At 43.5% G+C, this 137,863-nt stretch overlaps 2 protein-coding genes across 13 annotated transcripts; one reads left to right on the top strand and one right to left on the bottom strand.

The window, feature by feature from the left end:
* Positions 1-22,266: 22,266 nt before the first annotated feature.
* On the bottom strand, positions 22,267-117,173 carry foxp2 (forkhead box P2). 12 transcript variants are annotated; one of them, XM_044021052.1, is made up of 18 exons: positions 117,074-117,173; positions 108,283-108,350; positions 107,599-107,670; positions 58,751-58,840; positions 49,570-49,707; positions 48,234-48,323; positions 46,095-46,284; positions 44,754-45,051; positions 43,050-43,154; positions 36,855-36,942; positions 35,384-35,467; positions 32,566-32,773; positions 31,715-31,818; positions 31,441-31,542; positions 28,769-29,053; positions 27,315-27,598; positions 22,763-22,807; positions 22,267-22,661 (listed from the first exon to the last, which is right to left on the bottom strand). In XM_044021052.1, the coding sequence occupies exons 5-18, from the start codon at positions 49,687-49,689 to the stop codon at positions 22,517-22,519; spliced, it is 2,148 nt and encodes a 715-aa protein (XP_043876987.1). In that variant the 5' UTR covers positions 49,690-49,707; positions 58,751-58,840; positions 107,599-107,670; positions 108,283-108,350; positions 117,074-117,173; the 3' UTR covers positions 22,267-22,516. The 12 variants fall into 12 exon arrangements, with proteins under 12 accessions (XP_043876987.1, XP_043876976.1, XP_043876982.1 ...); XM_044021041.1 differs by lacking the exon at positions 117,074-117,173 and adding an exon at positions 76,368-76,554; XM_044021047.1 differs by lacking the exons at positions 108,283-108,350; positions 117,074-117,173 and adding an exon at positions 76,368-76,554 and having other exon boundaries at positions 28,769-28,838; positions 28,932-29,053; positions 107,599-107,655.
* Positions 116,047-129,261, top strand: ppp1r3aa (protein phosphatase 1, regulatory subunit 3Aa). Its single transcript, XM_044021040.1, has 5 exons — positions 116,047-116,196; positions 121,503-122,385; positions 123,037-123,095; positions 123,209-123,306; positions 124,801-129,261. Exons 2-5 carry the CDS (start codon positions 121,604-121,606, stop codon positions 127,969-127,971), a joined length of 4,110 nt encoding a protein of 1,369 aa, XP_043876975.1. The 5' UTR covers positions 116,047-116,196; positions 121,503-121,603; the 3' UTR covers positions 127,972-129,261.
* The last annotated feature ends 8,602 nt before the right edge of the window (positions 129,262-137,863 follow it).

Raw genomic sequence — 137,863 nt, 5'->3', positions numbered from 1 at the left:
GAGCTTCTTTTTGTTCCAGTAAAACTTTGGCAGAAACTGATCTGAAAAGAGAAAAAATATGGCTGCAGGACAGAGAATCTGTAATTATCTATAATGAGCTTATTTCTTAGCGGACTGCAATCCGAATGCAAATGCTAAATTTGGCCCGCGTTGGCCTCGGCGTCAAATTTAATGGCCAGGCGAAAGAGTCGAGGTACCTGTACCTGATCAGATCTTCAAAGATCTGACTCGCACGTCCACGCAGAATGAATAGAAATTAATAAGTCAGGTTTTCTGAAGATGACCGTGACGCCAGCTGAACCCTCATAACCTCACAGAATTTATAGTATTATAGTGAGATTTTGAGGCTCTCTGATCAAAACATCCATCCTTTTATTGGCCCTTCTGTCAAAAGGAGGCAGACTTTGTTTGGCAGTTTGAGTTGTTCCGTCTGTATTAGGAGTGGAAAGCCTGAATTGATGAACTCATTAAATAAGAATCTTTTTTCTGGTCAGCAGGAGGCATGTTACTGTGTTTCAATGCAAACAAACAGGATTCATCAAGGAGCAGGAAGACCAGGAGTTGAATAATGACTGACCTTCAGCTTGCGTAACCGCACATCTGGACTCCAAGTTTGTATTAAAACCCCTCACATAATCAGGAACAAATGTTCACACAAACGCACCAGACTTCATAAATTCGTACGCCTCGGAAGGATGAAAAAATAAAAAGAGAGAACACAAAGTGATTGACGATTAATACTGACGTTAAAAACAAAAGCCTATTCGTCAGGTTATCACAATAAATTGCGTCAGTCGATGCAAATTCCACATGTGGCGACAGCGCCTGCATCACAGCTTTAGAGACAAATCAAGATGGCTTCTGTCGCCACCTGGAAGAGTATGAAATAAAACGTCTACGCCCATCTGCGATTGATTTAACTTTATCGACATCATCCAAAGTCGCCGAGACAGCAACTGCGTTTGACCCATTATTCAGACTCATTGCTTTGCCATATGCTGATGTCGTGATGATACGTGGAAACCGGAGAAAGGTGAAATGTGGTTTAAACCTGCACGGGTGTAAATACACACGGACACACGTGCATGCATGTCAGCACCTCTGCACTTCTTTATCATCGCAACTCGCAGAACACACACACACGACGACGTTACGACACTGCGGCTGGTGACTTACGACGCCTGACTTTACATTACCAGCCGTGCGTGCCACTCGGGCTCGCCGAGACATTGACTTATTAGACTGTTTTTGTGACAATTGATGCAATGTTACCGGTTCGTGACGGAGGTGACTTGTAGCTGCTTATGAGAGCTGAACCTTCAGGCGCACACTCGGCGAGAAACACCCGTGATTACTGCAACTGTGAATCAGGAGTAGCAGCTTAAGGCTGGAATAAAACTGTCACTATTATAATTTTCAGATGTTATTGCATGCATTTCTCACCCACCGTCTAATAAGTGAAGGAATTTAATATCTTTGCAGCTTTTGCTCGGTAAAGTTTTGTCTCCTTTGTCCTTTGCTGCCCTTGTTGTCCAACATGGAATGATAATCAAAAGCTGTCAGCCTGTTTGGATTTCGATGATCCTTCACAGATTTTGTTATTAGCATAAACCATAAGCCAATCTAAAGCGACACTAGCTAAAATCACAGTGGGATCCTTATTTGTTGGGGCGTGATGCCTCATAGTCTGCGCTGAGCTTTTCTCAATGTCAGCACATGCCCATGAGTCCTGTTAGTGAAACCCCTGGGTTGAAGTCGCTCAGATCTTTACCTACAGGCACCAGCAAAAATGATACACAAACAAAGCTCCGTCCAACAACTCCGTGTCTCTCTGACAGAAACAGTTCGTCCACGACACACAACCAAGCCCATTTCTTGATTAACTGGATGCCCCGTCTAAGCCTCAAAGATTAGGCTTTGACATAGGTTGTAATTAAATAAGACAAATTCGGGAAGAGTATGAAATCTCTCATTTCCCGTACAGACTTGTGAGTTTTAATTTACCTCTTGCCGAGACGAGCGGCGGTCACCTGCGGAGAGCCAATTCACCGCTCGTCGCTCCGCGCATGATGTCGGGCTTGGACAGAATGCGTCGTTAAAATAAACCTCCCCCAATGCCAATTTATGGAGCAGCGGTCAAATATTTATCCAGTTGATGAGCTGGGCTGTGTGTGTGTGTGTATGCGGGTTCCTGTCTGACAATAATTAAAGACAAACCCGAGCTAAAGGTGAGCAGCAGCCATGACATCACTTCATGACGGCTCTCATGTGGACTAGTTTAAATCATACACTGTATGTTAAAGAAATAGTTCCCATAGATGTTATAGGTGCATAGGTGCTTTATCATCTATTTTCCTAAAATTAAAAAAGACGACCTGAACTAGAGATTGCAGCTTTAAGTCCTCAGGAAATTATTTTACTGGGCTTCGCTTTGAGCGAGCGGACAAAACAAAAGTCCCCAGCACGTGTGGACGCCGAGGGAAAAGGGGAGGATGGATGCATGCTGTGGTTGCAGTTGTTTTTTCCTGTTGGCGTGTGATGATGCATTCGGGGTAAACATCCTGGATGCCAGAGCGACTGCTTGTCCAAACTAACCTAACCTCCCCAACAGCTGCGGCGAGTATAAGCAATGTCAGGCTGGGAAAAGTAAGAAATAAACCAGTTTGCCTTGTTGATCTGAACCTTTCACCTCCCTCCGAAGCTCGAGGCGTCCCTCCGCTCTGACATGGCGTGGTGGAATCTGTGTCTAATTCTCCCATCTGGAAAAAAAAAAAGAAAAAGGAGTGTATTCCCCAACTTCCACTGCGCACACACACACACACACAATAGACTTCAAAGATATGAGAATGAGCCTTGATGCCCTTATTCCCCACATGGTTGCCTTCTACTTTCGCAGTGGAAGCTATTGAGAGGAAGGCATGAATGGGTATGAATGGGCCGCTGGGTTGTGTGCAGTAAGAAGGGGCCTGTTGTGAGAGCTGGGGTTTCTCAGACAGGGATCACAGCCTGAGGTGCTGCATGTGTCCAATGAACAGTGCTCAGCACCCTGGGATAACAATGAGAGAGCAGAGCAGTTCTGAAAATCAATAAACTACAAGAGCTCTCCGCAGCCTCCTTCATAGAGAAGTAAAAGCATACCAGAGTCTCTCTTTTTTTCCCTTCTGCCTCCCTCCCTCTCTCTCTCTCCCTCTCTCTCCCCAGCATTTGTTTCCACATAAGCATCAAATAAAAAAAGTGATCCAGTGCATTAGGCCCACCATAAACACACACGTGTATATTATGGTTGAATATTTCCTTATTAATGTCTTTTTTTTAATCCCCTAACGAGTCAGGGTGGAAAAAACCACAAGGTGGGGGGTGGGAGGGGTGTATTTTATAAATCTCCCATCAAAGTTGTCTAATTATGGAGGATGAGATTTGGAGAGAAAGTAAAGTGTAAATGATGATCCAGCCAACCAGCTGGACCACAAGGATAGTGATGGCGTTAATTAATTTCAGTTGGTCATACAAAAGAGACGGGCTTAAATCACAGGGACACACACTACAAGGAGTGAACACATGAATTAATATCCGGAATCCATTTTTCGCAAGATAAATATTTTCCCAACGCTGAGTCAGCGTAGATTCCGTCCCGCGTTTGTGGAAATTGAGCCGAGTGAGAAATCTGCCCATCTGTGGAGCGCCAACGTCCACCTCACAGAAGCACCATCTAAATAGTAATAGAATGAAGTTGTAAACATAACTGGGAAGTTTTGGATATGGGGCTCACACGTCTTGCCGATCAACAGTTCTAATATTTATATTTTTCGCAAAATGTCAACCTATTCTTTTTCAACAGGTATCTGTAAATGTTTCCAGTGTACATTTCAGTGCTGAAATGTCAAATCAAAGATAACTAAGAAGTTTCTGGAAAAACACAACTGAAAGCTAACTATAAATAAATTGATTCTTAATCAAAATAAAACGACTCACGCGCTCGCAGACTCCCGAGAAGCGGCAGGATATGTGGGGGCAGGGTACAGTATAGCAGACATTAGAAACAATCAAGCTGTTTATTGTGTTTGCAATAATTAGATCTTTAACAGCGGGGGGCTTCCTCCCTCTGATTCTCTAATTTGATACAGTATCGTCTCATCACTGTGCTGCAGGTTAGCCACATAGGGAGAAAACATTAATCTAATCTAACACTTTCATTTTCATTCTCCGGGGGATCCCTGCTTAGTGTTGCAAACTCGCGCCATTAAATTAATGTTGTTGTTTGTTTCATGCTGGAACAAATAGGATACGCTTGATGAATTAGTTCTTTTTGCCGAGCAGAAAATTGGACAATTTAGGCGGCTGTAGCATAATCAACATACCCATGTGTAATATTAGATAAGTAACAGACTGGAAATTTAAATAATGTTATCACTTGGGTTTTTTTTTTTGTGTTTGTGTGTGTGTGTGTGTGTGTGTGTGTGTATTTATATCAATTTGATGAAGTGAATCATATTGAGCCTTGGAGCTTATCTGTGATATACGATCGCTCCAAAGACTCGTGAATAATTTGTTAAATATGTTGCCCTGACACCCTTGTAGTTCTTGATTACTGACTGCGTGTAACGCGGGATGATTAAAGCCACTGTTACTCGCTGGCTGGAGAGACACGAGAGACAAAAAAAAAATAAAAAATTAAAAATCATTTAATTTTAAACAGCCAAACAGTGGGACTTATTTGTGCCCTCGCCGTCGCTTGATATTGCGACCAATTTGAGGCACATTTGAGGCGGCTGTATAATTCCCATAACACCTCAGAACTCTCCGGAATGAGCTTGAGAGAGAACAAAACATTACACCCCATTTGCATGTCATTAGGAGAATGGAAAGCCACCTCCCCCCCTGTGGGTTTAACCCCTTATAAATATATTTAAATATATAAATATCATGAATACATTAATTGACATTGCCCTCACAACACGACCACTAAAAGCACGCCATGGTCCCACTGAGGAGACACTTTGTCTTTAACGGGGGAGACGGCGTGCGCGCGTGTGTGTGCAGACAACACACCTGGAAACACACACACAGAAAAAAAAAAATCATTACATCTTGGCCACACATTTCACCCAACTTATCCCTGACCTTCTCATAAACATACTGTACACACACAGCTGCACACTCCACCCTCTATAAAAATATCTCATACACACACACGCAGACACATCCGCACTCGCCACCCACACCTCGCCGTCACGTAATCTCAGCCTTTCTCTGACTTTATAATACAGGCCCTTTTCTCCCTGTCTTTCTCCACTCCCCTTTCCTTTTCTCCCTCGCCTTTCTCTCTGTTTTCATGGATCAGCAGAGAGAGCAATTACATCAGCGCCGGTCTGGCGGCCTGGAGATGAAGAGCTGTGTGGCTGTGGGCAAACACCTGGCCACGGTTAGAGGAGCAGAGTAGGAGGCAGGAGGCAGCAGCAGGAGGAGGAGGAGGAGGAGGATGAAATGCAGCGTAGACTGATGTGCTGCAGGTTCTTTGGGCCTGGAGCAGTGTTGGGGGTGGGGGGGAGGGTGGGTCGCAGCGAAGCACTCGACGTGAGAACCCACAAGATGTGTGTGCAGGTGTGTGTCTATTTGTAAATCATTTGCGAGTGTGGTGGAGTGGAGTCAGCGAAGCCCTAAAACAACCCCCATCACATGTAGTTAGCATTACAATCCGTCACAGCAGTCAAAACTCTGCACCCACCACCAGAAGTTCCAGGCTACTCATTCGGCATACGACTGCCTTTCTACTTATTGACAAGAGTCACAGCACTTTGCATTACAAAAGAGAGCGCGGTTTGAAAGCATGCGCAAAACATGTCATCTCTGATATGACTTCAAAAATACTCCGAAAAAGAAACACTGGAAACTGCACTTGGCCCCCGGACTCCCGTGTAAAGAGGACAGTAGAATGTAAAACACTTGGTCTGCTGCCATTTCCTCTAATCTGTTGCTGAGGGATTTTTAACTTTTATGTGAGGAGAGGAGGAGGAAACGTGTGCAAATGACACGAGTAAAATAAAAAAAAAGGGACTGGAAAAAGTGAGTGATGTTTAAAGGGACAGTGGGGCTGCGTGAGGACCACAGATCTGCTCTTTGACCTCAGTCTAACCTTTAAGAGGCCTTAGACAGACATGTGGTAGCCATCTGGCCTGGTTTACCGTGCCATTACACCAGCTGATTCATTTTTAAATGTTACTTGGATTATTATGCTGCTCTGGCTGAATTAGCTTTAGTTTTGTTCACAGCAATTTGATTTAATCGTTGCTTTAAGTGTCTAATGTACAATAAAAACAAAGTACAATTTTTATTTACGACGTATAATTTGTGTGGTTGTGGTTCTATAAACAAAAAACCTTGATCAAATTAATCAGAGATAAGTAAGTGGCATAAGAGACAGCGGCTGGGATGTGTCAGTTTGACACAAATATTGACTTTTTTTCCACTTTCCATGACAGACAGACAGTTAAAGCAGTAAAACTCTATTTAAAGAATGTACCTTCTACACATGTGGGTTTGTGCTTCTTTGGACAGATGTTTACAAGCCTGAGATATAAAATAAAGCAATATAAAAAGTAGTGTTGTTTAACAAGTAATATTGCACATCATCTCTGTATTTTGTTGTTTGGTGCTGTGGTTCTGTTATTTATTTATGGAGCATTTTACCTCCCTTTTTCATTTAGTTTGTGTGCTTTTATTCCACATAGTATTATGTATGTCAACAGAAGCCACAGTCTTACAACTGCAAAACAAATCTACAAATAAAGTGACTATAGATTTTATACACAACATGCATCAGGTCATAACATGACTTTCAGTCTTTGCTGCATGTTCATATATCCCGGATTCTGTACATTTGATATGGAGCAAAACAATTTAATAGCAGGTGTAAGTGACACTAGACCCAGTGTAGATAACAGGGCTGTATGTTAAGAGACTAACAAACAAACCCTGACTTTAAAGTGTTGTCGAGTACAGACTCTCTTACCCGGCGCACTCAGCGCCAGTTCTCTCTCACATCGGTACGTAAAGTATGTAATATACCGAGTGGAGGCTCGTACTCGGAGAACCACGCGAGTGGAACCATCCGACTTCCATTTAGGCTACGGGGGAATGTTATCAAGCAACATAAAAACACAGGGACTGATCGGATGTTTTACAGCCTGCTATAAAAGTGTACTTGTACAAGCCAGACTCCACCGCAAATGCAGCAAAGCAAGACAGATGTGTGGGTAGCCTTGGCTGAGAAGAGGCAAAAGATGGAGCTGCGGGCCATCAGCGCTGACACGTCTGTAACAGCCAGTCAAGGTAGTCATTTCACTGGAGGAAGATTCAATTTGCAGCCATGCCAAGTCACTGGGAGCAAGTGGGAAGGATTTCTTCACAAATAAACCAAGAGAGCAGTTGACTCTCGTGCAATAGAATGACAAAGACCTTCTATGACGACTGTCACCTTGATGATTTAAGAGGTCAAATCAGTTAAAAGAAAAAGTTCCTTTGTTCAAACGAACAACAAGGCGTCCAGACATTAACATGACGCCATGCAGGAAGGAAACGAAAGCAGACACATACCTGCGTAGAACGTTGTCTGTGGAGTTGTCTGATGGGGAGCAGGTGCGTTGAGGGTCAGGAGGTCAACGATTGGACGGAAGATTAGGGTCTGAATTAGCAGGGTTTGTTCAAAACACATGATGAACACATTATAATGAGATTTTTTTTAGATAAATATTCAACACTCTCACTGTAAAAAGGTGATATGGACATTTAATAGGAAACAACTCGACCATTTGTGATGAATCTGCACTGCTTATCCTTTGAGGGTTGTACCTGGAGGCAGTCCTAGGTGACACAGGTTTGAGCAGTGCCAAAAAAATCACAATAGGGAGAAAATTGGTGTAATTGATTTACAGCGTATGTAGATTTAACGCAGCTAAAACGAAAAGGATGCTGGTCTCTGATCCCTGCACTCCAACCCAACTCGGAGGCACTTGTTGCGAATGTGTGCAGAGCCACAGCACGGCTTCTTGCCAATTAACAGTAAAAATCAACCCAAACAGATTTCCAATTGATAAATCTTTAATGATACGAGGGATTTTACACAAATGCACACTTGACAGTGCTAATTTAAAGCAAATAAGAAGCTTGATTAAAAATTCCCCAGGCATGGTGGGGGTGGGGTAGATAAATGTTTGAATAATTTATCAGATTTAATTGACACGACTGCGCCGTTGTAAACAGAAATGTTTTGATGTTCATAATGCAATTTGACGTGATGAGATGTTGGGACAGTTCCAGAGGAAGAGAGCAGCGCAGGGAAGAGATTCATGTGGGGGGACTACAGGAAGTGAAAGAGTGAGAGGATAATATAGATATTGTTCCAGAATATGCTACCTGTACAAGCACTAATGAATAAAAAACATTATAATAAAGGCAAGGAGCTAAGTGCTGGTCCAAGTACCAAGTCAAACCCAGTACAGTCCAATACTATCTGTAAAACCCTAAATATGACATAAAAGGTCCAGTTAGTAAAGGCAACTGTCATGTGACCAGGATATGAGAACTATATTCTTAGAAACACGTGGATTTCACTGGTGAACTCAATCCAGATGTGTTGGCTGCAGGGAAACATCTAAAACATGTATAGGACAGCTGTTCCCGAGGACGAGGATTGGGAAACACTGTTCTAAAATGTTCTATATTGTTATATGATATAGTATTTTACCAGAGAGGCAAGAGGCAAGGAACCGTATCAGGCGATCGGGCCTTTTCTGTAGTTGCCCCTAAACATTGTAATAAGTTACCTATGATAATTGAATTTGCCCCCACCATCGAACATTTTAAATCACTCTTTAAAAACCCACCTCTTCTCTTTGGCCTTCACTACAGGATAAGAATAGTCACCCCTGGACACTTCTATCTACAGTTTACCTTTTTACTATTTTATTAGGTCACTATTTTACTGTATTACCTTTATGTTTTTATTGATTTTATACCTTTTATGTTGCTGGGTTACAGGTCAGCCTTAGTTGGTTTTAAATGTGTGACAAATAAAGTTGTTTTTCTAGGGTTTAAATGTTTTATTTCTAAAGTATCCAGTGTCCTGGAAAGGGTTAATATCTGCAATGATTGGAGTATTGTTTTTTTTTTTTTATAGACATCAGCACAAAATGTCATATTAACAGCAGTGAACAATAGTTTGAAAGAGGTAAATGATGGCATGTCATTTACACTTACACAAGGATGTAAACATTGTGAAGGAATGTGATGGAAATGGAGGGAGGGATAGAGGAAATGGGTATTTTAGTCCGGGCACATATGGTATTTGTCTCAACACGGAAAAACAGAAACACAAGCACACAACACGACAGATAGAAGATGTTTGCGTAGTATGAAAAGCATCAGGAAGATGATGGGAAAAGCAGGAAAAAACATTTTCTCAGACCTCATATTCCACTTGGGACCAAGCAGGGGTTACATGGCCGGCAGGTGCGGGGGGCCACCACTCCTCAGATAAGAAAGCGATCTGCATGTGTCCGCCTTGCTCGCCTATTGCCCCGGCCCTGGTAAACATCCCAGTTATCTGCAAACAAACAGAGTTTACTAGTGCCGATGAATGAATACATCAAATTCTGATGGAATTGCAATGCCGCGCTCCCGCACGCTCCCAATGCATCAGCGCCATGATACAATGTACAACGGAATACATGAATAGCCAACAAGGAGGCCCTTGCTGTTTGTAGGGGGTGATGTTGACTTGAATTTTTAAAGATGTTATTTTTGATTTGACACGACTGGCGGCTCAGCGGAGTTCAGAGGGGGCTGGGGATACGAGACAGAGGTATGGAGACAGAAAAATCATCCGAAGGCAGTCTGTGTCTGTGTCTGGGGAAGGGCCAGGACAAACAGTGGTGGGAGCAAGCAAGAGAGGACAAAGACAAAAAGACAATAAGCTCGAAAGGAATGGAATCGCCGCACTGACTGCCATGGGGACAGACAGTATAGAAAGAAGGAGGGAGGAGGGATAAAGGCATAAAAACAGCTTCTTCTTCCTCTAATTTCTGTACAGTTTTTTTTATCACAGTCTCACTCTCCTCTCATCACTCTTTAAATCACCTTTATCTTCTTTAGATGCAAAGATAAAGTTTGTATTACAGACGGCAAAATAACTCGACTGCCTGCAGCTAACCTGTGTTATTGGCTGGTAATCATTTGTTTTTTCGGTTTTATTTAATACTCCACATTCAATTCATGAGTCTGACATTACAACGCGCGCGTTTATGTCGCCCGACAATGTTTGTCTCCCCACATCAAAGGAAGTCTCACCTTTCACAAAAGGAAGCGCGGGCGAAATGTAAGCGGAGCCCTCGCTTTATTAACTCCCAATCAATACCCGTGCACTCGAGGTGACGAGGTAATCAGGAAACATTGGCAAATGGCCCGACAAGAGTATCAAAGCCGCCGCTGCGAGGCAACGGCGCAAACTCTAACAAGCATTTTATTACCGCTAGCTGTTTCTGACATTAGTCAAAAAAAACAAGAAAAACCAAGAGAGATAAAATAGAATAAGGAATGCGGCGCGGCTGACGGAGAGAGGGCCTTCGTAGCGGCGAGGGCGCACCTCACGCGTTTGATACCCGCACGCCTCTGCTTTGATACGACAATAAATATAAATTGTTTAAAAACATCAAATGGGCGGTGAGCTGGAAGCACACAAACGCCTGGTTTTTGGGCTAGCGATGCTGCTGCTGCTGCTTGTGACTCACATTTTGCTGTTACATAGAGTCAAAGGTCATTTAAAAAAAAAACAACCCTCAATTTCTGTGGTTTATCTACAGCTTGATAAAAAGGTAGGACTAGACAGTCCTATTTTCATGCCTATATGTGTTATTTTATAGTAAATAAACTACTGTAAATCAAATCAGAGCACCAGTATAACTAACACATTCAGGTTTTCTCAAGCATTATTAACAAAAAGTAAAATAAAACCACTTATCCTACAGTAGAACTGCCACTGTAACTTTTAAAAACTGATGCATCAATGATATGGTGCTGTGTTTCTTCATGCAGATTTCAGTTTGGGTGAAATGAGGATAGATTTTGGGGTCATACTATTCAAATGAAAAGCATCTGAAAATGTAAAAAAGGGAAATCACTCTTTGGTGAGTCGACTCACTGGTGCCCAAGATTCACAAAAAGTACACAAAACTAGTAAAACAACGCTACAATGACCAAAAAAACAACAACCACTGTATAAAAACATCATACTTTTCCTGGCATTGGTGTGTGTCTGCAGATGCTCAGCCCCTCAGCAAATACTAGTGAGCTGGTCCAGGAGTGAGTGAGCAGCGGTAATCAGAGTAATCGGCAGCAGGTGAGTCGAAGGGAAATCAGGTAAAGGGGTTTCTCAGGCCAACCTGCAGGGAAAAAGACAAGCAGGCACTCCCACAAACACACAGACACACCCACTCGGGTGTGCCTTGACAAACTTGTTTGTTTGTGTTTCAAATATGGGTTTTCTCAAACATGAACGACATAAAAAAAAAAAATCAAAATATTGTTTTATTTACTACTTTTAATTTAATTAAATTGCCACAAACAATGGAAGGACTGTGTTTTATTTTTTTCCCCCAATTTATAAGAGGGTATGGGTAGAAACAGCAATTAAATATCATTATCAAACAAACTATCGCCCTTATATCTGCATGAAAAGTGCTGTTCTTATCTTAATTTTATGGGTCAAATTTCATGGGTTTCATTGGTGTAAGTGTAACAAAATCTCTGAAATACAATACAAATAAAAAAAAGTAACAACATGAAGTACATACAAAATAAAAGCCTCAAACTTGAGACTCGAGTGCCGCACTTGAGTAAACGTAATTTTCCTTCTCCCACCTCTGTCAACAGCCACCTCACCCCATTTGTCTGCGGCAACATGCTCGTCCTGCTGCTCACCCCAAGGATCTCGCACACAGGTGAGGAGGAACCAGAAGATTGAAACTCGTTCCTTCCCGTCGGCTAATTTGTTTGTTTCGTTCCGGGGGCAGAGCCGATATTAAAAGGAGATCCTGAGCAGCAGCGGCAGGGTAAGAGGGACGGAGGGATACGGGAGGGGAGGGGAAGGGATGGATGAGTTTACAAGCCCCAGGTGTGGTGAATGGGTGAGTGAGAAGATGCAGAAAAGAAGGCAGTGCGGGAATGAGAAAAAAAAAAAAAATCTCATCCAAATAATTTTTTTAGCCTGTGGCTAATAAAATGCAAATCATAGATCAAAGAGGTTTGGAATGGAAACGAGCGAGATTGGGAGAGAATATCATCAAACTGAGGTTATATATATATATATATACATATATACACACACACACATATATATACACGCGTGTGTTCAGGATGCGAGAGACATGCTGGACTCAGGTAATGGAGGTGACCCGTACTTGAACATTGCCACTATCATTTCCCCACCTGTCGTCTCCCGCTATTGTAGCATGTACAGTACACGTGGAAGTCATTCGGTGTCTCCTTACATTACTTTTCTCCTCTCTCTCTCTCTCTCTCTCTGTTCACTTTGCAGCAACGTGCAGTTTACACAACCCTCTTCTCAAGCCGGTGGCCAAATTCCCCTCTCGCATGTTGACTCCAGGCCGATGTTGTGAGCAGTGGCCGGTTACAGCGAGGCTCTATTCCTGTCCACTGAGATCACACACACACACACACACACACAGAGCAAAACCTGAGAAAACAGACTGATATCGGGAAGGAAAGACTGAGCGTCACATCGGGGCAAAATAAAAAGCAGCGTTGGAATGAAAGTAATGATCTAACTGGGAGAAAATGCAAACGTCTCCATCTCAATCTCAGAGTGAGAGCAGCAGTGCAGGCCTCACGCTGGCCTCTCAGTGCACAGATAAGTGAGAACACACACAGTGGGTGGAGGTGGATGACGTGACTGGGAAAAAGTGAGGGTAGACTCAGTGTGAGGAGTCTCCACGTTGGTGCTTGATTGAGGTCTGCGTCCTAATTAATGTCTAATTAATAATCCATGTCTGTCTCGCCCACCTGACATTGTATCCTGACATCAAATGTTTGCATTGATATACTTTTGTGCGTATTCTTGAGGTTGTTGTACTTTGAGTAATTCATGTCACAGGGAAATATACTTTTTTTCTTTCTTTTTTTTCACTTTTCAGACAGATGTCGTGAGAAGGTAATTAACCCTTTAACACCGGAGCGTATCGCAGACGACAACGTTTGCACAAGCGCACTTTGTCAGTCAGTCAGTCATCATCTAACCGCTTTATCCTCCACCAGAGGGTCGCGGGGGGTGCTGTGCCAATCTCAGCTACATCGGGCGATAGGCGGGGTACACCCTGGACAGTTCGCCAGTCCATCGCAGGGCCACACACAGATAGAGACAAACAACCATTCACCCTCACACTCACTCCTACGGTCAATTTAGAGTGTCCAATTTACCTAATCCCCACATTGCATGTTTTTGGGCTGTGGGAGGAAGCCGGAGAACCCGGAGAGAACCCACGCACACACGGGGAGAACATGCAAACTCCATGCAGAAAGGCCCTTGTTCCAACGGGGGCTCGAACCACTAACCACTACACCACCGTGTGACCCACAAGCGCACTTTGCATTAGCGTAATTACGTGACAGTTTGTGCGTCATAAATGTGTTATTATTGTGAACGATACATCGTTACATGTCAAAACGAGCACTTTTACTTTGAAATACAGTCAAATATCATCACAAATATCTTTTTTTTTCATGTCCAACCACTACTGAACGTCTGCAGTACACCAACCATGTGGCCCGTGTGAAATGACCATTTTGAGATTAAATATTGTCCCAAACAGTCTGAAGAAAACATCGTTGTTTCTCATGGATCTGCACAAATAGGACACAGTAATCCTTTTAAATGTGGGATTTAGATGAAATTCCCACTAAAGTCATATTGCAATTGCAATTTCAGTCACAAATGAGACATTTCTCCAAAGTCTTTCATCCCTAAATGTGAACTAGTTTTAGGTCAAGGTCTTTCAATCAACGTATACTGACTTTATTCCTTACAGTTCAGACGTAGAATACAAAGAAACGCCTTTCTCTGGTTTATTTTGCGTATTATTATTGTGGATTAGTGGTTCATGAACCCCTTTATGGTTGGTCAGCACAACCTGCATGTGGCCACACACTCACTCCCCGTCCAGACCTTTTGACCCAGACCCTGTTCCTTCTCCTTCCTCGTCCTCTGTGGTATTTGCTTTTGAATATAAATCCCTAATCCTCTTCCCTCTGCCTTTGCTCCCCGTGAACCCCTTGTTATTGCCAACCATCTATTTTTTTTTTTTGTTGCACCCGGTGTCACCTGCTTTGTAATCTGATTACTTCAAGGCAGAATTAGTATGCATATTTAATGCAGTTTCCTTTCTTTTCTCTGCTCTCACTCTCTGTCTTTTATTCTTTTTAAATCTTGATGAGTGATGCGGGGAGGAACAGAGATGGGGCGGGGTCGTTCTTCTTGCATGTCTGGCGGATATGCCAGGGCCGCGCTAATAAATGACAGCTGATTTATGCGTCTGTATTCTTTTATTTATAAAAAAATAGCAAGCGGGCTGATTTCTGATATTAATAATACAAGTGGATCCACTTTGATTAGGCTTCTGTGGAGAGCTGTGCATATTCAGCATTACAATTAAAGCCTCTGATGTGAAATAGGAATGACACGCTAATGAAGCGAGCTAGCGAGCCTGAACCGCGACTGTCCAACAGCATTACGGCCCATCTCGAATGAAGAGTAATTATACAAGGAACACTGAAATGTCATTAAAAATCTTCAGTAAGTGATTTAACCCACCATTCCTCACTAATGCTGGATACATCTTTTTTCTTCTTCTTCTTCTTTTCCACCCCCAACCCCCACAAAATCAACTCCCTTGGTTTTCCTTTTCTTTTCAGAGACAAATGAGTTTTTCCGCCTCACATGTCCAAGACCAAACTTCTGCAAACAAACACCAGAAATCTGAGACACAAACATGTTGAGACGTGACAAATAAATGCAATAGCATTGTCCCTCATTTAACCCTTTAACACCTTATTTTAACCATAAAAGAGCCAGAAAATGTCCTGTGAGTACAGTTTTTTACAGTATTTACAATTTTTTTTATATTTTACTGCATGTCAAATTAGTGTATTAACAATTCAAAATGAAGAAAAGCAAATAGTTGTATTTTAAATAACATTTGTTTGTAATATCGTTGCAGACGCAGATTGGTGGGCTTCCTGCAACAGCGTGAGTGGAATGACCGTAATGACCACATGACTGGCTTTGACGCCTGTGATTCGCTCGTCAACCACCTCAAACTGCTTGATTTATTACAACTAACATGTCAGTGAAAGATGTGTGTGTGTGTGTTTGTGTTGTTTCTCAGAGGATTTAGTTTAATCTGATTGTGCCCTTTCACTCTTCTGCCATGTGCTCACTTTCACAGGCGAACGATTCACTGGAAGCCTTGACGTGCGGTTGTTATTGTTGACATAGAGCCAAACAATAATGAGCAATATCATATTTCCATATCATATTCATTACAGCGATTACAGCGCGCGCTTGTGTGTGTGTGTGTGTGTGTGTGTGTACCACAGGCAAGAATTCATGAAAATCAGCACTTTTTCCCACCATTTTGTTCAATTAATACCTCGTTTCACACGGAGAAAGAGGCTTTTCTCTTGCATGCATTACACAGGTTCCTGCACATCACACACACAAAGTGAAAAGTACCTTCTTTATTTACATCAGGAGCCTCTGTTGTAATGGTGACGTGTAGTTGTGCGTGTACGGTTCTTTTGTTGACCTCAGCAGCTCCTCGGACCGAGTGGAAAGTCAGACCTGTAGGTGAAATTGATGAAATACACAAGACTTATTAGTATTATCAGCTGTTTTTTGACATGAAAACAGCTAAGTTTGAAGCCTTGAAGGTGCTACTGGCCGACACCGGAATGAGTGACCGTAAACTCCTCAGACAAATGTTTACTGAAGCTATAAATCAAGTGAGAAGCAGGTTCATTTTCCCATTGACTTCCATTCAAACACAGTTCTCGCTAATGAGTGGACGTCTGAGGATTTCTGGTTGTCATGGCGGTTACTTCGCGAAGCTTCACAACAGGAGTTTGCTTTGCAACCAAGAAGGGGGGGAAAAAAACACAAACATGCAGTCCCCTCTGATGGCATCCAAAATGGAACACAAAAACTACGCACCAGGTGGGCGGGGCTGGGTCACGCGCGTCCCCGCCGTAGCTCCGTCACCAAAAAAACTGAGCGCCGTGCCTCCGAGCGACGCAATTACTTTTGCGCTGCACCCAATATCAACTTGAGAGCGATGCAAATTATTTCAGACGCGCTTTTCAGGGCCCCGCAATTATAATAATGATGATCTCAATTAGCGTTGCCATTGCCTCGGACTATTTAGCAGGCAATTTTGCAGCCTAGGGGAGAGGGTCTGACACGCATGGTCAGGTCAGGAGGGGTGGGAAGAAAGAAAGAAAGAGAGAGAAAGTCTGGACTCTTAATCAATAAACGCAAGACTGGAGATATTTACCACCCAATGCCACAAGGGGACGGTTCATAAATTGACCTAATTGGTCAGTGTTGAAGATGGAATGAATGATAGAAGACACGCTGTCAGACTCACAGTGCCAGGATGTTCCACCACGAGCTACTCTGAGGCTCAAGGAAAAGTTTGAAAGCACTTTTCTCTTAACGACCAGAAAATAACCAACTGAGATCATGAACACCTCAGGAAAATGCTTACCAACATTATAAGTCAAGTAGAGATACACTCAATTTCCCGTAGAGCGTGTTTTTTCCGTTATATTTTGTCTAAATGTACCAAAACTGTTCGTTTGTGCGATCAAAAAGAAAGAAAATACGGTATAACATGTTGAGTAGCACATTATAAAGGTCCGGTGTGTAATGCTGCGTTCACACCGAACCGAAATTTCCATTTGTACGGAAACTAGCTGCGCGGCGAGAATGAACAAACACGTGGCCGGTTTGTCCATTTAGGCTGCCGTAGAAAGATAGCTAAGAAAACCAAACCAGTTTTTGGACCAGACTGGACGAGTTCCTGCATGTAGCTTCATATATTGACTATACAGATCTTCTCATCTAACCCCCCAGTAAGAAATTGAATGAGCATATTTTCTAAAATATAGCCTTTTTAAAGCTTCAAAAGCACTTCAAAAAAAGAAAGAAAGGGGGAAATGAAGTCCGTTTTCGGCGCGTTCTCCGTCGGCCCAGCCTCTCATGTCATGTACTGCACTGCCACCATTCATGTGGAAAAGGCCCGCGCCAGCAGCTACCCTTTCTTTTATTCATCGCACTGTAAATAACTCCACTTTATGAAAAGCAGCCAGTGTGACTCACGGATACCTCTCTAACCACAACCCATTATTATTTCATGGCCTTTGAAAGAAGGGTCTCTAGCAGGCGCTCTAACACTTTAATGTCGGAGCTCCCTCTGATGTTGTGTAGTACACAGCGGCCCTTGTTGCACTCCGTATGCGATCCCTCACTTGAATTCACAAACACTTCCAAGTGCATAAATAGCACAGAAGACGAGAGAGCCTCTCGCGCGCCGGCTAATGCTCTGGAACGCCGTTGCTGAGGAGATAACAGGAGCCCGCCATGGCTGATGCCTGGGACTGTCATTGGGAACGTGAAGTGTGCGCTTTTATGAAAAATGCTGTTGTTTTCTGACCCCTCATGGGACATGATATGGTAAAGGGGGAAAAGAAAGAACATGCATCAGCGTTACGATTAAATGACCAGCGGACATGATTCAGAGGGTCCCGCGACGTCCCTGAGCACCCGTTGGAACGTGTAGAGGGCTCTCGGCGTACAGGGCGAGTTAATGGGCAACCTATTGGTCATGGTGGATTCATTGAATCTCAATGAGGGTGTCAGTGACCGACAAGGTGTGGTGGGCCTGACTGGAGTTGATTTAGCCACGCGGTCCGTCCTGTCATAGCGCTTTACCAGTCAAAAACATCGTCAGCGGGGGTGGCGGGGGGGAGCTAAAAGGGCGTGTTATTTCTGACTCTCTCTTTCCTCTGCTTTGAAGTGTCAAGAGGAAACGGCCGCGTCGGAGACGGACGGAGAGCGGAGAGGTGATGAAATTGCACATCTTTGTTTTCTCTACATGATGCAGAACCTCGATGGTAATAAGGCGGATCTTTCTTTTCTTTTTTTCTTTTTTTCTTTAAACATGTGACCTAATAATGCAGTTTGTGCCAAAACCACTTTTGGAACACAGAACTGAATCACACTATTACAGGTCCAGAACGCCGCCGTGTCCCCGGTCCTCTAAACAAGACACCAGAGGTGCTGGAAGCTGGAAGAGAGTCTTGTAACATATACATTAAACTTTAATTGTTTTTTCCTAAACCATCCCTTTCCTTCCTTCCTTCCTTCCTTCTTTCCTTCACATGTCTGAAGCAGCATCTCTTGAAACGTTGTAATGCCAGCTCGATTTTCATGCCTGTGCCTTTGTAGAATAAAAGATATGTGTGTAACAGAGGAGAGGAGAGGAGTGGGAGATTCTTTTTCTTTTTTTTTTCCCTTTTTAAACTCTCTGATGCTGGAGGTAGACAGTTGTTTTTCAAATTCCAAGTTTTGGTCCTTTATTTTATTCAGCAGTGAAATGCCATGAATACAGAAAATAATAACGTCTGTTACAATTCTCAACCATGACCTTCTAACGTCAGAGAACCTTTTTAAAACGTATGGACACAGTACACAGTAATGAAAAGTATAAAAAAAAAAAAACGGCGTTGAATCTCGATCCTAAGGAAAAATGAAACAAATAAAAAAAAAGAAAGAAAGAAAAGAATTTCACCAATTACATAAACATATGCTTGCTACAGTCCCAATTCACTGTATACATACGGGGATCATATTCCCAATTCTTAGAGAAGGATAGCAGTAGAAAGGATACATGACTCGACTGCCAGACATAATGCTTCATAAAGTATGCACAGAGGTACAAGCAATAAATACACACATTAGGTTAAAGCCTTACAGCTACGCAAAGCAGATGCAGAAAAAGCAGGTTTGCTATTCTTCAGCGAGCAATGAGAGAGAAACAGTAAAAATTCAGGTAAGTCAGAAAAGAAACACAGCGAGAGATTTTTTTTTTTTCCTCTTAGAAAAAAGTCTGGTAAATTTATGGGTCCACCAAAATTACTTTTTTTTTTTTTTTATACATAAGTATGCACAGTTATCAAAATACAGACAAAATCAACCCAGAAAATCCAGACAATCCTAAAATCTAGTGAAGGAGCAGATCGCAGTTCTGGAGGTCTTTCTGGTATTATGTGCAAGCAAACTATTTTAGACATTTTTTTTTTTTACTTAATTTATACAAAACCCATGCAAATCTACAGGTAATATGCATTCTGTGGCTGACAGGTTTTTAAATCCCTTCCCGAAACGGTTCATCTGAGGTAATGTATGTAACATTTAGGCCATCGTCCCGATGATGATTTTATTATGCTCTTTTTAGTTAGTTAGTTAGTTAGTTAGTTAGTTAGTTTGTGTTTCCAGTCCACCAAATGAGTTTTTAGACATGCATTTTTTTTTAAAACACAATATTCCCCTTACAGGTAATCTATACATTATCATTCTACAAGTGTTTGAGGACAACCTATTACGACGCGAATCTTCCATATCTCGAACGCGGGGAATGTAAACGTTGGTTTTGAGCCAAGTCGTGTGAGACAAGCGCAGTAAAGTGGAACAGCTTTTGTGGCATTCTAACAAGTCGTGCAATCTGTCGTTAATTGTTCGGAATTGGTTGTGCAGAGGTAGAAGCTTCTGGAAAGCCTTTTCTTTCTTTCTTTTTTTTTTGGGTCAAGTGGGAGAACCCCTTTTTTTTTCGTTTGTTTGTTTTCTTCTTCCTTTTAAAGACGCGGCGTCCCCCTTTTTATTTGGTGCGGTAAGATTATTAAGGACGACGTCTTCACGTCTTGTATTGTATTGAAGGGATAAGCTTTGTTGCTCTTGACGTGGAACTGGTGTGTGTTTGTGTGTGTGTTTGTGTGTGTGTGTGTACAGTACAGCACATGTCCGCTTGGCCAAGTCCTCCGCTCGGCACGACGCTTGAAAACAACGTATGCACAGTGTGTTTCCATTTTGGTCAAAGCAGGCAGACACGTTTGCTCTTTACAGCGTAAGACAAAAAGCCACTCGCCGGTTTCTCGGCTTGACAGCGTGCATTTTCTGCAGCTGGACATTTAACCCCCGAAACAAGAAAGTTGTGTGTGTGTGTGTGTGTGCGTGTGTGCGTGCGTGGTGAGTCTTCAACAGGTTGCATGTGGTTGTTATAGCATTTTTCTTTATCCCATACAAGAGGAGGCAGAATTTTGTGTAACTTTGGTTTACTGAAAACAGAAATGACCGTTAAAGCGACAACCCTTTTCTAGATGATACTGGCTGTGGTTCCCCCTCCCCCCCCAGCACTCCCCCCCGGGTAACTGCTTCTCTTTTGTATCGTATGTGTGTTTTTGGAAAAAAAAAAGAAGCCGGGGCCACCTATACGGAGAAACATCAGCGTTGCACCGGACAAACACCGCGAGTGTTTTTGCGCGTTCGGCGAAGTTAAAGCAAATATCACCTAGAAAAGGTTCCCCATCCCCGTCTGCAATGGCTATTATTATTTGCTTTTTTTTTTTTTTAAACGTGGTAACCAAGCCACATCATTTCACGTCAACTTGAAATCATGACTTATTTGGCTTCACTAGATACTTTTTTTATGTTTGGTTCGCGACGTCTTCAGTTTCGGTTTTCAACCGCAGCTCGGAGCAAAAACCGCCACGGGAAAGAAAAACAAAAGACTTTGACATGAATTTTTTTTGACAGTGCCACTTGAACGTTACATATTCACCAGGTTCGAAAAGAAAGAAAGAAAGTAAGAAAGAAAGAAACTCCCAAAAGACAGACAAAGAAAAAAGAAACAATGACGTGTAAAGCTTTAACAAAAAGAGAAGAAAGTAAACTTCACAACAACACAACGCTTCTGCACTTCCATTGAATACACAAATGTTTCTGTTTTGGTCATGATCCACTTTTACACTTAGCTGCTCTCCACCAGTCACATCACCTTTTACCAACAGTATGTCTGGCAGATAATTCCCCACCCCTCCCCCAAATAAAAGACAAAGAAAAAGTTGATCAGATTACACATCTTAAGTCACCATTTGTCTCTTGTCGTGTCATCATCTTTGTATGGGGCAACAATGAAAGGATCCCAGAGGTTTTTCTGAAGGTAGTTTGCGGAAAAAAAAGCTTCTCTTTCTTTGTACGATTTGTACGTTTTAAAGTCGCAGAAGACGGGACCAAGAGGAGTTTGGCGGCTTCTTCTGTCTTATAAGCTATTGGCCATTGTTGGCTTTGGTTTCTAGCTGTTGCCTGTGACTGTTTGCAGGTAGACAAAGCTTTTTCGAACGAGGAGGTAAAGAGAACGGCGAGGAGAAGGGAAATTATGCAGAAATGCATTTTGTTTCTGTTGTAAATGGTGCTTTACACAAACTATTTATCCCACCCCCCCCCAAACTTAATTTTATTTAAACTTTTAACCACAAACAGATAACAGACTGGAGGCCAACTTTTTTTTTTTCCTTTCCTTTCATCATTTTTTTTTGTTTTTTTTTTGTTTTTTGTAAGCTTTTTTTCTTTTGGACAGCTGCAACAACAGTCGTGGTACCGAAGTTTCCGTTTCTGGTGTAAATTCAGGGAATGGCATTTACAGTTGGTGGCGTCTAAAATCGGGGGAAATTTTTTTTTTGGAAATTAACAATGGTTTTTAAAAAAAAGCTGAAAAAACAATATACTGGTTTTTTTTATTATAGTAGAGCAACATACAGGCAGTGACACACATTTCTGAGACTACTCCTGTGCAAATGAAAACAGAGTAACAACTTGAATTGAACCAGCAATTGTCTCTAGACATTAACAACTACTGTGGGGTTGGATTATTCACAAACATAAAACGTCTTCCTTTTTTTTTTTTTTTGGCAGTATATCAGGCCGCTTAGCTTTCACCGGGAACATGACCTGCTCGTGGTGTTTCTCTCCGCGCGTGTGAGTCCGCCATCCTCGTCCTGTGACGTGGCCACGCCGTCTATAGTGAACTAGGTCTCAGGAGAGTTCATTTTGAACCAGACACCTCATGCCCATGTCATGTTCGGGATCCAAAAGGGCTGCAACAAAGAGTTCCTTTGGACTGGTCTCCATCCGGATGCATGCTCAATAAATAGTCCCAGTGGTGATCGAGGCAAAGAGGGAGTCAGCTGTGTTTTTCGTGGACTGTGGAGTGGTTTCTAGTCTCGCAGGAGGTCTGTGTGAGAAAAAACAGTGCGACGGGGCGTGTGTGTGTGTGTGTGGAGGGGAGCGGGGTGGGGTGGGGGGGACACGTCGGACAAAAACTGCCCCATTCCCCAGTCACTCGAGGTCTTCTGATAAGTTCCCTTCCTCCAGCTCCCGGTCCTCGTCCAGCTCCGGACTGTGATTGGCCGTCGTCACCAGTGACATCGGACAGTCGTCGTCGTCCATGTTGAGCGGCTCCTCCTTCACGTGGACGGGCGGCCTGCGAACACAGTCACATTGGCAGAAACTTTAAAGCGTGTTGACGTCGGGGGGGGGGAGGAGGAGAATGTCTGTGCTTTGCTTGGGCTGGAAAAAACTCACCACTTAAGTTTGTCATGTGCAAAATTTAAAGAAACTGGAAAACCCCTGGAGTATAAAGACACAAAGGTACAATGCAGTATTGCATGTGATTATCACAGAAAGACACGAATTCTCTTCACAAAATATGGTGTTTGCTGATAAATATTTTGTCCTTTTCATATATATATATATGTATATATATAAATAAAAGCAAGCACACAACAGCCATGACATGCATTATCTAGTGAACATAACAACCGTGTTGTTTGCCAGACGCTAATTTGACATGATGCCTCACGTCTACTGTAAGTAAACGCATGAAAATTGCATGGAGAAACACGGGGCTCTGCGAAGGCGATAAGCTGTGATGTTCCAGACATGTTTGGCATTTAAAAGTTTACTGATGACACCAGGTTGAAATACATGAAAAAGGAGGAAAGGATGGTGGTGGTGGTGGGGGTGGGGGGGGGAGAAAAAAAGAAGAAGAAAAAAAAACAGGCCACATGATAAATAATGGAGAATTTCTCATCCCTGAGCCCCTGGAGCAAAGGCAGAGGAGAGGCTTTTTTATCTAGTTAATAGAAAGCGCAGCCACTCGTTAATATGCAGGGGCTCGTGCGTTGTGTCGCTCCTCAAGAGGAAAAACCGGCAGCTAGGTTCTGCCATTAATCAACTTCAGCCCCGGCAGTTCGCTCGGACACCATGATACATGTTTTTAACTCTAAATGGATGAATATCTTCAGCCGCTGTCAATAAGCGGCCCGGTGCAGGAGGACGACGCCGCTCCCTTCAGAACAACACGGGAGCGCAACACACACACACACACACAGACACACACACAAAGAAAGAAAGTGTTGGGCGACTAACAAGAATAATAATGCTGTCACACACAAACAAGGCATAACATGATCCGGGGCCCTAGTCAGGGAGAGGGTTTTGTGCCACGATGATAAATCTGACAAAACCTAATTATTCCTGACACATCGGATGCATCAGAAAATCCCCCCGGACTTTAAAGAGGAGAATGGGGAGAGGGAGAGAGAGAGAGAGAGGAGGGGACTTATCAAGTGCGTTAGGACGCGTCTCGTCGTCTACGGCCCTGCCTTGCCCCCACTGATGAAGGCAGGGGCGCGGGGGGGGCTTTGATTTTGAAAGGGATTTTAAAAGGTACAGATGACTTTAATATTCAGCACCAAATACTGTAAATTAATATTCTGATGTGGTGGGTGGGGGCAGGACGTCTGAGCAGGACACAAGAGGAGTGGTGACTATTTTCTTTATGGAGGCCCCCAAAAAAAACCCTACACCCCAGCCAGAGGTTAGAGACACAGAAAAACACTAACTAAAAAAGACTTGTTTTATGGCTCTTAATGTTTGTTTAATGTTCCTTGAAGGTGCTGAGATGGACGTTCTTTGACAGAATTTAACTGGTGGTTAAAACACACACACACACACACACACACACACACACACACACACACACACACACGTGGTTTTCATTATTTTAAATTTGAAAACAATAAAATAAATATATGTGTGTGTTTTGTGGAAAAGGAAAAGATAATATGGATAAATGACTGTGGAATTTAACGATTTAGTTGGACAAAATTGCGACTTTTTACGCGATTGTTGTTACATTTTCGCTGATTAACGCCATTCGTGAATGTTAAATGACGCTTTCACCGTCATTTTCAAGGAAAAACAATCACAGACAGACAAATAAAATGAACATGAATATGCAACAAAACAACAGTAACCTGGACATTTTTACGCGACAAGATTACGCGACGACAATTAGGAAAACAATCATCGCGACTGTCTGAGAACTGTCTAATAACTTCACAAAGGTTTAATGTGCGACTCGGTGGAAAGGAAAAATATGCAGGTGCACACGCACAGGCCCGAGCTTCCCGACACTTTATTAAAAAATATGTGGATGAGCCATTTAGCACTTAATGGCTAGCTGCCATTATTGAGTCACTCAAGAGTAAACGCTGGACATTGTGAAGTAATAAACACGTGATGATGTGTGTGTGTGTGTGTGTGTGTGTGGGTGGGTGCGCTCTCGAGATGCCTGCTCTCACATCAGTTGGAGATTAGCACCGGCAATCATGCAGAGGTATGTCAGGGATGCAAATAAGGTCATTAGTGCACAAGGCCTTAATGGTGGAGTGGGGGACAGAAGAGGTGAGGGAGAGAAGGCAGTACGTGTGTGTGTGACTAAGACTCATTAACAAACACCAAAGAGGTGTGGCCATCAAACAGTTTCATGTGACAGCGAGAGTTTGAGCCATTCCTTTAATAATCAGCACTGTCCCGATTATTTTTAATTCATTATTACTTATTCATGTGTAAACTCGACACGTGCTGCTGCTAAATAAGAGAAAAGAAATACCTTTTTATTTGACAGAGTTTAGTTTATATATATGTATATATATATATATATATTTAAAACACCATATCTATTTCTAAAATATAATGCAGGCACAAAATGCAGATTTAAAGGTCCGTGTCACCTATTTTTGACGAATAAACACTATGAATAATCATTATGATGCTGCCGTATTTGTTTAATCCACATTCTAATACAGAGTTGGATTAAATTTGACAATTTTTTTTATTTTATTTTACGGATCTTTTATTCATAAAATGAGTTATAATTGACAGAAACGCCGTGAAGAGCAGTGTAGGCGCTTTTATTCTTTTTGAAGGGACTGACTTTGACGTCAAATTTTTGTCAGTTTTCTTTCAAAACCCGACTCCCTCTGTCGTTGTGGGAATGAAACGTTTCCACTGTCTGGTGATCGAATAACACATTTATGCCTGGAAATCAGTCCAAAAAAAACCCCTATATTTTGTGGGTGAAATGGTGTTGTTGTTTTTTTTTAAAGTTATTATTAATCTGCTAAATTGTATAAAGTGGAGAAAAAAACAAACAGAACAGAAAATCTGTATTAGCATCAGCCACAGATGTCGGTCGACCTCCAGTGACGGCCCACGACACACAACTCTGATCAAACAGTGTGACATTAATTACACTGCGTTTGCTTTTATCTGAGAACACGACGGAGGGGAAAAAAAATAATAATTCTGAATTGAGGTCAGTACTTCAGTCCAAAAATTAGGAAAAAAGCTCCTTTTTTTTTACTACTTCTTTTAAGCAAACCCCTTAGGGTGTACATGAGTGTGTTGCGCGCACACACACACACACACACACACACACAGGCACATAAAACTCAGCATGGCCCGGGGCGATCTGGTTTGCGGTTAAGCAGATAGCATTAACCTTTAGACGGAGGGGAAAAGAGAGGTTTGTCTAATTGCTGGACTGACTTTGGTTGTGCTGTCCATCTCCTGAGAATGGCCTTCAACACTTTTTTTTCCCTTCTTAGTTTCGAGCTACAAGCCACTCCATTATTTAAGCACGTTGTGGAAAATCCACTCGTGAAAAACACACTTCTTCCATTTTGAGGTTGTCGTGGCTGTTGTAAAAGGGAGGGAGGGATGGAGGGATGGAGGGAGGGAGGGATGCAGCGTGGCCAAAGAGAAGAGGGACGCAAGTAAAAAAAACAAAGAGATAAGTCCTGCGACTGAAAGTGAAATGAAGTGAGGGGAGTGCTCGCACCAGGATTTGCCCCACTTAACAACCCCATTTCAGAGAGGGGTAAACACGTCCACATAGATTAATGTATAGTTGAACGGTGCGGCAGAAACTCCCCTGTTCTCTGAGACACGCTCAAAAAAGAGATGCACGGAGAGCGGGAGTGCATCCTTTATCCATTACAGAGGCATTTAGCTAATGTCGGTTAACTCTGCGACACGGGATTTGACGGACAGTGGATAGGTTTCATGAAAGAGTAATGTGTGTTTGTCGCAGAAAGTGCTCTCTGTGTGTGTGTGTGTGTGTGTGTGTGTGTGTACACCGGCTCAGGTTGTTTCCTTAAACTCACACGAGATCAATTTTTAAAGACACTTTTCTTTCCCGAGCTCCATTAAAAACTGGGATGAAGACGGGCTGGGGAAATATTTTTTAAAGTAATTAATGCGTAACTCGCTAAATATTAATGGGGGGGAACAGTCTTGCATAAAATATAGCAGCTAAACCTTTTAATGCAGACACTGGTGTAATTAAAGAAGAACGTGCAACGGAGCCTATTTTTAGACGACCCGCAGTGAGCGGTTCTCCCGAAAAGAGACGTCAGGCATGGGGGGGGGGGAGAAGATGAGACAATACATGCTGGAAATTGAACCTTGCTCTGAGGTCATGGCAAAGTGAAGAAAATACGGCGGCTGTGGGTTAAATATCAGGCAATTAAACTAACAAAGGGCACGAGGAGTGTGAGTGAATACAGTGTAGGAGTGGAGGTGGTAGTTGGGGGTTCAACATGTGCTCGCATTTTAAAAATCTCCCATCACACATAAAAACGTGTTATGGGAGATTCTCCTCTTGTCGTCGCGTGCTGTCATTTAAGGCGGCGTTTGTGATTTCTAACTTCGTTATGATGGAGCTATCGTACAGCGCGGCGCTGTGTGTCGCTGTGAGGCGTGCGGTACTCCGTGGGCGCGCACTCACATGTGTACTGGTGGGGAGTATCTGGGGCTGCTGTGTCCGTTGGTGTCCAGGTGGTCCAGCGTTCCGTTGAGCTCCTCGTGGGCGGAGTGCAGCAGAGTGGGCGGGCTGCCGCTCAGCGTGCCCGGAGGGCTGCCACCTAAGAGTCCGGGCGGACTTCCGCCCGTCAGCATGGACGGGTCTCCGCCCAGGAGGCCGTGGCAGCCGCCTCCCATCGGGCCCGCGGCGCCGCTGCCCATGAGGCCGGGGTTTCCCAGCAGAGGCAGGGATGTCTCTGCCAGCGCGGCCTGCGGGAGAGGGGAACACGAGGGTGAACGTTTGAGCAATTTAGAGGGTTATAGGTGAGAGGAAGAAAACATGGTCACGATAAAGGAACCAGAACCACGTGATAAAAGAACACTTGGGAGCAGAGATGTTGTCATGTTGTCTCTTTACGTGGAGAGTTTCGGTGGCAGCATGCGCGGCAAACCGAAATAAGTAGCTGTGCACACAATGAAATGTAAAAAAAAAATAAAAAAATAAAAGACAGACACACTGGCTGACGAGCAGTGCTCACTATTTCCTCCCTCACTCTAATGGTTCACAGTGGGTTGGTCCTGGAGGTTACAGCCGACACGGATCAAGGGAATAATGTCACTTAAAGGTGACCAAACTGTCAGTTACCTTGAATAGAAATACAGATTTCTACATGCATAACGAGTGTTGGAAATATATAAATACAAGAGATATACATCTATATATATATCTTTGTGTGGAAATGTGATTTTATATCCTTAAAAAAGGTAAGAAGTTAGGTAGAAGTGAATCTCGGGGAGGGGTGGGGGCAGAGGACGACATTCAAAAGACGTAACACAGTAATTATAAAACACATTCTCTCACACTCCCAGGTTTTCTTTTCTCTTGCAGGCTATTTTTCACCCAGTGACACCTTGCTGACAACTACTTCTACTACTGCTGCTCCAATCCTCACCCCCCCCCAGCTGCCATTCACATGCCCTTGTGTTGTGTGGCTATTAAAAAAAAAAAGAAGTCTGTCCCCCCCCCCAAAACTTTACCTCAAAATAATAAAAACTCCTGACACTTTCGCCTGCTGCGCATTAAAGTTATATACAGTGATTAAATTTTTAAAGTTTTTGCCATGAGCACCTCGCCCGGCGTACACTATGAAGCCAAATCATTTATGACAGCTTAGATAAATATTAATGCACATGCCCTTGCATTTGCACATGCCGCTATCAATCTGGGGGGCGGCTGCCATGCCTGAATGAAGGTAAAAAGAAGGGAAGGGAAAGGAAGGAAAAGAGGGAGAGTTGCTTCCTGAGATGACCACAGGGTGGCCTGAGTCTGACAGTACAGGAAGAAGGGAGAGAGACACATGAGGAGAAAGACGGGCAGGAACCTGAGTTGTTTGTTGTTTTGCAAGTGTGAGTCTCAACTGTCAGAGAAAGTGTTTGTACCTGTAAGCTAGCGTTTAGTGCAGTTCCATAGCCCAGACTGGAGGGCAGGTTCTTGACAAGCGACGGACTTCTGCAACGGAACGACAGAACTATTAAGTATATGAACCAAAGGATTTGATTTCCTCCCATTTCCTTTCCATGTCTTTGACCTTCTCCCTCGTACCCTGTGATCTTTTGCGACCTGCGTTTCTGGTACTCCACCTCGTCCACGGTCCACACGGCGCCCTTCACGTTCTCCACGCGCACAAAGCACTTGTGCAGACTGAGGTTGTGGCGCACGGCGTTCTAGAGAGGAGACAGAGGGATGTGACACACGGGGTCAAGGGGGACGAGGTAAAAACCCAATCGTATTCATTCGTTTTCATTCAAGGCGCCGAAATTGATTTTTTTTCTTCTTCTTCTTCTTCTTGCATTTTGTGGAAATTCTTAACATTCACACACCATTGATTTAATTAGTAAAAATTGAGTGAGAGCGAATGCTCTTACAAGTCCTGCACACAGTACATATCAATCAGAGTAAGTAGGCTAAAAGGAGGTAATCAGCATAGCGAATGGCTTATGGTGGTGACAGAAGTGGTAATGCTGGCCTTGATAATGGTGATGTCAGTAACCCTTTCTGCACCGGAGAAGCATTGCTCTTAATGGACACGTTGCTTTAAAGATGACAGTATTGCACTAAAAAAAGAAAAGACAGTCGTGAGGTGTCAGTGTGTGCGCGCGGGCGGGCGTGCGGGCGGCTAACTGGGATTATACGCTGAACTGTATCTGACATCTATATGTCCAAATCTTCACAATACCAGCGTTGAGCGTGCGCTTACACGACGCGTTATCTTTTCAATTTATTACCGCCGACTACATTTGAATTAAAACAGGGACGATATCTTCCAACACAAGAAGGTGTTTTAATTCATTATAAAAGAAGGGAAACCTATAGATTTAAAAAGAAAAAAAGGCCTCTCGTATAAATATGACTATATGACCATAATTAAAACATGCATCAGACGCTCTACAAATAATAACCTTGGCTTTAATATCCCTGCCTCTCGTATTTATCATCTCCCTTCCCTTCGGTATGTACTGCTCTTTCTTCAAGAAAAAAGGGGGGACTCAAAAAGAAGAAGAGGAAAAAAAAAAAAGCTCATAAGCAGATCTCGCATCTGACCTGAAAATCCTGGGATTTGATTGATCTTAATGCCCATGGCTCTGAATATGATAATTTTAATATTAATGAGCAAATGAGCAGTTTTATTATGCATGCTATATAGTTAGAACTAATAAGCTTCTGAGTGAGAGAGAAAGGGGGGGATCTCTCTTTTGAGCTGATGAGACCGAGCCGTGATATTAAACTACCTTTCATTTCTTTCTTTCCTCCTTTTTTTTTTAAAAGGAAAAACACCAAAAAAAAAACACCAAAAAAAAACAACAAATCCTCTGCATTAATCAAAAGACGAGTCTATCGCCGATCGTCCGCCTCGTGCTTACAAAGGGAGCCGTGGATGTAAATAGATCACACCGGGACAAGACACTGCTCGTGTCACCGCGTTAAAGCCAACCGCTGTATCTTAGGAACAGAGCGACTTCTCTCGGGGAAGTAAAAGAACACATGAGACATGTGTGGGTGTCACCCGCATGTTTATGTGTTTGTGTTGTTCCCGCGAGCAAACATAACAACCACTCCAAGGCCTCGGAGAATGTCATAACAACATTACACTGCAGAAACACAGCATCCGACCGTACCCCGAGCAAACTGCAAAAAGGGCGCCGATCTTTTAACCCCCCACCCCACCCCTGAATTGGCGATCGCACGCCCATGTGCTCATTAGCATCCCAAATCCAAATTAATTCACTGTGCTAAATCGAGTGCCGCGCCACATCTCGCATGCTGATGAGTGGCTGTTTGGAGTTCTCCCTCCAGTCCCTCTGCGCTGCCACAAAGGCTAAAGGTGGCCGTGGCTTTCTTTTATCAGCACGCGGACACACTTTGGGGGCAAAGCGTTAAAGCATTTTTTTTTTTACTATCTTTGTGTAGCGAGACAGGACAATAAAGTTGTAGGGACACATATACAAATGGGGCCTATTGTGCGGGTAAATAAAGAGTGCCAATTCTCACTTTGCCTCGGCTGCACACGAACACACCTTTCACCTCTCTCTTAGACAGTTTATGTGCGGCGCATCCATCTCTAGTGTGGCCTGTTCACACAGTGGAGAGCTGGTTAACAGGCAAACAGGCCATATTTCCTCCTAATTAACCAATGATATGCGAGGGAAGGTGGTTTCGGGGGTGTGGGAGGAGGGGTGTCTCTCTTAACAAAAGGTGCTGATGATGGAGTGGCTGCTGTATAATTAGTGCGTCAGAGCCCTCTCCTCTCCGCGCCGAGCCTCGCTATTAATTGCACCAAATTAGAAAACGATATCTGGAGCAGAATAATTCTTTCAGCTGTCATTTCCAAACAGAGGAGGCAGAACGGCGGAAAATAATAAATAAAGAGAACGGGGGAAACGGGGGCTTTATTCTAAAAGTGAGGTCAGGGAGAACAGGAGAGGGGCGCTAATCGCCGGGCGGCGGGTAAATACATGCTTCCTTGAGGTGTTTGTTATGGACTTGGGCGAGGTCAGTGTCACTGTGCGAGGAAGGAGGTCGTGCAGCGGGGTGAGGGCTTCGTCAAAGTTACCTTCCAAGTTGCGGCGTTGCGTCTGAAGTAGGCAAATGTGCGCGTGAACCAGCTGTAGATTTCATTAAGCGTTAACTGCATGTCGGCAGAGTCCATGATAGCCTGAAATGAGATGACATCAAATAATGGTTTACTAATGAGACCACGTAACTGACACACACACACACGCACGCGCACGCACAGATGGATTGAGAAGGGAGAGGGAGAACTGCTATGATTCATGCAGCAATTAATTTTAATCTAATCAGGCAAAGTTAATTTATTTCCCACTCACCTGTCTTATGAGGGTTGCATAAGTAAATGGCGGTCTGACATCTGCGTTCTTATAAAACTCGTAGTTTGGGGCGATCTCTGGAAAAATAAATACTGTGTCACCACCTGAAATAATTGGTAAATTTTTATTCCTTTAGGTATTGCATTGACAAATTAAAAAGGGGCTGGGGGATGGGGGTGGGGAGGGGAGGGGTGGCAAAGGGGGAGAGGGGGGTTAAAGGGGGGCACATCAAATCGGCATTTTCCATGTCTAACAAAATGCATTTTTAATTAATCTCTCTCGTGAGAGATCTTAAACACTAATACATCCACAAAATGAGATCCGTGTAGTTAGTTAGGCTCAAGTTGAATAATTTATGTGTCTTTCGCACTAAACACGGCGCGAGTAAATACAAACATCAAACGGCGACGACGGGGTCGTTTAAAATGCAAAGCTTTACGTCTTAATGTCATAAATATTGCATTCCTTGCCGTTATTTGAACTTAATTAACGCTCATGTAATATTTATCCACAAAGAAAGTTCCTGTCTATTTACACACAGTGATTAAACACGAGCAGCACATTTCACATTGGTAAGATAAACAAACCCCTGAGGTCTTGTGTGTGTGTGTGTGTGTGTGTGTGTGGCGAGTGCGGTTAACAGTGCACGACTTGGGTGCGAGGTGTTCAACTTTATTTTTCCGTAAAAAGCCTTAAATCCGTGGGACAACACAGTCTACGGGATGCAAATGAACACTATATGTGTCATGTTTTAGAGCGTTAGCAGATTCACATTAGCCTGAAAGTCAAACTTCCTGTACCGACATCCGTGTATCTGTGTGCTACGTGCGGCGCTGAGTAGTTGGTCCTACCTGAAAGGGGCATGGAGTATTTGTCCGAGTGGCGTCTGCGCATGGCTCCCATGCTGGGCACGTTTGCTCCGCCCAGTACCGATGGCACCTGGGGCATGGCGGCCATGGGTGTGATCGGTGCCGTGGGCGTGGTCGGCGTCTGAGGTAAGTTGGGGGGCGATGCCGAGGGTAAGTTCTTGGACATGGTGACGCTGGACACCAAGTTGAGCTGGCATGGAGGAGAGGGGAGGGGGGGGGAGTAGAGAGAGAGAGGGGGAGGCATTATTTTTGTGGTTTCTCTGACAGAGCCAAGTGTCTGCTCTCCTCTCCTCTAACACAGCTGTGTTTCCACTAACAAGGCTCGTGGAGAGGAGCCAGCCTATCTCCACTAATTACAACCACCAAATTGTATCATAAGAATTCTAATTAGAGCACGCTGTTCAAGATTATCCAACGATCAGCCTCCGTGTTATCCTGGCCCCCATCTCTCTTTATCTCTTTATTTATCACTCCCTCCCCTCCATGACTGACTCCCTCCTCCTCCTCCTCCTCCTCCTCCTTTATCTTCACCACCACAACCACCCAGAATGCTTTCAAACCGAGGCGACGGGCTGGTACGACCTTGTTTGCGGTTCGGTGTAAAACAGTAAACACCGATTGCAAAAAGATACTGGAACCAGAACCACAAACCCGAACGTGTGTCAAGTTTCACTTTGAAGCAGGAAATCCACGTTACTATAGCGACTGGGGTTACTATAGTGACCACAGCAGGGACTCAAAGTCATCTCAGCTAGAGCACCTGATATCGCAGGTGGAGTGGAGAGTGAGAATAGAGAAGCTAGGAGAAGAGAGAGGTGGCGGCAAACATGTGCTATGACTGTATTCCAAGTTCACAGAACCTGTGGCGACTAATTTCATACTAAAACTCAGACCTCGGTTAGAAAATATGTCCTAATTCACTCCAACAGCAAACGACCTTGGTCACTTCTCCTGTGTGGAAGCATTTAAAGAGAGTGAGACCCGGTTTAAACAGCCAGACAAGTACCAATTACTTGTTGTTAAGGTTTGGCACTCGTGTCTTTGTTGGATGACACTGCACTACGTCATTCCTCTTCACCATCAGAGACTTTATACAGTGTATAAAGGATTAAAAGTAGAGTCTTAAACATGGACATTAACAGCGTCTCACTCTGACTCAATCTCCTACTTCAACAGTAGGGACCGGAGAGTGTCTTACTTACGTCTGACACAAATGCCAACAGTGTCCACTTATCATCCATGCCTTTCCCTTTTTTTTGCATTTGTTTCCTAAATCTCATGTGAGAGGCTTTAACTGGCTGGCAAATTCTAAACTGACCTTTTAGTCTCTGCACTAATTTAGCTGCAATGGTATTGACATCCGTTACATAGTCAAGCCAAATTGCCTTAGTTGTGAGTGGAGAAGTGGCAGCGAGGAGGTATCGGCGGTCATTTGTGCCGTGTGTTGATAAATAGGATAAAATGTCAAGTTTGAGAGGGGGGGTGGCGGGTTTTCCAGATGATAATTACATGCACACTTAGCTATAACAAGCTGCTACAGTTATGGACTGTGCTGTACTACAGAGATTAAGAATGAGAGTTAAATGCATCTATAGACAGTACATGGCCAATTTTCCCAATATTTACTGATGTTTATGCTAAGTCCAGATACTATTAAAAACCTATGAGGTAAAAAGAAAAAGAAAAGCTGAAGAGAATCAAGTCTTTTTTAACTGTTCATTTAAGACTTCTGTCTGAATTGCCCCCCCCCCGCCTCATGTCATCAAATGCATTTAGTTGCTCTTTCATGTGTGCTTTATGTAATGCAATACTTCATTAGCATCATTCATTCATATTCAGGCACGGATTATAGGCTGCACATCCTTTATTGGACGAGATGGAACCAAGCTGCTGGAGTTCTGAAGATTAAAAAAAAAAAAGGAAAGCAGCTACAGACCGAAGAGGAGAGAGAGATTGAATTATGTATATATATATATATAAAAAAAAAGGGAGTTTGATTCCTGATGGAATTATGGGATAATTATGCTATCATGTGATTATCTACATTCTATGATGAGCGGTGACGAGAGAAATTATTCCATTGAAAGCGAGCACTTACTATGCAAGAAGAAACACGATAATGTTTTGCTCTCAAAAACTTCAAAAAACCCTCGGAAATTGGCAGAAATTAATATTTGCAAAAACGTACCGTGTTAATATTTAATCCAAATAAGGGGTGAAAAGCGGTGCTTGTCGTTCAATGTGAAAGTAACAAGCCGAAAAGAAAGAGAGAGAGTGGGGACACCATTTTACTCCTTCAATGACCCCTTTCACGGGTTTCTTTTTATTTTTTTTCCCCCCCTGTAAGCAATTTCAGTAGCAATGTGTGTATTTACGTCAACAGAGCTCCATCTTCAGCGCTCTGGTGTAATCTCCAGGTGTTTGTTGTTCAAATGACATATATTCTCGCCTTTCACTCTGTTTGGCAACGGAGCCAAGCAGTCATCAGCTGCCAACAGGTTGTTTTGGCCATTATATCAATCACAAAGAAATGACCCTGCATTTTCGCCAAGGACTCCGCCGCTCTGCCATCTAATACACTTCCAAACTCTATTGTCCTCTCATGACAGTACAGTACCTCACGAGAAGCTGATGCAGCCCGGTATTACGACTCCCATTCCACCTTTCGCTGTCTGTCGCTCACTCGTTCACACACACACACACACACACACTGCCTGGTGCTTAAACTGCCCAATTTCTACGCGGAGGCCTCGTTCAGGGCAGGAGGTTGTTTACGGCGGCCAGAGCAATATGCACTCACTGGTTTGGGAGATGACTTCGGTTCCGAGGGCCGCATGTGCAAGTGGGTCATCATCGCCTGAAGACGCTCACGTTCTTTAGATAGCTGTGAGGAGACAAGAAGAGTGTGCATCAGAGTGGATTAGAGGAGAGGATTGTGTGTTACAGTGAAAAGAAATAAACACAAGAAAGATATGAACCATGAGACAACAGCTGATGTAAGGAGAACATGAGAGGATGGGGTGGGGGGAGAAGAAGGGAGAGGGTGCAGACAGGTCAGGCAAAACAAATAGCATTTCATCTTTTTGTCAATAGTAGAATTTAGGTCAGCAAGGCTCTGACAGTAACAAGCTACTTGGGCCATAAATTAGGTGGTCCTGAGTGTCTGCTCAAAGTCCTGTGGACACTGTTAGGGGGATGGAGAGCAGCCAGCAGCTGCTGAGAGGTGAAGAGGTCTTCCAAACAGGGTGCCAGGCGGCCCCGCCTCCCCAGTCCAGTTAGTGGCCCCAGCCTTTGCCTATCATCAATCTAATTCACAGGGAGTGACAGGGACTGGACCATGTGAAAGACTCAACCCCCTGCATACCCTTAATATACACTCACACATACACATACACAAGGACAAAAAAAAAAAACACAGAGAGAGAGAGAGAGAAAAACAGACAAGCAAGTGGGCGTGCACGTGCACTCACACATACACAGAGCTGGGGCTCATTACGAGTGACGGCTCTCATGGCGGAAAAAAAAGAGGACGGAAGAGAGGGATGGTGGGAGCAAGAAATGAAGAGAGAGGAGAAGAAACAGGACGGACAACACAAGTGCGCCGCTATAATTGGTCACACTGTACAGCGCAAGCTTCAATGGCTTTTGTGTTGCAACGAAAACAAAACAGAAAATTAAATAACGTGCATCCTTTGCACCCTCCGCCGCCACCACCACCACCCAGCCCGGGGAAAGGCGCAGGTCTGCCTGGACTGAGCGACTCCAGCTGGTACTTTGTTTGATGGGAGTTTAAAACATACTGTACATATTCATTTGTTTCTTAAAAGAAAGAGGAGCGGTGGGTTGGCAGTGCTGAGTAATAATGAGAGCGCTCAATCAGCGTTCTCATTATCTAGCCAGCATGACTCCTTAATAAGGTCACGCTCCACCTACTGAAAATAGTTCCCTCCTTTTGAGCTTTCTTCAGGTGCAAAGTGCAGTTAATTAACACAGCAGACCGGGAGAGATGCGCTCGCTATTAATTGGAAAGAAAAAGAGGTGGAAAGAAAAAAAAAAAAAAAAAAGCAGAGAAAATAAAGCACACGCTTAATTCAATTAAAACAGCCATAATGGCTTTCCTTGTACGGCCTGAGGATTCCTTTGTTTAGTGGCTTTGTTGAATCCAGCAAGTCCTGCTCGTCTGGAAATATTAAGCAGACCAATATATGGCCTTTCTATCGCTCACGTAACTTTATATAAATAAAAAATAAAGTTTCGAAAAAAAAAGTTACCTGTATTTCCAGCTGCTGTACAACCTGCATCTGGACTCGACACTGAGCTGTGCTCCGGTCATCAAGGGCATGTTCACTGTTTAGATGCCTGGAGAGAAAAGAGACGGGAGAGACAGAGAGAAAGTGTAAGTCAACGATAACCACAAAAAAAGAAATCAATAAAACAAATCCATACAATGTCAAACCAACTGCAAAAAACAGTTAATTATGTTTTATTTTCCTCTATATTCATAATTACGGGGGATACTAATTACAGTATCAACTTCACCACAGTTTTGTTTTTATGATAATATTTCTATAACGGGACAATTATCTATAGGATCCTGTTTGGCGCCATTGTTCCACTCTGAAATGAGGTAATTAGAGGTAACACGACTGTGTGTGGTGCCATGTTTAACATGACAATAGGCCTGTGCCAGTTTAGATGGCTAACTTCAGTGCCACCCCGAGCACCGCTTTCTATAGAGAATAAAAGATGCTAGCCCAGCAGAACGGCTTTGTCTCCTTCGTTTACTGAAAACAATACACACAATTTAACACCGGCAACATTTGACACACAAAAGCAGCTCTTCAACTGAAGGTGCATTATCCAGCAGCGGGCATAATAAATGTATCTGCTGTGTTCGCCTCATTAGAAGAAAAAAAAGCCAGCCAGACAGCCATAACAGTCAATGAGGGTTTTTGTCTTGATTGGATTTCGTCTGTAGGACACAAAAGAGCTTCACCATTAAGGTAGACCTTTATTCCTGGTAGAGCACGCGCAGTCTCTCTCGATCACACACACACACACACAGAGAAAAACATAGTACACAAATATAGAGCGGGGGGTTTCTAAAGTGTTGTGATGGGTAATGAGCCTCTATCTAAATGATCATTGGTGACAAACTCACAAAGCAAGCTTTGAGGAGGCATGCTTATGAAATGCCAGAGCTGCCACTTTATCTCCAGTAATTATAGGTTAGCTTGCAGACCCTTCAATGATCATTTGCAGCGCTGCCTCCAGTGCATTAGAGGGAGTACGAAATCTCTCTTTGGCTTTCACTTCATCTGTGAATGCAGCCACACGCATGCTTACGCTATCTTTGCACGCCGACTATGTGCAGAAGGGAACACGCACACACACGTCTCTCCTCGACCCCACTTCTTGTTTGTCTCCGACGCGCACAACAAGACAACTCATTCAGCCGACTCCTCCTTGCCTGCCAATCAAACGCTGAAAATGGCGAAATCTGGAACTCTCAATTACGCCGCGCGCTCTTAAAACCATCCCATCTCATTCCCGCTTGTACTTTTCCAAGCATTCCAGGCCCTAATGCTTAGAAATGTTCCATTATGAATCGAGAATGAAGTAGTATTAAAAAAAAAAAAGGAGGGATGGAGAGTGGGATGGATGAGGGATGGCTGCAGAGAGGGGAGGGACAAACTGGTGGATTTCTGCAGCCCTGTGCCTAATTGCTGTTTCAGAATGCGCATGCAAAAAAGGGGGCATTTCATTAATCATTTAATCACATCCCTTGCAGGATGAGGGAACTAATGTTGCAAATACCCTTTTCATTTCACTGCCCATAATGCTATCTTATGCACTTGATGTATGGCATGTGTCATGAATTACAGCTGCTTCAAAAGCACAGAGCGGGCTGCTCGATGTCCCCGAAGATACCTCATTACAAAAAAGAGAGAGGGAGAGGTGGAAAAATCTTTATCAAGTTTTTGCCTCTCATCAACAACTACCCCGTTTGTCTCATATTCTGTCGATATCGGCGTGTTTGTGCAGGGAGGGCCTCTCGAGAGAGTCCGCGCGGCCACGTGTTCCACCTCTGGCCAGTTAGCAAGGTGATTACAGGCAGATTACTACATGCATTTATGAAATATTCAAATGGCAGCATGTCCTACTGTGCATTAATAATGCCACACAGAGAGGGGGAGGAGGGGGCACACACAGGCAGACAGAAAACAATAATGAAAGAACATCTTATTTACCGACTCCTCTCTGAACTACAAAACTGTCGTCTCTCATAATACTCAAATTGTCTTTCAGAGACTCACTCACGCTAAAGAAGAGATCTTTTAATTTCCTCTTACATAAACCAAATCCAAATCACGAGTGGGTGAATTATGTTATGCACAAACAAAGACAAAGAGAAGAAGACAGGTGTAATCGCTTAAACTTGAAGGTGGAGGATACATGCATCACTGTCAGGCCCGGCCAGCTGCTGTTTATGTTTACTGTTCAAACCTCGTTTTTCGAGGCACATTGATTTCTGCCCCTGAACAGGGAATTAGCCATCTGATGGAGGCCGCGTGGGAACGGGGAATAAAGGATGGAGATTGAGAGCCAGAGATGCAGCAAAGGAAGAGGAATCAAAGCAAATAACAACAAATAAAAGAGACAAAGAGACTGATAAATTAAGACTGAGAGGGAAAGGAGGGGCCTGTTTTTTTAACCCCCCCCCAAAAAAACATCTATGTCTCACAAACACAGATAAAGATTTGTTTTTTTACTGGATGTTCTTCTCCTTTAAGAGAAGAGAGGAGCTATTTTCTTCCCTCCTCTTTTCCCCATAGCTGTGTATATGAATATGTATAGGCCATCAACGTCCACTAAGGGCCCAATAATAAATCTACTCAAGCCAGCATATATGGATGATGCACTTCTGCTAATTGTCTGTGTGTATTATCAGGGGCTACAAAGGCCCAGCAGAGAAGAGAAACTTCGGCCCCCGTAACTGTCTGCACGTGACGCGCAAACACACACACACAACAGTGAAGACAGATATGAAACAGAAGCAGCATAAACACAGCCATATGCAGCTTCACACGCACGCTGGCTAACTAGCGTGCATAAATAAGCACACACACACACACACACACACATGCAGACACTCTCCCTGTGGTGATAGTGCATAAGTAATGCCCTCCGTTTTAAAGGTCTTGTCATAGAGCAGTAGACATGTGGAGGGAAACGCAGATTTCCAGGGGCCAAGGGCCTGCCAGACTGCCTCCACAGTGTGTGTCTGTGTGTGTGTGTGTGTACACACATTATATAAAGACGAAGACACTTTGTTGCTGCCTTGTGGGTTTAATTAGCAGCGGGTTACAGACACCGACGTTCAGGTTAGCGGCTGAGCTTGCCATTTCAACATGGAGGCTGCCCTCCTGCCAGTAATGGGGAAAGTGGTGACAGTGTGTATCTGCTTGTGCGTGTGTGTGTGTGTGTGTGGATTCTCTTAATGTAAAGGACTGATTATCGTAATGAGCTGGAAGAATATGTGTGAATCAAGTTTTTTTCATCAGGAACGAGATCAGGAATGTGGAATAATTGGGGTAAAAAAAGGTAGTTGCGTGGCTCCATAAATGTACTAAAAGCATTTATTCCATCTCCTGTTTTTCATGTTTACTGTAAGGCTCTCTACAAAAATAGCTCCGGCACATGCACTAGCAGTGTTCTCCCTCTCATCTCCTGTGACACACACACAAACAGACACACACACTCAAAGATTCCCTGTAATATTATTTCATTTTGAACTTCAGAGAGCTAATTCGGGGTACCAGCCACCTCGCGGCTACCTTTTCCAGGTGAGAACACATAAAAGCACACTAAAGAGCTATTAAATGCTGATCTTGACAAGTTTCTTGGCACAACAAAACAATAGGCGACTAAACGTGTCACCGCTGAGCTCCTGCAGCGAGATGCCAGCTTATCTTGGCTCCTCTCCCCCCCCTGCACCACGTACCCCGGCATCCAACCAACCAACATCTGAACTGTCATCTAAATCTGACACCCGCTTTATGTAACCCCGTTTATACCGTGTCTGTGTGCGCGGAGGTGTGTGTGTGTGTGTCTCACTCGTGTGTGCACTCGACTGGCATCTCGGAGAACATAAAAGGCCTCCCTCTGACACTGACAATCACTGCTCCGAGGCACGCCACAGAGCAGCCATCTTTGTTCTGATGATGAGTCTGCCTTCTTTGTTGGTGTCTGTTTTCATGTGCTGGCTGGGTTATAGTATAGAGCCAGCCTGTGACTTGCAGGGATGTGTGTGTGTGTGTGTGTGTGTTGTTGGGTTGGGGCGGGACTGAGCGAAGAAAGTGCTCTATTTTGTAGCAACCGATGTTCTGGCATGTGTTCTTACAAACCCATCTGCCAACCTGTGCTCTCGCTTTCAAGTTTGAAATCTACCTGTTTTCTTTCTGGCTGTCTCTCTCTCTCTCTCTCGTCCTCTCGGTTTATCTTTACAAGCATACATCCCCCCTTTCTTTTTTTTTTTTTTGTGCGCTGGTTTACCAGCTTACCGGATTCAAAGGCACATCCCTTTATATACTGTACCTCTGCCCCCCCACCCCCCGCCCCACCTGAATAACCAGCTAAGCTACCCAGACACAGTATCCTAAGAGCACACAGACTTACATGTGTTTGCATGTGAGCGGAGTGAACGGTGCACAGGGATAGACAGATGTCTCCTTTAAGTAAGTGTACCAAGGTGATAGGACAAGATATCACAAAAACACCTGCTAATCCGATAAAGGCTTGCCTTCTCACACACACATGCAAGGCAAACTCTTCCACCTTGACTAGTGCGCATGCATGCAGTCTAGTTTGGACAGCGGACTGTACGCGAGCTGTCTCTTCATAAATATCAGGCCTTAAGATGATGTGTGTGTGTGTGTGCGCCGGGAAATTGATATTGTCATTAAAATGTATGTGGCACATCTTCCACAGAGGATAAGCAAACACACTTGTCAGACTACAGTTGTAATGCACATTCACCTCGGATTCATTTAAATCCGTCGCTGTCAGTTGTGATTGTACGCCTTGACAGGCCGCGAAAACGCGGGCCGTTGTGCCGCCTGCCTCTGCCTTTGAAAGGCTGGTAAACATGGCGTTTATTGGAGTCATTCCATTTTGCACACACACCTTTGAGCTTTAATTCACAGACCGCGGCGGAACTGGCAGATGCCTGACCTACACCCTAGAGCACATCCCCATGGGGTGGACTCGTTTCTCATATCAGTCATTTATTTCTCAGCTTTCTGCAACTTATTAAATTCCCGACTGTGGAAAAATGCGTTATTTGGGGGAAAAAAAAAACAAACAAAAAAAAACAATGTCCCGATTTTCAGAGTTTATGTGAAATTCATGTGGCCGTTTACAGCTCATGAAAAACACTCACCAGATCGTTATTTCACAGTTAATTACAAATCTAATTAGAATATTCAAATGAACACTTTCCCTTTCTTTTCTTCTCTGTGAGAGCAGGGAGCCAGGGAGAGAGTGATAGTAAGAGAGAGAGAGAGAGAGAGAGAGAGAGAGAGAAACTCTTATTGAGTGGCAATGTGATAACCTGTAATCGGCAGCACTGCAAACACCTTCTTCCTTTGATGTCCCCTCACTAACATCCAGGCAACAAAGCCGGCCAATTACAAATGAGCTAATTAACTAAATTGTTGATGGAGCATGAAGAGTTCATCCGCTCTGTTGCCTGCACCATGACAACAGTGAAAGGGGGCCTTTGTTGTGCAGGAAAAGTGTGCGGCCGTGCGAGTTGCCATTAGCTTTTGACGCTTTATTTTTTTTCCTTTTTTTCCACAAACCTATCAGGCAGTTCCAGGGAGAAGATTTGTTATGGATCAGAGTTGGTTTGAATCCGGTGCTGTGAGGGCAGAACCCTGTCAAGCTGGTTGTCAGGAAGGTCAAAATGTGTTCTTTTGAAAAGGCAGCGATATATTCTTTTAATGGGCTCCTCTGTACCCACACAGAGAGGATTAAAGGGGACAACTTGTGTATATTTTACACTCAAAGTAAAGATATAAGTGTCTTGTACACAACCACACACGCACACACTCACAAACAATAAATAAAGAAATACATAAATGAATAAAGAAAACAAATCCGAGCGTGCTACCTGGGATGTTGACTAATCTAGTAAACTTAGGGGCATTTTTTATCCCAAAAATAAGTTTTGCACTCCAATAAAACTTTGCTTTACTTAGTTTTATGATGTTTTTTTTCACATTTTATTAAGTGTGCCGTCTGTAGGATGGTTGTCACAGAACTTGAAACTGCAAAACAGAGTGTCCAACGAGGGACTTGAATTGTGACGAGCTCATATTTGTGTGTGCGTTGCCCTACAGGAAGAAGAAGAAGTGCGGATATCATCTCCAGTGCAATAGTGGGCTCATAGTGCATGTTCTTACTTTAAAAACTGTCCAAAGTCCTCACAGATGTTCTCACAGCCAGGCCATTTACATACACCATGACCGTACAGGGGATGGGTCCCTCCACTTTCTTCATGTAGTGAACTATAGACAGAGAGAACAAGAGACAGAAAAAAACCCATAAATAAATAAATAAATAAATGAATGAAACAAACAAAAAAGATGAGGTTTGTGTGAGGTCAGAACAGGTAACCTAATAAATTAGATCTTTAAAAACTTTGGGAAAGAGGAATAATTCAGTTTGCTAACATTCAGTAAATTTAAATAATCCCAATATGCAACGACTTGACGGCCTTTATTCCAAAATTTCAACCAACGCCCCCATTGGAAGTGTACAGTAGAGTAAAGCTGCAGCTTTGTCTCCACCGCAGCCACCATCCCATCTTGTAAAGCTATTATGGGGAGGAGGGGGTGGAGGCTTTCAAGTAAACATTAAAAATCCAGACAGCCATATAATTTTCATCAGGAGATTAATACTGTGTGTAACTTATGTTCTTTGAGGACAAGGGGAGCAGGGGGTGGCTCTGGCGTTTCTCAAATGGCGCCCAAATAAGTTACGACCCTGCCTAGACGGCACATCCAATTAAAGATGACAGTTTAACCTTTAGTCTTGGCACGACCGCGTTCGCCTGTCTCCACGCGAGAACGGGAATGAGAGCGAGTTGTGTCGCTGCGCGTTTGTATGGCCGTGTGCAGGTAAGGCTGGGTTTGGGGCCTATGAATATGTGTGTGAGCGGGGGCGGCTCACATTGTGTTTTACAGTGGGGCTTCCCCCACATTGATCGGTGGCATGTTAGTAAGCAGTGCTCCTGACAATACTCCCTTGTTCGATCATTATGAGACACCACACGCCCCTCGGGGACACAGGCAGATAAAGTCTTTTTCCCCCTCCTTTCTTCCGTCTCTTTCTCGTTCCCTTCCTACCTCTGCCTTTATTTCTGTCTTCCTTCTAAAGATATCTTTTTCAAGCCTCCTTTTAGTGCAACTGGAGAGATAGCATCTACTTTAAACCAATTACACCTCCAGTGTGAGTGTCGAGCAAGCATCCACACAGACACATACTCACACACCGCTACCCTAAGTCCTTATTATAATATTGCCCAGGAAAAGCCTTTGAATAATGCATGGGCCACATAGGCAGATACGTGAACACTCAGTGTTTTGGTGCTGGGTGCATTTATAAAAGACGCCATCACAAGGATAAACATCCTGAAAATGCCACTCAAGGCATCACGTATTCTGTTTACATGACAAGTAAGCAAGGGAGGTAATTTTCAAAAGAAAAAAAAAGAAAGAAAGTACTAAATACTTAATGTTCAAGCAGGTTATGTTGTCGTGCCTACCAGAGAGGCTTGTTGTAAGTTTGTGTGCCTGCCTGCATGGATTCCTTTGCCTGCGTTTGATATCTGTGTGCAAGCCAAGTGTTTTCAATGGCACATGTGTTCCCCGGGGAGAACACGACTTTTTTTTTCCCCTTAATATTGCGAAGACACTAATAAACTATTGAACAAATAAACAAAACATCTTGTTTTCCCTGTAGTAGCAGTGCTCTTCCTTTAAACGAGGACAAATACTCTGGATGGGAGCACAGTGTTCTCGTGTGCACAAAAACAACCGAAAAACAAACAAGTCTCTGTAAACTTTTCATCTTCTGAGTGGAAGAACATTTCTATATTATTGTACCTCTCTCGCTCCCTTTCCCGTTCCCGTTCCCGCTCCCTCTCTCTTCTGTGGTTGAGGGCGGGGGACTGTCCGTTGGCGATGGAATGGTGAGAGATGGGAGGCGATGCTTTGGCGGGATTGGAGGAGGAGGAGGTAGTTGAAGAAGAGTTGTTGGTGGAGAGGTCTAAGCCGCCGCCACCTCCGCCGGTACCGTTGCCACTGTTGCTGCTGTGTTTGATGCCGTTGTCCTCCATGTTGTGACCACCGCCTCCGGTCACGTCCTTCCACAACTGCTGCAGCTCCGCAGGGCTCAGGCCGGCTAGAGAAGTCAAGAGGGAGAGGGAAGTCAGAAAAGAGAGAGAACCAAAGACGCACAGGGAATAAAAGCAACAGTTGGTTTGGCAGGGAATGGATAAAAGCAAGAAAGAACAATAAATCTTAACCTATACGGAGAAAAAAAAACTCCACAAACCAGCTAGAAAACTTTTACAATGCTGTTCAGTAAAACTGTTTTGTATTTCTCCTTTCCCTCGACTTCTCTGCTGTTCAGTTAGGTATTGATGGCAAATGTTATACAGTAGTTCTGAAACATTTATGTTTTTTTAACAAGCGAGAACCATCAATATTGATGAGTGCAGTCGGTGCATGTTGCATCGGAGATAAACAAGATTTGTCCAGTGCTTGTTTTCAAGCCTGGCAGCTAATTAAGTAAAACCCACTTCCTTTGGTTTCCTTCTAAATATCTCCCTGGCTGTTGTTTTCGGTTTCCGCCATTTTGGTGGTTAAATGAAACAACAAACATGAGGGTATGGGGGTGAAAAATGAAGCCTCTCTCCTCTCTCTTACTGTCCTCTTATTGTGAACAACAACAACAACCGGGGAAGAATGGAAGAAGCTGGGATGGAAAAAAAACAACAACAACAAACATTGGCAGAGCACAGAGGTAGACAGAGAAAGCTATAATCACACAAGGAGACAGAGAGATGGAGAGAAAGAGAGAGAATTGAGTCCAAACAAAAGGATAATGTAAAGATTTAGAGAAAGAGTGGATAGTAGAAGAGCATACCAATGAAGGGAGGGCAGACAGACAGCCATACTTACAGACGGCTATACTTAGAGGGAACAAAGGTGCATACCAATGAGAACAACACAGACATGCTGACAGAAACACTAAAGTGGGACAAACAAGCTTGGAGACACAAGTTGGAAAAGTGGAAGCAACAAGGGACAATGAAGGATTGTCCGGCAGAGTCGTAAAAAAACACCTGCAGACCAAACCCAGGAAGTCACATGCTCAGGATCAATATGGCTACATCCAACAACAACTTCCTTTTCTCCCTCCCTCTCCCCTCCTTGTCTTACCTGTTGGGGGCAGGGTCTGTCCGGGCAGGGCAGCTTGGCCGGGAGCAGGCCCGGGCAGCGTGAGCAGGCCCTGCCGCTGCATGTTGAGCAGGTGCTGCTGCTGCTGGAGCTGCTGCATCTGCAGGAGCTGCTGCTGGAAGACAAGCTGCTGGGCGGCCAGCTGCTGCTGCTGCTGCTGCTGCTGCTGTTGCTATAGAGAGGAGGAGGCGGCGGAGGAGGAGGAGGAGGAGGAGGGAGGGAAAATTACAGACGAATTAACAACTGAGAGAGAGGGAGATGGAGGTGGGTTTGTGCTGTGAGAGTCTGAACCCACTCGCCTCTGCCGTGACCTTAGCTATACCTTTCTCCCGTGCTGTCTCGACATACTCCCTCTTCGCCGTCTGTGCTTGCTCAGGCTTCCCGCCGTTTTTTTGGGGGGCTGTACCACACAGCACTACTGCCTTCTCATCTCGTGTGTGTGTGTGTGTGTGTGTGTGCCATAAACAATGCTGTGCTGATAGACAAACTCTCAAGCCTGTCAGAATATGTGGCTTGTGATTGCGTATGATACTAAGCCTCTGGTATAATCCTCCGTCACCACCACCAATGCTGATAGTTAATTGTCTCGCCTTCACTGATGGTCTGTTACAGCTTATGTGGCCAGAGGGAGCAAGCAGAGTGAGAGATTTACAGCCTCACAATACAAACACACACACATGCATGCATACACGTGCGGACCCCCCTCCTCATCCTCCGCCTCCCCCCCGCTCTCTCATCGATGTCTCGCAGAGTTGTTCATTGCCGGGGCCAGACAGGCAATTGCATAAGCCGCGGTGCAAAACAACAACAAAAACAACAACAAACGGAGGAACACAGAGCTCAGTCACTGCAGCAACAACAAGTCAGAGAGGGAGCAGGTTTTTTTTGGGGGGTGGGCACAAAAGCTTTGGCTCCGAGCTGTGAAACACTTTAAACTGTAAAACAGAAAAAAAAAACAGGCAATAATTGGCTTCATGATGGATGTGTATGGTTAAAGGCTTAACTGTATTTCTGATGGTTTTTCAATTTCCCTCTCCTCTCCATATACATGTGTACTGTATGTGCACACAGCATGACGTGCACACATGTTTCCGTATGTTTATAACATGGTAGATCTGTGGGAGGAGGAGGAGGAGGAGGAGGAGGCAAAACTTGTGATGCACTCACTGGAAAACAGGCTGCATAATGGAGTGATGGAGGGAGGCAGTTTGCCCTCCCTACGCCTCCATCCTGCCTCGAGAGAAATAAGGGAGCAATTTCTATTCCATATTTGTTGGCGGGGGCCCCTGAAAAACTCGATTCACAAATCCAAACAGAAACAAAGCCGCCGGGAGGTCAGCTGCGGCTTCCTGGAGGGGCAGCATAATAGGCTGCTTCAGGAGACACTGAGAGGTGCAACACATCGGGAAAGAAGAAAGGACAGACTCATGTTTATGTGATACCTGGTTTTTTTTGTTGTTTTTTTCTTTCAAAGATCAATTTAGTGTTGTGAGGATGTGCCTCTCGACTGGTTCTCGGGGTTCAGCGCCAGCGCGGTTACGTGAACGTGGCTACGGTTGTCGCGCTCGGCTTCTCCTCTCTTGATAGCCAGAGAGAACGGGACGGAGCCGTGTCCGTCCGCCGTCTGCCTGTCACCGTGATTTATGAAGTGTCGTATACATATGTGTTTGTGTGTATTTGCATGTCCACAGAAGCACTTCATTAACGGGCCGGACCTAAAGACGTCCGTCCCCGGTCTCCATTCAATAAATCAGCGCGGGCCTGGGTGCATGCATGCATATGTATGGTGTTTTGTGTTCAGCACTTGGAACACTTCATTAATGGAGTCATTTCCACGTACAGCTGGAAAATATAGCGATATCAATTCATTTAAAAGGCGCAGCGTGTAACATTTAGGAGGGTCTATTAAATGAAAATGTAATATAACACCCATAATTAAGTTCCACAGCACTTGAGAGGAGGCATCCATCTGTCTTGAGTCACCACTAGATGTCACTCATTCTCACACAATGGTCCTTTCGTTTTAAAACAAAGAGTTTGTTATCGAAGTTCTTGGATAACAAAGTCCAACTCTCTCCACCTCCTCTGTGTTATATATTTGCGTACGTGGCACAAACCTACCTCTTTAGCCTGTTTGCCGGGGTGTTGCTGCTGCAGAAGTTGCAGATGAAGCTGCTCCTGCTGTTTCTTATAAAACTCCTGCAGGTGTTGCTGTAGAAAGATTAAGGTACACAGGTATAAAATAAGACTGGGGAAAAAAACACACACGTTTATCCCTGCGCCGATCATTAAAGTTGTTTTGAACGTGACCGTATATAACTCGATAGTATTTATAGGCTAAGTTTCTTGATATGTTGTTCGTATCTCTGACTTGAGGTCAGTTTGGGAATGTATTTCATTCTTATAATTGATTCACATGCAGAAGCGTTTAAAGCACAGATGTGCTTTCAATTAATTTTCTATTAATCTTATTTATACCGATTCAACTCCAGCTGTACTTCACATGTTGGTTATGAAAAAACATTATAAATAAGAAGTTCTACTGCATCTGGCATTTGTATCTCTGTCGTCTTTCGAAGTCTTTTTCATGTCGACCTTTGATCGTCTCACAGTTCTTCGGGTAGTAAACAATTCATCATGTTTACTACACATTTGACGACCAGAGTTCCCTGTGCTCTTTTGGAGTCGCTAAAGCAAACCGAGTAAGACCCTCTGAGGAACAGGTTAACGACACTGGACTGATTCTTTTAACACACACACACACACACACACATGCCGTAATAGTTATTTAAAAAGACGGTTTTATTTCATGTCAACTGCATGTGGCAGAGGGAGAAGTCCACGAAGCAGGCCACTGGAGTACACAGGCCACAAATCTACTGTAGATTTAATTAAAAAGGACTTTATATGATCATAAGGATCTTGCTCCATATGAATACATTTTGTTTGGCTGAGGCTGTCTGCATTTTTAAAACCATAAAAGCATTTGGCAAAAAGTGAGAGCGAAAGGAACGGCGTCTTACTGAGAACAAGTCGGGACACTCTTAATGGAGAGGAATAATTGGATGACTGACACTCTTAATTAAACAATTCTCTTTCCCTTAATCAAATCTATGAATGAGAAGTGTATTTCAACTCTGACACGAGTCTGCGCCGAGTGTGTGCTTTCTCAAGCTGACTTCAGATATTACATCATCCATCACCCATCATTCCGCTGCCAGTGCTCAAGCCCGACTGTGCCCTACTCAATCAGTCCCTGATGGACGCTTGTCAGGGAATCAAACCCGGGGACACACTAGAGACAGTTAATTAGAGGTGACACGTACAAGTGTGTCAATTGCTGATTCTTTTTTGGTAAAGCATGTCAAGGACACCGGGCTGTGGTGAGTTGGCATAAGCGACTGGTGGCTGGTGATGCGCCGGCACAGTGGTGACTCAGACGCACGTGTGCATGTACCTGCTGAAGCATCACGGCCTGCTGCTGCTGAAGCAGGGCCTGGAGCTGCTGGGGGGAGAGCACCTGCTGCTGAAGGATCTGCTGCATCTGTTGCGGCGTGATCACCTGGGGACTCATCATGGCCACCGACACTGGAACCTGGACAGGGTGGATGAGAAAAAAGTGGTGGTTTGTAAGACGAGAGAAAAAAAAACGAGGCGATGCGGCGGATGGGATTGGGCACAACGGGGGAGGTAGGAGAAATTAATAACAGCACATGTGTAAAAATGGATGGAGAGATGAGTAGAAAAAAGAGAGAAAGAAATATAGAACATCAGAGATGGGTGTCAGGGCTACTGGCATGCATCTACTGGGAGTTGTTGACTGAGAAGGAGGGAGAGCAGGACTCCCATAGCGGTGACTCTTGGCAGCCTAGAGGAGATGCTGAAGGACAGGTGGGTGCTGTGCCTTTGTGTTGCTCGTCTTATTTTCCTGCCTCCACCCCGCTGGGAAAAGTCAGGGATTTAAATAGACGTAGACCTTAATTAGCAGGACCCTTGAACTTCTCCCCTTCAGAATGCCTATCAGTGCTGCTGTTGTAAAGCGATGTGGCAATGCGCGACTCAAAAGTTGATTAAAACTACGCTGAAGTAGTGGACACCTGGTAGGCACAATCAGCGTGATGCAGTGGCTCACGAGCTGGAGGTTAGGGGGTTCACGTTAAGCGAACCCGGGCTGGAAATATTCATGTTTTCTGGTTGTGTAGTGTGTAGTGTGGTTTTTCCCTCTGAAGGGGATAAGTTTGTCAAGTTTTAGAGTCATACATTCAAATGCATAGATGTTTCCTGCTCTTTGTTGGGTAGTCATTTTTAAAAACACGAGCTGTCAAACTGCAGGAGGAGAACAGCAGCACCAAAACAAAACCTCCGATACTTCCACCAGATTGTTCTCAGACGGCAGCAAAGCGTCTTCTGAGAAATCAGATCAATAAAGAGGGATGCGTCTCGCTTCCGTCTTTGATTGTGTGCACACATTTTAACAGGGGAGCGTGCGATGACGTGAGCCGTGTTGCACCGTTTCAGATCCTTTTGAATTGTGTTTACCTCCAAGTTAGAGAGAATAAAGTCAAGAGGATTTACAAAATACAACGATTCTCCTTTGACTGACAGAAGACCCGCGCACACGTATGCGCTTTATTCTCCGCTCCAAAGTGACAAAATCCACATGCTCCTTTCTCCACGTGACCTTTAAAGTGCAACGGTATCAACTCTGAAGCTAAATAGTGGAATGTTTTCCAGCAAAACAACACGCGCGTGTATCATATTTAGGGCTGCGGTCTCCGTCTTGTCAACACATATTTTTGACAGACAGTCTTGATGCGGCTATAACACAATTAAAATGTCAACATGTAGCAACACCTTCACTGACACTAATTGCTACAGTGTTTGGCACAGAGCTGCCATGACAGTAACTAGCCTATATGGTGTGTCAAGGGGCCAATAAGACATCCCTGTCCTCATCGCCAGCTAATCAAGCTGCCTTGATTACTTTTCATGCATGTCCCCTTCTCCCTTCCTCCCTCTCTCTCTCTCTCTCTCGCTCTCTCTCTCTGTCAGGCCTTGACACGTCCTTGTTTAGCTTTCCTCTCCTCAACACCTTCCCCCAGCCCAGGTCCACCACCCCACCTCCTCTCCACGCCCCCCCCTCTTTGATTAGCTGAGACATTTGCATGGTCACTACACATTTTTCATTTTAGAAGTCATTATGCATTAGTGGCTCCTGATCGCCCGCCTTGACTAATCCTGATGAACTGAAAATCACAGCTGAAGGTCAACTTCCAGCCGGCCCTGCTGCACATTCATATTCATATTCAAACAAATCCTGCCTCTATTGTTCATTAGGGTCTTAGAGAGAAGGGACTCCATCTAAGGTGGACAAGCAGGAGGAGGAGGAGGAGGAGGATGTTGTGGTGGTACATCTTCTTTCTTCTCCTCAACATGGGAGCGTACAGAAAAAAAGGGGGAAAAAAAAAGAAAGAAAGAAAGTGCATTCACAATAAGCAAGGTGGCGAACAAAAGCCGTCAAAAGTTGCAAATTAAACAGTCTGTGTGTAATTATGCAAATGCTGTGCTTACACCTTCAATGTTATTAACCCTTGAAGCTACATTCGCTAGGTAAGTAATTACCCCTGCAGTCACTCCCGGTTTTGTGTTGGATGCCATGACAATGGGACGAGTGCAGCTGAGAAACAACATGAGAGATGCACTCATTAAGACCATTAATTGGATGCCGGCTCAAAGATGTTTTGGTTCACAAAGGAGATGTGGGCCTATACGTGCGGGATTAAACACAAATGTATGCGCACCCATGTATTATTTCTCTTCCACGGGAGAGTGGTGAAATAAAAGCACCTCACCGATATAGGTGTGAATTTAATAACGCAGAATCGACAACAATGCTGGATGAAACGGAACAAGGGCGGACGCAAATATCAACAGCAATCGGCTATACGTCATGGAATAGGCAAGTTCCTCTTTCACCTTGATTGGCTTTTTCAGAAATGTAATGGGTGATAATAATCTTCATTTCAGTGACTGCTCCAAACAAAAAAGAAGGGAAGGAAAAGGCATGGGGAAGAAAACGAGGGGGGAAAAGGCACTAGCCCACGTCCATTGTGAAGTGCAGCATAATGCTAATTCCAGCATTTAACTGCATGCTTTTCTGCTTGACGTATCAGAGGCTCCAAGATGAAAGCAGATAAGTAATTGCTCTCCTGGTTCTTATTCTTCACTGACAACCCATAAATTTAATTTTACACACACGTTCATTTACATTTTCGAGTATATGACATGATAATTGCAGGAATATAACACCTCCATTCTGCGGGAAACGGCATGAGGGCTTGATTGACGGGAGCGGTGAATTGAAAGGAACAGGAGGCTGAATTGCCTCTCCCAGAAATGATTTTGCCACGAAGGGATAAAATTAATGAGCATTTACTCGATGATGGCAGTGGCATAAACATCCACACACTGTGAATAGACTCTCTTTCATAGAAGAGGAGCCATGATATCCTATTGGGGTATGCCTGTGTTTCTCTGTAATTCAAAAGGATACATTTCCAGTAGTGGCACATACACACATACACACACACACACACACACACACACACAAAAATATTAATGGGGTTGATTAAATAGTTTAACATTAATTGCAGCTGAGGTGGTCACTGGGGACCGTCATCATTGAAAAGGTGCTTCCTTTCTCCAAATGAGCTTTGGACAGTCATTTGAATGTCCCTCCTTCCTGCTTGTTTTTGAATTATGAACACTATCTGACCGTCCCCTATTTGTTTATGTGCCTTTCGTAAAGTTAACACTGAGCTGTATTGACATGAACTTTAAAGCCAGGTGGTCTGCCCTCTTAAGTTGGAAAGCAAAACAAAGGACCTTTAAATTAGCTCCTGATGTGAAAACATTGGCGCGGGGCCCGCACCACAACAAGGAGATCATTACGCCACCCCTATCACGCTGGCAGCCCCGTAACCAGCCTCTCCAACTGCCTCACAAAAGGTCAAGTTCTTCTGCAGAGACCCGGTATCTCTTCCAGGCAAAGCCGGTGCCTAAGACCCTTGTTATTTTTGATTTAACAGTGCATTCTGTCATTACATGCAAAACACCACATCTCTTCCTGACTACCACAACTGCCTGCCTCTAACTGGCCTGGCTAATGGCCAAATGCAAGTCAAGCAATTATACCCACTCCACACAGTGGCGTTTTATCTTTCTAGCACTGTATCGCTGAGGTTTTTTTTTTTCTAATGTAAACTCGGAATACCAAAAGCGGGAGATAAGTGGCGCGTCAGAGTTCAAACTCAAACGATCAATGGTGGGCCGAGAGAAATTCCCGTTATTCAATTTCTCAGCAATGGGAACCGTGTGTCGCCCATAAACATCGCGGGGGGGGCAGCGAATGCGGCGCTTATCAATGACAAAGGTTATTCTTGTCGCACTGGACAGGAACTGAGACCCGGCGAAGATAAATGCAATGAAAAATGGGAAGAGTCCTAGTTGGTAATTACTGTGGATCCTTGTCAGGGAGCGTCACCGCTAATTAAGCCACTAGCTTCATTTTACACTTAGGAGAAGAGAGAAATCATGAAAGATGGGTGAAACGCCGCCGCCGCCGCCGCCGCCCTCTAGTTCCTCGTTTCATCTCGATCTCTGGAGCAGCTCAGGAGACGCAGGCCCCAAACTCAACACTCCTTGTGGTTAATGGACTTCTGACCTCTCATTTACAGAACTAAGCCAATTAACACCAAATGTAACCACAAGATTGATAGCTGGGATTCTCCACTTGAGGACCACCAAGGCTTACGGGCACAGTTGGCCGGATAGAAGACTCACTCCGAAGATGAATAGTGTGTTGTGCGCAAAGGAAGCGCATGTGTTTACATGCATGGAAATCACAGAGGCATACATGTGAGCCGCACTCACTCAAATGCATGTCGTGTTTTCAGCTTAGGGAGATCAATACTCAAGATTGTCAGGACTGAAGCTAAGCAGATTACTAAATGTTTTCCTAAATCAATTTCCATAGCACTGTGGAAGCAGTGCGCGGGAAGTGCAATTTATCATAACATAAAGAGCCATCATGTAAAAGCCTCTAATAAAAAGCCCCGAAGAGATTGAGAGGGGCTTAGCACAATTTCCATATTGATTTATCTCTACATGCAGATAGTCATTGATTACACCCCCACAAACATTGTGTACAACAGTGTGGCGGTGTGGCATCGCTTGTACACATTGTTTGTGTCATTATCAGTCCAAATTGTCACACTTTTATCATGGCACTGGCAACACTCACTCCCGACTAATGCCTTCCCCCCCCGCGGGTGTTTGAATTCCAAGACGAGCGGAGGGGGGGAGAGAGAAAGAGAGAGAATTAGAAAAGAAAGTTCAGAGAGCAAAGAGTGCTGAAATAGAAAGAAAGTGAGAGCGAGAGAGCACAAGTAGCAGAGGTAGTGGATTGTGGGGGGGCATTTCCCTCTGATGTTGCAGGTAATATGGCCTCCACTGGATCAGCCTCTTCATCAGTGACACACAGTAAATTACAAGTGCTTCAAGCAGCTCAGTGAATTATAGTTCATCACTTGGAAAGGCTTTCCCGCTCACCACCGGGGCCCGGGCGTATCAGATCTGCCAGTTAGGATCCAATTAACACCCTGGCCAGAATCATCAGATTGCATGTGTAAGGGCTGGTATAACTCGTTTATTGCACCCATGTATCTTCTGTCACAAGGTAAATTTGTTGCTGCTACATCAAAGGTCTGAGCTACTTTTTTTTTTTTTATATCCATGCCTCCCACCCCCCTCACTTTCTCTTGATCCCCCAAACTCAGCTACCTTGCCTTGGGGTTGCATTTCAACTTCTTTTGCATCACAATGATGAACCTGCGCTGTCCTCGCAATTTAGCAATCTTGTCCTGTAGGTGTTGTAAACGCAGGGAAAACGAGAGGTAGGGAGGGAGATGGGGAATGAAAAAAAAAAAAAATCTTGTTTTCTGGTAACAAAAGCAGTAACCAAGGGTGTTTGACTTAAAATGTGCTGACAATTTTTTTCTCTTTCTCTTTTAGAGTCAACAGAAGTTTTCCTCATGAATAACATATATATCCCCTCTCTTTCCCCTCCCTTCACTGTGATAATTTTTCTCTATTTTCAGATGCAACCAGAGGGGATGCAAGGGAGAGATATATTCGAAAATGTAAATGTGAGCTGCCATCCTTTAGCCATGCAAGTTGGGAGTCAGCTAAGCCACATTGAAGCCTAGCGTTGCAGCCCTTTTCCTCAGTATCTGTGTGTGTGTGTGTGTGTGTGTTCCCAATAAGCAGATGAGAGCTGCTATCGAGATAATATTGGCTCACTGAGGAGACGCGCGGCCCTGACCTTTAAAAGTGTGACACTTCCTTGGACGAGCCCAGTGCCCGCGGCCAAAGTGACGCGGTCTGAGCATGAGGCTGTCGAATTTACTAGAGAACGAGAGTGAATCACTTCACATCCACAAACCAACATTGAACCACGACATGTTTTCCATGCACACTTTGACTGGAGTGTTGCACCAAAATTGGACGGAGGTCATCATCAGTCTTGTAGCGAGAGCGGCAACCTTGTCCGAGAGCTCTGTTCCGGCCATGTAGTGTAGTGACGGATGTCGTTGAGTGTCTGTGATTAGCTGCCACTCACGCTGCCGCTGAGAAAGCCGAACATTTCTCCATTTCTGCCAGCAAAAAGGGACTGTTCGCTGCTCCATTCAAGTTTTCAAGGTTGTCATGGCCTGAAATCTAAAAGTTGTTGTGTCATAGTGTTAGAATGAAGAGATCTTTACATCATGAGCTGTTCTGCGTTGCTCTACTTAAAGTCCAGCTCTTCCTCTTCGGGTGGCGGTCCATAAAGTCACCAACTTGCACAACTTCTGGAAGTAACTTCAAGCGCGCGTGCAAGCGAGCCTCTGTTTCTGCTCGAGCGCAGGCTGCATTATGCACGTGTGTGAGCGCGCGACAGAAACAACTGTCAGATTCATAGGCCTCTGTAATCCTCTCCGCCTCTCCTTGTCCGCGTTTCTTTATTTGTATTCTAAATGTCAGTGTATAAATGCCTTTCAGAGGACAGATATTGCCACAGAGAAGAGAAAAGTGAGGGGAGAGAGAGGAGCGGAGAGGGTGTTGTGTGCCTTGGGAGAGCCGTGTAAGCAGCATGGCAGAGGCAGGGGGATTTACAGGGAGAAATAGGTGTTTATTGAGTGCTCCCGTGGGCTTACTGTGTAATAATAGACCTGTCACATTACGCAAATGTGGAGAAGCAGCTTGTGTGTGCGCGCGTGTGTTTGTATGTGTGTTTGTACGCATGTGGATGCCATAGCTGCCTGCCTCTGCATCATCAGCTCCTGAGAAGCGGCATTGAGCGAGCAGATAGAATTAGTCAAGCGAGAGCCTTTAGCTGCTAATACGCGTAATTAAAACTGCAAGCTGGGGCACTTAGATGCTTGTGTACTAAATAATTTACATGCCATGATCTATGGATCATTTCCTGCTCTTAAATACCAAAGACGGGAGAACAAGGGGGGAAAAAAAAGAAGACCAGCAGAGGATTTATGAGCATCGCCGCCATAAGCAGGATGTCATGATGATATTAATCCTTCTCCCACTTTCTGCTGCGATATCATACATGGGGATCAATCCCTGCGATTGCTCCAGTGGAAACACTGTCGCTTGATTGCCACTGTCTCTTATCAAGCCACACAGCTAATAAAATATTGCACTTTACCACTCCTCGTGGCCTCGTAATCCAGGTAAATAATGCAGATTAACTGGTGTAACTGGTCCCTCAAGACAAGCACAAAATACAGTACTGACAAGAACAATAAAAACAGCTCAAATATAATTTCTACCGCTTTAAATGGGATATCTGCACGATTGAATATGGCAGCGAAAATGTCATTTGAAATGAATGGATTCAAAATTGTGGCACGCGGCAATAGCAGAAGCCAGATCTTGAACCACAATGCACCAAAAGCCCACGTAGCCGCTGGTGTTTATCTCTGCGGCGTCAGTGACGTCTCACATGGTATGAAGCCCTGCACGGTAACTTTTTTGGAGCGCAGAGATGAACTGATGTTATAAAGGATGTTAATAAAGGCTGGATCCACAGACGGATTAGTTGGGGAGCTGAGGACAGGCCCGTGCGCGGGGGCCTACGAGCCGCACACCGATTCATATTGCCAACGCGGGGCCCGGGATGGGAGTAAGCAAATGTAAATATTCAATATTTACCATGTGCTGGTTTTATTAGAGGCAGGGGTTTGGACATGGGCTGACGGTTATCATGCACCCACGCCGCTCTCATTCAATATTGTTCTTTCTGCTACGTATGTATTGTACGCGGCGACTACGCAGGCATTTGTAGATCGGGATCCTATTTGTTTAAATCCATTTACTTCTGGCCACATAGGCCATGAGTGTTTGTTTAATTCACAATTCTTTTTTTCCTCCCCCCACAGCCTTTGGAAATACAGTATATTGATAATTTGCTGTTGTGTGTGAATAAAACAATACTATTAATGCTCTCGATGAGGCGCAATTATTGGAACGCAAGAGCCAGTCGGAGTCTTTGCCAACCTTATCTGCTCGCCAGTGTGTAATTAGGTACACAGGGGTGTGACTCCAATTGAAGGCGTCGCCATTGTTAGACTGTGAAAATATCATCGGGGTGAGGTTAACGCCAATTTCCCTGTCATTAATGAAATGCACGGCGCTTCTAATGAGGTGAACCACTGCTCCTTGATATTACTTATTAGCCGAGTGGAGGGCACAGACTCCCACACTTTCATTTCCAAACGGGGGTAAAAAAAATAAATATAAAAAGAAAGCGACTTATAATAAAAACACGGAGCGCATGTCAAGGGCCCTTACGTAATTTGAGACTTTATGGAGCAGGATGAAGGAAAAAAAAAAAACTTGCTGGTGTGAAAAAAAACACAAACGCTGGGAAAAGAAGAGGATTCAGGGCAATGTGTTAATGTGCATATATGTGTGAGTGTGTAGTCGGCGTGCGAGTGTGTGTGTGTGTGTGTGTGCATATGTAAACAAGTGTGACCTTTTCGAAAATCACTGACAACAGAAACAGACGGCTCTATGAATCAATACGCTAAATTAGTGTTGAAGAGTGGAATTGACAGGCAGATAAAATTAGCTGTGAGCCACCGGTGAGGCTGACATGTCTTCTCAAATAATATCTAACCTCTGGACACTTCATGTCAACAACACTATGGATCTAGTTAGGAAAGCATATGGATCAGATATGTCCTCCAACCCGATAACCTTTGGATAGAGTTGAAGTTTTTAAATTATCGACCAGTTTAAATGGATCAAGTGCCTTAAAGCGCTGCGTGTACATTCAGACAGGAACACACAAGCTTGCAGAGGAAGCTAAAATCTTTCTGGTTTGTCTTTATTGTGTTTTCCCCGTGTCTGTGTGACACTTAACTTCCTGGGGGACTGGCTTGTCCAGCTTTAGGATTCCAACGACAGGTTTTCGAGGATTGCGTTGGCAAGTCAAACACACTTGTGGAGCAGAGGAAATCTTCTTTTCACAGGAGCATGTATTATGGATGGACTTAAGAGATTAGACGGGGAAGCTGCTTTACCTGCAGTGGACGCTGCTTGTCCTGGCTCTTTGGAGATTTCAGGCCACTGCCTGGCTGCTGCAAGAGTAATTGCCTCGCTGCTTGTATGGCCTGAGAAGAAAAGAACACATAACAAAAAGGCTGTGTGAAAAAAAAGCAGCAGAAAGATGGGGAGGAGTAAAAGAGACACTGGAAAATAAACTCGAGATTGCGCTTTAGATTAGATTTCCTCAAAGTGACAGCAGCGATAACTCGTGTCCATGTCAAATATCGCCCGCTGCTTTTGTCTTTTTGGTCAAAACGACATCAGAGATGTGTTTTGGTGCTCGGATAAACAGAGATTGTCCGGAAAAACCCAGAAGAAGAGAGCGAAGGGGGGGGGGTTTGCGAGCGTCAGTAGAATTGACCTGTCTAGTGTGTGCTCAACTGAAATACCCACTTCTCTTTGCAAATGACTGCCACATTTGCATATTCATAATATGAATTTGAAGTAGAGGCAGTGCCACGTGAAGTGTCTCTGGGAGCTGTAATTAAAGTTGACAAAAAATCAACATCAGATTACATTTAGAGGGAATTAACCGGCAGCGCAGGTTTTTACACTATTTATTAAGGGTGCTTACGAGCAAAGGACGCCTGATAGATGGAGAGAACTATCAGTCGATAGATAAAGAGAGAGATATCGTTCCCTGCCTGAAAACTCACAGCCGTTTACACACACGGCGGAATGTGGAATTAGAAAAATCACATTTGTTAATTGTAGAAATTGTCATCAGATCCTGTTTGACGGCTGTGCCAGATATCAAGACGATTAGAATCACAGGGGCTGAGATGTGGCGACTTATTTCTCCAGGGTTTGATGGGATTACAGATCTGCTCCTTGCCCGGCTGTGTGTGTGTGTGTGTGTACTGAATGTGTGTGATGAGCGAGCTCTAGCTTCACAGGTACGATGGCAGCTGGGCTAGCAGCTTCACTCTGATTCTTCAAGAGCAGGCGGATAAAAGAGGCCGGTAGAAAAAGAACATTGTGCACAGCTGCTACTACTGCTCCTGCTCCGCACTCTCATATACCTGGTATTCTAAAGGCTCACGAGCATCAAGTGGGAGGAACGGGGGAGACGGGGGTATCTGCGTGCACACTCACACATACAACAACACAACAACTTCACAGATTTTTTTTTTTGATGAAGAAAGAAGGGGACAAGGAGGTGGAGAAGTAAGGAAGAAACGAAACTCAGATGGCGAGTGACACTTCCTGAAGAATCAGGGGTGCTCATTTTATTTTCTGGTGCTTGCCAGTATCCATGACAACAGCTGCCTTGACAGGGCGTGCATATGGCGCAGCTCTGCCAGCTGGTGGGAACAATGTTTGAACTAGTACATTGAGATCCTGAGCAAACAGGAGGAGAAGACAGGGGAGAGAGAGAGAGAGGGAGAGGGAGAGGAGGAAGAAGGAAAAAAGTTGCCACATCTTAACCCCTCAGGGAACGAAGCCACCCCCTGATCAATTATGAAAAGACAGAGATGCGGGATGGGGGGGGGTGGGTGCATGGAGAGGTGGTGAATCTGTCTGTCTGGCTGCTCAGGAGGAGCCAGACTTTCTGAAGTAAAGAAAACAAACATTACACTGGAACTGGGTCCTAACTGCATTGATCTGTCTCCTTGGTAAAAGGAGACCGAGTCGCCACAGGTTTATATGTGTGTAAATGTGTGTGTGTGGACAGTGACATCTGTAAGTTGAGCCGTGGCCTTCTTTCCCCCTGGAAACAAACACACTCACACACACACACACACACACGCAAAAAGTTGCTTATAGCACATACAACACTACTGCTCAAAAGTAAGAGATAAAAAATAATGTCATTCTTTGTTCTACGTGCAAGCCATTGGTTGTGCTGTGTCTTTGTTGTTTATGTTCTACCAACTGCAAAACAAATGTCCCGTCGTGTTACTATAACGCTCCGAACTGGACAGAACCGGAGTTCCCAAAGACGGAGCTTTTAACCATACACAAAAGACAAAACAGGTTCCTTGTTCCCGAGCACCTTAGTAATTAAAACAAGACCAACTTATCTAGGCACAATTGGTGAATCAGAGTAATTATAAGGCTTATTGAGTCCTGCAGCTGCCTGGAGGAAAAGTTTATTCACATGTGAATCAATAATGACTCACTGCGCTCGAGTTAAAGTCAAAAGAGATGCTCGACGTATTACACGCAGTCAAAAGTACAAATAAGGTTCGTTTTTTTTTATCTGCACGGCCAATAAACACAGTAAACACAGAAGAAGTGAAGGTGATTCAGAGGGTGAAGCTGGGCGATCAACGACACTGGGTTATTAAAAAGAAGTCTGCACAGAGCGCTTAGAGACACTTCTCCAAACATAACAGAGACCTTATTAATGACGGCCCAAATGTTTTTTTCAGAGTGGTTTGCCAACTGTCTGTCACCTCTTCAGTGGAAGTGGGGTGAGCCATTTCTTTCCTATATTTAAGGTAAGAACAAAAAAACAACTCCTGTCCCCTCACTTTCACTGGCTTGAGAGTATTCAGCCATTACAGTAAAAAGCACCAATTTGTGCCACCCACTCCTCACTCTACATAGACGGCAAGCCGGAGCCCATCACCGTGCACAAAGAAAGCACCGAATGCCAAGAAAAGTCATCAAAAGTTTGCTGAAGAGCAGCCGGAGCAGACGAAAACACAGACGGAGAGAAGTGCAGAAGCGCCGTCTATTTAACCTGGGTTTCTATGCACGGAAAAATGACATCCTCAGTCTATTAATGCACACATTGTATAAACAGCACAATGTGACACATTCTTCAGAATGAGAGAGCCGACTGGACAGAAAGGGGAGAGTGTGAGAGAGTGAGAGAGGGAGAGAGGGAGGGAGTAAGAGAAAAATATCCCGCTATATAAATAACAAGGCACTCAGAGGCATATTTGATGTTGATATCCATCACTGAGGTTGGGAAGGAGGAAGAAAATAAGATGAGGGAAAATAACACACAAAGCGGCGAAGACCGCGACACGGGGATCCTTATGAAAATAAGATTCAGCCCAAATGGATCTGCCGTAATTGGTTTCAGATACTGAGGTCAGGAGAAAGGCGATACAGGCAACTATTATGCTGAAACTGACTAAGAAACAAGAATGTTTACACAGGCATTCCTCTGCCACATTAATAGGCATGGAGAGGGCGAAAAAGGAGGGAGTGATGGAGAGGGGATGCAAGAGGAAAAAAGTCCATTCACCCCCCCCCATTCTCTGCTCTCCCATGTCCCAGTGTTTTGAGTCTATACAAAACAGGGTAATAAGGAACACACATCACAATGCACCTTTGTAAGGAGCATGCAAAGATCTTAAACAAGCATGAAATACATTAGCGAACCCTGCAATACCGGGCCAAACCATAACAAATCTCCAGATTGCTTATTGTGTGTAATGGAGGTGGAGTGCCAGCTCGAAAATAAGCCATCCACGAAGAATGTCACTCTTTGAAATCCACCAGGAGACGCACAGCCATGACATCGGAATTGGATGTATTTGTGGCGACCGTGACAATGTGTTTGGACAGTGCAGATCACTCCCTCCCTCGCCCGGGTCACACTGGGAGTTGTCGTTATTAGGGGACAGAGCTGATGTTGTGAATGATGACACAGGTGTGAAATAAGCGGCGGCTCCGGCAGGTAGCGTCTTCGGCGGGATGATCTCATGTTCCAGAAAGTAGCCGTACAAACGGCGTAAGAATTTGTTGATCAATAAGAAATTAGTCAGGCCTGTGTGTGTTTGTGTAGATGTCAAGAACAACTCAAGTCATGCCGACAGCTTTGACAACTCCAACACACACACGAGCACTGCAACACAAGCTTATCCCTCCACCCTCCACAGATAAAGAAGGAGGGGGAAAAGAGGAAGTGTTTAACTGTACAAACAAACAAGGCCGATCAGATGGTTACAGTGGAGATGTACACTGACACCCCATCGTCTTATTTAAGTGGATCAAGGGCAGATGGATGGATGGATGGATGGATGGAAACAGATTTTAAGGGGTTGACTGGAGAGAGGATAGACAAATGAGAAGAGGAAGGGGAGAAGGATAAGCTGTCTCAAACAACGCATGAATGCAGAAGTGGGGTGTGAGTTTGTGAAAACAAACTCAAGAGTGCACGCAGGGAACACGGACAAAAAGGAGCAGAGGCCGCTGCACACATTTCCTGATGTGTGCACATTTTGATTCCATCCAAGTGCAAGTAACCCAGCCAAAGATATGCCTTTCATAAAGGTCAGAACTGGAGCCTCAATAACGGCTGCAGATGCAGTTCCCATACTGGCTCCACAAAGCCACCACAGAGCATAATACACATGTGGATTTAGTCACCTTTGCATGGTTGAGTACTTGAAAAAGGAAATAAAATATAATGACTCCTTGACTGCAGTTGCAGACACATAGGGGAGGAGTGAAAAAAAAAGAAGCTTTTACAACAAGGCAAAAAACTGGATTTCCTTAATATTAAAAAGAAGTGATTTCACAAAGTTGAGGTTAATGTAGAAGTGAATGTTCCATTTCTGAGCCTGTTTTCTTAAAATCAATGGAGGAAGTTGTCATTGGTGGCCCGTTATTTAGTGGCAAGCAGTACATTAAACTACAACCAATGTCCTACAAGAAAATCTATGTAATTTCTCAGATTGGGATATCGCGCGTTTCATAGAGAACAAAATAACTTGCACAAAAGAAAAAAGAGAGAGAGAGAGAAAAAAAGAAGAATTTGGAAAGTATGTGGTCGTAATGAGCATTTGAATGTATGACTCAATAAATCAACAGTCTGCAATGAACAGGGGAGGGGAAAGAAAGGGAGGGGGAGGTCCATGGAGATTCTGCTTGGACTTCAGGACTGAGGTAAAACTATCCAGCAGAACAATGGGCTTCTGTGTCCCACTCTGCTATCTCTATCTGCGTGTTTTCAGCTACTTCAGCTTCTTCTTCTGTCTCTCCGCATACATTTCTACACACACACGCACACACACACACAGTGTTGTGTTGATTTGTTGCATTAGTCTCTTATATTCCAACCTTTCAAATTGATCGCTTGCTCTTCTCACATCCTTCCCACCTTTTTGCTCCACTTGGAATTCAACTGAACTTCTTATTCTCTGCCCCCCTCCCTCCCTCCCTCCCTCCCTCCTGCTCTCCACATGCTCATAACACATTATTCATTTCTTCCTCTCATCTTCCCAGCCCCCAAACACACACATACACACACATCACTCACCCCTTGTTTATTGATTCTCTAGATTAAAAATTCCTGGGGTGGAAGGATTGTAACACACAAGCATCAAATTATTTTGGGGTGTGCTTATTTGCCTTTCCCTTGCATCTATTTGGCCTGTGTCTGTAGACAATTATGCCTACCCAGGCCCAGACTCAGGTGCTAATAATGAAGGACAAATAGAATCATATGTGTAAACTTCCCCCACTGATGAAAATTTATATTAACTTTCTGCCACAGTAAACAGAGCTGCATAGCTACACCCTCCCGGGAGGACTGACGAGATGAATTTGCTCACTCCTACCCCAGGAAGAGATCTTGATGAGTGAGTGGGTTGTAGGAGGGGCTTGGAGGGGGTGGGGGGCGGGCTGTCGAGCTGCATATTGTGTAACCTCGCACTTATTTCCCCCCTAACGAAGACAAAACACGGGTCTGTTTAACCCATCGCAGATAAAGTGTGTGTGTTTACGACGAGCGTACGTACGTGTCTGCTGAGGCCATAACAGCGAGCGCGGCCTGCCGTCGTTTCCCGGCAAATGCTATCACTCGCTAACCAGAATATACTGCGATGTACATGTTCTAGCAGGGGGAGAATTAATGGAAACGTACTGGAATGACATTTGAAACTAGACAGCTCTATTCTGAGCATTTTATTATTTTTTTTATTATCAGGTGTGAAAGTTGGACCACATTCAATTCCTAAATGGTTGTGTTCTTCAGACATTACTTCTCTCCCATTGTCTCGATACATCTCCGTGCTTCATTACTTATGGAATCCAATTTACCCCAACAATACACCTGCTTCCTTTGGTCTGTCTCTGGCTGGTGGCTTTCGCAAGTCTCTACACTGACCTGCGCTGTGTGGCTACGTTCAGATAAGGTGACAGCAGGGCCCATTCAGCGATGCCTTTTATCTACCGCGGGGCCCTGCTCTTAGGGAAGTCCTTTAGAGCGCCTGGCGACTGAGAAACTGCACAATATACTATCACAAAGAGACAGAGAGGAAGAAAAATAGAGACGGACAGAGGGGGAGAGAAGAGACAGGGAAAGGCATTTGTGTGGGTGGAAAAAAAAGAGAGAGAGAGAGAGGTATGTGTTCGTTAAAGATGGACTCTGTGTGTGTTTGTGTGATGGAGAGAGAGAGGTCAAGTGTTCTCTTTGCACCCCACACTCCTAAACTGCAGCCACATAAAAACCACACAAACAGACACTATTCTCTCCGTATAATACACTCGTTCTCTCTGCCCGAGTGCTTGATTTCCTCTTCAGGTGATTATGATCCCTCTCCTTTTTTCGCAGTTCCAGGCGAGTGGAGGTCACACAGCTGGATGAATACCTGACATGAAATGTTGCATCGGAGCCAGCCATAGTTCATTTAGAAAAGACGCTGAGTCCAGTGGAAAAAAAACTGGAATGGTGAAGGAGGAAAAAGTGCTAGTTGCTAAAAACATTTGAATAAATAAACAAGATTGAGATCACCACCTTTGTTAGACAAAATACAACTAAAGTACAACTTGCAAGCTTTTTTTGTTTTCCTTATCAATCTTGTCAGAAGATCAGACGCAGTGAAGTTGTTGGTTTTTTTTTTCCATGGAGCGTGCGTCTATCTTTGTTTGACAGGGCCTTATTAAGAGGCTCCCACTCCAAAAACATAGCCAGGGGCGACTGGTAATCTGACTGTGGCACCAGAGAGCAAGCGGCTGCCGCAGAAGACTCGGTTTTTGTGCAAAATGCCAATATCACTAGATGCGGCTTGAAAAGATCAATGCGGCGGGGTGTCAAAAATGTGCGCACATGTGTACGAGATACGTGCACAAACAATGACACGGCAAATAAGAAAGTCGGGAGCCCTCGTTCTTTATTGCTTTCACGTGTGCACTCCGAGTCTGAACCCATGCAGATGTGACTAAGAGGAACTGTGTGAGTGAACACAAACGCCTTGATGAATTGCACTGGACAACAAATAGACAATACGCTGCCAAGTCCCAAGTAGAGCGTCATGTGCGTAATGTTCCTCTGAGCTGGTGTGTGAGTACAGCGGGTCATTGTGCAGACAGTTCACAGCGAGCATGTGGGTTTGTGTGGATGCATTTCCTGTCTGTCCGGCCTCCTGAGTACCCAGCCTAGTTCCAGTGGGTAGAAAACACACCTCACATGGAGGATCTTCTGTTGTGCACAGCATATGTGAGAGCACATGTGCTGTGTTGGACAATGGGAGGGGCATTTGGTCCACACATTGCATCTCTGTCAATCCCTGTAATAAAAGCCATTCTAGGGACAATGGTGCAAGCGTTGGACAACTGCTAGCAGTACTGTCTGTGGTATTATATCTGTCAACAGCAGAACTGAACGGTACGACTATGGGAATTACACTTTTATATACTTAATGTAAGAAAATGTATTACAATCATAAAGTTTTGATGCCCTTTGGAATCCGTCAACAAACAGAACCTATTTTTTCATCTGGAGACCAAGATATTTGGGTCAGCGAACTCCTGCGGCGCTGCAGAATTTCATCTCAACACAATTTGTCTGTATCTTTCATTCAATTTGCATATTGCACTTTGTAGTTTGTATGGCAATGTTGATGATTCAATTAATTCCGCAGCCCTACTGTCATACATCTTTGTGCCGAATAAAACACACACACACAAAAGAGAGGCTTATGTCGATTAAAAGCCCCACTGTTGTGTGCCTGTGTGTTGACACCAGCAATCCAAGCCTGTATTCCTGTTTAGTGCCTGTGTGTAAGACCTCGTCTTGGGAGCTCTGCGGTTGCAGGTCAATAGCACGAGTGTCTGTCTGTCTCATCCTGCAGATCTGAGGTTAAGTGCTGCATGAGTGAGAGTGTTACTCTGTGCCGGGGCGACGAGAGAGCGTGACCTTGAGTCTTTACCTCACCCGCTGCATGGCGAACACGGACTGTGGCTGACACACACCACACAAAACATTTTCTTTATTTCGACATACATACAACACTATTCTGTTTGTTTTTTTAAGCAGGTGAGAGGAGGGAACTTGATCAGTTCTTTCTTGCCACTATAGGGCAAATAAAGGCAGAAGTTTAGTGGTCATTACGTAGTTTATAAAAGTTTATGTGACTACTCTGTCTTGCCATTAGCCCCGAGTCCCCTCAGTGATGCTGCGCTCCATTTAAAGTGATATATCTTTTAATGAATAGCACACTTCCCCCAAAGATCAACTCAATAAATAGCCACTACATCTGCCTGTGGAAGGGCCATGGATCACGTTCACCTTCACTTTCTCTTTACTTATGTAACACTTATCTTCTCCTCTGCTGCTGCTCCTCCTCCTTCCTCCCTTCCTTCTTCCTGCGTTGTACCTCAGTGGAAGTGTAGTGAATATTCCAATTACAACGATGTGTGTTTGACCTTTAAGTGAGCAGTAGAAGATACAGTTATCTGCCTTCCACTCTGACACCCGGTGTCTATCAATCAGTGCTCCGCCACCAGAACAGAATACTACACTGAGATGTTGTCATGTTTAGCAGGCATTGTGAGTGTGTGTGTGTGAGAATTACCCCAATCACAGAAGGGAACTGGGATAAGGTGGGCAAACACTTGTGTGATAAGAAAGTAAAAAAAAACCCCGATAAGGATGGTTTGTGTGTCACTACATAAACATATACCGCACACACAAACAAGAGCGATATGTTCAACTTTTTTTTTTTTTTTTCCTTTAATCTGCCGCCAGCCTGACTGAACCTGACTTCCATAAACAAAGCCTTTTTTTCTTCCCGCAGCATCCCATATCACGCTTCTGAGAACAAGCAAGCGTGAGCGGGAGTCATACTTCTTTAGTTTCATTCTCATTCGCCGCCTTTTCCAAAGGGCTCATCTACATCTTTCATTGAATCAAGAATGGAAATGCGCAAGAAATGCTTCTTTTTCAATTTCATGCTAAAGTAGCTCAAGTTAGTGGATGTAATTTCTCCTAACAAGAAAATTTATCACTCTGTTGCACACTTAGTTCGGCTATGTGAGAAAAGGGCCTCCTTTCTGCATTTTTTTTGTCTCCCTTTGAGCTTTGATAAATGTGACAAAAGCATGATCACTCCCTTCACAGCACTCCATACAAGGACAGAACAATTACAGTGGTTATTAAAAAAAATAAAACCTCTACTTGAAATGTGCATGAAAGATAAATGACATATCATTTAGGACTGTGGTGAATGTAATATAAAATTAAGACTAAGCAAAGGGAAGGGGGGGGGGTTATTTAACATATGGTGCAGAGACTTCAACTTCTGAGTGGGAAAATTAGGTTAATGTACAGTTTCCACTGATTTGGATGGAGGGGGTTCTCTCCTCACACATTTCAAACTGCTTCCAGGAAATACGTTTTTTCTGGCAATAAACCCACATTCATTTGACGTTTCGAGCAAATTACGATTATCGCGTTCACGCTGAAATGGATGATAAAGTCCAAACAGGTGAGAAGGAATGCGTGGAAAATTGCACGCCTGGAATAATACCACGCATGGTCAAGCCACCTGCCTAATGCATATTTATCTTGTAAACTTCTGATACATGCATATGCAGAAACAATCAAGTCGTCGGGCCTCCGTTGGTAGATTTTTTATTTTTTTTTGCGCCACGGACTCAAGCGTGAAACCAGTATCAGCTTAGTGTCTAGTCAAGCTTGAAGTGCCGTGCCTTGCTCACAAAGCATGTTCTGCATATGCTCACTGGTGTCACTTTTATCAGGGTGGAACAACAAGCAGCTTTCCAGTGCTATCGCTGATCAATTCATGCGAGTTAAGCCCCCCCCCCAGTGAGGGTAAATAAGCAGTGGTTAGGTCCTGATGAGGAATGGCAGGCTGCATGGTAGGCCTGTCTGTATCTCCTGCAATGAATCCCTGACTTCCACCATTAACCTCAGATGAGAGGACGTCTCTTTCTCGGCCCACCCACTCGGAGAACTTCCGGTAGATTTGGATTCATAAACTACCTCCACAGACTTTTACTCTAGCTCACATTAAAAAAAAACAAACATAGCAAATATTATTGTTAAAGTCGTAAATGACAAAGACGTCAGTCCACCTTGGCAGCAGCACATGGATGACTTGACCTTGACTGATACACTGTAAAATCCGGAAGCTTCACTTCTAAAGCCTGCAGTGAAGAGAGCCAAAGCCGGCGCTAAGTGACATGTCAGTCAGTTCGTTTGTTTGGAGCCTTCAATTCCCCATGGCCTGAGCTTATTTACCGCATCTGTATGAAAAGCTGTGAAGAGGAGAGAGGACCGAGAGCCCGGCTGGCTCTATTACATATGTATACGATGTTTGGAGGCTGTGCGCAAAGAGCATCTTCCCTTGCAGCGTGGTAGTGTAACAACTACAAACAACTTGGGAGAAGGATAGAGCCATTTATGTATTCCAAAATGGGTCAGGGATGAAGGTAATCGGAGCAGCCGAGTGTTGACAAATGCAACATAAAAATACGATACCTGGAAGCAGAGACTCTGCGTGCACTTTAGAGACCCAGGGACATTACAGATGCTACTACTTCTTACCAGTCATCTTCTTAACCAGATTTTAAGTCATTTTATTTTAAGTAAGAGAAGGGGAGGGCGGCGGTGTACACACAACAAACCATCGGGCATGCGTTTCAGAGTCTGATTTGTTACTATTCATGACTAAAGCGGAGAGGAACTGTAATACTAGACATGCTTGTTAAATTCACAACACTCCAAAGCTGCCTTCTAGCAAATCCTGTCTTTTGGTTGTCAGCTTAAGACACCCTGGCATTTGCATATGTAGGATTTTTAAGCTCTGTTAAATGGATAGCAGTGTCGTGGCCTATCAAATGACTATAAGCTACTTGCCTTATTTTTTTTATTTCTTTCTTTTTTTGAAAGGGGGAAGGGAGCCATGTGCAGAAAAAGCAGGCAGCAATGCGTTACCGTGCACGCACCAGAAAGCGCCCGAGCACACATGTTTCCTGTTAAACTCCACATTAGGGCAAAAAACAGAACCATTTACATGTATGTATTCAGGCTGTGTGTGTGTGTGTGTGTGTGTGTGTCAGTAACACTCCACCCAGCCATATTAATGACTGGCACTACGTTAAAGCCAACAACGGGGGAGTGGCAACAAACAATGACAGAATGCCTGTTTTCGATTGTGAAGCCACGAAAGATGATACGCCATTCACCACCAAGGCACTTTGCCAATAAATTATTGCGGAGGGTATTGAGCTGAAGCAATTGCTCAAGTCCTTCACAGCATGTGTGAGAGAGTGTGTGTGTGTGTGTGTGTACGCATGCCTGTATATGTGTTTGCGCTTGTGTGAGCGGACTATAGATCCAGTGCCATTTATTTCCCAGAGCTGAAGCGGGGCAGTTAGGGAGGCGTAAAAGGAAATGAGTTGTGAAGTGGCCATTGATCCTGGCCTGCACTAGGTTGGCTGGAGACTGCACGACTATTGGCCACTGTATGGGCTACTGAATGACTGCCTCTTATTTACACTCAGGTGGTTAACCCATGGCCCAGTTTCTTTATCACTGGGCTAATGTGTTTAAAAGAAGCGGCAAAGCAAAAGAGAGAATGAAAAGGCGTACTTTAAGCTGAACGTCAACGGACTTTGCTTTGAATGCATTCACCGTCACCACTAAAATGACGCCCATGCACTTGTCTCAAACGTACGCAGTGTGATCTGTTCTCTACCTGTGTCATCTTCAACTTGTAGCCTCACCACTGCTCGAGCATAAAATACCCATAAGCAGCATCTATTTCCAGCAGGTTTCACGCTATATCTTTCTCATCCTCTCTTCTCGATTCTTCCGTCTCTCTCTCCCCACACTTACTGTCCCCTTTCTCCTCGTCTCTCTTTCAAGCCCCTTGCAGCTTGACATTTCACCATGATCTCGGGGGACTCCTGCGCGAAATGGAGTTACTGGGAGAGCGCCACTGTAAATTCCAGGAGGCCACACGTAATGTGCCTTAAACATAGATGGACAGGCCGGGTTTAAAGGAGCGGAAGAATGCGACGGTGTGAAAAAAAAATATGTGGAACGGCGAGAGACGGAGGGGAAGGACGAGGACGAGGCGGCATCCGGATAGATAATAGAATAATACTGTGTTTTGTCTGGGGAAGAGTGAGCAAACAGTAGCCATGCTGTCATTCACAACCTATATCTTTAGTGTCATCACAGGGGGGGAAACTAGCGGCCTATATGTCACCGGCCTGTATGTACTATTCTGAGGGGACTGTCTGCAGAAAGTCAGGCATGAGGAGATGGCTTTCGCTGCGAGCGAGTCAGACACAAGCATCTTTTCAATGTGTGTGTGGGGTAATTTTTACAAAGACACACTATGCTGCTTCCCTTGTACTTCTCCAGCCTTTAGAGAAAAACCTTATCTTCACACGGATGATGACGGCTCACAAAAGACTCCTTTATAATATTGTTCATATTTCAGGGCAGGTCTTTCTCCTGTCCTGAGAGGTGATTGATGCATCAGGCCAGAGCTAGTGTCTTATTTACACAGTTGAGTGGGGACAATCTCAGGCCTGAAAGATAAACCTAATGAGCTTCTTTGTGTAAGGGTGCAAATGAGGGAAACCGTTCCTACCCTCCCTCCTTCCCTTTTCTATCCAAAGGGACAGTCTGGGTGATTAGGCCTTTAAATTATGCTCAAGGGCAAAGCCCAGATTTGCATCTTTTGTGTGTGTGTGTGTGTGTGTGTGTGGGTGGGTGGGTAGGTGGGGGTGACAGATGCAGGTGAAGGGCAGAAGAGAGAGGGTGATGCTTGAGGCTAGTTTGTGGCAGGTGAGTCAGACAGTATGTACCGAAACAACAAACTCAAGTAGTTGTAAGAGGAAGGTGAGCTCACGTCTGGCAAATGAATGCACACACACACACACACACACATAAAGTAATTTTGTCATTTGTCTGTGGGGTAACTTTCTCCCTAATGACTTTCATTTTGGGGAAAATTTCATTTGCCCCTAAATCCTAAATGTTACCCATCACTTGCTGTCAGATTTCTCATCCCTCCTCTTTCCTCCAGCTAAACAGCTAGGAAGGCAGGTTAATTGCTGTCACTCTCAAGTTGGACCACTGCCACGCTCTCGTGTTGCAACGGGGGTAGCCGAGAAGAAAGATGGCACCTCGGCGCACTTATTGTAATTTCTGTCAAACTGCTGCAGTCATTTAAATGGGGCTGGATAGTTTGCATTTTGCTGCATCATGTGCCTCAGGAAAACACTGAGATGCAAACCCAGTCAGTTTACCAACACGTAAACTCACTGCTACACTCTCTAATAAACCGCATTTTGGTGGAGTAAACAAATATTTATCCTCCCAAAGAAGAAAAAGCAACAACAAGACTTGTTGTTGTCTTGTTTGTGGAAAAAACAGCGAGCTTTTTATATGTTTAATGAGTCAATGAGTGGGTTCTTCTGGATGAGTAAGAACACCACTAAGACTTAGGTTAGATCTTGTGACCCGACGGCCTCACTCTTGCTCTGAATATCAATACACTTCCTACAGTAGTGAGCCCATTTACAGGGGGCAGTGGTCCCGAGTATGGACTCATCAATTCCACTGATAACCCTGGCAGGATTAAGTCTACAGACCACTGTAATCAACTAACAGGCTCATTATGGACATTATGGTATGGATCCAAAGATCAATGCCAGGCTGCAATGTACATACATAATATTAAAACATAAAAACCCGGTGGAGGGTTAAAGTGATTGGAAATAAAAGCTCAGCACTTTTTCTTTTTTTTTCAACAAGACAGCTTTTATAGTGAACATTTAGCATAGTAATTAGGGTTGTGTAACATTCATCATTTGCTCTGATACATATCTGTCGCTGGCAAATTGCAATCAGATACAGTGGGTATCTAATCTGTGATCTCAAATCAAATTAGGTCTATTTAGACAACCTTGAGGGTGGGGGTGATGAAACCCACGACAGAAAATTAGGGGCTGGAAATTCAATTGTGACACAGTGGCTGCGACTCCGATGCACGGATGACGGAGTATGTGACTTAGAGTACGGTGAAAAACAAGTGCGTTGTGTATTTATTTCGAGTAAAAAAAAAACAAAAAACCAACCTCTCTTTTATCAACATTTGAATATGGAAATAATTGCGCCTGTGTACCTTGGACTTGATCTGTGTCCCGCAAGAATGTGGCTGAATCTAAGGCGACGAGACCTTAAGATGCTGCTTTTCTAATTATAGCTGCAGGTGGTATTTTGGAGCTAGTAGGTAATGGCTCAACCCACAGGGACAGTGGAGAATTCATCAGTGCTTATTATTAATCATCCCCCCAGCAGCGTGATGAGAGACTGGAGCCTCTATACCCACTGGACCACTCAATGTCATTCCAAATGCGGCTGGGAAATTAAACCCAACAGCCTTCCTTCAAAATGCACTAAGAGCAGACACTGAGTGGAATTCATTATAATGACACAGGTGCGAAAAAATCAAGTCAAATTAAAAATAATAATAATAATACTACTAATACTAATAAGCATGGACGGACACACACACATACTGTATATGACCACATGGTATCCATACTTCATTCATACGTCATTCACTCACACAAACCTGCCAACATCACAGTCCCTTTCCTCAAAAGACCACGTGAGCAACTGCACAAAAGCACTGCTCTGTGCTGACAAATGTCTTTTAAAAAAGATCTTTTATCGTCTTCCATGGACCGAGCTCGTTGTGCAAAGAGATGCGGCGTGTGCACGCACCACAGGAAGTGTATGTGAAGTTAACAGCACAGGGCCCCTGTTTTAAAAAGCCTCCAGAGACCTGTTAGCTGGACTGCTCATTTCAATGTGTCTGTCTCTGGGCTGGGAGAAGGGCTTGGGCTGGCCTCTTTACAAGGTGCACACTGTCATAGCCTCCCACCATCCACTCCACTACACCCACCCACCCACCCACCACCAGAGTCTTCTCCTAGCCATACGTCCATCTCAGGGACTTAACTAGACACTTTATGCTTATGCCGCTTTTCCCTCTGAGTACCTTTTTTTTTCTTCCTTTTTTTAATAATGGCACAGCTTTCATTGCTTTACAGTCACACACACACACACACACACACACACACATACTTGGGCCGAACAATTTCATCATTACGTTAAAATTTCTGAATTGCAAAGGCTGCAATTTATTCTTTCTGGTTGTGATTGTTTCGCGTTGTATGCCAAATTAAAACAATCACACCATTAAGTTCTGTATCACTTATTTCTCAACCTATTTACATCTATCTACAGTACATGGTATGATATAGCTTGTTATTTTCCTTTCGTTCCTTACGTTCTGTAGCTGCAGTGCTGCAGGGGGGCGGGCAATAGTTCCATAACAATATCTATCACAATAACACTGTCTTTAATCGAAATATCACAAAAGTGGATTTGCATGCTTTGAATCACATGTGTCAATTCACTACAATTTGGTGTTTCCTCTCAAGAGGATAAATCAGTTTTTAAATCACCTGACATTTAACGTGCAGCTACACACCACTTTTGCCCCTTGCTCTCAATCCCTTCCTACCGGATTATCAGCGTAGACAGAGGGGCCGTCCCCTACCTAACACCTTCAAATGCAAACATGCGATGGCAGATAAAGAAAAAAGAGAGGGAATCGACCCCAATCGCGTGTGTGTGTGTGTGTGTGTGGGAGCAGTGGCAGAGAGGTGATAAATGGGGGTCGAGGCCAAAGTGTGACGATACCACTGCAGCCACCAGCAGCACGCTGTGGTGCTGTGTGGTGGACGGACGGTGGGTGCAAGGAAGAGATCAGGGTATGGGGGTGGATGAGGTGATGATGGGGCCCTGCAGGACATGCTTTATTTTGCTACACTGAATACCCCCCATCTCTCTCTCTCTCTCACACACACACACAGCAACATATCGGCATCTATTGTATCGCACCAAGCTGACCCCAGGGTTTCAGCTGCTGCCATAACGACACACAAGCATAACACACACACACACACACACACACAAACACACACACACACACACACACACAAACACAGAAGTATACGCATGCATGGAAATTCTCATCCAACCTAAAGGACAGCACGCATCATTATAAACCTGCGGCGTTATCCCCGTCCAACCTAAAGCGCAGCCCTCTGACCTCATCTCCCACTGCTCTTTTGGCAAACTGTCAAAGCCATCATTCACAGTGAAAAGACACGAGAGACACTTGACTCCTTTACTCGGCTGGTGACTGACTTTCACAACTCCTGCCCCCCAGCAGCCGCCTCCCACACCCACAATGTGAGTGCGTTCATCCTTAACTTACTACGACAAAGCATGGAGTCCGCCTGCGCCGGGCAATATTTCAACAACAATAGATATCGCAATGTCACTTTCTTCAGTGGCAGCACAACAAAGGGACAATATAATCGGATATGTTTATACACTGTGAAAGAGACACTAGTATTTGCAAATGTCAAAGTTTTTGTTGAGAATTTAACATCCACATGAAGATATTTCAACACTCACTCAGGAGCAAACACACAAAAATCTATTGTGTTTCATCACAATAATGTTTTTTTTCAGTGAAACACAGATGTTGAGATTAAAAAAGTCCTAAAGTCCTCCCACATAAAAAAAAAAATATTTAAAGAAAACATAATCACATGGTAAGATGGAAAATAATCTAAATTATTTTGTGGAATAAAGTGGAATAAAGTGGAATAAAGGAAATGGATACAAATGGTCAGATGTTTCTCTGTCGCTGGTGGAGCCTGAGCCTCTGCATGTGTGTGTTACAGCCTCCAACCAGTGCCGAATAAGGAGGCCCTCTGGTGGATACAGCACTGCCATGACAGACGCACACTCACACAAAACACACACATCTGTATGCTCGCACACACACTGTCTCTCAGGCTTGCTCTCTGTCTTTCTTCTGCACACTCTCTCTCACACACACACACACACACACACATGGCCTTACATCTCTGCAAGAATATCTCTATACAAACTGTACTCGCATTGCAAAAACACAAAGTCACAAACAAAATCTATCAACAACTTAAAAATTCCCCCAGCAGGAAAGAAAAACATTTCTGTCAAACTGCAGGCAACAGCTCCAGGCAAAAATGTGCTGACAGCTTGACAAACTAATGAGGAAATTTAGCAGCACACGCAAACAGCAGATTATGCTGTATAAACAAGACAAACAAATAAAAAAAAAAACACCACAACAACAAACTATATTTCATTTTGTGCCTACTGCTTTAGTAAGAGAGCGCTGTCTGAGAAGAGAGCACAGTGGGAGAGCGAGGGTGCAACAGAGTGAGTGTGAGAGAGAGAGAGGGAGAGAGAGAGAACGGCAGAGAGAGACGAGACGGGGGAGAAACACAACTTACCTGCTGTTGTTGCAGATGCAGCAGCTCGACTGTGCTTACTTCGCTGCTCGTGTCACCAGCGCTTGATCTCCCATCTCTACTGCCAGCCTCTAATTGGCTGCTGCTTAGGGTGCTCATTCCATTTTGACTCATTGAACTGTTGCTTATTGTCTCTGTGGCCGACTCCTGCATCATCATGATTTAAAACCTAGAAGTGATTAAGAGGCACCAGTTAGGGCTCTCCTTGTTACAATTCCCCCCTTCTTCCCTCCTATATTTTTTTTTTTGTGTGTTACGCTTCCATTATCAAGCCCTCAGTCCCCCTCTGCAAATTAAAGCATTTAAAGAAGAGGGAGGGGGGAAAGGGAGATGGGGTGGTGGTGGTGGTAGTGGTGGGGGGGGGGATGCAGGAGGAGCAATTATGCATTCATTGTGTAAATGAAGCAATACAAAGAGATGCACATCCTGGTGCTATTAGAAAACGGGAGGAGTTTCCAAATATAGCGAATGTTTTTTATCCACAGAAATTTGGATAGGAATCGTCAAAGCGTGCTGCTTCATGACACAGTTTGTTTTAAATAGAAATTCTTTTTCTCCAAAAAAAAAAAAAAATATTCAGAAATGAGTATAATGTCTGCATACACTCTCAGACAGCCAGGCACCACATAGGACGCGAAAAAGCTGACACGTGAGGCACTCCTGAAATATCTGAACGTCTTGAAGCTGTCAGGTTTTTTAGAGTCATAAACTGAATGAAGTTGCCTAATGACGCAAAGCTAATCATGCAAAATTAAAATTTGGTGATGGGGTGGGAGGAGACAGAGGAGGAGGAGGGGGGGGGGCACCGCGTCACATGGCGCAGGGCAAGTGATGAACACTATAATGGGTTTGTCATCTTTGCTATAGCTAAATACAATCTGCCTCACAGGCTTCCATGGAGGACGGACGCTGGTGTGTCATTTATTTATTTAGTTATTATTTTCAGTTCAATTTAATTTCTTCCTCATTTTTATTTTTTTTTGTGATGTTTGAGAGAGAAAAGAAAAAAACAAGAACAGAATACATTGCTGCAATCAAACTTTTTTAAGTTATGAAAACACAAATAAATGATGTTGATTTATGTTTGCTGGACATTTTTGAGAGAAAAGGAAGGGAAGAAAAGGGGGGGAATATCAGGAATATCACTAATGATTGTGCTAAAAACGGCATAAATTATGCATATTACCTCCTCTCTCTCTGTCTCTCTCTCTCTAGTAATAAATGTTTTATAATTTCCTCTGCATTTAATGCTCTGTACCTTTACTAGGGCAGAGAGTAATGTAAGCAGACACTCCACACAATAAATAAATAAGCTTGACTAGGAAAATAATTATTTTGTAAAAAAAAAAGAAAAGAAAAAAGGACCAGCTTCTTTTTCATGCACAAGGGCAATAAGATAATAACACGTGCAACAAAAGAGGAACAGGTGACGATGATGACTCCCTGTGTCTGTATGTATTGTTTGGCCAGTTTTAATAGAAGTGTGTCCACGTCCTCGTCTTTGTGTGTGTGTGTTTGACGAGGGGCAGATACAGGACAGGCCTTTAAGGATGTCTACAGCCAGGATAAACAGGATCCAGCCAGCGAGAACAAACAGGGCTGAGCAGTTACACAGAGCAGGGCGACAGCTGCCCAGGACACAAGTAAATAGGGAAGAGGCCAGGACAAGGCATGCTTGTGAACAAACAGGCCCCTGTTTAACACCGCGCCGCTCACTACTGATGGAAAGCGACACAGAGGAAAGACAGAAGGCGAAGGAGGGAGAGAGAGAGAGAGAGAGAGAGTGAGGAGTGGAGAAGGTGGGGAGAGACAGAGGGAAAGAGAGAGTAGAGGAGTGTGTGTGGGAGGGAGGAAGGTAGTGTGTGTGTGTGTGTGTGTGTGTGTGTGTGTGTTGGGGGGGGGCACACAATGTGACATCCAATCCGGTGATGAATCTCAGCAAAAGCAACTCAAGGCTGCAGCAGAGATCAGCCGGCTAATAAGTATTCAAATTAGGCATAAATTTTACATGCCCGATGTTTAAAATATTCAGAGAAAGACTGTCTGATTGCCTTTACTACGATTTTATGAACATTCTAATGGAAACAGGATAGGTTTTTTGTTGTCGTATTTTTTATTTTTATTTCCTGTGCTGGCAATGGATGTTCAGAAAACTTAAATAGATATATTTATATACGATGAGGAAATAAGGATTTTCAATAACATCTGAACAAAGTCAGAGAGAAATTGCTACTGAATGAAATTTGCTTTAAATATACTGTATATATATGTATATATATATATATATATACATATATATATATATATATATACACATATATATATATATAAATATATAATTAATACTATGAATAGAAAAGGCAAAAGAAAGAGTCTAATTATTTGTATTTCATTCACAAAACGCCACAAGTCCAAATGTCCAACTGTTTCCGAGTGCTACAATCTTTTCCCACCTCCGCCAATAAGAAAAATAACATCTGTGCAATGTGTGCCGCCGCGACGAAATGATAATGCAGATGTATGCAAAGTGTATTCGCAGAGATCAGATGGTGCTTTAACCTTAATGACAGCGGTGAGATAAATTAATTAGCCATCTAAAGGCGGCATTCAAATCTGCCAATTAGAATGTCAATTAAGAACACAGCCGGGCTGCAATGATGAGCGAGCTACTGAACTGCGGGTCTGACTGTGGGGGTGATGGAACTGTCACACACACACACACACACACACACACACAATACTCAAGAGAGACAGATAGTGACAATATTCAGCACCTGAGGGTGTGACTGTATGCGGGGTGTGTATCTACATTTGTGTATGTGTGTGTGTGTGTGTGTGCCTACCACAGGTTCTCCGTAGCCTGTACCCCTCCTCCCTGAGGGATATCAGCCCTGACCGCGACTCAGCCAGTCCTAAAGCATCTGGGTCATAAGGAGCCAGGCCACCCCGAGCTACAATATCGACTGAGGCCCCCGGCTCTGATGTGTGCCGGTGGTGTCAGCGGTAAACGCCTTGTGTGCGAGGCTGCTGTTGCCGCCGTCTTGCCCACACGTGCGTTTTGACGTCCTATAAAATTGCCGGTGTCCTGCATTTCAGCACAACCCACTATTTGATGCCGTTTCCCTGAAGCCATAATCTTCCAATGAGGGGAGAACCTGAGACTACTCATTATCACGATCGGAAGCAGAGAGGAAGGCTGTCATTGGCCTTGTAATGCGCTGGTAATTCTGTCGATGTATAGCTCTGGGAAGGAAGATGATACCTGATACTACGCGTTTAGGTTGTGACGTGGTGGGAAGATAGCGAGACGCGGAGATAACTAAATCTACTGCCGTCAGTGGCCCGCTGATGGCGCCAACATTTCCCAGTGAGGCGGAGGCGGGGGGAGCATGAAAAGTATGTCCTGATAAAGCAAAGAGACAAAGACTGACATTTTATTTACAAAGCTTCAGACCAACTCCAGCTTTTGTCTCGTTCCTTGCGCAACCGTGGCCTTGCTCGCTGTTCCTCTTCAGCTTGAGCAAATGTTTACACTCGAATCTTACACTATGCAAATCTGTCTCTTCCATCAGGTGCAAAATCGGAGGGTCCTGGGCAACACACTTGGCCCAGACACTGGGAGAAACTGTGCTCTTTTCTCTTCCAAGAAGTGACACAACAAAGGTGCAAGGAGAACTGAGCATTTCTCTCTTTCTCCCTCACTCTCTCTCTCTTTCGCTCATGCACACATACACACCAAACCTATCATTAAAGGGGGGAAAGAAGCAGCCCTCCATCTTTGTTTGCGAGCCCTAAAAGCCCTTAATGTAGCCTCATTACCTGGCCTGTCTCTCGCTCTATCATGTGCAGTAAACACACACTATGACACTGGCCATCCATCTAGTGGGAATACACAGCTGCCCGCTGTGTTCCAACACTGTCTAGGGAACACTAGGGAATTTAACACACACGCGATGCACTGTTAACGCACAACAGGCTTGACACTGGTTTGGTTCAGACTCTCTGGATGATCCATTTTAAGCATGACGATGTTCTCTGCTCCGTCTTAATCTGGAACAGTATTTTCATTACAAAAGCGCTAACTCTGGTGATCCCAGGCATACATTCATCAGCTGCACACATTTCAGGTGGCTCGCTGGAATTCATGTGGTTTGTGAGATCAAAATTAAAAAAAAAAATAGAAATTACATTTCACAGTCTGCTGACTCCTCACAGCTCTCTGATCAGGTCCAGATATGGTTACCATTTAAAACAATCACAGATTCTGTGCTTGAGTGAAATTAATCCATCATTGCCATAAGTTACTATGCATACAAAATAAAGAAGTAACTGGGCAAGGGCACGGGATCACATATTCAACACTTCAGATTGCTTAATAAATCAAAATGCCACTTATGTGCCGAGTGGAAAAAAGGGAAAGAAATGGTGTTTAAAACCACCGCAATTTAAAAGTGATACATTTAAATCCAAGACCAAATAGCGAAGGACAAAAAACAACAACTTTAACAAAAGTCTTGCATAAATTTATGCAAGGACTGCTATGAATTTATGCCTTTGACAAATCTTTGATTACGATCACATGTTTGTTTGTAGTTGGGTGTGCCGTAAATCTCTCTTTTGGCAGAAAGTTGTTACAGTACAGACGCCACAAGCAGTTTATTAAAGCCTTCAGCCTGAAGCAGTGATTTTTTTTTTTGTGGCGTCGCAGATGGAAAAACGACCACTTGGAAAACTGTGTTCGACAAAACCCAGTCCCCCGGATTAAATACGGAAAGCTAGGCTGTCGCACCTTAGAATTAAAAGCTTCCTTTTTGGCACTAAGGAGCCACCATAAAGGAGCATTAATGACTACTTCTTATAAACCTGTGTATGGTAATGGTCTCTGCTCTCAGATATAGCAATTTCAAAAGTGCTTCACCAGTGAATAAAGATTGCTTTGGAAAGAAGAGGACTGAAGAAATCATATTTACAAAATCAGGAGTGGGGCCAAATGAAAAGAGATGAATATGAATAATGGACTTTGCCTCTTTTTTTTCCCCGGGATTAATATTATTCAAAGCAACAGAATCAAACGTGGTTATCTCCTGTCCAATGAGCCCCTACGCTGACAAAACCTCAGTCATATTTCAATTCTTCATTTGAGCCGACAATAAATTGTAGTTCTGTGATAGGAGACATTCAGCCAAGAATGTTCGGAACTTAATTCTCTTCTATTTACCATACGGAGATGAGACGGAAGAAGATAAAAGACTAGACTATTTGCCACAGTGTGTAAATGTCCCTGAATGGTGTGTGCGAGTGTGTTTGTGGAGAACAGAAAGGGGAAGAAATGACAAAGAAAAGCAGGGGAAAGAGTGTAAAGTGCATGTTCAATTGTGCGGTCCACACAATGTCTCCTTAGAATCAAATGCAAGAGGCACTTGTGAATACCGCAGATGATACTATACTAATACAATCCATTTTTTATGTGAATATAACCAGCTCCGAAATATGACAATGGCAAAATATAGTTATTGTCCATAAACTATTCAGTTAATAATAATAAAAAAGGGGATTAAAATGAAATGAAATTAAAAAAAAACTAAAATAATAGTGCAGCAATAAATGCACATTTCTTGAATGTACTTCAGTGGCACAGCACACACCTCACAGAAAGAGTCAAAGAGGAGGAAAGAAACTCCAGCACTGAGGCTCATCCCATATCATTTACATTTTACCCATCAGGCTCCGTTTTCAGTGTGCTGATGCAGGAGACAGCCCCGCCGCGCGTGCGAGTGAGACACGCGGTGACGAAAGCTGATCAGCCCGCTCTCATTTGCATATTTGCCAATTCCATTAATTAACTCGGCCCACCTAATCAGGGCTAATTGACCTATAAAGAAGGGAGGCCTCATTGTCTCATCCAATCATCTTCACCAAGCGCAGAGGAGGTGCGTCGGTGAAAGCAGGGGTACTTCCGACCTGACGGTATTTATAGACCTCTTGTGAGGAAGTTTTTCACTTAAGCAACCAGCGACTGAGCTGCTGTGACACGGAGGAAAAAAAAAAAAACACACACACACACACACACACAAAAAGGAAGGAGAAGAGGACAAATTCTTTACATGTGTGGCGTTCTTGTCGGAGAAAATTCGGGGAGGATCTAATGACAGTCGCTGGCCTGACTCTCCGGTCGTCGCCACGGCGTGGCAGATCCAGAGGACAGGCACAGGGAGCCGGCCGCGGCCGCCACAGCGACAGAGACATAGCTCATTGTGACATTTCCAGTTATTTCTGGTTGATTAGGGCCATTATGTCTCCAGCTCTGATTTATGTTGTCATTCCCCCTCAGCAGTCCTGCATCAATAGATCTTAATGAATTGGTAAATAAGGGTGAAGATTACAGTTGACAACACCGCAACATTCCTCATTCATACCAGACAAGATTTATGTAACCAATTAGGAGCATAACAGGGGGGGACTGGTCAGAAGAAGAAATAATCTTTCAACAGGAAAATTAAAAAAAGACGAACCCACGACAAAATAGATAATGGACAGTCTTTACCGCCGGCTTAGTCACACTGTGTCCATGCCCGGCTGGGGACTTTAAAACTCAGGAGAATGGATCCTTCTCTTTCCTCGTATGATTAAAAAAAAATAAAAAAAAAATTGATTTGACAAAAAAAAAATAATACACAGAATGGATGACAGCGTGTAGTGCCTGACTGCTGAAGTGTACAAAAAAAAACACACCCACATATGAATATAATGTCCCAACCAAAGATGATGATGATGGAATCAACAGATTAAAAATTAAGCCCTTGCCAACAAAGCACCACTTTGATATGGAAATGTACAATTTCAAGAAGCCACTCTTCCCCCACAACCATCAAAAACAGAGTCAATGAAAATGAGAAGGGGCGTATATCTGAGTCGAGCTGTGTGTGTGTGTGTGTGTGTGTGTGTGGTGGGGGCCCACAAATCAATTGTTCACCTAACGTCTGATACATCAACTGACAAAAAAAAGAAGAAAAATTATTCATTTGCATTTTTTAATAGTCTCCTATTTCTATTTCTTAATTCACCTACACTGCAGATACACACATTTGTTATCAGACAAAGAGAGGCTTCTTTGTTATTAAAAAAAGAAATAAATAATAATAATTCAGATAAAAGTGCTGATCATCAATAGCCAGCGACAGGCCAGGAAGAGCCATAGGGCAGGAGTGAACAGAGGTGGAAAATTAAAGCAGAGTGATACGGGAGCCGGCTCCTTTCAGCCTCTCTCCCCTTCAAGCACATGCAAATGAGACCGTGCTGCTTAACTGCATCATTTATGTGGATAATAGCGGCATCATCATTACGGGAACTCAAATTAAATTACATCACAATTAGCATAACAAAGTGATTGGTTAAACTTTCAAAACAAATAACGCGGCTCGCCTAATGAACAGTGTTAATTGGCCGGCGTGCATTCTAAATAAAACATGTAGGTAAACATGTGTTTTAGGGGGAAACTATTTCAAAATTCATTGTCGTCTGTTTTATTTCGACAAAATGAAACAGATGTGGACAGAAGAAATGGAAAAATAATCATAAAAAAAATAATAATAATCCTCAAAACCGAATACTGCCTGGGGGATTTGTAAGCTGAAATATAAAATGTGTAGCATTTAATTTTATTGCGCTAAAGAACCTATTATATGCCAGACTCTGGAGAACAATGTAAATTATCTGCCTTCAAAATGGAGTTTGGCCAATTCTCCATGTGAACTAATCACGTAGCTCATTATGCATTAGGGTATTAAATTATGAAGAGGAGTCCCTTTCGCATTCCTGCACAAAGCCCTATGAAATGTTAATAATATGCCCACAATAGCCCAATACCATGCCTTGCTCACCCTCATCAATATTTAAGTAAACAAATTATCCAACTTGCCTTTGATAAAGATAATTAGTGCTTCACCGATTATCAGTCTTGTGACCTCTCTCCTCTTCAAACTAAACATCTGCTCCAAAGAGGGTTTTTTTTTATTATTCTTTCCACAAGAGAAAAACAAATAAGACAAAGTCCAAGGAAGAGCTTTGCTCTCTCAAAAACACATACAGCAACTGCAGCTGTTTAATATTTGATTGTTATCAGCTTTAAAGAAAAAAGAAAAGAAAAAAGAAAAGGTTAGACAGTGGCTGTGCCCTCTTGTTATTCTGTGGTTAACAGTTGTCTTCTAATGATCAATGATTAGCTTTTCAAACAAGCAGCAACAACAACAACAACAACAACAACAAAAAACCAACAACACTCTAACCAACTACTACGAGAGCAAACTCTCACACTCACTCTCTCTCTCTCTCGCTCTCTCCCCCTCTCTCTCACACACACACACACACACGCTCTCAACTCATGCAGACACACACACAAAGCCACATCAGTGAACAGGCGCGCGTGCACGCACGCACGCACACACACAAACACACACTAAGCCATTAATCAGCACTAATTAAGCAGCAGATTAACAGAGCCTGCAGACCAAGACTGCACAGTTACACAGTGGGACGACCAACAGGGAAGTCAGGAGACACAAGCCGCCAATAAAACACAACCATTAAACACAGCCAGATCTAGATTTGACTATGAATGACAGACGATTGAGGGGTGGATGGATGGATGGATGGATGGATGAATGGATGGATGGGTGACTGGAGGGATGGACGGAGTCTGCCTAACTTTTTTTTTTTTTTTTTACCTGAAAGTGAGAAGTGCCAGAAGCTTGACCAGAGAGCAGAGTGCGTGCCCCTGCCACTGCCGAGGGTGTCTAGCAGCAACGGCCGCAAGTCGACTGGTGTCACTGCGTGGAGAGGCAACACTATCTGTGTCATCACTTCAGCCGTGTTTATGGGGGATGGCATCATAAACAAGCCAGCTCCCCCCCTGCCACCCACCAACCCAGCCCCCGCCCCAGCTCCCCCCACTCCTTCTCTCCTCTCCTCTGCTCTGCTCTGCTCTCCCTCTCTCGCTGCTGCTGCTGCTGCTTCTGCTTCACCACCACCACCACCGCCGCCGCCGCCGCCGCCGCCACTGCCGTGCCATTCATGCATACTTAAATCACCCTCGCTCCATTAAAAAAAAAGAAAGAAAGACGGGAAAAGAAAGAAGGAAAGAAAGAAAGAGAGCCTAGATGTCTCTCCTGACAATTATTCTATCATTTCCAGTTGTCACCGGGGCAATTACCGACCGGGGCCCCCCTGTGCGGGTCAGACATGCAGGCCCGATAGGAGAGGCTGGAGTTGGGGGTGAGAAGGAAAAAAGTGGGAAAGGGGACGGCGGAGTGAGTGTGTGTGTGCGTGAGTGTGAACGGAGGGGTGGGGTGTGTAGTGTACAAAATGGAAATTTATGACAGAGACACGGTAGCTTCTTTCTCTCTCCACGCTGGAAATAATTACACCATCATTTCTTATGCCTGCCAATGATGAAATATATCACAATTACTGAAAACACCTACTTATCATTTCATTCCCCCCACTTGATTTATTTACAAAGAAGAATTATGACTGAAATTTCTATTTCACTCAATTTTTTTTTTTTTTCAAAACACAACCTTGAATCTGATTCTATTTTTTTCTCATAGTTAAAATAACTCTACATTTTAATTTTTTGGTGTAAGAGGGAGAGTGTGTGAAGCATGTACTCAGTGAGTATATGTGTGTGGGGGTGGGTCCTGTGTGTGTGTGTGTGTAGAGTATGTGAGAGAGTGTGAGGGGATCTTCACACGGGGAGCACCGTGACTCCTCGCAGGATGCTCGCCCGCCTCTCCCCTTCGCTGCTCGCCTGCATGCTTACCAGGCGCCCGCTCGCGCTCTAATCGCACATCTGCTTCTCTCAACACTCTCTCCGTCTCTCTCCCCCTTTTAAGTGCACACCAAATACACACACACACACACAACCTGCTGGACTGGCTCTCTGCTTGAGAGGGAACCGGAGACAGAGCCGGAGGATGCCGCGACAAGAGGTGCATTCACCACGGAGGTATGTTCGCCTGGCTTTATTTCAGTGCAATCCACTGCCGTTCTTTTCAGTGCAGACGGTGTGCATGCAAATGTGTGTGTGTGTGTGTGTGGATGAAAAGATTCTCAATGGGATTAGTAAAGGGCTAAGCAGTAGTCAGTATAGTCTCCACACTGTGCTCCGGCTGAGAGTGGATAAGACTATCAAAAACAATTAGCCACATCACATCCTCGCACCACCGACGATACACAAGCACACGTGCAAACAAAGCCATAATTAGACCACAGCCGCAACAACAGAGGAGAGACAGGGCAGACAAAAATGACCTACCTCTTAAACAATGAACGCAAAAAAAAAATCCACCACAAAAAGAAGCATCTGAAGAAATAGTCTCAGGGAAGTGGCATTGTGAGTGTGTATCAAAAAACACAGGGAGCAGAGGGCTAAACACCACGAGTGGAAAAGTGTGTGGGGGGGGCGAAAGTGAAGAAAAACAAAAATAGAGAGAAAGTAGCTCACGCTGACTGTCAAAGATATCACCAGAGGAAATATTTACAGCGATATTTACAGTAGTGAGAGGGGAGAGCACCTCTGCCTGGTCACGTCTGGGAGACAGTTGCCGTTTCAGCGCTGCCTAATTAAAACAAGTCAGGCAGCCCCGCTGGATTGTTTTGACGCCCGAGGACCAATAGTACACAAAAACCAGCCACTTGATCGGTGGGGTAGGGGCTGGTCGGGGAGCAGAGAGGAGGGGGCGGAGGGTGGTGAGGAATATTGGCAGAGGAATATTGTGTGTGTGTGTGTGTGTGTGTGTGTGTGTGTGTGTGTGTGGTGGGGGGTGGTGTTCTGAAACATTTTGTAGAGGAATCTGACAGGGGAGGGAGACCGCTGAGGTTCACAAGTGGGGAGACCTCCACAAAGCTCACGTTTTCTTCAATAAAAGGCCCAGATGATGCTTTTTGGACAATCTCAACACTCTTTAACGCAACCAAACAAAGTAAAAAGAGTCCAGGGTAAAGGAAGATATTAAATAAACAATATATAAAAAGCTTATATATATATATATATATATAAAACTGTATGTATATATATATCTATATATATATATATATATATATATATATAGATATATATATATATATATCTATATATATATTTTTTATTTTTATGAAATAATTATGATTTCAATGTCTCAAACAGGAACCCTAAACACAGCAAGTCCACCCCTCCCCTCCCCTCCCCTCCCGCCAGCTAAGGAAAGCTGAAGCGAGATGAATTAAGCCGGACGAGACTCACAAGTGCTGAATGGGACACACTGACATGTTTCCCCAAAGTAAACAATGCACAACAACAGGCAATGAGATGAAACAGTTAGGGCTACTGGTGTTTGCAAATCTTGAGGTAATTTTTTTTTTTCACCCCTTCCTTTTTCTTTCTCCTTTCTTTTCTCTCCCTCTCTCTCTCTCTCTCCCTCGCATGCCACAGATGTTTTTCTTAGTCGCTCCAACAGACAGGAATCTACTGGCAAGAAGAAAGGCTCAGTCTTCCCCAGGAGAGAGGAGTACAAAGCCCCCAGTCTGCACACAGCAGATGCAGAAAGCCAGTCCATCTGCCACCAACTCCGTGTACCACATGGGCCTGAGAGAGATTTTGTTGTTGTTTTTTTTTCTTAAGTTTACATCTGCCTACCTAAGTGTGTGCAACACAAACACAATGAAATGCAAAGCAAGTAAATCTGGCAGGACTGCGACTGTACACAAACAAACACACACGTGCACGCACACAAGCATCCACAGCATGAGGTTACACGGAGTGCAAGAACTATTATGTTTTTAGGAGAGGCACCCCGGGCAACTATGACAGATTTATTTAGGAAAAGATGTAGCCCCCAGCGCAGGGTAAAGACCACTTGAACTCGCAGCTCTGACTAGTGCACTGGCATGATTTAACAGGCTCTGAATAGTACATTATCTCCCCGGCTCCACTGGAGCATATTCCAATCCTATGATATCATTATTAAGAGACCAACACAGTCCAAAAGATGCCACGTTTTTTTTTTTTTTTTATTACTGTCATCCGTCTGAGCTCGGAGGCACAGAGGGTAAACACTAAACAATCGTGGCAGAGCAAAAGAGACAGTGGGAGCTGGAGTGAGCGGAAGAAAGAGATGACAAGAGCACAAAAGCAAGCAAGAGAAAGGGGAGAAACTGTGGCAGAGAGGAAAAGAGGGCTAACATAATACAACTGCTGTTAATTGCTCTAAGCATCCACATTATGTCTCCCATTTCTCTTCAGTGCACCGGGCTGCGGGCTCAAAAGCCTCTTCAGTCCCTTTAATAAAAATACTCAAAAGAGTGAATCACCGGAAAAGACAAACAAGGGGCCTCTGGCATGTACTGGCGTGGATGCTCTGCCCATTTCTACACATCTGTGACAGTTGTGCGCCTCCTCCCTGCAGGTATTTATTCCCAGCGCCTCCTCTCGCGGTGCTTTCTGCTGCCAAGGTCAACCGAGACAAACAGGCCCACCAGCGACTTGATGTAGTGGCAGCAGAACAGTGAGAGGAGGACGAGAGACAAGGGGCAGGGGCGGCGGGTGGTTGCAGGGGCGGGGTGGTGGCGGAGAATAGACATGTGCATAGTGGGTACAGTGGGGAGGGGGCGATGTGGTGGCAGCAGCTGGTTACCAACCCTGGCAGGAGCAGCAGCGGTGGGAGGGAGGGGGGGGGAGCAGTGAACTGAGATGCGGTGCAATGCCATGAGAATGATGTCGTCCAACCCCCCCCCACCTATTCTCCTGGCACACGCACACATGCACGCACGCACACACACACACATTACCGCTATTAATTTTCAATTAAAACCACCATTAGGTGCGGCGCCTCTGGGGCATTAGACAAAGTCAAGCGACCATCACAGAGGTTTTTTCCTCGTCAGTTCTGCCACCGTCACTTCAGCACTAACAGGTCACCACAACATACACGCACTGCCATTAGGTTTATCAGTCAGTGGGCAGGCCAGCCTTCAGCAATGTGGAGCAATTCTCCCCAAACATCAGCCAAAAATGTCACGCTCATGACATAATTGACTATCATTTAAATTAAAAAAAAGGTGTCAAAAAAAACATGCATGACCAATTACACACACTCAAATGTGAGGGTTTCATTTACAGGATATGAATGAGGCCATCCATTCACTCCTCCTTCCTCCGTTCTCATTTGTAAGTAGCAGAGTAGTCGGAGAGAGAAAAAAATAAATTAAGTGATTTTACCATCTGTTAAAATGTGCTCAACTGCCCCTTACAACTCCCACGCGGTGATTACTCGTGTTTCCACCGAGCAAAACAACCACACGTATACAAAGCAGACGCAGCGCCGGTTGTGGTACTGAAACGTTTCACAAGCACAATTCATGAGCCACTTACTTCTGACGACAAATAAATAAAAAGAAACCGACACAGTCAAAGGGAGTTTAAAGAAGGTATAATGAGGGGTAGGGCTCTTTCTAGTCCTGGGCAACGCTGATCACATGATAAGTTGTTAATGGCCAAAGAGCAGAGACCAACACAGACCGGTGATTATATAAGTGGCTGGAAGGCAGCACCATTTTTAATTTACTGGACTTAAGCACCAGCGTATCCATGGCAACTTGGCCTTGCATTGTGCATTCTGAAAATCCCTAATGAAATGCCTATTAAGTGGCTGATAATGACAGTGTCCAAACATATTTGCATATTTACTCCACCGTCCGAAAAAAAAAAGAGAATAAAGGTGAAGGGGGCGGGAGGCGATAACTGCAATCACTATAATAAATATGGTGATGTTTGTTTTGTTTGTTGTTTGTTAGACTGTGGGCACCTTTGATAAATGAAAGGCTTGGTAATTAGGGCTACAAAATGACTATTATGTGTTTCATTTGAACGAATGAAAGGGAAAGCGTTATATATATAAAAAGGTGAGGAATATTAAGCGTTTGCAACAGCACAACAGAAACCATCTGAAGTGAAAGACAGAACAAAGAACTCTGTAGTCCTGTGTCTGAAAGGAGTATAGAAAACAACTGTGGACGTATAGAACTCTCGCCCCTTCTTTACACTAAGCCTGTAAACATAAAAGTGTTAGTTTTGTTTAAAATAAAAATTTACACAAGGAAAAAAAACAAATGTTGTGATGGGTGTGAATTAAGGCCCCCTTGCCTTCCTCTGGGAGTCTCCACATGTGACTTCCATTTGCGACTTTGGCCGAGTGCCCAACAGGACATCCCTGAGAGAGTGTTTGCTTGACTCAATATCAACAGCCCCAGCAAGCAGCGGGGGGACGGGGGGGGGACGGGGGCTCCACACAGCCCTCTCCGGGCCTCTGGTTCCTATTGAAAATAAACCAGGCTGTACGTTCACCGGGCCCAAAAATATCAACACGCACTGCGAGGAGCCACGTATAGCAGTGTTCCCGCAGATGCCTCTCCAAGGCATAATGATACCTGCGTCTCCCCTCCAGCTGCTTCTGCCGACAGGGCTGCTGCACGCAGACAGCAGGCAGGCGGGAATTAAAGTATACATTACAGCAGAAAAATAAAAAGAGATCGAAATGACAGAAGTCAGACAGTTCAAGCTGACCGGGCCTCTTGAAACGAAGGAGCTGGTAGACTTGCGAGAGACACTCCAGGTTAAATTGGCCCTCCTATGCCGCCTCTATCCCCACACACTACCACAGCTGCCTTCCAATGCCCAGCCCCCTTCCTAAAAAAAAAAAAAAAAAATAGCTTTTTCTTCAAAAGAGTATTTGAATTAAACGAGTTGCTGAAATCAAACGCTTGGCTGAGCCGGGTAAATTTAAACAAGCAAGTGCAGCTCACAGCAGTTTACCTGTTATACAGCAGATTGGAATTAGATGAAAGAACAGAGCATGGCAGACAACTTCCCTTTCTTCACAGCAGTAGATAATATCACAGAGTAAAAGGCGGTCGCACTTTAAATTAAATTCCTACTAATGCAGCTCAGTAGTTGTGTGTATGTGTGTGTGTGTGTTTTTAATGTTCCTGGCTACTGAGATGTCATCAAGATGAAGGATCAGTGAGAAGAATGTGAGAAACAATGGTCAGATTTCTCTGACAGCGCTCCGTGGTGTCTGAGGATCCCACATCTCCACCTCTGCCAAATAGATTATCATTCCCAGAACCGTGACCGCAGAGTTGAATGGCAGCAGGACGGGCTTCACTGACAGTCAAAAGAGCACAACACCTGTGTATGCAATGCAACAACCGACGACCTGAGGTCCAAGGAATCCTGTCAACGCGTTTGCAAGCACTGGTGAAATAAAAATAAAAAATAAAAAGAGGAATATTGGATAACAGGAAATGTCTCAAGCAAGCGAGATGTTCTCTTCATGAGCAGAGTGGACTTCAGGATTCTCTGATTACCTTGGACTTCTGACTTACTGCTGACACAGTGGCTATCCATTCATTCATGACTTAAAACACTATTCAGCTAGACACCAATTACACCTAAAAAAACCCCAGATCAAATTAATTCAGGAAAATGGCATTCCAGCAAAGAATAATAAACTCATTATATGGAAATTTCAAACTCTTCTATTCTCCACACCGCGGCTAATTCAAACCTAATTTTTACTAGCCACTAATTTGAGGGTGAAGGGCGGGGGTGGGGGTAGGAATTACATCTGGAGGTAATTCATAGTGTGGAACTGAGCCCAGTAGAGGCTATGAATCCCCTTCCATCCCCTGCACACAAAAAAAGGAGACAGACAAGACATAGAGACGTAACTACTTAGGTGAGTGGGACTTCCGGAGCACTGAAACAACACTTTTCACAAAAAAAAAAAAAGAAGAAATGTTTTCATTGTGCTGTCACCAGACACGGACTGGAGAGGATACCGGTGCTGCAAGCACAAACAGAAAGACAGCCAGAGATACTGATAAATAAGAGAGAGAGGGAGGCAGAGAGAGAGGGAGGCAGAAAGATTTCCAGGAAACGTGGGACTTCTTAAGAGGTTTGGGCTCAACCAGACAGCTGCACCAGTTCACGATTTACCAAAGAGCCAAAGCTGTGTTATAGTGACGGAAGTGTGTGTGTGTGGGTGTGCAATGTGGGGGCGCAGAGTAACTTTGGTCCTTGTTAGGTGCCGTGCCCACTCCGAGACTTAAGGGTTTATGAGGAACGTCTACCTCTCCAGTGACCAGCGACATCTGGGCCGCTTAAGTGGGAGCGGTGCCTAATAAATGGCAACGCTTTTCCCAATGATCTGCAGTTTCAAAAGCGCGGGGGTAAAGGGCGTCCAGCTGTATCAGTTTCGACCGTACGGGAGGGGAGTCTTTCCCGGGGAGGGTGGCAGAACCAGAAGTGGACATGTTTGAATGACTTATCTTGATGCTGCGGGTAAAACTGCGACATATAAAGTTTGCCTTGCGACAAGAAAGGGGGGGATCGGCGAAAACTCCGGCAGGAGGACATTAACATGTGACAGAGAAACTCGCCTCCGTCCCTTTCCGCTACTTCCATCCCGTGCCGATCCCCCCCCCACCCCCCGACACTTAATGTATTTTCCAAATGAAAATAAACGGAGTCCAACCAGTGGAAGGCAGTCATATTCTGGAATATGAGATCAAATAAAGGCTTCTGTGGAGGCTGAAAGGAGAAATGAAATGGCTTCTGAGGGGAGATGTACCGAGTAATAAAATTACTCCTTTATATCTTCCTAAACAGCAGATGTTCCCCTGGAGTGGATGAGGGCTTCACTTTGGTCAAAGACAAGTATGCAAGTGGCAATTTTTCTTCCCTCGGGGAAGATTCCACCGATACACTTCTTGAGGCTTGGCTCGCTGCAATTTTCTTGAAAACGAGACACTATTTCGGGCAACAAGTTAAGCGGAACTTTGGAAGTTTCACTTTGATGGTGTGCCGGCACACGCTGTCACTGAAAGGTATGTTCCATTAAAGTGGAACAGCAAGATGATTCATAAGCCTATTGCTTTTCAATGAGTTCAGACTGGGCCGAAATGTTCAGACGGACGCTTGTATTTTATACTAACACATACGGTCGACTTGGAAAATGACCATGATGTACCACAAACACAGTGAATCCTCTTCGGGATGAAAAATGTCATTACTTTGAGATTGGCTCGCCGTTGCGGTTATACAAGCACCATTCCATTTGGCATTGGGGCAAATTTACGACAAAAAAAAAAAAAAGTATGACTCTGACTACTTTAAATCAAGTAATTGATTTGTGTTCGAAAATCGCCGGTCACAATAATATTCAGATGTTTTTTTTTTTGTTTTTTTTTTTACTAAAGCAGGACAATATTAAAATGGGAATTTGGAATTGTAGAGAATACATTATAATTCATTATACAGTAGCTATTAAACCTTCAGTAAAAATGGTTTAGTACAAGGATTGAGCCACTTATCAGACGTACTCACTACCTTTTAAAAGCTGTCCGCGCTCAGTGCTCTGAGTGGGGAGAAAAAAGGAAAAAAAAGCAATCGCTGATGACTCTGAAAATAGGACGAGATGTACAATTTATCAAAACAGACACAGCTGAAAGGGATTTCACAGAATCAAGGGTCGTAACGGTTTGTTCAGAATCACACAAGGAGAGATGACAGCAATTTACAAAATACAAAAAATTAGAAAAAATCAGCTGCACCGTTTTAAAAAAAGTTTTCCATGAAGTGCTTTGGGTGATACTGATTAAAAAAAAAAACTGGACTAAAGTGATTTTAATAATCAAGTGTATTGTTCTTTAAAATCCAGTGCTTCGGTGATATTTTCACTGTTTGTTGCGCGGGTCAACATTTTAATCAAGAAGCTGTTGTACCTTTCCGCAGCAGTTTTAATGTGTTTCCTTAATGAGGTTAATCCAAGAAAATTACACCACAAATTAAACGAACTGTACACACAAGTATCGCCGTTCCGTTTTGTTGTGTGCAGCCTTGACATGTAATTATGTGGTTTACACCAGGTTGATGATGTTTGTGCCGCGACTATAAATGAGTTCCTGGCGTGAACGTTACTCTCTGTGACAACCCGCGAGACAGCTGTTTACAAACACACACAAGTGGAGCGGAGCGGAGTCATCGCGCCGGAGCCCGGAAATAGTATGCGGAGTCGCAGCAGTTGCGGCGCGGGACACGTGTCTCGAGCCGTCACCGTGAGTGACTCTTTGATTTACACGAAAGCACCTCATTATACTCGGAGGCAACATTTTCAACACGTCGCAAACTTGGAAAACATCATTAACTTCTTCTTCTTCTCTCTTTCTCTCTCTCTGCAGGAGCCTGTTGCCATCTATTCAAAAAGACAAATGGCAAAGGGGATGTTTCTGACAGCGTGATGCCTGTCAGACATCTCCCCGCACATCCAGCCCTGAACTGTTCCACCAAACAAACAGCAGGCTCCACTTCAAATACATAGCAGGACTATTAGGTCATCTTCTCCTTTGTTCACCCTCCCCGAAGAACTTTGGTGACTAACCTCAATCTTTCCCCCTGCTCCACCTATAAACCTCTAACTCTCTTTAGGGGAACGTCATAATGAGCGGCTGGAAATTATCTGTACATATACATGTTATCTTGTGTGTTCAGAAAAGTGGTATTTGTTGTCTCGAGTGGGGACGGGACAAATCAGAGGTTTCCTTTTAGGATATTCAATATCCTACAAGGTAACTAAACGTGAGTTTACGGTGTGAGCTGTGTTTTTCGCCGTTGAAAGGGAAGGCGCAGAGGCTCTTAGGCAATTGCCGTGTGGCTTGCGCGAGTCCCCTCCGACAAAACCTGGGAAATCAATCAATCCAGAGAAGAAAAACTTCTTATGCCAGATGTCGCACTTGAAATGAAATGGGGGTAAAGGTCGGGATCAAAACAGGGATGGAATTAAAAAGGTATCAAAAATGGTACCTCCACCACTTTGAATGTCTGCTTGTTATTTTAGGTGGCTTCTCTGGGGGGTGAGCCATGTCAAGAGTGTGTAAATGTCTCACTCTGCAACACATCTCCACTGTTTACTTTATGAGTTGCCAAGGAGAATGAAAGACAAATGTTTCATTAGCAGGTGACTCTTTTTTTTTTAGTTGTCGTTTCGTTTACATGTCTTTGGTAGTTCCTGCTCGCTGACACATATACGCGCACCCTTGCATACGCTGAATATAATTATAAATGCAAGGCTTGCTATAGGGAGCTGAACTTTTCACACCTTTCAAAGCCACAAAATTGGATGGTTTTGTGGTTGTGCAGCTGCCGCTCCACGCTAATGTGAGGCGGTGTCATATGAAAAATATTCCTCTCCCCAAACCACAGGGCTGGTCATTAATGAAACACAGGCTGCGCAGTGAGGTCATACAGAGTCTAGATTTCAGCAGCCACACTTAAAAACCGCTCAGAGAGAATAGAGAAACATGAACACAAATCAGATTCCAGCTCCAAGGACGGGGAAAATAAATAAATAGAGAAAGGCACTGGCCCCTCTCACATTTTCCCCCAGCGCTCTGCAAACAACCGTCAACTGCAGCTCAGAAACAGCTCACAATGAGAGCAGACTAAACAATCTGGTCCCGGCCAAGGAAAATGCTAAGCAACTCTGCACACAGGATGTTTCACCCTAATTGCCAACTATCAAATCTCACAATGGAATCCATCCATTTGGCAAATTCTTCACAGCAAACTTGGCAATCGGCTCTTTTTTTTTTGGTTTTAAATGTGTCAAATTTTGTGATGAGAAGAAACGGGTGAAAAGAGACGGAGAGACACACGATTGTCGAGGATTCCGCTTCTATCTTGGATTTACTGGGGGTTTATTAGGCTTACAGAAAAACTAGCAATAATGTGTGCCGAGAGTTTATTCGATAAAGGGTGCTGGGGGTCTTGTAAACTAGTGATTAAAATCTTCAGCATTAAGATAAACAGAGTGAATAGGTCCCCAAAGACATTGCATACGCAGGAAGAGCAAGGCCAGGCCCAACCCAGACTGAAAGACTGTGTACTGGAGGTGGGCATAGGAGCGTAACTGGAACCTTGGGACTGGTATACGGAGCAGGGTTACTAGGAGGGGCCGGGCTCTAAACAGGAAACTAATGGGACAGTCTCCACCATGCACCATGTGGCATTGTATTTTCCAGCCAGTCATAGCCTCGCTCGCCGAGACCCCATGACTTCAAACAGCCAAAATAGCAGCACATTCATGAAACAGAACAGAACTACTGGGAATTAAAGTAGGCAGGGAAGAAGGAAAACACACACACACACACACACACACACACACAAAAAGGTAGCACGCCTCGACAGCAGATGGTAAAATTAACATTTCAACAGTTCTTTCCTTTCATGTGGGTCTCGGCACAACTTTTTCTTTTTTGGAGGAAAAAAAAAAAGAATAAGTAAGAGGGGCTTGGGTTTTGGTAAGATAGAGTGGTGCAGCAGGCATCTGGAAAAGGGGAAGAAGAGTGTTGGCATATTGCTCCTGATAGTCCACCTCTATGAAAAATTAAATAGGTCTGTTTTGCAGGTTTTCCCTCTCTGGAGTGCCTTAAGCTGTGTTATGGAAACATCATCTTGGTAATTTATACACTAAAGAACACCTGGTGTTGAAAGAAAATAAACTGTACTTCCATTTCTTTCTGGGTTTTAAAAATCAACGATTTGACTTTGTGGTTTCTCCCTTTGATGCTTCCCCCTTTTTTGTTTTTTTATTTCAACTTTTTAAACGTCCATCCATTCGGCTCATTTTGCTCGAAGTTGGCATCTATTGTAGTGTTAAGTCGTTCACAAAACGCCTGTCGGATTCCATTTCGACGTCTTGATCTCCGCTTCAAAAAGTTGCTCGACGTGGAACATGGAAGCATCTCTAATAAAGACCCAAACAATGGACAGCCTCTCTTATTTCCAACGCTGTCCAATGGAGCGTCTTCGCGGTACCCATTAATTTGGACACCGCTCTGGCTAAATTACATGTGTTCCACCTCTGTGACATTTTAAATGCAATTAAAAGCTGGTTATAGAAGTGTGCGCGGACTTCCCTGTGATGAAGGGGGGGGAATCACTGACGTGATTAACATGCAAACGAGCTCACGCTGGCAGACTAGATTGGGGTTTGAAAACCTCAATTACTTTTGTGTGATTATCTATTTACCAGTACACAGATTTCCATTTCTCATCTTCAGCCGCGTTCCCCATGCACGAGCCTCAATTATACAGGGCACACCTTTATTTATGATGCCCATGGTGCCGAAACACAAGCCCTGGTTATTTTTCACCGTGATGTATCTTCGTCTTTACAGGCCGCTCATGAGGCAGGGCCACCGGTAACAACACGCTCAACCATTTTGCTTTGTGAGCACTTAATATGATCTTGACCCCCACCACCCTACACACCCCCAATCCATCCATCCAACCCCTATTTAAACTCACTTTATCCCCTCCCTCCCTCCCTGTTAGACAGCGGGGAGAGTAATGGACAAAGGGCAGTCATTTGTCCTTTTCAAATGACTGTTCAGCTTTAATATTTCTTATTTATTACTGAACTCAAAAGTGTAAAGACACAAAGATACGAGATGGTGTGTGTCTGTGTGTGCGTGTGCGTGTGCAAAAGGGGAAGGTGTTAACTTCATCAAGTAGTAGTTCACCACAGGAAGGTGTGTAAATCAACAGCATGAACACCCCAGGCTTTATAGTATGTATCATCCTGTTGATGCAATTATTGAAGCAACGCCTGGTAGCACAGGAGGAATGCAATTTAATCAATTTAAATTTAATTTGAATATATCTATATATATATGTGTGTGTCATTTTGCAGGCAGGTAAGATTTAGGGATTATTTTTAGAATCTATCTTTCAACAATTTGATGTTTTTATACACACACATCTACATATATATATGTGTGTGTATATATATATGTGTATATATATATATATATATATATATATATATATATATATATATATATATATATATATATATATATATAATATATATACATGAAACAAAGGTGCATGTTTGTATTATTTACCAGTGTTCCTGTCCATGTTTTTGGTGCACAGTGCACAGGGTTGGGGGTGATAAAGGAAGACACGCGCATCTGTGGCGGAGCCAGGCTCTTCACATTGTGCCCACCATACATAAAACATGCCCTGTTGCTTCAGCTGGAGCAAGAAGGAAAACAGTGCCATCAAGTGAAAATTCTGAGGATTCCTCAGCAGATAGATCCATCACCTTATCAAACTGACAAGGGGAGAAGAAGAAGAAGAAGAAGAAGAAGAAGAAGAAGGTGTAGTTTGATAAACTTCCATGAATAGCCTTAATTTATTAATAATTAAGAGACATATTTTTTTTTCTTATTGCTCTTATCGTATCGCATACTTTTCAAAGGTGCAACTGATATTTCTTCCACACATCTTTTTTTTCCCCCACCCTCAAAAATCTTCTACACTGAACACAAAAGACACAAAAGCTCCAACCACTGCAGGGACACATGCTAAATCAAGAAATACACACGATGTGATGCTTAATACTTAATCCTCACAATCCTGTTCACACTATTTCGGGAACAAAGAGGGAACATTACTATTATGTGAACTCAGTTGCCAGGACCTGGCTGCAGAAGCAGCAGCAGCATGAGGCAGCTCGAGTACAGAGTGACTGAAACTAGTGGTGACGGCTGGAATCATGAGTGAGAGAATAAAAGAGAGAGGGAGAGAGACAGAGAGAGAGAGAGAAACACACAGAGAGAGGGGGAAGCTTAGATAATGGGGGATAATGGACAATTAACTCAGGCTAGTAGTGCTGGCTGCAGTGAATAGCAGCTTGTGATGCAGCAAGTCCCTGATCACCACTCAGCCGTTTTCACATTGGGACTAGAGGCGATATCAAGCTGCAGGCTTCTGGGCCTCAGAGGTGTACACATTGCATTAGCAATCTCCACAATACCTTTAAACAATGCTCGATACCAACAAAGTGTCCCAGAGTGCAAACGCAAGCACTCAGTTGATGGGGAAGTCTGCAGTGCCATAACCTTGTCTATTGTTTCACGTCCTTTCACCATCAAAACAAACCCAGCAGCCGTAGATCCATTAAAAAAAAAGGGACATTCAGCCATTCCTGGTTGCAGACATGGAAATTAGCATAATTAAACCTATATAAAAGCTAATTGCATAAATAAACGCGTGAGCGTCTGAACGTCACCGCTGTGCATCACAGAAACAATGCTGTGTGTTCATATCAGGGGTCTCAGAAGTGTTTTAACTGCCCACCAGGCTCCCCACCCACCCCCCCGAACCCCCTTTCAAGCTCCATCTAAATCTATTGATCTGTGAAACACTGGGACCCAGGGGAGGCAATTCACTTAATATCATACATCTAATGATGAGAAGAATAACGATTATACCATTTGGTAATTAAACGTCTTACAAACCATTTAACTGACTGTGCGTCAGGAGGGGTCGCCGGAGGTCGTATGGATTGTTTTTCATTTCTCCGATGGCATGAAAGCGTGAGACACATGCAGGAGGTATAGATTTGGGGGGGTTAGACAACGACAAGAAAACAGTACAATAGTGAAAACACAATAAAGCCTGTTAGCAACTATGGCACTAATACCTACTGTTGTCAAAACATGACAGGAGAACTATTTGGAGAGGAGAGTAAAATAAAGCAAGGCAAAGATCATTTTCTGGTATTTGTTCATGCATAAAGAATATACACATACAGTGGAGCTCACCTAATATAAACCCTTGTACACAGAAAAGAAAAGTGGGCCATGGCAAAGTGAAAGGGGTGGGGTGGAGGTGGGGTGGGATTTACAGACATTTTCAGTCTTTGCAGGAATGTGCTTGATGGTCACAAAAGGTGTGTTTAACTCGCACTCCGAGAGCCACTTCACTGTCAACATCCACAACCTAATCCCTTACTTACAATAATTACCCAACACTGCCGCGTTTGATCGACAGGCCTGTGCGGGGCTTATTTTATTATCTGTAACTGAAGAGTGGCCGAGAGAAAGGAAGTCGAGGGGAAAAGTTCCAAAATGTACAGGGGTCACGTAGCAAAGCTAAACGATTAAATCGCTTTCAAATCGAAATCCCGATTTTTAAACATCTATTTTCTATGCCATTGTATTTAAATGCAATACAGAAAAGGGCTGTCGCTTTTCTCTGAAATTCAGATGTCTGTTTACACTTGAAATTTTTGATGTTCGAGTTTGATTCCCCATTTGAGCTCAAAATACACAGCTTGGAAGCGCATCAGATGACCTGAAGTAATTGCCATGTGATCCAGCAGAGGGTGCTGTACGGTCAGCTTCTGTAAACTCACCTGTAAGCCCTAATACAAAATCATATCTTTTTCCATAACAGAGTAAATACTGAAGTTTTACTTCAAAAGTTACACTAGAGAAATTCCAATTTGATCTTTTACCTAAATCGTTCAGCCCCAGTCGCCTGTAACGTCACTTTCTTTCCCCATCTTGTCCTCGGACGGCGAACAATACCTTTCCTTTGTCGCGGGGAGCTCGCACGTTCACACAGCGTTTACTGACAGAGGGATGTGTGTCATGCTCCTGGCTCCTTATTGAAAGATAGCTGGTAAACATTGTCATTCCAACAGAGAGAGAGAGACGGGATTAAAAGCCCGCTTTGCCCATTGAGGGGAACAGTATGCGAAAAGAGTGCAGGAACAATAGCCCATACGGAGGACGGTATCACAAGAGTCCAATGTCTGTCGTGATGAATATGTGGGAGATTATAACCCATTCCATCATTTCCATAATGTAAAACTCTCCTCTTCACCCCGCCGACTATTCACTAAATAAATGAGAAAACTATCACGCGCGCAGAAATGTTCAACAAAGGGGCAGAAGGGAGGGAAACGGGAGTTCTGAATGACCCTCGTGCCTTTGACAATGCAGACGCTGTCCGGACACATTCGGAGGCAGTGGAGTGAGTAAGACCTGAGAGAGTATTTATCACTGGGCACAATGCAAATGTATTACCATGTCATCTATACCACTTTACGGCACAAAATGGAGGCACAACGAATACGAGGGGGGGGGCGCTCTTGCTGCCTCGCTAGCACTTTCAACTGGAGGATCATTCAGGGGAGTCAGCCCTCGCATTTAACCAATATGCTAACCAGCCCGTCTAAGAAATCTTAACCAGCACGACTCAACGGTCATTCAAAAGAACTTTTATAATAAGAAAAGTACAATAACCACAGTCGCAGGATAAAAAGAATGTGAATAAAACAAGTTTAAACGGTTAGGACTACTTTTTGAATCAGCATATACGTTTTAATAACTTTGGATATCCGCAAAAAAACAGCCGCATCTGGTCGAGTATAACCTCTGGGAAGTAAAAATATGTGTAAATAATAAATTATATCAAGGCGCGCGTCACATTTTAAATGCTCTTCAATTTACTTTGCTCCTCATCAGAAAAAAAAACAACCCATACTACTACTATACTAATGAAGTAACTTATTCTGAGATCTGCTCACACCTCAGCATCACTGACACCTTTTCAGCCCCCCACCACTTCATGCATGTGTGTCTGTTATTGTGAAGTGAAAGTGAGAAAGCACCTGTGCAAGGCTGCGTACTTCTGTGTGTGTCTTCTGCCCGATCACTGCAGTCTATTCCACAGATTTCTCCCTTGGTAACCTAGTTTATTTACTTCATCTACAATATAATGCTTCAGTGAACATTAGCAACTTTGAGACACAAGTTTCAATCAGTTCTCACGGCTGCGGCGCGCGTGTGTGTGCACGCTTGCGAGCGTGCTCAGCCAGGTGCAGAGAAGAGATGAACACGGGCCACCAAAAGAGACGGGGGCCGGCTTTAAAGCGAAGGACTGACAAAGAGGTCCCAAAATAATACAAAATAAAAATGGACAGCGGTCGGAGAGGGAGAAGGGAAACAAAATGAGAGTTAAGGAAAAGAAAAAAGAAAAAAAAAGAGGCAGGGAAGAAAGCCAGAAAAAATAAACTGTTCTGGTCAGCAGGGAGAAGAACTGGGGGAAAGGTAGTGGTGAATCTAAAAAATAAAAGAAAAGCTAAATAAAAAGCAATATTGTGTTGAGAGATGGGGAGAAGAAGTGGGAAAGACAGACAAAGAGAATTATAGACATAGAGAAAGAGAAGGAGAGAAAGAAAAGAAAAGGAGAGTAGGGGAGGGGAAGACGAGGTGTTCTCCTGGGTAGTGCGGAGCAAGTCTTGTCCAATAAACACAGGTGAGTAGCTCGACAGGCCAGGACCACCAACCTGACTGACAGCTGAGAGCTTTCACTGACCTCCAGCTTTATGTTACATGACATGAGGAGTGCAACTCGACTGACAAAGAGAAACTGCCTGCACCTCTCAGAGTGTGTGTGTGTTTGAGAGAGAGAGAGAGAGAGAGAGAGAGAGAGAGAGAGAGAGGAAAAAAATACACACAAATATACACACTTGTGCACAGGTGGCTGTTTAAAGCAGCATCCATGCTCTGTGGCCACAAACACAAAAATATCCACTCTCACACAGACAGACACACACAGACATTTCCCTTCACAGGTGAGCAGAAGGAGGAAACACCCGGGTGCTTCAGTTACTTAGCGGGAGAAAGTGAGGAGTTGGGAGGGTGGCGGGCAGAATGTAGGCTGCGTGTGTGTCGACTGAATCTTTTCCACATGACGGGCCTCGGGCTGTTTTTGTCAACTGCACTCTTGAGCAGCAAGGAGTCAGGTAGTGTGACCACATGATTGCCCAGGAGGCACTGTGGTGAGCGAGGGAGAAACGGGGAGAGAGAGGGGGAACGAGAGTGGCAGAGGTGGGCGGGCGGGAGGCGGGAGAAGGATCGGTGGTTCGGGAGCAGGACTGATGCAGTACGCATGATGAGGTGTAATCACAAACCCCATTCAGAGTGCAGTGGAGTTTGTCAACATACACACATTCACATTCCACTGTCTGTCAGCTCCATGACCCAAATCGAGCATGCTATGCGAGTGTGTGTGTGTGTGTGTGTGTGTGTTTCCACACATACACGGATGCTTTCTGGCCATTTCGCCTCCAACCAGGTAGTAACAGTTTCACTGTGGAGGCTTGTGGTTTGCGATGAGGAAGTCAGATTCCAAGCGCTTGTCGGGTTTCGCTGCCGCCTGTATCTCTTTTCAAGCCGCGATCAAATGATCAATATGAACAAAGGACTTGGCGTGTTGCCTCTGGAGTAAAAGCTTTTTCAGCGGCCGTGACCGTGTGCTTTCATTTAAAACTTTTACTTGAAAGAGGGGAGGAAAAAAAAAAGGCAAGAAAAGACAGCGTGTGCTAAAGAAGGAGAGGGCACCGTTTCCAAGAAGTGAAATGCTTGTAATTAAAAGAAAATTAAAATTCCATTTTTATTTTAAAAGTCATTAATCTCACCATTAGGTTGACATTAGCGGTAACCCAGTATTTAAATCTTTGCTCCTTTTTTGAAAAATTGATCATGCTGTCACATTACAACCACTGACATGAAAATGTAAAATGTAATGTAATGTGTATTTCCATCCACTGTTTATATGTAGGTGGTCCAAAGGTTGGGGGGGGGCACCATTGAAAGATAACAAGGCACAATGTGATGATGTTATTAACATGTGCAAAGCAAGATTTGTGCCGTTTCAGTCACGTGATTTCCAAAGTTAGTCCTTACATAGCTGTACATTCACATTGCACTTATTCACATTTACATTTTAACGATACGCCAACCTTTCCACCTCTCTCAGTTGTAAAAGAGCATTTTGGTATAGTTTTTATGCACAAAAATGTTTAGAATGGGTTTATAGTAGCCCACCAGGTGACGGGCTTGTAAGTTTAAACTGCACAATGTAAAAAAAAAAGAGTCTAATATACTGAAGATGGTCCCAAAAATGTTGTGTTGTAGTTAAAAATGCATCTACAATGACCATTCTCCCCCATTAGGACTGATATGCTCTACAACAGTATACACAACACATGTTGTTGAAGCAAAACAACACATGTTTCCTACAGGTTCCCATTTTATAGAGAACAGATCAGATGTGACAATAATATAGACTTGGGAACCGTCTCCGACACTAAGACTTCAGCGTGGATTTGTCAGCAATGCACGACGGACTCAAACGGTAACGTGATACGCAGTCTCTGAGGATAAGCACAAATCACCAGCAGGCCAACGGTGGTGTTGATACTCTTCGTAATGACAATATCCTTATAAAACACTCGACTGTGAAGGGCTAACATAAACGCAGGGCCTTGCTATCCGGACTGAAAAATGAGGCTGCGTGACAGTCCTGCGATAACACACAAGTTCAATCTGTCAAGACAACCAGCATTTAGGCCTTCGAGAGAAGAATGCACGGCTGTGTGCGACTGATTCATTGGACACGATCACCTGCAAATGAAGCCACTCATAATTCTTCCCACCTGAAATGGGGAGTTCAAACTCATGTCAGGCAGCTCTGATGTCATGCCTGCCCGGGGTTGAGTTTCACAATAATCTCAGTGCTCTTGGAGAGATGCCACGGAGTCCGACTTCTGCACCCAAGATTTCTCCAATTAACTTGCGGGGGAAAGAATAACACGCGAAACACTAGATGCCTGGCTCGTTTATAGAAATTAAGCTGCTGCATGCAGTATTTGCAATCAGTCATTTCCACAGTATCAGTCATCTCTAATAATATATAGGAAAATAAATTGAAGGGGCCCCTAAGAATGCAGAGGCCACATTTGCTTTGGGCCAATTCACCCTTTTGTTTCTAAAAAAAAAATCACACGTCCTTCTGTGCATGAAGCTATGGAATTTGCAACTGGATGAAAAAATAAAGTGGAGCAAAAAAAGAAAAAGGGATCAGAGATTGACAGATCAATAGTCATTGAGTCTCTTTCGATTCTCCTTAAGGAATGATAGCAATACTCATTTGGAGCCTGCTTTCCTCCCCTGTTTCTACCTCCATTCTCATGGCAACTGTGTACTCTAGACAAACACTCTTCGTGCAATCTCCTTTCTTCCCTCCTCACCATCCACCCTGCATCTCCACATACGCTCTTGTTTTTTTCCTACTCTGTCCCTCAGTCGTTTCTCTTTCACATCAGACATGTGCAAGACAAACACCTGGCAGCTGCTAAGATAAATGAGAATTGGGCATTTTGAGTGGGAACTAAGGAGTGGATTCGGCTGATAGCTATGCTCTTATTTTGGAGGCGAGAGTGGGGTTTCATGCAGGGTGTTCTCATCAGCAAAGAATGACCAAATAAAGGCGATGAATATCAGGTGTGAAAACAATTTCCACAGCGGAAATAATGGAAGTGCAATTCTGGCGTCTATTATTTTAAAAAAAAGGCAACTGCTCCTAATCCGAGGGATCAGCAAAAGGGTAGGACGTCATTGGTTTTCCATTTTTTTGCTCACAGCAGGACACTATCAGACCCCAAACCTCATTAAACTCAAATATGGAAACTTGTGGGACTTCAAAACTACCAACTTCTCTCCCTCCCCTTTGCCTAAGTAGCAAGCCAAAACAGTGGACCATAGAAAGAGGGATGCATGAAGAACGGAAGCAGATCCTTGGGACTGAGAGCAAAAGGAAGGCAGAGAGGGAGAGAGGAGGAAAAATAAACCTTTGATGAGTAAGACTTTTTTGTTGAGCGAGAGGGCTTAACTTTAAAATATTCTGGGTGGCAGTGAATGGGGGATTGACCAATGGCCCTGATCTCAGCCACACACTGGGGCACAGGGGTTAATGGTGGATAAAGATTAGGGGGTAAAAGGGGTTGCGTTGCCTGATCTCCATCCACCCCCATCCTGGAGTTTGCACCTTCTCCACCAATCCCAAATCAGCTAGACAATGGAGGCTACCAATGGGGAATGATCCAAGTCCCTTTGATTTCTGCCTCTCTCTCTCTCTCTTTCTCCCCCCCCCACACCCCACAACCGCTCTGAGTGCCCAGGGTAAAGACCCATTGAGGTTCCCCCTGTTTGCCCACTCACTGGGACAGCACTTAGCAGGCTCAGGGAAACCATTTGAGGATTGAAAATGGAATGACAAGAGGTCTCTGATCTATGACAAGAAATCAATTTCAAACTGGAAATGTGAGCAGAGGGCTGTTCAGTGGGAACAGCTTCTTTAAAGCGGCCAAAGATACTCTTAATTGCAGTAGATTTTTATATATGTCTACAGTGGAAGTGCGGCTTGCAGTGTTGGGGCAATTACACTTTTTGTAATGATTAAGACTTTTTTTAGGCCAGCAGATATGCAGAGAGAGTTCATCTTTGAAGATTTAACTGAATACTAGGCAAATTAAGAGCTAATATTGAAATCTCTTTTAGGTGGAAGAGGAAATCTGAACTCTGCGTCTCTCTGGTTAGATGGGACTCAAAGAGAGAAGGACCTGGTTCAGCATCTTTTTCTCCCGCCAGTACATTTTAATCATATCTATACCTCAAAGGCACACAACTTCCTGGTGGGTAATAGAATTTGTGACCGTTTCAGGCACATTATCTTAGAACCCAAATGGACTCGATATACAGTATATCCAACACAGCAACCTTCAGCTTCAAACCTAAAATAACCTCCAAATCCACTTGATAAATTATGTAAATAAAATAGTTTCCCATTTCTTTTGAGACTTCAGGAAGAACGGTTTGAATAGCTGTCATTGTAACAACTAAATGCGGATCGAACACTTTATTCTTGTCACCTAAATTCCACTGAAAACATTTGCAATTCCTTTCACCGTCACTGGAAATGTGCACACACTCGTGCAGCTTGCATGGGTCTTAATGACAGATGTGATCGATAGAAAGGTCACACTGGTCATGTCGGGAGATATAATTGGTGACTCTCATTACATAACAACCCAACGTTCTTCGCACACGTCGGTTGGTGTCACACATTAGTTTTACTCCAAAGTTGCTCATTATTTAATGCACAGTGACAACACTGTGCTAAGAATTGATACTCAAAGTATCTATGTTATTACATACATTACATTTCACATGCTGTCTTCTTTTCCTGTCATAATCAGGTTAATACCTTCCAGACCAGATGACTATATTTTCATTTTTTAAGTACCTGCCTCTGCTGTTCTGTCATTTCAGCACCCAGGACTGTAACTCTTAAGCCTAAACCCTCGCTAACAGTTGTGACCGATGTGTCTCGTTATAGTTGATAAAATGTCCTGGAAGAAAGCACAAAACAACGCATGCAAGGAGAAAGAAAAAAAAGAAAAAAACCTCCACTTACCACTTTGGACTTTAAAGTGTGTCTCGTCTGCTTTCTTCTACGGGTGCAGAATGTGCATGTGCATATTTCATCCTAAAAGAAAACAATGGAAAAAAACAGACGTTTTGGACTATAAGTAAAAGCAAAAAGCTGGAATCTCTAGTTTCTTTATGAAACATAAAGGTCCATTAATATGAGTTTAAAGCTAATATGAACCATGTTTATTTTACCCGGTTCTGTTCCGCGACAAATCCCAATCGAGACATCAACAAATAAATAAAATAAAAAACAACCCGTTATCCAAGCTTGCCCACATTTGTCGGCCATAATGCATATCATAACTTCTAAGCTGGAGTAGATTGAAAATCCGTGGGGTGTGAAAACCAAACAGGCACAACTGAAAGGTTGCCCAGTGGAGAGGGGAATTCTATCAAAGTAGACAAGATGAAGATTTGTTACATTTGAGGGGGAACGGCGCCTCCTTGACCTCCACTGGCCGCTACAATCACCACAAACACAGCGGCGCTAACAACGCTGTAATAACACCACCACAGAAACAGTTGGTGTCTGGATAAAAAAAAAACAGATAGATCTTACAGGAGTTGGGTTTTTAAAATAGGAGTTGGATTTTTAAAGACACCGTCTTTCTTGTGGTTAAAGGTTCTTTGACAGACGGACATGAAGGAACCATGTTCAAGCACTTACCCTAAGGGAGAGAACTTGCCGTTGTGGTCCGTCACAGGAATGGATGGAGTCCAGCGATGTCGGTTTTTCTGCGATAAAGCAAAAAAAAAAAGGAACGGTGGAGGATACCATTAGTCCAAAGCTTTTTCATGACACGCTGATCCTTTTCATGTTTCCCCAAACACATTCGTTGATGGCGCGGACATGTGTGGGCTAGACTCTTGTCTTGCGAAACTATTTTCTGTATGGCTTGTAGGTGAAAGCAATAAACTTTAGAACAACAAAGTGCACCTGGATTTTGGTGTGAAGCATATGTGTGTGTGTGTGTGAGTGAGAGTGCATGCACAAACAGGTAATATACAGTACAGCTCAAGCTATAGGCCTCCTGCACAGCACCCTCACGTACTTCTCTTCTTCTTTTAAGTGAAGAAGGTGCAGTGCCTCGGAGGCTTGAGCTATCAACGCCAAGTAAATCACACTGTTAACCTGACAAAAGTGATTTTTTTCTCTCTTTTTTTTCATGTACTTCCACTGAGCTCCTGGCATCTAGGTACCTATACTATACTATGGCGTCCATTTAAATTTAAAGACCATTGATGATGATTTTTTGAGGTGTGATAATACAACTGCAACGTGAGCCTAAAACAAGTAGCTACAGTACATAACGAAAAAAAAAGAATTTGCCTCACACCCAGATATGGCAGAGGTACATTTCTGCTACTGGGGGGCATGAAGGGCACAAAATGGCCTGGATGTTCCTCTCTTGAGATCTCCCCCCCCCTCCCCCCGCTCCCTTTTATTCTTCCAGAATTCCAATGACCCCTACAGGCAACCGGCGACTGCTGAATCCTAAGGAATGTGCTCTCTGAACTGTACAAAAAGCCCTCAGCTCAAAGAGCCCAGCTGAAATCAAAACATGCCAACTGCTGTAATTTTTCACTGTTTTGAGTTTGTGAGAAATGCTGCACAGATTGCTGGGCAGCATTTAGTGGGGGTAGGTCGGTCGCCAACTAATGAACTGGGAAAACATTAGAAGAAAAGTACAGGCCCAGATCGGGCTCTGTGCAATTATATGATTTGTTTGCATTGAAAGAAATACATAGATAATATAGATAGGGCAGTTAAAACTTTTATTAAAAGCCTCTCTGCGTGGGGCGTCTAAAAAAGATTAATCCCCAAGTATAAAAACAGTCGTCTTAAATAGTTTAATCGTTTTAAATAAAACATGCACATATAAAACATTCTTTCAAGTTAATGACCCTAAAAATTAAAACTATTTGCTGGTGAGCATACTTCAATATCACAACACCTCTGGGCTGTGCACATGTCATGTTTTATTCACTGGGAAGGCATCAGGAATGCCATTAGTCCGTGTGACCTCCAATTCGGAGGGATTTTACAAATACCACATATACCTTTATTCCAAATATAAAAACCGTCGGTAAATTCTATCAACTCGCGAATATGGCATACGCATTCAAGTATTCATGAGGGCCTAATAATGCTATAGGCTGATATTTACATAAAGCACTCGCACACTAAGTCAAGATAAACTATTTAAGACCTGGGCCACAAATACCTCCACACGCAGCAGAAAAGGAGGGTCCTGCGATGAAAGAGGACATTATGCTAACAAGTCAGATTACTGTACACAATAACTTTATCTTAAAAGTAAATACCATCTTTGGTGTTTAAAGACGGGAGGGAGCAGGGGGGGAGCATTATAGCATTATGGAAAGTCACTGGCAATATTTCTGTAGGGACCAAATGCTCCTTATCAGTGTTAGTCGAGCAATTCAGGCCCGCCCGAAGAAAGATGAGTCTTCAAACTCATTCTATTCATGGTCAGACGTGTAATTACCCTCGGCTCACAGTCTAGACGTAACCGCTTTCACAGTATTTAAGACCCCCTATGCAACGCCGTGGACGCCATCTCCTACCACCAAGCCCTGCGCGTTAAATCTGTGTGCAGATAAATTAGTGAAGAATGCAATAAAATAGACACAATGAGAGGAACTTTATCCTCCCCGCTGCTAAATGAGATTTCTTTGAAATGCAGATCAGCGGTTCTAGATTAGTGAATTTTAGCTGCTGTCAACATCATAACAAAATACAAATTCGATTGTTCGCTGGTGCCTTATCTCCTTGCTTCCATCTGCTGGCTGGTTATTTACTCCCCCCCCACCCCCGATTTACTATGCAGATCTAAATAAGTCGCATCAAAAGGAGGGCTTACTACACAATGCCTTCTTAAGCTTCTACATCAAGGTATTTGAAAAACCGGTAGTCACATGAAAAGGCTGCCCATCAAAGGCACATCTCTAATGAACTCTCCTATATCAGAGGGGGCCTGTGGGGCCTGGCTTTAATGCCGCCTGTGTGCTGAGAGAGGAGCCCAACTACAAATCAGAGCCACCAAGCCAAGGAGGAAGGGACGAGGAGGACAAAAAGGGGGGAGAAAACACAGGAGAGACAGGAGAAGGGGGAGGACAGAGAGATGGAAAAGAGAGGCAAGAGGACGAGGAGGAAGGCCTGAGTTATCAGTTGGGGTTAGCTCAGCACAGGGACTCGTCCAAAGTCTTTCCATTTGTCCGTCCGTCTCTCACATCTGGAGAACCAGAAAACCAAACTGCATATGTAGAAGAAAGCCGTCCAAGTTATTACCAATGCAGTAACCTTGAGACGTTTTGTGGAGCTGCACTGCGCACAATTCAAAGAGTATTAATGTGTGTCCGTTAAAATGACAAATCAATTCAGTAATCGGAGATTAGTGGAGAAACCTTGGACATTCAAAATACTAGACAGAAAAACATGTTGTGCCATCGCCCTTCAATTTCCCAGGTCTGGAAACAGCTTTGGTAATCTCAAACAGAGCTTTTGAATTATGCTCCTGCAATAACCTTTAATTTCATGGTGTATTTGTTGCATGTGGCACACAGACCGGATTACAACAGACAATCTTTGGACTTGTGCGGGGAATAAACTACGCGGATAGATAATGATCTGTACCCGCACTCTCCCATCCGCGCCCACCGCCGTGATCATCACTGCCACCGTCCCCACTTTGTAGCCATGTGTGTCTGGATGAAGGGGAGACCCCCGCCCAACAAGCATGCAGTTTACCAGTGAACAATTAGCCCCGGAGCAAGAGCACGCTCGGCACTGGCACATGTGGTTAAGAGGCGTGCGCTGCAGGAGAGCGCCGGATGGTGGTGGGACGAGGATGGGAGGAGTCATGGGAGAAGGGGGTGAGTAGAGAGGACACTGAGGGAAGGAGGTGTCTGGCGTGTGCCAGACACGCGTGTGCCAATTCTTAGCTACTGGGCATGTTCTTTGTGATTCACTTACAGATACTCTTTCCAGAGAAGATAAAGACAGATAATTGATGGTTTTACCACACGCTCAAATTCATGACAACTTTCAGAATTCCGCGAGCCCGTCCAGATTGAGCCGTAGTGTGAAGGCATTTGATTGCCGAGTCCCTCTGCTGCAGACACTTCTTGTCCCTCCCATCACCCCGCCTGAAGCGTCTTTCTGCTTTGTAGCATGCCAACTGGGCCCAGTGCCAGTCGCATTTGCAACCACGAGGGACCCTTGTCTTTTTGCCTTGCCTAATGAAATGACAAAACAACAGATTTGCATATGCAGAAACAGGTGTTACAACAGGTTGGAATGTTTCTGACCCAAGCTGTGTTAAAGAGCGAAAACCCAGGGAGGGGGGGGGAAGGAAAAAAACATGCAGAAAAAGAAAAAGTTTATGACCAACAGCTGCCTGGAGGTATTTAAGCTCAGATGAGCTGCAAGGCTGCGCCATCTGCCCTACTGCCTGCCAGAAGTGACAATCTAAATTAAAAACCACTCATCAAATATCATAAAAATAAGCCATTGTTTTGCTCAGTCCATATGTTGTGGCCATTTTAGTTTGTTCTCGGAGAGCAGCGTCGGAGGCTGAGCTTTGAGGCCTGTAGCTGTGATCCAGGGAAAATCCAAAGAGCCGCACAGTAGCCTGTAATTACCCTCCCAGCAATCCGCTATCTTCAGACGCGAGCCCTGCGTCATCCTCAACATCATCCAAGTCCATCCTCTCCACATTACGGAGGAGAAAAACTATTGAGCCAAGTGTGGTGGAAACATGGCCATTGTTTAGAGTAGGATTAAGGGCTGACATCCAAGAGCACGAGCGAGAAGCTAAAATCACAACGCCCGCACTCGCTAACAACGATATAACTGCCACCACGATCGATGCAAATGAATATTTGGGGTTGAGCGCGACACGACCCAAACAGAGAGCAAAGCGTTGCAGCAAAATGCCAAATGCCTCCGCTTCCACATCTCTGACCAGAAAATGTCCTGACCCAAACGGTTCAACCGGAGACCAGTGCTTTTTGTCCTTTGACTGAAAGACAAAGCGACTGAACAACACTCCCGCCTGCCAAATCCACTTAACACTACTACTACCACCATCACATCCCAACCCCCCCCATTTCCATTTTGCCTCCTGTTTTTATTTAGGTGAGTAAGACAGAAGGAACAAACCTGAGACACTCGTGACCCTGCGTGAGTGTTGTAACTTGGTCTAGAGCTACGCCAGCAGAAGGCAGCACCATATGCCCTCAGCCCCAAGCTGGATGCTCTTTCTGCAGCTTAATGTGCTTGTCAAAAACTGTTACTGTCATGAACCCCCCCGATGTTTTTTTTTCTCCCACAACATGGTTCGGAATAAACATTGTTTCTCTCTCTTGCTTCAGAGGAACAGTCCTCGCAGAAAACCTAAATACAACTCATCAATGATTTCAAGATGAACATTTCCGATTGTTTAAGCTTCTTAAATGTGAGTATTTTCTTTGTATTTCTATTTCTTTGCTCTGGATAACAAAGAAATCATTGAAAGTCAATCATTTTGGTTTGTATACAAAACAAGACATTTGAGAACATCATCATTTCCAGGTTTGACGAACACCAATCAACATTTTTTAAGGGTTTCCGATATTTTATGGAAAATAATCGACAGATGAATCGATTATGAAAATAATCGTTAGTTGCGGCTCTAAAAATATACTGCTGTGACTATAAAAAGCTAAAATTGTCTCAATGTGGCCATTTAATGATTATTTGAGTTGGCCACCAGCGTTAGCGTCAACGCCGTCCCACATGACGGTTGACTGTTTATGAGTGACAGCCTGACGGCTGAATGCAGTGCTACAGTAATGACCTTGCCTTCTACCAAAAGTGACCCTGTATCTTTAATTCGGGGCGAGACCCAAAAAAACAACACTTTTTTTTTCAAACTGGGACAATATCCATCTGAGGGTGACATAAATAGAAGCCACCATGCCTTCACACCACACTTAAACACCAGCAAGTCAACATACAGTTGTTAACTCGGCGAGGAGACTGATGGCAATAAAAAAAAAAAGAGAGAGAGAGAAAAAAGATGCATCGTCTGTGGCTGCTGTTCAAATGACAGCATGCTGTAGTTTATGTGGATAAACACACTGATAGGTCAGATAGTGTTACAGGCCAAGCTTACAGCAGTTTGGAGTGTCAGCTCAATTGCAGACTATTAAGTACAAGGTCATAGTCGAGACGACGGTGCCAAGTGCTGAGTTGTAAACCTGATGAAAAGACGTGAATTATTTTACATCGCTTTAAAATAAATACTGCGTACACAGGCCTAATGTTTGTCTTACAGCCGTGCACTCATGTGCCTCTCTCCGTTTCAAAATGTGACAGCCAAAAACTACACTTTCTGGCTCCTCTGAGTCATTTGTTTGTGGTTTCCAAACCTTTAGAAAGAAAGGGAGGTATAATGATGTAAAATCTAATCTTTCGAGAGCAATCTTTGCAAGATATTTCGGGCCTTGATTGCTTTGGTCTATGTAAACAGATGACCACATCGCCTGTTTTTAGCTTTCGCAGGAAACATAAAACCCACAATGGTGAACTTAGAGAGAGAGTTCAACACAGTGACTTGGTGCCTTGATGAAACTAGTGTTAAAAGGTAGGTCACTAACTGATTCTGTCCTCAGGTCTTCATGACCTCACCCCCTAATAACTGGCCAGCCTTGCAATCTCTCCCTTTCCTACACCTCGTCGCCTTCACCCCACCCTGCACAACTTTCTCCAGCCAAACACGGACACAGCGTTTTCTTGCAGTGTCGAGTCGGACTTAAGAAGTGACCCGGAGCGTGACTAAAAAAGTCTGATCTGTCTCAAGACTCCAAGTAACTGGGACACACAAAGCATCATTACCATGATGTGGATAATTACAGTGCAAAAGGGTGGCCTCTTAAGCACCATAATACATTCTTTTATCTTGAGAAGTCAATCTTTGCAGGGCTGACAGTTTGCATCGCATGATGCCGGTAAACAAATACCTTTTTCCGCAGCACAAAAGTGCCATTAAAGGCCAAAACTGTCAACACAAATTCCAGTCTTACTTGAGGGGGTGTGGGGGGACTTTAGAGGGTGCACGGGGGTAGCAAGGGAGGGAAGGAAAGGACTTGATCACTCCTGGTTGCTTTAACTTGCATGGAGGTTGTCATGGAAACATTTCTATGAAGTTGACAGGGATAAGATCTGGACATTTGCCATCTAATTGCCTAAAGCTTAGTAACGGGGGCCAAGTTATATATGAAAACACACCGTTAAGGTTATGTGGACAGACTCGGTGAGATGCTGGTGAGCCACTGCCCTGATTTTCTCACCGGTTTTTATCCCCAGATGCAGAAACACTTGGGCAGCTTGGGCGAGAGGTGTGTTTCATTACAGAGGTGTTGGGGGATGGAAGCAACTCCAAAGCTAATTCAAAAGTGAGCAAATGTTTCATTGTCTTGCAGCGAAACAGACTGAAAACAGACAGGAGTGATGTGATCTGTGCATGTGCATCCACTCTCTGGACTTTCTGCACACGGTCGTTTTGGACTTAGCCTCCACTGTCTCTGCATTCAAGTTTCCCTGGGACAAAGCACTTTCCACTTAGTGAAAGCAACAATTTTAGATAAAAAAGAAAAAAAAGAAAATCATGCATCAACCAGTGTTCAGTGAGCTGAAAGCTGAATCTTAATTTAGATAAATGATTGAATTGAATGACAAGGTATACACATTAATCCTGTGGAGGACATTCATTTTCCTATTACCATAATGTAGAGCACGGCCGCCTGATGATAAATGCAGCAATAAAAAAATAGATGCAGAGTGGGGAGAGTCAGGGTAAAAAAGTGCACTGCTCCCAACCACCAGTCAGTCATGGAGGGAGACTAATAATGGCACGTCTCTCTCTCTCTCACTCTCCATCTCTTTCTCACAGCATCCCGTTTCCCTAAATCAAGTGACCCAACTGACCTGCCGCACACACACACACACACACACACCAGCCTGACAACAAGTAAACAAGTGAGCAAAGGCCATTTTACACATGCTTTAAAAAATAATTACTGCACCGCCTCGACAAAGGCGGTGATTGTGCATCGCCGCTGACATATTTCACTGGGGGCATTTATTGCCGTCTGGCCTTTGAAGAGTAAGAGCTACTGAGCGGTGGCCCACACCTGCATAACTGAGGAGGGAACACCTGTGAACCCTGCGGCTTGAACAAGGAGGGTCGATGCAGCTAATCCAGGGGTGAAAACTGATCAGAAGACAGGGCCTGGAGAGTTCAGCAGCTCCCACTGCCTTGTTAGCCTTTCTTTAAACGGGGAAAAGAAAGTTACATCTATTGATTTTTTTTTGGAGGGACCACAGTGATTGCAAGAGAACAGTGACAAGACACAGTCAGTGTGAGGGAGGAACTGAGAGGAAGCTTTCCATGTTGAGCTTTAATTAGGCCGAATTTTAGGCTAATCATCCTGAAAATCGATACTCTGCCTGCAAATCTGTTTGTTTTCTGGACATCGAATAAAGATGGGACATAACAAAATGGAGCAAGCAAGCATGGTAAGGTGTTGATTGCTTATAATCATAGATAGTGATGAGGAACCACTGCAGCCTTGACTTTGTATTTTATTTTATTTTTAGTGCATCAGATTGAGCTTTGTAGTTTTGTCTTTTAAATCACACAGGACAAATTATGTTCAACGTGTCGTAGGCGATAATATCCTATCACATATAAAACATTTCAAAATGTAAATGCCCTTACATTTAATGTGCCATTTTCTATACAGATAAATAATATCTGTAATGAGTCGTCGTAGTCATTAGTGTAATGTAACGTCAACCCATAAATTACAGCAAACTGTAAAATAGCTTTTAGTGGCATTAAATGAGACATAACATGCTCTTTAAAACGCATTAAGATCAAATATAAATCTAAAGCTATACATCAAGAAGGACATTATTGGAGCAAATTTCTGAGGTGGTTTTAAAAAGCTGTTTCAGACTGACTCACTTTGAGCACTTGAGGGCAAATAATCAATAACTGTTGATGGGAGAACATCTTTAAAATGAAAAGGTTGCACACTGTGCACAAGTCTGACTTTAGAGAGTCAGCGTTCAGAGTTTGGACCATGGCAAACGCCTGCACGCTTCTGACATGGACATTAAACATGAAAAAGACGAATTATCCGCAGTAAATGGGACATGTTACAACAGCTGCACGGCAATCAAAGTAAACACAGGAAGTGCACGCGAGCAAACAAACAAACGTCGCCAGTGAAGTTGCAAAAGCGCTCGTGAAGTAAGTTGTGGCCACGGCTGTCCACTTCCTAAATCTAGTGCACTGGACAGAGGAATACACACACACACACACACAGAGTCAAAGAGAGTGAGCAGAGAAATAAAAGCTTTTCTTTTTTAGGGGGCGAGAAAAACTTACCAGGAGCGAAGTGGGGAAAAATGGCAGGTATATATTTCCTCCTCGCGTCAAAAAAAAAAGTCAAAAAGGGACACGCCAGGTGAGAAGTCGCTGTCCTCTGTACTCGCAGAGATCTTCACACGTGACTGCCCAAGTTCACCATAACGCAGAGAAAAGGAACAACAAGCCTCGGAGTAAATAAAAAAAAAAACCGCTCAAATGTGCCACACACACACACACACACACACAAACTGCACACGCGCGCACACTCTCTCCCCTCTCTCTTTCTGTCTCTCTCTCCTGCTGCTGCCGCTGCTGCTGTCTCCCGTCAACGCCGCTGTTATTACTAATGCAACAGAGGGGAAAAAGCAGTACACCGAGCCCCGATTGAATGACGCGCAATGCGAGGAAGAAGCCGCTTGTTTTTTTCTCTCTTCTTCCTCTTCTTCTTCTTCTTCTTTTTTTTTTACCCCCGTTACGATTCAAACACACATCAAGATGTATCCCAGCAAGCAAGTATATTTGGGACTAGAAACCAACCCCCTAACACACACACACACACCACCACCACCCCCAGGGGAGGCACTTGCTTGGTGCGTGGAGGTGTGTTGTTATTTTTGGGCGTACTGCGACCCCGTGCGACGTCAGCGCCACCTCCAACGTAAATAACCACACACATAAAAAGTTTTGTTTTCCTTAGTTTGGACACTATTTGTTTTAAAAAAATACGCGGGTTTGTGTTACTCCATGTGTTTTCGGCGGCTGGTTCAAAGCGGCTGTTAAGCGTCGTTATTGTTGGGGGGGGGGGGCTTGAGCCGGTAAACCCACCGGTAACGGAAAGATGCTTCCGACCCAGAGATTAGTGCGCACTTTGCTGCACGTGAGAAACGGGGCTTCAAAAATCCTGGAGGCTAAACCGATCAGTCGATTAAATGACAAAATCAACAAAAACACACATAACATTTGAAGTGTGTGAGAAATAATTAAAAAAAACATTTTATTAAACAAAACATTCCTCCTCCTACGACATAACACGCCGACAGTGAATGTGTCCGCTTTTTTTAAAACGTTTTTCATCAAAAATTGTTTTAGAAAATTGTTTACATTTACATGATTTTGTTTGAAAACAAAACATATTCTAAGATAAATGGGGGGGAATATGGGCATTATTGGGCAAAATAGAGATCGATTTTGTTTACATACAAACAACACAAACAAGTCACATCTGTAAACGTTCAGTATAATTCGCATTTTTTTTGTGGTGGCAAATACAATTGTATAATAATCATATTTATTTATTAATTGATTAATTTGTAGATTTGTTTAGGGTATTCTAGTCGTATAGAAGTGTATGTATAGAGAAACTGGATTTCAGTATTGTACATTTTCACGCAAGCATCCTTAAGTTTAGATTACGTATTACTTTTTCTAAATGTCGTCGTACTGTTACACATTGGGTGAAAAGTATTTGCACTGCTTGAATGAAGGGATTTTCTTTTCTTATTAGCTTTTTATTCATAAAAAGAGTAGATTCGATATTTAAACAGTGAGCAGTATTACAATTGTTATATATATGTATATTCTGTATGTTTTCTTCACGTTCACGGTCAAGAAATGACTGACCAGCATATTATCAACCAGAGAAAAGAAAGGATGTAGCGACATCATTTTTTTCAAAACATGTAAAAAACGTGACAAGTGAATCATGTCTCATTTCCTCTGATGTCAAGATTTACAATCCTATATGTGTTATTTGTTTTATGAATGAATGACTGTGAGAGAATACATGGATTTGAGGTTGGGTGCATTCGACTCTTTAAATTAAAACACGGTTTATATTATATTTAAAACATGTGCATGTGAGTCAGTGCCAACACATTTTTTTTTGAGCAATTAAAAATATCATTTTTTTATTATTAGCTTCCTTTTTTTAATCCTTATACTGCTTGTAAAACCTTTTCCACCCCACATGGGTGGACATGGTATTATATACTGTTCAATTTATTGTGCTTTGCAGTTTTAATATGCAATTTCATATGTCGTGTGCTGGAAATTAATACATTTTGAAAATGTGCGAAAAAGGGGCCTTTACCATTTCCTCTTGCCAAGTGTAGGTAGTTCTTTTTATGTTTGTTATGAATCGTGATTGCCATTAAAATCCTATCAAATGAAAGCAGGAGAAAACAGCATTCGAGAAACGATTAGACTGAGAAGGGGGAAACAGGAGTGGAGGGACTTGTGATCGTCTGCTGCCATCTACCGACCACTACTGGTAATGCAGCCTGCCCAAGGTGACAGTGAAAACAAAGGGCTGTAAATAACTTGAGGGGGATTTTTTTTTACCCCTTCCATTTCCCACCTACATTTTTCTGACAGTGTCAACACTTGGAATTCATTATCACAGGAACTTGAAATGCTAATTAACTTAGTTAAATTGTGGTCAACGTTACATTTTACTCACATTCTCATCCCATAGTGCCATCTACTGATACTTAGTGGACATGCAAGTTGTCCTCCAGGTTCAAGATGTCTACAAAAGAGCTGTAAACATTTAAAAAAGAAGCTGTTCTGTATTGTTGATTTCATTTTCACAGCCTGTTATACAAGTTGTGTGTGATATATTCTTAAGACCCACCATATTTTCTTGAGAATGGTAGGTGTAAGTTTAAAAATTATTAATACTCATTAAAGAGATTGTATATATCTGATAACTTCTGATACAATTTTGCAATTACAAGTAAAAGACAAAACAGAGGGATCTAACAAATACTAAAGTATGTGTAGAAGATATATTGGATTAGGGGTTAAGGATTGGTTCAATTAGACGAGTCCAGTCCTCTGATCCAAGATGCAGTGAACCTAAAAAACGAATGGTTGACTCCAATGTCGGCGATAGCAACTGATCTGTAGAAAGATTCCTTCGTTTCTTCCAATCCACGAGGCACTTCAGCAGAGCCGGCACTTTCCAACACAAGTGCTTGAACTGCACGGCTTCGTGTAAATGTTTTTAAACGGACCAGAAAAACAAAACAAACAAAGTGTTATCTTTTCCTGCAAAACAACTGAAGAGCTTCGTAAACAATTTACATCGAATCATTTAGATCAAATGACATCAGGGGATGACAAATTGAGTTAAAGAGAATGTTTTGATTGCATTTGTTTAATCAAAATATAAATGAACACACAGTTCGAGGTTCTCGAGAGAAGAACTGATGACTCGCACTTCTACTCATCATGAAAGAAACTTAAAGCTTCCCAGCTTTAAATGATATAAATTATTTCTTTTTCCTTTCAGCTACAAAAACATTTATGTTCAATCCATGTGTGACAGCAGATGCGCTGCACATACGAAAGTGTGAGTGAACGGGTGTGAATGGGTGAATGGCAAAATTGTTGTGTAAAGCAGCTTTGAGTGGTCATCGTGACTAGAAATGCGTTATATAAATACAGACCATTCACTTATGCACTCTAAGTGGATGGATATATAAGGCAATTTGGGTTTCAGTGTCTTGCCAAGGAAGGGATACATTGGTATGCACACTCAAGGAGCTGGGTGTCAAACCTCCAAGCTTCATTCAACCACTGCAATTCCATCTTATTCATGTATGTCTATGTTATTTTGTTTTTGTTTGTTTGGTTTTTACATTTTTGTCCTGGTGTTTTTATGTGGGAACTGTGCACTAGTGAATGTTGACAAGTGAAATTATATAAAACACATTTACAGAGCAAAAGATAAAGCAGGTTTATAGCACAATGTGTACATTGTCAATGCTCTCAGATATAAGGTATAAATAGCCAGTGCTGATTTTGGACAAAGGTATGCTCACACAGTCTCTATTGTTGCTGTGCTGCAAATGTCCAGCCACAAGGATAGACAGTTTTTTGGGACTGCATTGACCCCCCATACCCCATCCCAGAACCTAATACAGTACACATATGTCCTTGGCATCCATCCCAGACATCAGCCTGAGAACGTACACGCACCTTGCACCCTCTCACCCCAAAGCTCCACATTGCTCAAACCCCAAATATTTTAAGATAACTCATTAAAAGCCCCCTGTTCACAGAGACTTTTTTGACCCAGAAATGTATGTTTTTTTGTTTTTTTCCCCATCATTTTGTTGTTCCATTGTTGTCTTTAAGTTTTATTTTACGAAAGATACAATTGAGTTTGTTCGCTTGCAGGAACAACATTTAGATAAGTAGGCCATGCACTTCAAATAAGGATCTTCGAACAACAGCTTTACTTTAACTCACCTCTGATGTAATAGCTATGTTTTCATGCATTTATTTTGTTACTTGCATAGATATTGTGAGTGGATAACTGAGAGAATAACCAGTCTGCCATGGTCTAGTTATACGTGTCCTATTAATAGGCCTTGGCTCAGGCTCACAATGTTCAGCTGTAACCGAACTCCATCTGTCAAGTCACGTCCTCTCTCCTCTACAGTGTCACTGCAGCCAGGCTCGAGGCAGTCTGGTCTGTGCCACCCTTAAAGCCATACAGACGGCCGGACTGGCAGACAGCTGCCTCGCAGTCCATTGCACAGTATGGAGGCTCTGTATATCCAACCCAGAAAAGAGGATGGGCTGATTACAGAAGAAAAAGAGCGCGGGGAAAGTGCAGAACAGGAAGCAGAAGAAACAGAGGCCCTGTCTCCGTTGGGCTCCACCACAGACGAAGACACAGACGAAGACTCAGAACCGGAGCCCCCACCTGTTGCTCGCAGGAAGGTGTCATTTGCTGATGCATTCGGCCTCAACTTGGTATCAGTTAAGGAATTTGACAATGTTGACGTCACAGAGCAACAAGGCGACTCGCCTCCCGAGAGGGAAGCAACCTGTGTTTTGGAGGAATTCCACATGATATGTCTGTTTACGGTCCCTTCATCCCAGGAGGAGCTGGACCAGAGACTGCAGGAGCAGAAGGTTGAGCTCGAGAGCATAGAGCTTCTCCCAGGAACCACCACTCTCCGCGGTATTATCAGGGTGCTCAACCTCTGCTACAGTAAGTATGTTTATGTACGGATCAGCCTGGACTGCTGGAACAGCTACTTTGACATGATGGCAGAGTATGTTCCCGGATCTAGTGACAGGAAAACAGACAGGTTTTCTTTCAAATATACTCTGATTCCTCCCTCTGGGAAAGAGAGGACCCGAGTGGATTTCTGCCTGCGGTACGAGACATCAGTGGGCATGTTCTGGGCTAACAACAAGGAGATGAACTATGTGCTGTTCTGCCACAAGAAAGGACCAGGGAAAGAGCATGGGCGTCCAGAGGTAGAGGAGAGTAACAGCTACAAGGGCAAGCGGAGCTGTCTCAAACTCAACAGGTGACAGAATTTGATGTGTCTGATGAGTCTTTTTTTTTTTTTTACAGATGCCACTGAATGACAAAGATGAGTGGAGACAATCATGTAACCTCTTGTGTGTCAACAACACAGCAATCAATATTTAAAAATAACATTTCTTTCAATAACTTTTTTAAGAGAACAATGAGACATTTACTACAGTGTTTATTGAGAGCAAAACTTCCCACTGCTTGCTGGCTGGCTTGTGTGTTTATAGTAAGCGGTTATGTAATGATTTGGTGCTGGGTGTCTGAACTGTAGAACACACATTGCCCATTTAAGGTCAAGTATCTCTCCACGTTTCTATGACATCCCATGAGGAAAACAGCAACAAATGCACCCTTGTTTTGTTTTGTTTTTAAATCCTCTGTCACAAAAAGCTGCATACAAAATCTCTTCTTTCTGTGTTGGGAATTAAAGATCCTCACTGTGCATTTATGCATGTTCTGAAAGACATGACAATGTGATGATGCATTATGCAGATACATGCTTACAATGTTCAGCAATAAGAGTGTGAGGTAAGTGCTGATGCTGAGAAAAAACAGCAGTGTAAGTGTTGAGGATGTGACGTCTGCAAACCATACAGTATTGATGAGTGTATGTGATGCTGTTACAATCATTTTTGAATCACAGGAGGGGAAGTGCAGTGGAAAAGGCTGAGGAGTCGATTAACACAACAACAGTTTCTGCAGGTGTGTTTTGGTGCATGTGCGAGTGTGTTTGTGCGTGTATCTGTACGAGTGTGTGTATTTGCATAAGTTTGCAGGCAAACTCTGACTCTTTTGCATTGTCAATCACTTTGCAGAAGCACTGGCCACTCATTATGCAGAGGAGGCTGTCAGAAAGACAATGGACAACACAGAGATACAGTCATTATTGTACCATGAAGAACACAAACCTCTGGTAAGGTTCTCGTTCTCGTGAAACTGTCCGGGAACTGACTGAAGTAAACACCATGCATGTGCACGTGCAAATGTAAACCGTAAAAATAAGGTGACAAAATAAGTGTGTTCTTACAAAAGGAATGAGAGGCAACCGAGCAGGAGATGCACGTCATGCTGCACAGTGTTGAGCAAGTCCCAGAACCTCAACTAACCTGATACTTGAGAACACGTCCGAAATCACATGTGCAAAATGTTAAAAATAAATACAGTACCGCAAAAGTCTCAGGCCACAATTAGTTGTGTTGTTATAGCAATGCGACAGTGAGTGCATATAATTATTTCTCACTCTCTTTATGAGAACAAATCAATAAAATGCAGGAAATGTGCAAATGTGACCTTACAGCTGAACAAGAGTGAGACCATGGACCTTTTACACGTAAATAGAGTGGTCAGTGGTACCACCTGTATTTGTCCTGCTAAGTCAAACATGGCTTACATGAGGTTGACTCAAGACTTAACTGAGCATTACATACACATTTTGTACAAGTACATACATATATATATATACACATATACATATACATATTTACATATACTGTACATATTCATATATATACATATACCATTATTTATAGCACGGTTTTAAGATACCATTCCATTTAAAATGCCAAAGATCACAGATGCAAGTCCATTTCCCCCCAAAAAAATCAGCAAACTAACTTAAGATTTGGCATTCAAGCTGTTGTAAAGACGTCTGCCATTCCTCACGGAAAGCACCTCCCACAGTGGGAAATTCCATCATTAAAGCAGCTCACAAAAACAGTATAAAATGCAATATTAGTTTAGCAATACAATACAGGCTATGTACATAATAACATTGGAATTGGCAATGGTTTTATTTACCAGTATGACAACAATCCCAAGCAGTCTGCGAATACAGTGAAAACAGCTGATAAAACACAGATATTAATGACATAGACAATATGAGATCATCTGGACAGAAGAAGAAATAAAAGAGCAGCCTAAAGCTAAAGAAGAATTCTGGCAAGTGCTGAAGAAATCCTGGTATAATATACCAAAAGGTGGACAGTTTCCCCAAAAGTGTTCAAGATGAGCTAAATACCAAGAGAGTTTGTATTATTTTTATGGTTATTATAGTGTACGAATTTCGTGAATTGTGTACGTATTTGACTGAAAAAGAAATATGGATGACGACAAAACGAGTGGTAGTTTAAGACTTTTGGACAATACTGTAAACTTGATCGTGTAAACAAAATAGTGACTGTGTGCCCAGGTTGTGGCAGCGTTGCAGTTCATTGCATCAGCACGTTACTCATTTAACTTCCTCGTGAAATGGGCCCTAACACCCACAAATTATTTTGGCTTCGAGCTCGTGTTGTGGTTTAAGTAACAGATGACCTTAAAGACAAACAAACTGTATGCTTGTAGCTTTGACACTTCTACAACTAGTTCAAGCATAAACACTTGGTTTGACCTTTGTCCTTTCTGACAGGTGGATAGCATAAAAACCTGGCACAGAACACCCCGTTTGGCACGTCTACAGGATTCCCCATCCCAGAAGAGACAAGTACCAAAGACTTATTCACATGACTTCACCACTGGCCAAAAGGTCTCTCAGCCCACGACAGCTGCATGGAGTGAATCTGCGAGCGCTCTCTACAACCAGCGAAAGAAACCCACCGACAGTCCACAGGTTCTCACGTACCATCAGATCCCTCTGCTTACGCTGGACTGGAAAAGTGACAAACGGCAGCCGTGGGGAGCTGCTGACGTGGACGACATTTGGAATGAAAGTGCTAAACCGACCAAGTCAAAAGCATTCAAAGAGGATACGCCTTCTATTAGTGACTTGTGGGAGACCTTTCTTAGTGGCACAGATGATACCAGTGATAAAGAAACATCAGTGTGTGATATATGGCAGACGTTTCTAAATGAGCCAAGCTGCAAGGACCATTCCGGTGTTCCCGAGTCAGAGTGGCTGCAAAGCGCCACATCGGTGTCCCCCTCAAATCATAAGGAGCCCCAGATGCAATATTTAGCAAGCAGTCAAGCGTTCCAAGAATTTCAGTTGGGGTTGGATACAGCCACCTCTTTGCAAGCAGAGACCTCAGCGGCATGTCACCCACCGTCCGACAAATGCGAAGCATCGCTGTCTGATGTCGCCTTGAACACTGAAGCCCACCTGCCAGCAGAGGCATGTGTCAGCGGGCCAAGGGATGACAACAGAGAGACACAAGATGCGTCCCGAAGGTCACCGACAACCTCTGCAACAGACACTTCAACAGACACTAGCCTCCAGGGGGCAATGCCCGTGTCCGGGGGCACTGTTGACAGTTCAGCTGAGTGTCACGAGCATGCAATCTGGGAGCGAGCGGGAGAAGGAATAATAGGAGTAGCAGAAGGTATAGGTGGAGATGAGCCTGTCACACTGTACACAGCTAACTTAGTAACAAGCTCAGGGGAGTTGAAGACAACAGACATGACAGCAATGGCAGAATCTCAGAATGCCAGCAGCGTTGATATGATCTCCCAGGGAGCAAGGCTGGATGAGGGTCTTTCTTCTAGTGGGGAAGAGGAGGTTACAGGTACTGCACACAATACAACGGATGACACACTGGCATTTAGGAAGACAATCAGACAGGGGACAACGGATGGGGAGACGGTTGTCTTTTCCACATCCAGACAAAGAGCAGTGGAAAAGATCATGACAAACTGTATGGAAAATAAAGTATCTACAGCAGAGGAGATATTTAGGCCACATAAAACAGGGGGGTGTGAAATATCCCAGAGTTATGCAGATGAAAAACACGGCGAGGAATTCAGGCTGAACCGCAAGAATGAAAATCCATTACAGGAGAATGAGAGAGATGAAAATGAAATAAGACCTGCACAGTCACAGGCACACGAATTCAATCCAAGCCAAACATATGAGGAAAATATCAGACCGAGCCTCATAATGGGAAATGAATTCAAATTGAATGAATCAGAAAACAAAGGCACGGCATCAGGTAACAAAGACCTGGTGGGATTCAGACAGGCACAGGTTGAAAATTCCTTTTGTGCTCAAACCACAGATACAAAGGGACCAATTAGTGCAGAATCTGAAGTATTTTTAGTTGAGGAGGCACGGCAACATAATGAAAAAGCTTTGCAAATAAATTCATCAGTCTGGCAGGAGGGAGACGCACCAATCATTGCGGAAGTACATAATAAACATTCAAGGCCAAATAAAGCAGAGGAAGACCTGTATGCTCAGAAAGAGGACGCGGAGGAGAACTTGGTGACAGTGATACAAAAAGAGGAAAATGCACTTAAACCAAGACCAGGTGAATATGAATCCGTCTCAAATCAGGCGGAAGGAGCAGAGAGTTTGAGTTGCAGTGGAATAATTGTAGAGCGACAAGAAACAAACCCATCACTGCAAAGCACACACAGTGTGGAGATTAGAGAAGGGGTCGAGGTCCTCGAGAGTGACCGCAATACAGTCGGCCCTTTTCCCGCAGATGAATGCGACCAGAATGTGATGGAGGCAGCAGAGCTGAGAGTGGTATCATCACAGAACGTTACGGAGGGTCGGAGAGAGATTGTAGGCAGTGAAATGAGCCCAGGAGGAGTCACGGCGAATGAGAATCTCGCAAGTCGAGACACTCAACACCAGCCTGAGACAATAGAAAGAATAGAGGACGATGTGAGTCAGACAGTCAGCGATGAAAGAATGAGTATTGGAAAGCTGGAAATAGAAGCAAGAGTTGAGTCGATGGGTCACGTGGAGGACCCTCAGCGGGGGAGCAATAACGTGTCAGCCGAATTAAACCCAACACGTGTTGAATACAGAAAACTGTCTGAGGGAACAAAAGACCCCATTACAGCAGAAAGTACTGTAGCACGTGAGGTGGAGGAGTTGAGAGTGGAGGAGATATTCATAGAAAGATTTGGTGAAGATTTGGTCAGGAGGATTTGGGAAGAGGTGTTCAGTCGCAAAGTGCAGGACACAAATATTATTATACCTGATAGCACACATAACTGCAATCTTCTTTGCCCGGAAGGTAATAACTCGGGTGTATTCTCTTCAAAGGATCAGAGTCTAAGATTGTGTCGAGGCCCAGAGCAAACCACAGCGAGTGGTAGCAAAGAACTCTCCCCGACACAAAGTAGTCACTCGCTCATCGCAACAAATAAACCCCACTTTGGCAATGAATTACAGACAGATTTCAACTTGAGTGCTCATCTCAGTCGAGATCTCACTGCCACTTTAACTGCTCTGAGTAGGCAGTCGCTGGCTGAATCAGCTCAGAGCACCGGCTCTCCAAAGAATCAGGAAAACTGCTCTCAAATACGAAAAGGATCAGTCATCCAGCAGGAGACAGGTAGACAAAGAGAAGACTGTTCTGGGCAATTAAAAGAGCCTAATGGTCTCGTATGGTGGAGTATATACGTGCTCACTCACATCACCAGACTTCTAATGTGCACCCTTTTAGTTGTCGGATTTTTTGTCACCCTTTTCCTCTTTGATTTCCCAGCGTTCTGTGCGGCCTACATGTTTTCCCTGTGCTGGTGGTTTTATAAGTGGAAGACACACCGGGCGGAGGTAGTCAAAGGCACGAGCAGAGAGTTCGCAGAGAGACGAGAAGGCGCTCAAGAGCGTTTAATCAACAATACATAAAATGTAAAATGAACAGAATCGTCTTCCATATTTTCATACTGCATTTTCAGACTGGCGTGGCTATTGTTGCACCTTAAAACTCTTGCTACCTTTTGTATGTGTCTCCCAGTAAGAAGTAGTTCAGGCGCAGAGTGATTATTATTATTTTTTTTTTCCTTTCTCTTTGTTGTTTTCACTGGTGAAGTGACATCACACACAGATACAGTATATATACAAACAGACAACCATTACACTGAACAGAGACTAGGGCATTAGGATAAAGCCGGTATAGGAAAGAAAGAAAGAAAGAAAGAACAGAATACTGTAGAAAACCAGGGAACTCAGGGGTTGGGAGAAGTCATTTTTACATTTTGTAGCTGGCAGTGTTACTTAAGTATCCGAAATGGTTATGAGATAATAAAACTTTGAGATTGTGATTTTAATTAAACTCCTCATTTTAAAGTAGAAGGATGTTGTTTCTCTGTTGTTGGTTATATTAATTGTGGACTTAACTATGGACTTAAATTGATGTAGTGGAGAAACCCGCAACTTCTGCATTAATTATCAGTGAAGTGACGGTATGGATTGGTTGTTTGGGAATTGGTGATAAAGATTATTGTTGTCAGACATGGTGCAGGTGAAGATGTTGTTGTTGATTTGATCGGTTTTCCAGCAGGCTGTAAGAGAGTTTTTACGTGGATGTCGTTCTACGTCTAGCATCATGTTGTTGTACTTGTGTTTTTGGGTCTCATTTGAATATTTCAGCTGGTTTGTCAAGAAGTTGTGAGGAAAGATAACGCGGCGACCTTTTGGATTTTTCATTTCCCCCGAGATTCTATTTTTTTCCCAGTATAATTGAGTTGTCAGCGGCTCATGTAACAAAAACTATAATGAGTGTGAGTGTAAGCTTGGTGCGACATTTGAAGTCATCCTGTTTTCTTAAATTCTGTCAGTGAAGAGGTGTAATTGACGAGTAGAGCCAGGGAAACATATTAAGTCAGCATCTTCATACATTGGCTAAGTTGTTGCATTTGCTGATGTCAAAGTTCGGCAGATAAATTATAAAATTGACACAATTTGGCCTTTTAAATCTGTCTGGTTCTTGTTAATCAGTGATAACCAAAAACTCTTAACAAAAAAAAACTCACAATAACTCACTTGTTGTCTTAGTCCATTCAGATTTATGTGTATGTTGTGTGTGTGTGTGTGTGTACATTTGCTGTGTTTTATGGGCCCAATATTACTTGACAGTGTACCTAATGGAACAAAGTGACTTACCTAGCTTTTCTTCAATAAAGGAAATTCATGTGACTAAAGAAACCGGTGGTGAATTTGTGACACTGCATGCTCGCCGCTTCACAACGAGATAACGGTGGAGACAGCCGATGTAATGGTGTTTTAAGACTTCATACCTGCCACTGACCCGGAGATGATGTCCTTCACAGACCAGAGGAACAGTCAGCAGTTCTTTGTTCTCGGATTTGCTGTAAAGATAATTCAGACATTTAGAGGAACTTCTCACACCAAGAATAAAGTCCAGAATTATGACCACGTTTGAAGCAAATCATCTTAGGAAGTTTCAACAATTTCATATATCTCTGCTCTTTGTGGTGCTATATATATATATATATATACTGTATATATATATATATATATATATATACATATACATACATATATATATATATATATATATTTTTTTTTTTTATCAAAAGAATCACATGTTGATAACCAAATTACTTACTTTGAGCAGCACTTGCTTGCCCTGAAAGGAGCCATTCGTCATTTCAGGTTTTAGTGCCTGCTGACAGGAGTTGGAACAGAGTCAAATTCATACAGCAAATAGCCCATTTCATCCCCACTGCTCGCGTGACTTGCATTACCACAAGGTTAATAACGCAGTAGGTTAAAAATCCCACATTTTGACTTTGTAATGTCCAATTTACTGCCCTTAACAGATGCCCTTTCCACAACATTTGGGAAACATTTTTATAATGTGTGCTCATTCCAAGGAATATTTTTTGCAATGTAATGAGATGTAGCCATGATGTAGCCATGGCTAAACACACACACACAATACTTAATAACACTTAGGACAGGTAAATAAAAATGACAACACATGTCTTCTCATTTTCTGTGTACACTGATGCTTCAGTGTTGTCATCTCAGGTATTATCTGCGAGATGACCACGAGCAGAGCGATCCGACTGTCTGACCCTGCAGTTCAGTAAAAGTCACTTGATCCCGTCTGGGGTATGCTGACCTTTTGTAAGCTGTTTCCAAACCCATGCTGACTCCTTTAGAAAACTGGCCATAAGCCAGTGTTGTCGCAGCAGAAGGCTACTGCTCTCTGGACGTCGCTCTGAGGACAACACAGTGCAAACCTGGCACAGCTACTGGAGTGCACAGACAAAAAGTAGCAGTGACGGAAGGAGGGTAAGACACCGGGACAGAATATTGATGAGCTGACGTTATCCTGCAGTGGAAGACGACTTGTTTTACGACTGATGAACATGGTACCATGTCATGTGAGGAACGTAAATTCATGACAGAACGACTTGGAAGAGGGAAGAGGAACAGGTCACATGTCATAAGGGTTTTCCTTACACAACGCTGCTGGCAACGAGACATACAGAAGCTGTTGGGAAACTTTATCACCAACAATCATGTGATCGTGACAATATCAACCATCTAATGTCGCAGCCTGTGCCCCTGATTAATATCCTGTATAGTGAAAATATTCATATAAAATCAGTATATAAAGGGTCAGAATGAATGAACTAATATGAACTCTGTGATACATCAGTTACGTCATGTTGGTGACAGATCATGCCACAATTTAAGACTGAAAACTAATAACCATGAAACTTATTTAAATAAATACTCAAATAGGATATTTAGCGGTCGATACATCATCAAAGCAAATAGCATAAAGTGTATAAATAATAATATATTATACACACATACAGAATAAATGTGTACACAATAATAATACTATATAAGATAATGTGAAAAAAAAGTTCAAAATTACATGGCAGTGATCAATTACTACTGGTGTTACATAGTGTTTATCACACATGATGTGTGTACTATAAAACATCATTATTATTATTATCAGTAGTAGTATTAATAAGAATGCCACTGCAAACGTTTAAAAAATGCCATTTTTCCATACTGACCTCGATGCAATTCCACATTTTATCCAGCAGATGGCAATGCTGCCCTACTTTGCAAACCATCATGGCCTCAAATCAAAAACAGGGCTCAGTTCATTCTAAATAACATACAAATCGAATGATTACATCAAGCAAACATTTTACATCAGTGGCACAATCCTAAATTTGAGATGCAATTTAGCATGAGACGTTGTTTTGACCCAGACAGTGACAAATATAACCTATTTTTTTTGTTTTGTTTTGTTTTGTTTGATCCCAATGGTAAAATCACTGCAGTGAAGTGCAATGCTTGGGACAAGAGGGTGCATGAGGACATGGTGTGTGAGTGGATGAGAGCGAAGAAAAAAACTAAGGGAAGGGCCATGTTATGTGGCAAAGGGGACCAGAGGCACTCCGCTGACAGATTGGAGAACTGACAGAATGCATCGTCCACACTCTCCTCAGTCAAGGGAACCATCCCTCTCTCTCGTCCACCTTTTCAGCCTCTCTGTCGGCACCTTGTACTCCTCTTCCTGAAACCTTCAACCTTGACAGCCTCATCTCACCCTTTCTCCTCCACAACAACGGCTGCCCTTCCCCTTCGCCTCAGCCTCGCCCACTTCTGTGACTACCTTAAGTGACTCCACATTCCCAGATGTCCACTGGCACTCTTGCATCACTGAGACGTCCACGCTCTCTGCCGTTGCCATTTGGCATTTTAAAGCTGTGCGCGCGTGGGACACAGTCATCGCTCGTTGCACACTAATTGCAGTATAGTGACTGCAAGAGGATTCACGTGGGATTAAAGCAGTGGAGTGGAACCACAGGCCTGCAGGTTTTTCCTCACATTATGTGTGTTTGTTTTCAGGTTAAAGATGGGCGGGAAACCAACACCATATGTTTCACCTTATTTCCTACACTACATATAATAAAGTTGTGCGATAACATGCAGAATATCTTTATCTATCTCTCTTAATCGATCTCCCTTTTGTCTAACTTTAGTGTTTTGCACTGTAAACACACATACTCCACTTGTACGGGGATGCACTGCGAAATATATCTTGTGTTTTTATAGCGCTCATTACAACGCTCCTATTTCCTGTGCTTTCATTTGGACCATTACAGATGACAGAGTTGTTTGTCATCTTTAGTGCTGTCAGCTGGGTTTCTTTCATCACGACGAGGAGGTGTGAGAAAAGAAAGAGGAGAAGGATGAGCAGAAGAGGTGGAGGAGGGGCAGACATAACACTGGATTCACAAGAGCCTCAGATTTAGCCACTGCCTTTGCACCAGACCTGTGCAAATGTTGAGATGAGAACGTCAAGAGGACGAAAACGAGAATTGCCCTGGTCATATTGATTGTTTTGGGGGTGAAGATGAAAGAGAATAATCTAATATTAAAACCTATTTTTCAAAATGAAAAGGTACAAAGTGCAGTCTAGACAAAGGAATTTATGATAAGTTATTTGATAAGTTATGAAAAGTGTGTGCCCCACAAGGTGCTGGATGGCAGCACCGGATGATAAATACTCTCAATTGTTTCATAGTTGTTTGGCCTAAATCATCTCAACCCATATTTCTTGAAAAGCAGTACGAGTGTGAGGTGAGGCGGCTTGTTAGATAGACGTTGTTTGCAATGTGAATCACGATGAGCTATTTTTTGTGCTGCATTTCCCTGAGAACATTTTCCTTTGGCTGCCCTTTCTGAACTTTGGAGAAAAAACATGTTCTTTGTTCTATATAAGCAAGAAAGCGTACCCTTACTAGTAATTGTTGAGCAATATTTTCAAGGCTCAGAAATGTTCTAAATAGCAACCATTAAGGAGAAATTCAAACCTTGGATTGTCTGCTGTCAGTTATTCTGACACCAACAGTGCAATTTATAACATTAATGATTCCTGCCAGCCTGAATAAAAGCAGGAAAACAGCTTTGCTCACATCGTTTCTATTACTTAAATAACGGTAGTTTCTGGGCCTGACACAATATTAACATCATTAGGAACAGATATCATCACATAGCAGCTGAGAAGTGGCATTCATTATTTTGGGGGGGGGGATTTCTAAAGCCTATTTTGCTATTTTCTTGTAAGCAATGGAAGCGGTAAATATGTGTTCATGGTTTCTTTTGTTTTTAGAAGTGTGAAAATACCAACAATGAGGCAAAACACTTACCTTCAAACACTGATGTTGCGCTGTCAAGCTCCAGGAAGTACATGAGCTTTTAGCTTCACAGAGATATGTTTGCAAACAGCTTAAGAAACGACAGCCAGCTTTATGTAATGTTCAAAAACTGACTGAAAGTTCCCCAGTCATTCACAGTCTATAGCTCCTGCATTTAAATATAGTAGTAGGAGGCTAATTCTCAAGCTACTGAGAAGACTACAAACTTGATAGCTTAGCAGCAGGCTACAAACAACCCATAATGCAACAGGGTCAGGTGATTGGCAGCCATGGCCATTTCCACTAGGACCAAATGATGTATTTTGCAGAAACCTTAATAAAAAAACACAGAAAATTTTATTTTTACACCAGTGTTTGATTGTAAAGGATTACAATAATGTGATATACAACATCATTGGGACTGTAGGTGAATAGTTAGCGGTGAATTTAGTGACACTGTGAGAAGAAATTCAGCATCAAAAGTATCTAAGAATATAAACTAGATTAGAGCTATAGGTAAAGTAATTTAAAGGCGCAGTGTGTAAAATTGAGGTGAAATAATTTGGCAGTAATTTAAGATAAAATAATTATATTTAAGGGTCACACAGTTGGTGTAATGATTGTTCCTGTGTGTGTGGGGTTTCTCAGGGTTCTCCAGTTTCCTCCCACAGTCCAAAAACGTATATCTATCTATATACATATATGTATATATATATATTCAGGTACAACATGTAACTTCCCCAATTACACAATTTTTACGTTGAAAAAAATGATCTGTACTCAAGAAAAACAAAGTTAATAGCCACAACTCAGTACAGACAGAACTACTTGAGTTAATCTGCTTTTCCTTTTCTATGCGAGATGTTGTTTCATTGATTGATGTACCTGACATTATCATTTGTAAGTCAACATTGTTTAACTGTCCAAACAAACACACATAAAGCAGTTGCACTCCCACACACCACGGTTCCAAACCGAACCATTATAAATGAGAACATTTATTTTGCGGTTGCAGTGTTTTATAGATGGCAGCAGTAAATTAAAGCGGAGCTGTTTCCATAGCAATGCATTCCCAATAAAAGCTGCTGCAGTCATAACAGACAGATGATTCCACACGAGTGTCTGATGAAAAAGGAGCTTATCTGCTGAGACTCAAGGACACATTCCTCTTGTTTATATGATCAGTTAAACTAAAATAGTCAAAAGCATAAAACTGTTCTCCATTCTAATTGATGGACCAACATCAGCTAAATGTAAGCTAAAGTGAGTCCCTATACAGCCACACAGATAATAAAAGTTATTGGGCCCAAGTTAGTAACCACTCATTTAGTTGGACTTAGGTTTGCTGTTGTTTGCATTTATATTTTACAACTAAATCTTTAGATTGAGCAGCTGTTTACATTACTCACTTAACAATGTGTGCCTTAAAAGAACTCCAATGCAAATCCAGTACATCCCAAGAGGGGAAGAATTGGCCAAATGGATTTTATGGGCTGAACAACAAAAACACTTGATTAAAAACTCCTAAGTAAATGCAAAGAAAGCTAAAATAAAAGTTAAATGCAGAAACTATTCACACTACTCGTTAGGCCTCGCACCCGTGGTGCATTCAAATAAGTCGGGGACGCAAAAAGGTTAACCTTCATGGACTACGCAGGAGACATTTTAGCATAGGGGCTAAGAAAAGCTTTAGTGATGAGCACGCAGACCCTGTCTGAGTGTGTGATAGTCAGAAGACAAGCAGTTGGCCTCTCTCAAAGCCCTCCTCCGTAAATCTATCTGCATGCCATTTAGAGTGCTGGCCTGACCTAAATGTCAGAGCAACATTTGAGTGAACCATTTTACTCTCTCTCTCTCTCTCTCTCTCTCACACACACACACACACACACACTCTGTCCCTCTCTTTCTCAATCATTTTTCATTCCCTCTGTGATGTTGGTCTTACAATGGGGTTAAATCACTGAGACACAGCTCAGGGTGTCTGCTCATTCCAATGGCCCTAAAGGCTCCCATAAGACCAGTTAACTAGGAATTGAATGGGGAAAGTGCCTCCAAAGGTTATTTTGTGTGTTGCTGAACCGTGTGTTGAAGGGCATTGAAACACCACTAACAAAAACTCATTTTGGTTCAGTTTTCTCAGTAGAAATCTAATGGCTATAATGGCATGATTGAGCTGTCATTATTGGAGAAAGAAGAATCCCCTTTGTTGTGTTACCACAGACTCTATATAAAAGTGGATGTAGTCCAACTCTGAAGATCCACAATTTGACCGGCACCTACTGATGATACCAGATACCAGCTACCAATAACACTGGTGTCCACTCATTCCTCTAAAAGGGTAATTAAAGGTAGGGTGGGCGTGAGCATTTTTGACTGTATTGCTTAAAATTGTACCCAATTAATTAATGCATTGTCAGAAAAATGAAAAATGTCAGTCACCTGTGGAACGGACAGGCCTGTAAAAACACCATCCAATCATATCGAATGGCCGGAAGTAATTAAGTGGATCGTGATGCATCAATCAAACTGCCATCTGCCCCTTCCCCCCCCCCATGCGTGTACCCTTCTTCGTGCATGCTCAGAAAACAACGCCAGTGATGAGCGATCCAAGACCAGAGTGAACGTAACGATAACTGAACGTCCAGAAGGGGCTGCAAAGAGATGCCATGGTGGCCCTGTTTCTACCGAACAGGTGGGTTAATAATTGTACGTCTTTGTGATCCTTTGATCCTTGTTTTTCCATGGCATCACGTCATTTGAACAAGTATCCGAAAAAGTCCAGAAAGTGTGCTGTGCTCGTGAATCTGCGTGAAACCGACGCTCTTACATAGAGTCTGTGTATAACACTATTTTTCATTGCAGGACAAGTCATGGAGATTTCATTGTCTACTCTTCACAATGCAAGAGGACAGAAGGGACAGATTTCTGTATGATTCATTCAGTGAGTCTGCAGCCAAGGTAAACGTGGTCATGTGTCGTGCTTGGGAACCATGTGCTCGTGCTTGTTCGTGCATCGATGTGCGCTTATGTGTGAAATGTTGCTCTCACACGCGGCGCCCGTGCCCATAGCGGTATAGCATTGCATGTGTAGGTGTGTGTGTGTGAGGGCGTGGCGTGCGAACATGCTGCAAAATGTGGTATTCTAAGTGTGTGTGTGTGTGTGCCTTCCCAGGATGTGTGTCTGTGTGCTGTGTTATATGGCCGCGTGTGGGCAGTTAGGATTACACAAACAGCGCACCATATTGAGAGACAACATATTGTTGGCAGTCGCAAACTCGCACAAATGGGTTTCGTGGCGGAGCCTTCTCCCTCTCTCACTCCGTGCGTGTCTCTCTCTGAGAAAAGGTCACACACAGAGAAGGGTATTTCTGTCTGTTCTGATTAGGCTTTAACCTTTTTTTTTTGTTTGTTTCTTTTCCCTCGTTGTGTTTTCCCCCTTTTACCCAGCCGTACCCTTGCATTTCACCCCCGCAGAGCACTTCTTTACAGCTGCACCACATCAGGGCATTGCAATAATAAAACAGTCTACATACATTTCATTTAAGTTTCAGTGACTTGACACTGAAAGGTGATGCTTTATCACTCTCATTTATTTTCCCCCAACAACTGTGCTTTTCACCTTGCTCTTGTTGCCAACCACCTTCTCTCATTTTCATCCCGCCCGTGTCCCTATTTTACCTCCCCCTTTCCCCCTCCTCTCCTTTCCTCTCTTCACTCAAACGCACTTTCCTCCCTCCAACCTTCTTTCTTTTCTCAAGAACGACCCTCAGGAGTTGCCACACATGGCAGCTGCACCTATACAGTAATGACCCCTGCACACAGACGCACAATGCGATGTCAGTGACATACAACGCGGATGAAACCCACGACCGCAGGTTGAGGAGAATGATCAAGAGGTCGGGTGACGACTGTGACAGAGGGAGGCAAAAAGAAAAGAGGCATAATTGACGAGGAGCTGCAGGCCATGCGGAAAATTCAGTTAAATAGTGGGCAGGTATTGCAAAACACAGCATACAAAGACAACATTGAATCACACAAAAACATGCCAGACGTGCAGTGTCGAAGGTTTTCTTCTTTTTTTTTGTTGACATAGATTTTAAAACTATATAAGGAAAGTAGGATATGACAGATCAGAGGATGAGTTGTGTACACTGCTGCTGGGGATGAAGTGACCCTGAATCAAATCAATTTTTTCTGCTTCCATAAATCTGTCTGTGCGTCTGTCCTGCTGGTATGTGAGCGTGACAGCACGGTGTATGTGAGAGTGTGTGACTGAAATGTGAACAGCTCCGTTAATGGCGTACCACGATTATTTAAAAAAAAAACAAACCCAACCACATCTATTTAAGAATTGGTTCTCAGTTTCTACACATGCAGTTCCTGCCTGCCTGCTTGCCACGTGTCTCCCTTTTGCTTTCTGTCAAAGTCTTTTGAACACTGTCTCTCTCTCTCTCTCTCTCTCTCTCTCTCTCACACACACACACACACACACGCACATCTTGCAGAAGGCCCTGTGTGAACCAAGGAGTCCCCTGGGTCTGATTAATGCTCTCCCTGCAGGACTCCCAATGGGAAATCAGCCACACTACACACTCGCA

This window comes from Solea senegalensis, linkage group LG3 (genome assembly GCF_019176455.1).
Source record: "Solea senegalensis isolate Sse05_10M linkage group LG3, IFAPA_SoseM_1, whole genome shotgun sequence".
NCBI classification, from domain to species: Eukaryota; Metazoa; Chordata; class Actinopteri; order Pleuronectiformes; family Soleidae; genus Solea; species Solea senegalensis.
The sequence above is the reverse complement of the archived record's forward strand: the minus strand, read 5'-3'. Positions and strand labels throughout refer to the sequence as shown.

Coding starts and splice junctions, on each gene's coding strand:
- foxp2 (XM_044021041.1), bottom strand. CDS start 76,544: ATGATGATGCAGGAGTCGGCCACAGAGACAATAAGCAACAGTTCAATG. Junction 49,708..58,750: donor ACAAGCAGCGTCCACTGCAG/GTAAAGCAGCTT, acceptor CACCCTGTCCAG/GTTCCAGTGTCGGTGGCCAT. Junction 35,468..36,854: donor TACAGCAGCTGGAAATACAG/GTAACTTTTTTT, acceptor GTCTCCTCACAG/CTATCTAAAGAACGTGAGCG.
- ppp1r3aa (XM_044021040.1), top strand. CDS start 121,604: ATGGAGGCTCTGTATATCCAACCCAGAAAAGAGGATGGGCTGATTACA. Junction 122,386..123,036: donor AGCTGTCTCAAACTCAACAG/GTGACAGAATTT, acceptor TTTGAATCACAG/GAGGGGAAGTGCAGTGGAAA. Junction 123,307..124,800: donor ATGAAGAACACAAACCTCTG/GTAAGGTTCTCG, acceptor CCTTTCTGACAG/GTGGATAGCATAAAAACCTG.